Source organism: Monodelphis domestica, chromosome 1, assembly GCF_027887165.1.
Source record: "Monodelphis domestica isolate mMonDom1 chromosome 1, mMonDom1.pri, whole genome shotgun sequence".
Lineage (NCBI taxonomy): Eukaryota > Metazoa > Chordata > Mammalia > Didelphimorphia > Didelphidae > Monodelphis > Monodelphis domestica.
Window position 1 is genome coordinate 630,832,275 of NC_077227.1, and position 101,099 is coordinate 630,933,373.

The following is a 101,099-nucleotide window of genomic DNA, read 5'->3' on the forward strand; positions in this document are numbered from 1 at the left end:
TCCTAAGTGTGCTTCTTTACAATCTCCCAAAGATATAGTTATTGTGGGAATTTATTTTGCTTGATTACACATATTAGTTTGGGAAGAAACTCAAGTATATGGAGGCCTGTCTATAAAGAGAAGCCTGTCATTTTTGTGTGGCTAGAAGGGATCTTTTCTATTCCCTTCCCACTTTTCTAAGAGAGACTTTCATCTTTCATTCTTGTCCTGAGGGGAAGGGATGCTCTGTTCTGGGAAGTGGTACTCAACTTGAAGTATCTGTAAGCTCTCTTAAAATATTATTCATCTAAGGGGTATGCTTGGGGTCAAACTTCAGATAGCTTTATCATTTCTGAGAGGAAAGGGGACTCCCAAGGCTTGAACCCACTACAGTTCTACAAGAACACTTATCAAAAAGCAAAGAATCTCATTTATCTAAATCATAGCAAAACAAAAATCAGAGAAAGTATACATAGGAAAATATATACCAGACAATACAGAATTTAGGAGCAGAATAACTCTTAAGAGCTTCTTAGATCTCACCCAAGGGGAAACTCCCTGAAGTCTTTAGTGTAAGTAAGCATGGGGATAAGGAAATGATGGAGACTGCCAGCTCCACTCATATCTTCCTACAATCTTTTCCTTCAGCAACCTTAACTGGAGTTTTTTTCCTTTGGATTCTTCCATCCTCTCTGGGGGCTGGAAACCTGAAATACTCAAAGTGACTCTACACTTGGAAGAGTCTCAAGACATGACACTTGTTGAGTACCCAAGGGGTGCTAGTAAAGACTGAAGCTCTCTTGCCTCAAGCAGGGCTGGGAATTCAGCTCCATAAATAAGAGTCCCATACTATTGGGTTTGGACATTAGGATTACATTAAAAAAAAAGTTGTTTTTTTTCTCAATTGGGGGTAGGGTGGACAAGGAGAAAACCAAAAAGGGTCATTAGAACATGATTTTGAAAAAGATGCTTCTTAATTAGAGATGTAAGTGCTGATTGAGCTAGTGAATACAAAAAAAAAAGATTATTTTGGGTGGTAAAGTCTTATTGTTACTGACCTTTTAAAGGCCTTTGCACTTTTGGTGTCTTTTACTGACAATATTAAGAGTCATCAGTTTGTAGAAACAATAGTGGTCCTCCTCCTGTGTGGCTGTCTTGAGCTTATACCCAAAGCAGGCCTCCCCCTCCTTCCTGACCATCTTGAGCTTGTATCCAACAGGGTGTGGTAGGCATGGTAGTAACTTTTGATTATAGGCTTAAGGTCAAAAGATATAAACAAGATTTGATACTACCCTAAATTGTAACTATCATTCTGACTTTCACTCAAAACTAATGATTATGTTATTAAAATAATCATAAAGGCTAATATTATTGTAATCACAAAAGGGGATAGGGGATTTCACACAACTTATTAATTTCCTACTTACCAGAGTTAATCAGTTAAAAAATATTAAATGCCTACTATGTGCCAGACACTGCTAGGTTCTGGGCATACAAAAAAAAAATCCTTGCTCTTGGGAACTCAGGAGAGAGAATATGCAAACTATGTACATTAAGGATGAATTGCAAATAACAAAAAGAGGGAAGGTACTTAGAAATATGAGGAATATGGAAAGGTTTTTTCGAGAAGGTAAGACTTTAGCTAGTCCTTGAAGGAAGTTAGCCAGGAGTCAGAAAAAGAAGAAAAAAACATTCCAGACCAAGGGGACAGCCAGTGAAAATGTCCGAGTCCAGAGATAGAATATTTTGTTAAGAATGAAAAGGAGGTCAAGGTCACTAAACCATGGTGAGAGCAGTACAGGGTACAAGAAGACTAGAAAGATAGAGCCAGGCGTCAGGTTATGAAGGGGTTTCAATATTAAACTAAGGAAATGTTGCTTGATCACCAAATAGATGTAAGGGAGAAAAGGGGTTAATTATAAAAAGGTTTGACTGAATTATATTTAAAATAGGCTTGCCAGGAATTTAATTTATTCCAAAGAGATTTATTTATAAAATATAGAAATAGTGAAGTTAGAAAATCAGAGAGAATAGGGTAAGATATCTAGCCTAAGCACTAAGTAATTTACTTCAGGTCTCTGGCACAACCCGGGCAGGGAGAGTTAGTTTCAGGGGAAAACTCAAGAGTTAAGTCTCTCCTAAAGCTAGTTTCTTCAGAAAATATCCAGGAAAAGAGTCAGCCTTTTCACTCACCACATGTCAGTCCAAAAGGAAGAGATTTAAGAACAGCCTTACCAGGAATAGGATCTCGGGTCCAGTCAGCAGATTCTTGTTCAGCTGAAGATCTCAGATGATTCTCCCACGAGTCTCAGTCAATTCTCTCTCCACAGAAAGTTTTAACTCCCTTTTAAAGATACTTTCTTTTGTGTCACTTCTTATGCCTTCCCCTAATTTTATGCCTACCAATCACAGTTGAAGCTTTAATTTAGGATTGCCCAAGGGCAGTTAGGTTAATTCTGATTTGTCACCCACTATTCCACATATGGGTCACAGACCTCCCCATCTCAAGTGTGAATGGGGTGTTTACACCTTTGGTGGTTAAATCTAAAAATGGGCAAATCTCCCCATAACTTTAAGTAGGGTGTTTACACTTTTGGTGATTAAATCTAAATATGGGCAGGGGAGTTAATTTAATTTTCAAAGAGGAGATTTATATTTAATCCAAACAGTAGATTAGATTGGAGCTGTTACAACAGCTTTTCGCAATTGAGAAAGTGAAAAGAATACTAATAATTGGTTAGATATACTCAAGCCATTTTTCCAGGGCTTTTTGATACATAAAATTATCCTTTGCCACTATAAGCTAAGCGTTAGAAATGGGGACCCAACAACCAAATCCTGCCTTAACTGCACCAGCAGGAGGGCCTGGGCTGAGAACAATTCTAGGAACATTTCTTGTAAGATGATCATTATTTTACCAGGAAGGGCTCCTGAGATTTACAAATTGGGGAGGCAGAGTCAAGATGGCAGCCTAGAAGGAACAACAGTTCAGACCTCTGAATACCCTTTCTTACCGACACAAACCAAATACTCCTAGGGGACTGAAAATCAAACCTAACAAGACAGAGCCAAGGAACCCTCCTGCTGAACTTAATTAAAAAGGTACACCCCCATCCCCTCCGCAAAAAACCCAGAATCCAATAACACTTGGGATTAAGGGGAAGGCAGAAGGAAGGTCCCAGGACCCCTCTCCCACCCACCGAGAGCGTTGAGACTCCAGTGGCATTTGGAACTTCTGGGTGGGCAAAGGTACTCTTCTGGAGGGTGTACCTTGTGGACAGGGCTATGCCAAGCTCAGAGCGTCAAATACAAACAGCAGGGAAGGAGCTAGAGAGGGAGCATAGAGCTGGCAGCCTGGCCAGAGCTGTGGAGATCCTCCATATTTGCTACAGCCTTACAGGAGGTGTTGGCCTCAGAGCACACCCAGCCCAACCAAGCTGAACTTAATCCCTTCAAAAGTCTTCAGAACTCGGGTAAGTCCAGGCTCCACAACTGGACTTTAATGACTTTTTTTTTTGACTGCTGGACTTTAATTCAATCAAAAGCCTCCAGAGGACAGGGAATCTCAAACCCCCAACAACCCTCCCCCAGAGACTGCACCGAGAGATGTTCTGTCAAAGCTCCAAGAGGGGAGACTTGACAGAAGCCCCAAAAAACAAAAAAATGAGAGGAGCAAGACCACAGACAAATACTGGGAACAAAGAAGGGGTGTATATGAGCAAACAGAAAAAGAAGAAATTACCATAGCTTCTATACAGTGAACAGAACAGAGGGGGAAGGATCAGCAAACAATAAATCAGAAATCCTAGTGAAGTGGATACAGTCTTTGGAAGAACTCAAAATGCAATTCAAAACACAATTAAGAGAGGCTGAAGACAACTTTAACAGCAAGATAAGTCATCTGGAATCAGAAAACAGTGTCTTGAAAGCCAAAATTAATCAGCTGGAAAATGAGGCAAAGGAGATGAAAGACGAGGCAAAGAAGATGAAAGATGAGGTAAAGAGGATGAAAGATGACCTCCATAGAAAATCAGACCAGAAAGAGGATGACCAAAAAGCCAGGGATGAAATCCAGTTTTTAAGAACTAGAATACAACAACTAGAATTATGTGACCTCACAAGGCAGCAGGACACTATAAAACAAAATAAAAAGAATGAAAAAATTGAGGAAAATATGAAGCATCTCATTCACAAAACAGAGGATTTAGAAAATCTTTTGAGGAGAGACCATTTAAGAATCATTGGTCTACCAGAAGACCATGACAAAAGAAAAAGCCTGGACACAATACTACAGGAAATTATTCAAGAAAACTGCCCCGATATTCTAGAACAAGAGGGAAAAGTGGAGATTGAAAGAATCCACAGATCACCTCCTGTACTTAATCCCCAACTGACAACACCCAGGAATGTTATCGCCAAATTCAAGAACTATCATACCAAAGAAAAGATATTACAAGCTGCCAAGAAGAAGTCATTCAGATACCATGGAACCACAATGAGGGACCGAAGGACTGAAAAGCATGGAATATAATATTCTGGAAAGCAAGGGAACTTGGTCTGCAACCAAGAATCAACTACCCAGCAAAACTGATTATATTCTTACAGGGAAAGTATGGTCATTAAACAAAATAGAAGAATTCCAAGAATTTGCAAAGAAAAGACCAGACCTGAACAGAAAATTTGACGTCCAAGAAGAGAACTCAAGAGAATCATCAAAAGGTAATTAAAAAAGAGGAAAAAAAGAAAAATAAAAATTTTTAAGAGACTCGATAAGTTAAAATGATATGTATCCATATAAGAAAAGAGGTAATTGGCAACTCTTAAAAACTGTTATCACCGTGGTGGCCAAAAATTGGAAAATGAGGGGCTGCCCATCAATTGGGGAATGGCTGAACAAATTGTGGTATATGTTGGTGATGGAATACTATTGTGCTCAAAGGAATAATAAAGTGGAGGATTTCCATGTGAACTGGAACAACCTCCAGGAAGTGATGCAGAGCGAGAGGAGCAGAACCAGGAGAACATTGTACACAGAGACAAACACACTGTGGTATAATCGAATATAATGGACTTCTCCATTAGTGGTGGTGTAATGTCCCTGCACAATCTGCAGGGATCAAGGAGAAAAAAACACTATCCAAAAGCAGAGGACAAACTGAGGGAATAGAAACACCGAGGAAAAGCAACTGCCTGACTACAATGGCTGAGGGGACATGACAGAGGAAAGACTCGGAGCGAACACTCTGATGCAAATACTAACAACATGGCAATGGGTTCAAGTCAAGAACACATATGATACCAGTGGAATCACACGTCGGCCACGGGGGGTGGGAGGGAGGAAAAGAAAATGATCTTTGTCTTTAATGAAAAATGCATGGAAATGAACAAATAAAATACTATAAAATTAAAAAAATAAAAAAAAAAATAAAAAAAAAACTGTTATCACCTGGGCAGCTAGAAGAATTACACTTAGAGGGAACAGTGACAAACTATAGGATGAAAGGACAAGACATAAATAGGTATATAGATATATTCATGCATAAATACATATACATATGTATATATATACACATATACATATATACACAACTAGAGCTAAAAAAGAGGTTAATACTAAAAGAAATGGGAAAAGAAACAAATGGGGTAAATTCATATGTCACAAAGAAGCTCATGGCGGGAGGGGGGAGAACATCAATACACTGGAAGGGTAAAGAGGTTGGAGATAGGAAATACTCAACTCTTACGTGCTTTGAAATTGACCCAAAAAGGGAAGAACAATCCAATCCATTAGGGCAGAGAATAGATTTGCGCCCTATAGGGGAGCAGAAGGGTAATAAACGGACTGGTGGGGAGGAAAGCAGTACAAGGGAAGGAGAGGGTGGGGGGGTAATTTTAGAAAGACTACAGGGAAAATAAAGGGGAGGGAAATAAGAAGGGAGGGTGTAGAAAGGGGAGGAAAATAATGGTGGAAGAAGAAAAGGCAGGATCAGGAATAGAAATCAAAATGCTGGGAAATACACAGCTGGTAATCATAACTCTGAATGTGAATGGAATGAACTGACCCATAAAATGCAAGCGAATAGCAGAATGGATTAGAATCCAAAACCCTACCATATGCTGTCTACAAGAAACACACATGAGGAAGGTAGATACGCATAGGGTAAAAGTAAGAGAATGGAGCCAAATCTATTGGGCATCAACTGATAAAAAGAAGGCAGGAGTTGCAATCATATCTGAAAAAGCCAAAGTAAAAATCTAGTTAAAAGAGATAGGGAAGGTAATTACATCCTGATAAAAGGCAGTATAGACAATGAGGAAATAACCGTACTCAACATGTATGTGCTAAATGGCATAGCATCCAAATTTATAAAGGAGAAACTAGTAGAGCTCAAGGATGAAATAGATAGAAAAACTATACTAGTGGGAGATCTGAACCTTCCTCTATCTGAACTAGATAAATCAAACCAAAAAATAAGAGAAGTGAATGAAATCTTAGAAAAATTAGAGTTAGTAGACATGTGGAGAAAAATAAATAGGGACAAAAAGGAATTACATTCATTTCAGCAGCACATGGTACATTCACAAAAATTGACCATGTATTAGGGCATAAAAACATTGCAAACAAGTGCAAATGAGCAGAAATAATAAATGCAACCTCAGATCACAATGCAATGAAAGTAATTAGTAAGGGTACATGGAGAGGTAAATAAAAAATTAATTGAAAATTAAATAAACAATACGATTCTCCAAAACCGGTTAGTTCAAGAACAAATCATAGAAACAATAACTGCATTGAAGAAAATGACAATGATGAAATATCCTTTCAATACTATGGCAGCCAAAGCAGTACTCGGGGAAATTTATATCCTTGAGTTCATATATTAACAAATTAAGAAGGGCAGAGGTCAATGAATTGAGCATTGTGACAAGGAAATTACTTTAAAAGACTGATATATATTAATTTAAGGTCGCCAAGGAATTCAGCTATGTAATTCCTAAATGAAAACTCAAGTCAGCAGTCAACCTTTTATGGAGTTTTTTTTAAATTACTAACAGGAGGAAGAAAGGTATTAGAAAGAGAGAGAGAGAGGGAGAAGGAGAGAGAGAGAGAAAGGGGAGAGAAGGGAATAGAGGGAACAGTGACAAACTGTATAGGATGAAAGGACAAGACAGAAATAGGTATATAGATATATGCATGCATAAATACATATACATATGTGTTTACAGCATGCAAATTAAAAAACTAGAAAGCGAACAAATTAAAAATCCTCAGATGAAGACTAAATTAGAGATCCAAAAAATCAAAGGAGAAATTAATAAAATTGAAAGTCAAAGAACTATTGATTTAATAAACAAGACTAGAAGCTGGTACTTTGAAAAAACAAATAAAATAGACAAAGTACTATACTAGTCAGTCTAATTAAAAAAAGGAAAGAAACCAAATTAACAGTATCCAAGATGAAAAGGGGAATCTCACCTCCAATGAAGAGGAAATTAAGGCAATCATTAAAAACGACTATGCCCAATTATACAGCAAAAAATATGGCAATCTAGGTGATATGGATGAATACTTACAAAAATATAAATTGACTAGACTAACAGAGGAAGAAATAAATTACCTAAACAAACCCATATCAGAAAAAGAAATTGAACAAGCCATCAAAGAACTCCCTAAGAAAAAATCCCCAGGTCCAGATGGATTCACAAATGAATTCTAACAAACATTCAAAGAACAACTAATCCCAATATTATACAAACTATTTGACAGAATAAGCAAAGAAGGAGTTCTACCAAATTCATTTTATGACACAATCATAGTACTGATCCCAAAGCCAGGCAAGTCAAAAACAGAGAAAGAAAACTATCGACCAATCTCCTTAATGAATATAGATGCAAAAATCTTAAATAGGATACTAGCAAAAAGACTCCAAGTGATCATGAGGGTTATTCACTATGACCAGGTAGGATTCATACCAGGAATGCAAGGATGATTCAATAGTAGGAAAACCATCCACATAATTTACCATATTAACAAGCAAACTGACAAAAATCACATGATTATCTTAATAGATGCAGAAAAAGCCTTTGATAAAATACAACACCCATTCCTACTGGAAATACTAGAAAGTATAGGAATAGAAGGGCCTTTCCTAAAAATAATAAACAGTATATAAAACCATCAGCAAACATCATCTGCAATGGGGATAAACTAGAAGCCTTCCCAATAAGAACAGGAGTGAAACAAGGATGCCCATTATCACCTCTATTATTTAGCATTGTACTAGAAACACTAGCAGTAGCAATTAGAGAAGAAAAAGAAATTGAAGGTATTAGAATTGGCAATGAGGAGACCAAGTTATCACTCTTTGCGGATGATATGACGGTTTACTTAAAGAATCCTAGAGAATCGACCAAAAAGCTAGTCGAAACAACAATTTTAGCAAAGTTGCAGGATACAAAATAAACCCACATAAGTTATTAGCATTTCTATATATCTCCAACCCATTTCAGCAGCAAGAATTAGAGAAATTCCATTTAAAAGCACTCTAGACAAAATAAAAAACTTAGGAATCTATCTGCCGAGACAAACACAGGAACTATATGAACACAACAAAAAACACTTTCCACATAAAGCTATATCTAAACAATTGGAAAAACATTGATTGCTCATGGGTGGGACAAGCTAACATAATAAAAATGACAATCCTTCCCAAATTAATCTACTTATTTAATGCCATACCTATTGGAATACCAAAAAAACTTTTTTACTGAATTAGAAAAAAAAAATAGCAAAGTTCATTTGGAAGAACAAAAGATTAAGGATATCCAGGGAAATCATGAAAAAAAAATGCAAAGGAAGGAGGACTTGCAGTCCCAGATCTCAAAGCTTTTGGGACAAAAATCCACTTTTTTGATAAAAACTACTGGGAAAATTGGAAGGCAGTATGGGAGAGATCAGGTTTGCATCAACACCTCACACCCTACACCCAGATAAACTCAGAATGGGTGAATGACCTAGATATAAAGAAGGAAACTATAAGCAAATTAGGCGAACACAGAATCATATACTTGTCAGATCTTTGGGAAAGGAAAGACTTCAAAACCAAGCAAGAGCTAGAAAAAAACATAAAATGTAAAATAATTTTGATTACATCAAATTAAAAAGGTTTTGTATAAACAAAACTAATGCATCCAAAATTAGAAGGGAAGCAACAAATTGGGAAACAATATTCATTACAAAAACCTCTGACAAAGGTCTAATTACTCAAATTTATAAAGAGCTAAACCAGTTGTACAAAAAAATCAAGCCATTCTCCAATTGAAAAATGGGCAAGGGACATGAATAGGCAATTTTCAGTTAAAGAAATCAAAACCATTAATAAGCACATGAAAAAGTGTTCTAAATCTCTTATAATCAGAGAAATGCAAATCAAAACAACTCTGAGGTATCACCTCACACCTAGCAGATTGACTAACATGACAGAATAGGAAAGTAATGAATGTTGGAGGGGATGTGGCAAAATTGGGATATTAATGCATTGCTGGTGGAGTTGTGAACTGATCCAACCATTCTGGAAGGCAATTTGGAACTATGCCTAAAGGGTGATAAAAGACTGTCTGCCCTTTGATCCAGCCACAGCACTGCTGGGTTTGTACTCCAATGAGATAATAAGGAAAAAGACATGTACAAAAATATTCAGAGCTGCGCTCTTTGTGGTGGCAAAAAATGGAAAATGAGGGGATACCCTTCAATTGGGGAATGGCTGAATAAATTGTGGTATATGTTGGTGATAGAATACTATTGTACTCAAAGGAATAATAAAATAGAGGTATTCCATGGGAACTGGAAGAACCTCCAGGAATTGATGCAGAGTGAGAGGAGCAGAATCAGGAAAACATTGTACACTGAGACTGAAACACTGTGGCACAATCGAATATAACGGACTTCTCCATTAGTGGCAATGCAATGACCCTGAACAACTCAGAGGAACCTACGAGAAAAACCACTATCCACATCCAGAGGAAACACTGTGGGAGTAAAAACACCAAAGAAAAACAACTGCTTGAATACATGAGTTAAAGGGATATGATTGGTGATGTAGACTCTAAATGAACATTCTAGTGTAAACAACAACATGGAAATAGGTTCTGATCAAAGACATAAGTAATACCCAATGAAATTGCATGTTGGCTGTGGGAAGAGTGGGTGGAGGGGAGGGAGGGAAATAATGTGATTATTGTAACCAAGGAATAATGTTCTAAATTGACTAAATAAACTTATTAAAATGAAAAAAAAATTTCCAAATTAGATAATTTGTTATCAGCCTATCTCCTGGAGACCCCAAAAGTCATTCCAAGAAGTTATTGTAAAACATTTGCTTTTATACCCTGTCCTTCAGGCCACAATCAGTTTTCTTTTTTCTCTTACTAATCTTTCAAACAATAAAAGCTGGCTAATTTCTGTACCTAATGAGTTTCTCTCCTTAGGAGAAGGGTTCCATATAGCTGAGAATACATTAAAATACCCTTTGTTTCTTCGTTAGTTTCTAGTGACTTGCACTCAGTTTGACTGGTTTAGGTGGGGTTAGACACTGAAAGATAGTGGATTGATGCAGTGTTTTATATTTGTTAAGTGACTTTGACTTTACTGTAATAACCTAGTCTGGTGTAATTGCACACAGATAATGGGACATACCATAAAATAGTTTAATCCTGTTGATGAAATTGAGAACTTTAAAAAAAGCAAGATTCAGAGCAGCTTCTGTTGTAAACTATGATTAAATTATTCTTTGTTACATGAATATATTTTATTGAATTGTACTATAAAACTCAATGGGAAAAACAAAAGAGCTCAAAGATCTAAGAATATGGCAAATAACTTGTTGCATTACAATTTTTAAAAATGTTTGTAAAATATGATGGCTATATTTTGCATTTGGGGCTTAAAAGCCTAACAAAATAAATGACCAAATCACAATAGACTAAAAAAAATTAGGGCTTTTCCTGCCCCAACCCCCAAGAACATTATTTAACTAAACACTGCCCTTGATTCCTCAGACCACATTTCCTAGAATTTGGATAGAAACTTCTAGTTAATAAATAAACAGGACAGATTATTATGGACTGACGGAAAGGGAAAATGCAGAAACATGATAGAAGCATATTCTAAATTTAGTACCTTAGGATAGAACAGTAAACTAAACGTTTACAGAAGCACATAATTAGGGAACCTAATAATTTTATAATGTTAATATGTTTCTGTATAATGATGTACAAGACCATCTCATAAAACTGAATACATGAGCCACTGTCAATAAGCTTGTGGGGAAACATGGAAAAAGATGATTTTTAAATGGTAATATTGTATTCTTCTAGTAAAAATACATTGGTTTTCTTTTTAAAAATCTTGTTTTTGTTGATTTTTTGTTTTTATATCACCATTTCCCAGCATATCTTTCCCCAATTCCTTAACCAAAAAGACCTAATTAGTTTGGCAAAAATAACCAGTCTATCTCTGACAACAGATAGGTATTGTCAACCTGAATTAAAGAGAACTCCCAAAGTAGCAATAATAAAGTCTCTTTAGTCAAGGTGAGATTTCAGTCTAGGAAGGACACATAGCACTGCTGGTGGAGGGGCACCCAAACAAGATAGAGGGGCACAGGGTTAAATAGCCTCTTGGGAGGCACAGCTTCTCAAAGCTGTTACAAGTTTGTTGCACATAACTGAAAGTCCATAGATGACAGGCAAAGAAGACCCAAAGAACAGTGTGATCACCCTCAAGCAATTTGTAGCTCTGGGAACAAAGCAAGATCAGCTGAGTCTTCAGTAGTATTCAATTATATATATAGGTGGTTCAGTGGATAGAGGGCTGGAATTAGAATTAAGAAAATCTGAGTTTAGATCAAGTGCCAAACACTTGAGAGCTGTGTGGCCTTGACAAGTCACATAAATTAGCTTCTGTTTCCTCATATGCAAAATTGGAATAATAGCACCTATTTCACAGGGCTATAGTGAGAATCAAGCAATATTTGTAAAGTGCTTTGCAAGTGTGAAGTATAAAATACCTACATACACATATGCATATATATGTATAGCAATTTGCAAATTTTAAGTTGTTCCATGAATGTTAACTACTATTATATGTAATATTTAACACCCATAACTCCCTATCTTCACAAAATAATATACAGGGGATAGCTAAATAGCATAGTGAACAGAGAACCAGGCCTGGAGTTGGGAGGACCTGATTCAAATGTGGCCTCAGACACTCCCTATCTGTGTGACCCAGGGGAAGTCATTTAACCCCAATTGCCTAGCCTTTATTGCTCTTCTGCCTTAGACTTTTTATTAATTCTAAGATAGAAAGTAAGGGTTTAAAAACAAAAAATAATATATAGTAGGACCTCATTTTACTCAAACTTGACACATGAAAATTCAGGTATAGGAAATTGGCGATAAAAAGAAAGGCAGAAAATTTGTAAAATAAATTTTAACTATGCACTAAATCAGAACCATTTGATATTTTAACAAGCCATGTCAGAGCAGTGCTTCTCTTTGTTTCATTTACACTTTTTAACTATTAATAATGGCCCCAAAGTACAAGAGTTGTGATGCTGGTAGCTCTGATAAGACTGAGAAAAGTCATAAAATGCCTATGTTTGTATAAGAAATACTTATTAAATAATGAAGTTTGCTATTATGTGAGACTTTCAACTTAGAAGAATGGCCTTGGAATGTAGTGGTTATGTAAAATGAAGTCCTTATATATATATATATATATATATATATATATATATATATATATATATATATATATTGATTATAATGTAAGTGAAAAGAACAAAGAGGAATTGAACACTATATAATTATAATGATAAAGCTTGGCTACAGAGAATAGTTGAGAAAATTCAGACCTATCTTCATATTTAATTAGTTTTAGACTTTTTTCTTCCATCACCTTCTTAAAGCCAGTTACTAAAAAGCGGTAAAGTTACTGATTATGTTTCCCCTCTCAAACTCCCATACCCAAGGGCGGAACTGCTAATGAGTAGAAGAGAGCCAAACATAAGCCAAAGGAAAACAGAGGAAATGAGTTCTGATGCCTGACTAATGAGTTAATTATAAAAAGTGCTCTTCAATAAGGGCACATTAAATGCTACTGAGTTATTTAGAAAGCTGCTAGAAAGGTGCATAGGGAGGATAGTAACTAGTTGCCAGGGGGAAAGTAGGGCAGCTAGGTAGACCAGGAATCAGGAAAACTCATGCTGAGTTCAACTGTCCTCAGACATTTAATTGACTTTGAGCAAGTCACTTAACACTTTGCCTCATCTTTAAAATGAGCTGGAAAAGGAAATGGCAAACCACTCCAGTATCTTTTCCAAGAAAACTTCCAAAGGGGTCACTGAAAGTAGTATATGACTGAATTGACTGAACTGAGTAGAGGGGGTCTGTAGCAAAACCCATAACCTTTTCAAGGTGTTTTGCCAAAACTAGGAAAAAGACTGATTAAACAAAGAATATTAAAGGAACACAGAAATGAAAAAGGACCCCCTCCCACCTAGGTGCTGAAGGTGCAACTATTTCTATGGCGAAAGTTGGTTACTACCTCTCCAGAGCCAAGTACAGAAATTCCCACCACTCCTCCACTGCTGCAACTGGGGCCAAGAGACTCTTCCACTTTCTGACCATAACTTAAGTAGTGTTTGTACTGAGGGAATCTTAGTGGCAATAGAGAACTTCAGTTAAAAAAATAAACAAAGGCACATATATTGATTTTTAAATTCTTTCAACTTGTCTGTATAAGTTATATATTTACCTGATAATAAACTAAATTTATGGACAGAGCCAATTTTTATAGGGTGACTAGTCAATAGACATTTGTTAAATATATTTCCCAGGCATAGTGCTAAGCATTGAGGATACAAAAAGAAGCAAAATAGAGGCTCTGCCCTCAAAGAGCTTACTATCTAATGAGGTAGACAAAATGCAAATAAATATATTCAAAGGAAGCTATATACAGGAAAAAATGGAAAATGGTTAATAGAAGAAAAGCTTTGGAATTAAGAAGGGTCAAAGAAGGATTCCTATAGAAGGTGAAATTTTAGGATTTAAAGGAAGCCAGGAGGAGGACAGTATTCAGAGTAGAAGATGGGGAGCTTTCCAGACAAGGACAACAAACAATACTTGGAGCTGAAAGATGGGCTGTTTCATTAGTGTCACTGAATCAAAGAGTATGTAGTGTTTAAGAGAGTAAAGTGTGAGAAGACTGTAAATGCAGGAGAGGGCTAGGTTATGAAGGGCTTTGAATGCTATGTAGAACATTTTGTATTTGCCCCTAGAGGTAAAAGAAAGCCAATGAAGTTTATTGAGTAAGTGATAATATGGTTCTGTTGTAGGAGAGCTAGAGATTAGGCTTGGGAAGGATGCTTCCTACAAGAATGACAAGCTCCGATGATTATCTTGAAAACAGAGAAATTTATTAAGTTGAATTTATTGAGTTGAATGACTAGGAGGCAGGTGCAGGTGAATACTGCCCTCCCTGAAGACATGGGATTTTGGATTCCTATTACCCTTTTGACAATGGGCTATGTGACCAGAGATGGGTTGATGGGGTGGTACATAACCAGGAATGGGGTGCTATGTGTTGTGCCTCAAAGATAACGGGGATAAACTGTGTAGTTTAGGGGATGATTAGATATCTGAGATAAAAGGGATGCTTATCAGAAGCAAACTAAGCCTATCTGTGCTTATCAAAAAGCTAGGGAAGAGGCCAAAGGGAGTATCTCAGCTCAAAGTCACCTTCCTTCAGCCTGACCTGCAGGAATGTAAGAAAAGGAATTCCTTGTGTACCTTTAGACTTGGAATACAGGTTTTGGGCTGTCCAGGGCAAACCCAGAATCCCATGCCAGAGGGGAGAGACTCAAGCAGGCAGATCCACCAGTAGGCTATTGCAATAATCCAGATTTGAGATGATGAAGACCAACATCAGGGTAGTGACAGTGTCAAAGGAGAGAAGGGGAAGCATTCAAGAAACGTTGAAAGGGTCAAACTGACAGGCTCTGGCAACAGCTTGGATCCAGGGGAATAAGAGGTATTGAGGAATACAGAATGATTCCTATATTGTGAAACTGAGGCATAGGAAGATGGTGTTGCTAGAGTAATAGGGAAGGCTGAGGAATTGGGGGAGAAGACAATGAGTTCTCTTTGAACATGGTGAGTTTAAGATATCTACTTGACATATAGTAGGAGATGTGACTAGAGGTCATCAGAGAGCCTAGGACCGGATAGGCAGAATTGAGAATCATCAGCATAGAAATGGTAGCTAAATCCATAGGAGCTGGTACAAGTGAAGTAGTACAGAGGGAGAGAGAAGAGGGCCTAGGGCCCTGGGATGGGTGAGGTAGGAGGAAAGCCTAGAGAGAAGAGACTATCAAAGAGAGAGTGATCAGTGTAGTCAAAGGCCTCCAAGAGGTGAAAGAGAATGAGGATTGAGGACAGGTCATTGGATTTGGCAGCTACAAGATCATTAGTGACTTGGAGAGAGCTGTTTTGGTGGGATGGGGGGGGGGGTGTTGGGGATTGGAGGCCATACTGTAAGGGGTTAACAAGAGAATGAAAAGAGAGAAACTAGAGGCTCCTACCATGTTTGGTCTTTTCAAGAAGCTTAGCTACAAAAGGGCAAAAGACAGACAGGATGATAGTGGGGCAGAAGGTTTGGGGAGCAGTTTTAGAATGGGAGATGCAGATGAGCCAGCAGAGAGAGAGTTAGAAAATAAGTGAAGGGGGGTGGTAATTGCAGTAAATATATTTGAGGAGATGGGGTAGAAGGAGATGGTTTGAATAAGAAGAGTTAGCCTTGGTGAGGAGTAAAGGCCACTTCATCATACGAGACTGCTAGAGAAGGAAGTGGCAGAAGCTACTGTGGTGTTAGGAGAAGAGGTGGTACATGATGAAATGCCTCCATTTTTTCAGTAAAATATAAGGCAATCTCTCAGTGAGAGAAAGGACATCAATGGAAGGTTTGAGGAGGCATGAAAAGGCCTGAAAGAACCATTATGGAAAGAGGGAAAGTAAGCTGCTAAGGAAGCATGTAGGACTGCTTAGTAGCAGTGAGGGTCTAATTGAGGTTGTAGGGCATAAACTTGTTGGGCAGCTAGGTGAATAGTGCTAGCCTTGAAGAACTGGAAGAGCTGACTTCAGATCCAGCCTCAAACACCAGCTGTGTGACTCTGAGCAAGTCACTTAGCTTCTGTTTGCCTCAGTTCACTGGAGAAGGAAATGGCAATCTACTCCAAGTGTCTCTGACAAGAAAGACCCACATGGGGCCATGAGGAGTCAAACAGGACTAAATGATCAAACAAGACTTGCAGTGGACCCCAGGCAGAATAGTCAAATGCTTTTCACCACTTTTATTCAGCAGCATGTATGTAGGAAAGAGAGCAATGAATGGTGGGAATAATGCAAGGGGGCCAGTGTTGAGGACAGTGTATAGGGGAAAGAGAGAGGGGTTAGTACAGGGGACACAGACTAGGAGAGAACTAAAAGGGTAAGGGGGCCTGGAGGTTACAGTACTGATGAAGAGGATGGTTAAGTAAAGGGTAGCCAGTGCAACATAGTCAGATGTGGGGACTTCAGAATTCTTGTGCACAGAGGTGTACATTTGTGGGTGAAGGTAGGCTCTATCTTTATGGATGAGGCTGGGTGGAGGAGGAGTCATAGGAGGCAAGTAGGTTGGGGAACTGAGTGGTTAGGGTATTTGAGGGAGAATCAGTATGTGTTGAAGTCACCCACGTCTAGGAGGAGGGGAGGAGAGAAATTGTAAACATGGAATCAAACTCATTAAAGAAGAAAGAGGTATGTCCTGGGAAGGTCTAGGGGCAATGGCTACCAGGATTTTGTTTGGATGTTAGATATGAATGTCATGAATGTCAAAGGGAGAGTTTACTGAGTGATGAAGAAAGAAGGAGAACCTGGAAATAACAAGGGGAAAAAGGAACATTTCAATTTTCCTTCTTCAGCCAGTGAGAAGAGGAGAATGAGTGAAGATGTAGCCAGCACTGGGGCAGCTGTCCAGGGAGGCTGTGTAGGAAGAAGCTAGGCAGGTAGTAAGAGCCAGCAGATGCAAGAGTGGTAATGAGGGCCCCAAAGGGCCCAGAAAGGGGCTGGAAAGGCGAGGGGGATGGGAATGAGGAATTGGATGATAGAGGCATGGAACAAGATTTTGAAGCAGCCTCTTATAGTAAGATATCCAGGACAATGGCTTATTGATGTCAACTGCATCTGCAGTGTATGAGGTCTATAAAATGGGATGTGTGCAAAGTAGTTCATAGCCTTCATTCCTAAAGGGCTATGATTTCCTCAGAAATCTCTGAACCCTGGAGCAGCCAGTGAATAGAGCCAGAACTGGAGTCAGGAGCCCCAGGCTCAAATCTTTGCCTCAGACCCTTCTAGCTGTATGACTCTGGACAAGTCATTTAACCCCAACTGCCTAGCCCTTGCCCTTCATTTTGTCTCAGAACGAATTCTTAGAAGGGCTAAAAAAAAAAATCCTGATTTTTCTATATATATAGAAACGGCAAAAATTGCTGTTAATTTATTCTACCACCAACATAAAACTCACAATCAATATACAGATATCAGCTCATCTATGACTTAGTAGATAAGACTTAGGAAGCTGCATAGAGAGATGAAGTGATCAGTTTTAACCACTACTTTTATATTGTATATAGTTTAAATGGATGTTAGGGCTAACTTCTAAGGGGAAAAGGCCATGAAATAAAGCCTGAAGAACAAGTACTTTGTGGGGAGGGAAGGGAGAAATTAAAAAAAAGAAAATTTTCAGAATTAGTGATGAAAACAAAAACATAACCATTTTAAGCAAGTAAAAACTAATTAAACATTAGTTTTTAAATCATTCATTCATTCATTAAAAAGCATGGTATTTCCAAACCAGTAACTACTGTTTCAAAGCAGAAAATTCAAGGAAATTCAGCTGGTAGGAATTTTAAAGGAAAACAAGCAGTCAAGTCCTTTTTGAATTGAATTCTCATTTGCTTAGTTAGATAGCAAAAGGAATACACATATCTTTAAAAATAAATATTTATTATAAAATTATGTCTCAATATCACCTACATTATTTATAGTAAGCATAAAATGACTTAAAAATAAAAACATAAAAAATTATGCTGTTTCAAACAATTTCACACAGGAAAAATCTTGAAGAATAAATACTAGATAATGTCAAGATAAAAAAGTTCATAAATTAGTTCACATATTTCTGTATTAATAATATAAAATTCAAGAAAACATAAGTACCAATAAAAATTTATGCAATCTTTTTATTGGAATTATTTAATTCAAATTTTTAAATGTAATTATCTTGTATCTCCTTCAAAAGAGGCTGCCTAACTTTAAAAAGAAATTGAGTATTTAACTTGTTAAGTTTTATTTATAATGTTTGGTCCTCTTTTCATAACTTGCAAAATTTAAGACCTTTTTTGGATTTTGTGCTTTTTTTTAAGGAAACTATATGACAATAAATTAATTTAAATTGACAGTAAACTGAGATATACTTCTACTTTTCATACATAAAGAAACTTTTTTTTTTGAAGCAACTGTTGATGACAAGCAAGCTATTGCTGGGAAACTCACTTTACATAGTTTGAAGTTGGTAAACTTTTGGACCCTTTTTCAAGAGATAACCTTGATCATTTAGTGAGCTGATAAAATTTTCAAAATCAGCCACCTGGAAGAGAAAAGAAAATTCTGGTAAGTAAAAAACAAACTAAAAATTTTCACATTAATTATATGTGAATATTTGCTTCGGCCTTTTAACTTCACTGGTATAGAAAACTATAGCAATGAAGAAACTCTCTACCAATGCAGCCTGCAGATGAATGCTATTTGCTTTTTCTAGTCTTGGACAGTTGCCATGGGCAATAAAGCTAGTGTATATCAGAGGCAGGATTCATTCTGAATCTGAAGCACTGGAAGGGTTTGATCTTGAAAGGGACAATTGAGAAAAAGAGCCTCCCTGAAGAACACTCTAAAGGGAAAAGAAATATGTGTCTGGGATATGACATGGACAGATTTTATGATGGATTTAATTTTGGGAAAGATGACACAATGGGAAGCCACCATTTCTGAGAAAGTGGCATGCTTACATGGGCAGCATCCTAGCCTGGGAGAAAGGATATGTGAGCTGGCACCCAGAATGATGAGTGAGACAGAAATCCAGAAATGAAATGGCATAGCCAATAAGAGAGTTTGATTATGGTGAGGGCAGGGAATAGGCTTGAAAAATTAGGACACAGACTATTGGGTAAAAAAACAAATGTATTAGTTAAAAAATAGAAATATAAACCAGGGGAACCGCTTAAATAAGGAAGAATCATAACTGAACAAAAAAACCCTCATCATCAAATATTTGACAAAAGACCAAACAAACAAGGATTGTTGGGAAAATTGGAAAGCAATCTGACAAAAATTAGGTTTTGATGCCTAATACCATATTTCACAAAGTCAAAATGGATACATGAATGGAATGTCACACCATAATCAAAGTTAAAATGGAACCAAATCAATTATACTTCACAAAAATAACTGGGACTGAATGATTTAATTTTTTTTAATTCTGAATGCCCCAAAGCCCTATATCTGAGTATTTCCATATGCACAGCAGGAAACAAAGGGACTGTATGTTGTGAATCTCTATTTATGCCATTTACTTTAAATATATATGTATATAACTGGTATGAATAGGCAGTTTTCAGATGAAGAAATCAAAGCTATCAATAATCATATGAAAAATTGTTCTAAATCTCTCAATTAGAGAAATATAAATTAAAATAACTGAGGGTACCACTTGATACCTATCAGATTGGCCAACGTGACAGTAAAGGAAAATAATAAATGTTGGAGGGAATGTGGCAAAATTGGGACACTAATGCATTGCTGGTAGAGTTATGAACTGATATAATCATTCTCAGGGCAATTTGGAATTATGCCCAAAGGGTACCCTTTGATCCAGTAATACCACTACTGGTTATGTATCCCAAGGAGATTAAAAAAAAATGGGAAAGGACCTGTTTGTACAAAAATATTTATAGCTGCTCTTTTTTTGTGGTGGCAAAGAATTAGAAACTAAAGGGATGCCCTCAATTGGGGAATGGCTGAACAGAATGTGGCATAAGGTGGTGATAGAGTACTATTGTGGAATGATAAACAGGATAATTTCAGAAAGAACTAAAAAGACCTACATGAACTGATGCAGAGTGAAATAAGCAGAACCAGGAGAACATTTTACACAATAACTGAAATACTGTGGAATGATCAAATATGATAGGCTTTGCTACTAATAGCAATATAATGATCCAGCACAGTCCTGACGGACTTATGAAAAAGATGCTATCTATCTCTAGAGAAAGAACTGTTGGAGTATTAATGAAGATGAAAACATGATTTATCACTTGCTTATTTGGGTATATTATTTGGGGTTTTGATTTTAAAAGATTATTCTTTTACAAAAATGAATAATATGGAAATATGTTTTGCATGATAATGCATGTATAACCAAGTTGAATTGTTTGTCAACTCCAGGAAGGGGGGAGGAAGAAGGGAGGGCAACAACATGAATTATATAGCTTTTGGAAAACTTATGTGGAAATCTATCATTAAAATAACAAAGATAAAATATTAAAAATATCTATGTAAAAAATTCAGCATGTTATTTTTGTAATTGTCTTCCATCTTTTTGCTTTATCCTGTATTTCCTTCTGTGCATTTAAAGAAGTGTTTGAATAATGTAAAAAATAGACTAGAACTCTGGACTTCAATCCCCACAAGCCCTTGCTCCACTTCCCCAAAATGCTTTGTAATCTCACGCAATTCTGAGGTGGGCCGAGATCGAGGAAGTATTTAAGCTGATTGCAAAGGCTTTTGTCACCTTTTGGACTTCCATTTTGGAGCAGAGGCGTCTCTTCCATGATGTGAGGTTATCTTGTCTAGGCCTTTGGCCTAGGCACGTGTTTTTTCCTATTCTGTATTTTCTTTAATCCTTAATCTTCAATAAACATCTAAAAAATATAATACTCCTTGCAGAGGGAAACTAATTTCTACCTGCCTCAGTCTCCCCTAAATTTTAATTGTTACAATAACCAAATAGGTCAATGACAGAAAATTCCCACACATATAACATGCAAATATGTATTTATAGTACCACTTCTGGAAACAAAGAACTAGAAACAAAATAAGATGCCCACTGATTGGGAAATAGCTAAGCAATTCATGGTACATAAGAAAATGTAATAGAGTGCTGTAATAACAATGAATATGAAGAATACACAGAAAAATGAGAAGTGAATTAAGAACCAGGAAAAAATGTATACATATATTGTCCTCAGTTAATGTGTTACTTGGTTTTATTGAACTTCTTTTATGTCTTTTTTCCTTTATTTTAATGGATGATTCCCTGGGTTGGGGAGGGGCATATTTGGAAATAAAAACAAAATGTCCGGAAAGATTTTGAAAAAAGAAGAAAAAAACCCAAATGACAGTGAAATTTTTTACTTTGGGTTCTTTATATTTTAGCACCACAAGAGGCACAATATGCTTCTACTTTTCCCAAAGAACCTTCAAAGTAGAAAACAACAGAAAGGCTACTGTAGCTTGAAGGAAGGTGTGTTCAGATTTGGGATTCATGAAATTAAATAGGAAAGAAAATAAAAGTCTACCACAAATATTAACCAACAACCTTATTATACTCGTGATGAGTAACTTCCTTTAAAATTCTCTTATATGGTAAAAAAATCTTACTGTTAGATAACTTTGAGTGGAAACCATCTAAATATATTTGCCTTCTTTGTCTATTAGCTTTATGCAGTTCAATAACATCTTATAAAGATGAGAGTTAGGAAGGGTAAGAAATAATTGGTTTTATCTAAATAACAATAGAACATGAATATTCTTGATTAAACCCACTGACTTAATATGCTACTATAGTGGTAGTCTCTCGGTGATCGAGTATGACTATTGTCTTTGTGCAGTTTCATCTACGGTGTACCCTCATGTGGCTTTGAAGTCCAAAAGCTGAGGCGCAAAGTTTGTGGCACACAGGGCATGGGACACCAGTTGTTACAGGAGGTGCGGCTGTGGCCTGGTGTCGGCGTTCACGCGCAGAGGCAAGACGTCGATGTCGTTCATCTTCAAAAGTGGCGGTGGCATGCTTAATGTGGGTTCGCCAGCTGCTTCTGTCACAGGCAGTGAGTTCTAGTTGCTTTGGTGTGATGCCAGCCCACTTCAAGTTGGACTTTAGCTGATCCTTGAATCTTTTCTTTGGTTGGCCTTGTTTCCTGAGTCCAGCTGACAGTTCACCATAGAATACCTGTCTTGGTATTCGCTGTGGGTCCATGCAGATGACGTGTCCAGACCATCGTAGCTGGATTTTGAGGACCATTACTTCGATGCTGGTGGAGTTGGTTCTGTCGAGGACTTCCTGGTTGGTGATTCGGTCCTGCCATCGGATCCTCATGATTGACCGGAGGGAGCGTTGGTGGAATTGCTCCAGCTGTTTCATGTGCTTCCAGTACAGACATGTCTCACAACCTTACAGGAGCGAGCTGAGGACCACTGAGTTATACACTTTGAGCTTCGTCACAGTGCTTACACCTCTGTGTTGGAGGACTTTGCAGCGCAGCCGCCCAAGTGCCTGGCTGGCCTTTTGGATCTTGGCATTAATCTCGTGGTCTAGGGACCCATCGTTGGCGATGGTGCTGCCCAGGTACTTGAAAGTGTTGACATTAGAAAGCTGCATGCCGTTGATTGTAATGCATGGCTGGTTAGTTGGCCTCCCTGGTGCAGATTGGAACAGCACCTCTGTTTTGCTGAGGCTGATAGTCTGGCCAAACAGTTTTGTTGCAGTGGAGAACCTGTCCACAATGGTTTGGAGATGATTTTCTTGGTGGGCCATGAGAGCACAGTCATCTGCAAAGAGAGCTTCCAGGATGAGTCTCTCTGTTGTCTTTGTTTCTGCAATCAGGCAGCGAAGGTCAAATAGTGAGCCATCCAGTCGGTATTTGATGTAGATGCCCAGGTCTAGATCCATCACAGCATGTCTTAATATTTGGGTGAAAAATAGGTTGAATAGTACCGGAGCGAGGACACAGCCTTGTTTCACACCACTGGAGATGTTGAAGCGATTGGAAGTCTCTCCACCAGATAGGACTTCCCCTGTCATGTCGACATGAAAGAGCTGGACCAGTTTGACGAATTTTGCTGGGCAACCGAGCTTGCTGAGGATCACCCACAATGCGTCCCTGTTCACTCAGGTCTATGAAGACAATGTAGAGACTCAGGTTCTGCTCAAGGCATTTTTCCTGCATTTGCCTCACCGTGAAGACCATGTCAATGGTGCTGTGATCTGGTTGGAAGCCACACTGTGATTCAGGCAGGTTCTGCTCTGAAACAGATGACAGGAGTCTGTTGAGTATAACACGGGCGAGGATCTTTCCGGCAGTGGAGAGTAGTGAGATGCCTCTGTAGTTGTCACAGGCTGCTCGTGAGCCTTTGTTCTTGTATAGGGCTACGATGGAGGCATCTCTGAGTTCTGGGGGCATGTCTTCCTCTTCCCATATGCTGGTCAGCACTATGTGGAATGCCTGGAGCACCTTCCCATTTAAGGCCTTGTACACCTCGTTTGGGATCCCGTCTTTACTGGGTGCCTTGCCTGTACTCATTTGTTTAATGGCTTTTTGGACTTCCTCTATTGAAGGAGGGACGCCAAGTTGTTCAATGGTGAGGTTTTGGGGGATCTGGTCAAGGGCGCTTTGGTCAACTGAAGAGGGTTGGTTGAGAAGCTGACTGAAGTGTTCTTTCCACCTGTTGCTGATGCCTTTTTTATCTTTTATGAGTGTCACCGTCAGAGGATAGCAAGGGAGGGGTGGTGGGTTTTAATGGCCCATAGACAGTCTTGAGGGCACTGAAAAATTGTTTGTAGTTTTTTGTATCAGCAAACCGCTGGATTTCTTCTGCCTTTTTTTCCCACCATCGGTCTTGCATCTTCCTGATCTCACGCTGTGCCGTGGCTTGGAGAGACTTGAATCTGTCCTTTTTAGGAGCAGAGTTTGGGTTATTTTGCCACTCCATAAAGGCTTTGCTCTTCTTGCTCAATAGGTCTTCAATAGCAGTGTTGTTCTCATCGAACCAGTCCTGGTGGTTGCGTTGTTTTAGGCCTAGGACTGCCTTTGATGTTTCCTTCACTGCGTCTCTGAACTGGTTCCATTTCTCGGTTGAGCTTCCAGTGAGTGTTCCCTTGGCAGACATATTGTCGTCCAGGCAGGACTGGAATGTTTGCAAAATAAGATGGATCTCTAAGACGACTCACGTTGTAAAATGCGCGAACTGTCTGGGCGCATTTTGGATGGCAAGGCGCAATGCGCATTTGAAGAGTCGCTCTAACCAATCGGTGGTCTGTCCAGCATTCAGCTCCTCTCATGGCTCTGGTGATCTTTACATCCTGGATGTCTTGCTGGCGTACAATGATGTAGTCAATGAGATGCCACTGTTTTGATCTTGGGTGCATCCACATTGTTTTATATTTGTTCGCCATTCTGAACACAGTGTTCGTGATGGTGAGTTCGAACTCTGAGCATTTGCTGAGTAGCAGTAGGCCGTTGTTGTTCATTTTGCCCACGTCGTGTTTGCCGAGTACTCCTTTCCATCTTTCATGGTCCTGTCCAACGCGGGCGTTGAAGTCTCCCAGTAGTATCAGCTTGTCATTTGTGGGCACTGAGTGCAGGACGGCACTCAGGTCAGAGTAGAACTGCTCGATGGTCTCCTCTGTGCTGGTCAGTGTAGGGGCATATGCGCTGATGATTGTAGCATACCGGTCTTTGCTGAGAGGCAAACGGATCTTCATGAGCCTCTCGCTGAAGCCCACAGGCAAGTCTGGCAGCTGTTTGAGCAAACTGGTCTTGATGGCCAGGCCAACACCGTGGATTCTGTCTTCATTTGAGGCTCTGCCTTTCCAGAAGAAGGTGTATCCAGTGGTGGGTTCACTGAGTGATCCCTCTTCTGGTAAGCGTGTTTCGCTTAAGGCTGTGATGTCGATGTTATATCGTGCCAGTTCTTTACCGATTAGAGCTGTTCTTCTCTCAGGTCTTGGGGTATTCTCTCTGTCAAGTAATGTCCTGATGTTCCATTCTCCTAGTAGGAGTTTCTTTGTATTTTTTCTATGATTTCGACCGCTTAAGGGGATGACCCGCCAGCCACGGTGTGCTGACCGGGTGTTTATAGGGCAGGCAATGTTTGGGACACCTTTTCTAGTCCCCTCCCTTGATTAGGGTGAACAGTGCTGTCCTAGAGGGGGCTGCTCAGTCGCCCAGGATGTTGCCGAATGTCCCTGCTGCCCACAGGGCCAAGCGACCACTGGTCCGTGGGCTGCCTACGTGCAGGATCGTGACTACAACTGCCAGTGATCACCTCCACCTGTTGCATCGCCACTCCCCCATCGCCGCAGGTCTTGAAGAGGGTGGACGGGGTTAGGATAGATGAGTGTGCACAAAGATACTTGTGCGTGAAAGAGATTTAAGTGGAAAAGCCAATGCACAGAGACAGTCCCACTCTCTCGGCGTTGGAAGCCTGGGTCCAGTGGCATGAAAAATTGTTACGTCTGGAGACTTCCTCAGCTGCATTGGATGGTCGTGTTGTCCTTTGTGCTCCAACACGTCCTAAGCACTCCACAGTGCTTTGCTGCATCGCCATCTCAGCCATTGAACCTTCTTATTGGTTTCTTCCGTCTGTTCAGCCGAAGCACGCACCCTTCGATAGCTCAGTTGGTAGAGCAGAGGACTGTAGACGTGACTCTTCCTGGGTATCCTTAGGTCGCTGGTTTGACTCCGGCTCAAAGGAAGGTGCTCCTGTTTTTCAGCGGCCACACCCCGGGCAACGGCTTCTACAGGCTGGCCAAACCTTGTGAGGGTAGCCATCGGGTCGTCGACCCCTGGTGAACCAGGGCTTTGCTCACCCAGCATGTGAAGACTGCTTCGGCTGAATATGCTACTACTATTAAATTATATGGTGTTTTATCAATTATACATATTTTATGTCAATAAGCATTTTGCCTTCTGAATTGCCTTGTGAAATGTATTTAGAGTCAGGAGTTTAAAATCTAAGGTCTAAAATTTACTAGCTATATCACCCCAGGCTAGCCATTTACCCTCTCAGAGCCTCAGTTTGCTCACTAGTAAAATGAAGAGTATAACATCTGCAGTACACCTACCTTGGATAAAGTTAGGCTAAAGTGAAACACTGTACATTAAAGGTTTTGCAAATTTTAAAATGATTGATAAATGTTATAATTAGATTGATAAATGTTATAATTATATAAGACATCTTACTTGAAACTAAGCAGTAGTGGAAGAGCTAGTCTGAGAGGTTTAAATTCCTGGTTTCAAGCCCTGCCTCTGACCTATACTGGCTGGTGATGAAGGGTAAATCTCTTAACATCTTAGTAGCCCTTTCAATTTTCTAGGGCTATGACTTCCAGAGAAGATGCCAATATACACTGGGAAAGAGTTTCCTCACTGGGAGTTCTCTATGCCAATGAAATAAATCTAAGTCCTTCTTTCTCCCCCTCTTCCCCAAAAGCAAACATTAAAGCACTGCATAAAAAATATTACCTGAATGTTTAGCTCTTTAGAAATTTGTCGAAGCTGTTGGTATTGAAATAAATTATTATAGGTTCTTTCTGCAATGGCGTTGAGAGCAGAAATGAACCTTTTTGCTGCTGACCTCTTGCTCATTCCAGAACCATGTTGAGAACGCTCAAAGTCCAGATTCCCAAACTGATCTGAATAAGTTCCTAGCATACTAAAACAAAACAGATTATTTGGCAAATATAGAAGGGATAAAAAAAATTATTCCTAATCTTTAGACTGTAAAAAGCCGTATTTCTTAAAAAAAATTTTTATTCTGAACTTAGACATTAAATAAATGTTTCCATACACAAAATAAAAGAGAAAGAGGGTTGTATATGAAATTATAAATCACTCTAAATCTTGAGTTTCAAGTATATAATAATTTCTACATGCCAATTTCGAAGTTATTCTGTTTATGAAAGTTTCCCTCTGGCTTTCCTTCTCTTTTATAGTTTAAAAAAATGTTTCAATGGTCCCCCCCCCTTTTTTTGATAACTTATTGCTATAAGTTGGAGCCAGATTGTGAAGGTTTTAGATTTCAAACAGACGAGTGTGCATTTGATGTTGTAAAAATAGACTCAAATCCAGGACTTCAATCCCCAGAAATCCTTGCTCCACTTCCCCAGAATGCCCTCTAATCTCACTGAATTCTCACCCAGGCTGAGAGCAAGATGGGGTATTTAAACCTGGTTGTAAATAGGCTCGGCCTCTTTTGGACTTCTGTTTTGGAGCAGACGTGGCTCTAGTAAGAAATACCCTAGTCAGATCTGTGCTTTAGGAATATTATTTTGGTGCTTGTGTAAAGAATAGACTGAAAAGGTTGAAGACGAGTCAGTCAGGGAGACAAATTATTAAACTATTAAAATAGTCTAAAGAGAAGTGATAAAGGCCTGATCCAGGGTGGTGGAGAGGAGACAGATGTGAAATATGTTGTGATTTGGGAAGTAATTAGGTATGTGGGGTGATAGAGAATGAGGTATCTGTAGTATGATCATCAACTGGATTAGGATTATGATGAAAGGTTTAATTTCATGAGCCACTTTTAGAACTAAGACTTCATCAGAGATAGCGATAGACTTTCCTACCTCAGGAAAGCATATTAAAGACTGAAGTGGTAGTAGAAGGCATTTTGATCAACTAAATCTTGAGTCCATTAAAAAAGATGTGCTTGTGGGCCATTAGGACTATTACAGCCAAAGAATTTAATGTCAGAAGCCTGCATTGTCAATCACCCCACTTTCTTTTTTGTGAAAACATTTTTCTAAGTCAACAGATTTCTTTCTTTCTTTCTTTTTTAAACCCTTACCTTCCTTCTTAGAAGCAATACTATGTATTTGTTTAAAGGCAAAAGAGCAGTAAGGGCTAAGAAATAGGAGTTAGGTGACTTGCCCAGGGTCACAGAGCTAGGAAGTTTATGAGCATACATTTGAACCCAGGACCTCCTGTCTCTAGGCCTGGATCTCAATCCCTTGAGCCACCTAGTTGCTTCCCCCAGTCAAAAGATTTCTAATAAGCTTTTGAGATATGAAGGTAAATGAAAACACTTTCAGTTAAACTAATCAAATGCTGTGGCATATTGTTAGCCTACTACTTTGCAGTGGAATCTGTTCCAAAAGTATTTCTGCAAGTTTTCAATTTTGTTATCAGGTCATCTGAGAAAACACACAGAGATATGTATGTGTGTAGATGTATATATATGTGTGTGTGTGCTTTTTATCCTTCTGTGAAGCCTCTTAGCTTTCTACAGCTGCCTTGGGTGATAGTCCTTGAATTTCCCAAATATTGTATAGATTTTTGCTTGGATACTTCAAAATCCACTGCTATCCATTTATTATTCCAAAAGTAAATGCTAAGCCTGGCATTGTGGAAGTGTTAATTTCTCTTAAATGTGTTCACTCAGCTCTGCCTTTAGGATGTTGAAAAATTTTTTGATATATAAAGCCAGACCTTTCCTGTCTATGACTTTAATCAAAGAGTCTTGCCTGGAGAAGATCATGGTATTCATTGCCCTTGTCCACTGGTTCTCTTTGAACTCTGGATTCAGGCTCAAAGATTCAGTTTATATCTTCCTTGGTGTAAATTAAGAATTTCTCGTTTACTGAGTCCAAATGACATTTTAATGTCATTAAAGAAAGCTTTCTTGAAGAAGCTATTTGATGTATTTTTCAGTGGAGCCATATACCTTAATGTCATCAATGTATATCAAGTGATTAATATGATATTTGGGTCCTATTTCCTCTCCAATTTGACCATATTTAGTTCTATCTAGGAAAGGTGATGATGGTTTTAGGGCTATGTACCACAATGGGTTTTTAATCTTGTTATACGTTATTTGTGAATCCGCTGATTGTATGCAGTATGATAATTGACTGGTTATGGGGTTATAAGGAAAGGCTTAATTTCCTGAGCTACTTTTAGAAGTGAAACTTTATCACGAGGTCTTTTCAGTGTCTCTCCAAAAAGTTGTATTTTATATCAATCATTTTATTGCTCTGGTGGCATGTTTTAAATAGAGAGCATTTTTCTGACATTATTATTATTCAAATAATTTTCACAAAAATAGTGATCCAATAGAAAAACAGATACACTAACATCATTTCTTACCTTAACTTAAAATTCTAATCTTACCTGTATTTCATAATTTCAACTATGTCCTCTGCATCTTCTTTGGTTGCTTTTTCCCTTAATTCCAACCTTGTCCGAGCCTTCAACAAAATCCATAATATAGTTTCAGTTTTGATAGATAGCACAAGTTACTATATCTGCTGCTTTTATGATACAGTAAAGTTGATTATATTTTATGCATTACATATGCCAGAGATGACTATATTATATCTCTACATGCTTTAGCTTATTATAGGCTAGGAACTGATCATCTGAAATACTATTATAGCAACAGTATAAAACCTCCCCTGAAGCCCTACTCTAAAAGCCTCATCACAGTGGGAAGATGATTCTGGGTTAACAAAAGCTATTACAGCTGATGACAGGTCTATTAAAGTGGAAAGATGTCAAATAAGAACTATGAAGACCTATAGCAGCAATGGTGAACCTTTTAGAGAATGAGTGCCCAAATGACAACCTTAGGTTGCACGTGAGCCAACCCCTTACCCTAGATGGAGAAGGAGAAAATGCTCCTATTGAGCTGTTGGGCAGAGGAGTGGATTATGGGAGAAATGTCCTCAGGCGTGGGTGGAGAGGGGAAGGAGAGCAGCCCCTCCAGCAGGCATGCCACAGGTTTGCCAACATGGAGCTATAGTGTTTGCTGATGGTAGATAATTCTAGCTAAGGTCAAAGAAGCTCATCAGAAAAGCTGATAAACAGGTAATAAATTTTTTTAGCCCTGGAAATCACAGAGAATGTCTGCTAAGTGTGGAACTATTCTGAACTACATCTGTGGGGGAGTACTCATCTGGATGGGGCATGGACCCTTGCAATATTTAATTATGAAACCACTGGGGTAAAATATGGAGAATTCAAAAAAAGTATTTTAAACTTAATTACTTTGAAGTTAAGTTCTTAATAGTCTCCCATGTGTGTGTGTGTGTGTGTGTGTGTGTGTGTGTTTGTAAACCCCTACCTTCCATCTTAGAATCAACACTATTTATTGGTTCCGAGGCAGAAGAGAGGTAGGGGCTAGGCAATGGGGGTTAGGTGACTTCCCCAGGGTCACACAGCTAGGAAATATCAAGCCAGATTTGAACCCAGGACCTCCTGTTTCCAGGTCTGGCTCTCAATCCACTGAGCCACCTAGTTGCTTCCCTTCATTGTGTTTTACTTTAAGCAAAACCAGACAATGCAAGGCTGTAATGCTAAAAACGATAGCTACTTTTTGATTATCAGAAGTATAAGCCTTCTATTATCCTTGCTAAAACTGTTGAGTTTTATAATAAAATACTGAACATTCTTAACATATAATTCTCATATATAATTTTTAGTAGTTTGGAATTCTAAAATACTTTATATTCTTTTTCAAGATTATTCAAAAGGTGGTTATGGGTCTGTCAGTCTTCAGATTCCCCTACAGTGAGTTAAAAAGCAGTTTTGATACCTAGAATGACTGGCTATAGTGGAAGTCAAAAAGAAATCAGTTCTTCAGCATGATGTTTGTATGTGTGTTCAATAGATCTACCAAGAGATTCATATCCTTTATTTTCTGATTGTATATAAGATATCCAGGTGCCTGTTCAAGAAAGATACCATATAACCTGCTTTTAAAACAAATACACTATAGCAAAACTAGAGAAACAAAAACTATTAAAACCTTCACAACTGAAAATAACCTCTGTGAGACGAATCAGTGATTCCAACTGCCTTGTGGTAATTGGCGTGCCATTTAATCCTTGAGTCTGTTTCCGAAGTTCAAGATAAAAGTCCTGAAGAATTTGGGCAGCTTCTGGAGATAACTTTGGATGAACATACTGCCGAGAATATCCAACATACTTTCTCAATAGATGATGTGGAATTGGATCTAAGTTTTCTCCAGGAGAAACCTAAAGCAATGATTTAAGCATATGGATTACAGTTACATATATAAAACAGGAAAATTTTTTATTAAATAATTTCTTGAGGGCAGCTGAGTAGCTCACTGGATTGAGAGTGAAGCCTAGAGCCAGGAGGTCTTGGGTTCAAATCTTGCCTCATACACTTACTTCCTCACTGGGTAACCATGGGCAAGTCACTTAATCCCCACTACCCAGCTCTTACCACTCTTCTGCCTTGGGATCAATACACAGTATTGATTCTAAAGCGGAAGGTAAAGATGTAAAAAAATAATTTACCAAATATCTTACAATTTCCCGGATAGTAACATCTTATAATGGAGATTCTGAATCTCAAAAAATGTTTGAATTTGATTATTTTGGATGAAGCTGATACTGGCCCTATGGCAAATGAAGTAAAGGGTTAGACTATGACAAGTACATACAATATATATATAAAGGAATATATTAATTTCTCACATCTAAACATGGACAGAATAAAAAGACTGAAGAGGAAACATTCATGAGGAAATGTCTACCTTTAGTCTTTCTGATAAAGGTTTATCAGAAACAACTTCAAGCAAAGATGTGTTTGAATCCTGAGTGCTCAAACGAGATACTGTGACACTTGAAACTGTTTTCTTTTTTCCAGCTCTTATTGCCATCACATGTTCAGAAAGTAAATGGTCATGATCCTCATTTGGGGTATCCAGTAGAATAAATACCAAGTCAAATCTGGATAACAGAGCACTCCCAATTCTAAAAAGTGTATAAACAAACAAAAAACAAGAACTAGAAAATCTACAAACCTGTTTCCCCTATTTATTACTCAAAGATCCCAAGCAAAACTTAAGAAATAAAATTTTAAGTTAACAAAAGATTGAGAAAATAAATTTCATTTTTACGATTAATTAGCTCACATAGCATTAAATCCAATGTAAAGTTCAATAATTCCTGGAATATTGGTCATACTGGCTTATGAAATGGTTTTTTTCCTATTTTATATGTTAGTGAAATGGACATTACTTCTTTCCTCCCCTCACCCCAACACTCATTTATTCCTACTTTGTTCCCATCCCCAGACCCAATACAGTTTTCCTTGGAAGGAACATTGGCCAAAACTCAAATAACACCTTTCACCATGTCTTTTTCTTGGCTATCTCTTAAAAGGTTGATAAGATAGCCTTTTTGTAGCACTATTAAAAACATAGCTAAAGTCAAGATTCCACCACTTGGAAAAAAAAATCTAAATTTAATTGGTCACAGAATGACCTTTATTAGAAAAAAAGTCTTCCATTTTATTTAGTCATTAACTTTTAGTGGAGACTTACTTTAAATTTTCGGAAACAGTTTTTGCTTTATTATAGTGTCCACCAACTGGGTTTGCTGCAGCAATAATGGAAGTTCTTGCTGGGAGGCTGCAGACAATGCCAGCCTTAGCAAGGCTAATGCTTTGCTGCTCCATAGCTTCTAGTAGTGCTTGATGCTGATTCCTCATCTTATCAAATTCATCTATTCCACAAATACCTGCAATCATAAGAAGTCCTAGATTAAAGCAGTAACTGATATGTTTTCTTAAGCTGAATAAATGAGCCTAACTAGATCACAATTTAAAAACAAGTGCATAGTCAATAACTCAGCACTTCTCACTTAATACATGTATTATAACTAGTTCAAGTTGAAACATTTCAGTATTGCTTTAAATATCTATAATTTCACAATAAATGAGTTCACTACTTTTTGGCAGTTTGAAGTATGAAAAATCATATATAAATCACATCATGAAAAGAATCATTGTCTGTACTAATAGCTAAACAGAAATACTATAAAATACCAGTATCTCTCATCACAAATCATCTATTGGAGTACAATTCAATAAGTGCTTAGAAGACATCTAAATAAAATACCAAATCATTTGCTCTGTGTGTTTTTTTTTTAAAGTTATCAATTACAATGCTTAATTTTGAGTTCAGATTTTGGTGTCATGTGAGCTGAATTCATTCAAATCCTAGACCTGCTCTTTAATACCTATAGGCTTTTAGGAAAGTAATTTAACCCTTGGACTTAAGTTTCTTCATCCTTAAAATGAGAAAGCAGTGGACTTTAAAGGGCACTCCCAGTTCTAACACTCAATAATTTCTAACATGATAACACTACCATTTTAAAAACGAATAATTCTAGATGCTAATCATAAATTAAATGTTTCTGGTAGTTAATATAGCATATCATCAGGTTATCCATATCAACTATTAGCCTTCTAGAATAGTAGCTATTCTGAAGAGTTACTATGAATAATTTTATTTTGGGACTATTGAGGTTTATAGGGGCAGCACAATTTAGACGTTAAGGGACTGATTTACAAGATAACTAAAGGAGAGGAAGATACTAAAGGCATGGAAAAGAATCTTGGACCTTATTAATACCTAAAAGGGTTAATTAATGAGAAAGAATCAAAACCTACTGTTCTATGGGCCTATTTTCTATCTATATTAACATTTTACGAGAATCTTTTACAATGAGATCTACATACTCATTTTTATTTGCCTAAATTTTTTTAAAGAATTTTTAGCTTTGCAGCAAAATTTACTATTTTGAACAGTATAACAGACTAATTTATAAAGAATATATAAAGATGAGGGGCAGCTAGGTGACTCAGTGGTTAGAGAACCAAGCCTGACGATGGGAGGGGGTCCTGGGTTCAAAAGTGACCTCAGATATTTCCTAGCTGTGTGACCCTAGGGAAGTCACAACCCCAATTACCTAGCCCTTACTACTCTTCTGCTTTGGAACTAATATTTAATATTGATTCTAAAACAGAAAGGAAGGGTTTAATTTTTTAAATCTATATCTACATATATGAAATAAAATCATAAAATGTTCACATTTTGTACAATAGCAGCTTTTTTTATCTCAATAGTAACTACAGAATTTGAGATTTGATACCATCGTTCCACTGGTCTTTTGTTTAGATGACATTTAAGCATTATTGAATTGTTACTCTATGATGGTACAATGTATAGAGATGTTGGTGTTATATGTCATTTGTGTTTAGCTATGGTATGTATAATAATTCTCTTCATGATATAATATTGATTCTATGATTTTTCATACTTCAAACTGTCAATTTCCATACTCAACATCTGTTTAATATTCAAAATGAATAATGGTAACAATAAATAATTTGCTTTCCACAAAACCAGTTTTAAATAAATTAATGAAGAGCCCATAACTACATTATGGGCCTGAGATATTTCTGAAAATCTAGAATTGTAAAACTTCTTACATGGGGAAAATAAGCTCAGAAAACAAAAAGGTACATACACATAGACATTAGGATAAAGATGTGTAGCAGCTGCCCTGGAGTATGCATATCTCTTAACTGTGTGGTGCTATTTCCAAATAAATATTTGTCACACTTTTCAAAATATAAAAATTAATTATACTGCTATGTTAATTTCCAATCATTATATTGGCACCATTTGCTGCCAAACAATGTGTGCTAATGCTATGCAAGCAATACATTAAAAATGCTAGAAAGGAATTTACAGAGAGAATAACCATTGATCTACATGAACTTGGCTTCATTTTTGTTTCTTACCTTGATCACCAAGTACCAGGGCGCCAGCTTCTAATGCAAAGTCTCCAGATGCACTATCTTTTGAAAGTGTGACAGTCAGGCCAGACGAAGTAGTTGTATTACCACAGACATAAACACCACGGGGAGCAACATTGCACACTGCCTAAAGAAAATAAGGTAAGGCCACCAAAAGAAAAGAAAAAAGTGAACCCACCAAAAATACCATATTTTATGTCATCTTTAAATTCTCAAACCTTCCTTCATCACTTGATAACTTCTCTTGATTCTATACATATTTCTTTTCCCCCCCTATATATATATATATATATATATATAATATATAAAATTCCCTTTTCACATAAGAAATATACATATATTTCTTATGTGAAAAGGGAATTTATTCTTTTTCCCCTTTTCAACTGTGGGTACCTCTCATAAGTTTGAACTCAGGCTAGAAGTGAGGACTGTTTGAGGAAAATCATTGGATAAATTTAGTCACGAGGGTAGAACAGTCAGAAAAATGGAGCAATGGAGCCAAGAAGACCAAGGAGGACAGGATGACATTCCTTACAACACCCCCTAAACTACCCCATGGGTGGCCTAGGCAAATTAGAAACCATGATTGGCTCCTGGAATATCATGTGTTACTGGATAGAGATTAAGCTGGATAAATTGAGGCAGCTCAGGATCTCAGGGGCTCTGGACTTCTGTGATTCCTGGTGACTGTTCTCCTCAGGGTCTGGGTGGTTGGGGGCCCAAAATGGTGGCCACAGATTAGAAGCTAAGTACCTCTCTTCTATTTTTCCATCTTCTTCCTCTTACTACTTTAGATTTAATAAAATTATTTATTTAAAGCCTGTCTCAAAAATTAATTCTTAAACTTACAAATATCAATTCCTCTACATTCCACTGCCACCACCATAGTTTTAGTTCCTTATTATCTCTATCAGCATCTATTACTGGTCTTCCTGTCTTTAATCTTCCCTCTTCTGATTCATCATTCTGGGGGAAGAATAATATCCTCAATGCACATCTTTGATCTGAATGGAGATCCAGAAACTTTGAATGCTACCAATATTGGCTATTGAGAAAGTCTGGATTCCTCCTAATATTCAAGACATTCTACCTTCCAAGATTTGGCTCCAATTTGGCCTTTTCAGTCCAATTACTTCTACTTTTTTCCAGCCATATTAATATTAGCTATTCTCAGAGCATGCCCTATTTATTCTATTTGGAATATTTTCTCCATCTGTTCAATATGTACAGTCTTCAAGGCTCAGTTCAAATGAGGACTTCACCATCAACCTTTCCCTTGTTGCCATCTCATGAAGTTCTGCTAATCTTCTGGATTCCTGTGCTTTGGTGGATCCCTGCTTCAGGACCACTTCCAATGCCAGACTACTTGATTGGAATCAAAGATTTCTTCCATCTCCTACCCTCTAGGGTCTTCTCCAGAAAAAGAAAGTCATCCCTATCTCCTGACTAGGCTCTCATATCTCACCTATTACTGCCTCCTGTGAGGGTCTCCAAGAGTCTCAAAGGCCACATTATTACTGCCTATCAAAAGGATGAATTTCAAAAAAAGTTCGCAGTATAATTTTGTGCCAACCTCAACAGTCTTTCCCCCATTTACTTGGATTAAATGTTGATGATCTCATCTTCCCACAGTACTTCCCCATCCCAGTGATTCTGAACCTCAGTCTGCCAGTGGCACAAAGCTCAACTCCCTACCACTTGTACCTTATCAATATCCCTTACTCCCCCTATCCCAGATCTGCCTGTCCCCTCCCTATGACCTCTGCTCCATAATTAATAAACCTTCATCTTAAACCCCTTTTTTTCACTCCTTGCATTTTCTGACCCTCATGGAGACATGGCTAACTCCTGATGAAGCTACTTCTCTTGCCACCTTGTCTACTGGCTATCATTTCTCTCATACCCTCCACCCTTCACTAGTCCTGGTGGCCTGGGCAGGCTATTCCTTGTTCTCCAGTACTCTTTCAGTCTCCCTCTTCCACTGCAGAGCACCTTCTCCTCTTTTGGGGTTCAAGTTATATTAGTTTATCATGTAATCTAGATCTTAATAGTTGTTATTTATCAACTCCCAGAGCAATCTCCTTTCCTCAATGGGTTCAATATCCATCTCATAATCTTTTTCTTCTTCCTATCTCTTCCCCTCATACTAGGGGACTTAAATATGTGTACTGACAGGCCCTCAAATGCCCTAGCGTTTTAGTTGCTCAGTTTCTCAATTCTACCTCACCTGCATTCAAGAGAATGAGAATGTCATACTTTTGATCTTGCCATCACTTACAAATGTTCTACCAACTTATTCTCAAACCTATAAATTTCTTTATCAGATAATCTTTTACCTTTCCACCTTCCCCTATGTCTTATGACTTCTGTTTTCTTCATCCTTCAAGCATGAACTCCAGTCCTTCCACTCCTCAGTATTTCCTTGAGCTAATTCTCCTCTCTTTGCTATCTTGACTCTTGGTAAATCAATTCATTTCTAAATTATAACCTCATGCCCTCTTGTCTATTGATGATGACACCTTGCCAAACATGAACTCCAAATTATTCTCACCATCTACATCCTATTCACATGCTACTGGAGTTAGAGGTAATCATGTACTGCACTAAGTAGATTCACTACAAATTTGTATTATCTAATTTCAACTGAGCCCTCGGTGTAGCAAGGTAAACAATCTATTCTTCCCTAATTGATCTATCTCACTCTCTGTTAAATCTGTTCATCTTTTTTTTAGATTTATAAAATTATTTACTTAGTAACCATCCCACCAACGAAAAGCATTTAACTAAACATGCACAAAAAAGATTATGTGCAAGACTACAAACTCCATGCTGTTTACAATTTGTTTAAAAATATGTAAATTATATATGCATGGTAATATAAATATCCTCTGCTCTTTTGAGTTCCCTTTGAATACTTTTTTCTCATGATTTTGTGGCTATGATTTTTAAAAAAAATAATCATGGTATTATTTTTTTTCTTCCCTTTACATCTGCATATATTTCCCTTATTTTCTTTATATTTCCAATATTTGTCATTTCAATAATAGAATGCAATCCATTATTCAAAAATCATGATCTAGTCAGCCTTTTCTCCCATGCCTTGCATTTGTGTTCTTTCTAGTTATTTTATCATGATAAATAAAGCTTCCACGAATATTTTCAGATGAACACTGCGTTTACCCTTTCAATAATACTCTTAGGACCTACAGCTCTTACTGTATCTTGTTTTCTAAAAAAAAAAAATTCACAGTTGTTCTACCAATGCAAACAGAGGTCCTATCTATAATCTGACTTAAATAACATTTCTCAGCACATAACAATTAAAATATTAATAGTTAAAACAGTTTAAATAATTTAAAAATATGTAATTATAACAGATTGAAACAAAACTCAATATTTTAAACAAAAGCAGTATGTAACACAAAAAACGATGACCACATGTCCAGGGTTTAAAAAAATTTTTGGAATTAAAATCCACTTGGCTGCATTTAAGTAAGGATTCTAATAAAAACTAAAAATATAAGCAATTTCACTGTTCAGAATTGATAACTGAATCACTGCTATGTTGATGGTCACATCATGAATGACCTTTGGAAAAATGGGGAAAAATCTTACAAGTTATAAACTTTTTAAAAATAATTTTTATATAATAAGATTTTATATCATAAATAATCTGTAAAATATATTTATAGCTTATAATTGGTGCCAAACTTTTGGACAAAGTATGGTGATAAAATAGTAGTTAACACTTTAGGCCTCAAAAGCAGTGTAAGTCCTATGGCCAAAGTGCTGGACTTTGAGTAAGAAAGAGTTAAGTTTGAATCCCACCTCACATATCTGGTAGTTGTATAATGCTGAGTTAGTTTTATCTCCTTAAGACTCCATTTTCTCATCTTAAAAAATGGAAATAATATTAGCACCTACATTGTAAGTTTATGTGAGGATAAAATGAGATATCTATGTAAAACACTTTGTAAACCTTAATACCCTGTTGGGTATTGTCAACTACATTGTAATTATCATTCTTAGTGAATAAATATGAATAAAAGAAAAAAATTATACTATGTGTAATTAAAAAAGAAACAAACCCTGGGGTACTTATTAACATTAAGTAAGGACCAGGTAAACAAAAATTTTCACATTATAATTCTCTGAACATTCAATAGCTTCTCATCTTTTATAGTCACAATTACTTAAAGGGCCAGTTTTTACCTTACTCCTTATTTTTATTTTGGTCTCGTCCTCAGTAAAGTTACCTCACAAAATAAAAGAGAAGATGGGAATTTTGAACAGAGGGATATGGACAAGACATCTACTCACTTGAGTTATAGTCAATGGTAGGCAGATGATGGCAATTTGAAAGGAAGGACAAACAAGAGAATGACTGACTTATTACAGAAATCTCCTTAAATTTCAAATCATGTCCATGGAAACATGCTCAACCTCTATAGAATAAGCCTGATAAGACAAATTTATCATAAAATTATACCCAAAATATGAAAAGTAACTAGGTGCCAGTCCCTAAGGTTGCAAATACATAAGTGGGGGGTAGTCGTGCCTGTCCTCTTTAGAGGTTAGATTCTCCAGAAGAGTTAAAATACATTCATAGATAAATAAATGCAGAATATGTACAAAACAAACAAAATGATGGTTGGGGTTATTAATAGCTAAAGAAATGAGGAAAAGTCTCTTGAAGCAGTTAACCATTCAATCCATATATTAAGGGCTTCTATTAGAGATAACTTAATTATGAATTATATTTGCATTTTACAAGCAAAATCTCCAAGTATTAAGAGATCCCCTACTTGTAGCATCTGGCTTTTTCCCAATCCTGGATCTCCAACCACTAGGACATGTGGGTCTCCTCGAACTGGAATTCTGTTTTTGTCATCCACATATTTCTGGCATCCTCCAAAAAGTGCTAATGCCAACCCAGCTTTAACAAGCTAGAATGTAACAAATAAAACTGGTTAGAAATGAGGCAAAGAATTAACAACTGCTGCTTTTGTGCTACTTCCTTCTGAAATTATATTTCAGAAATTATATCAAGTGTTCATCTCATGTACTATCTGCAGAATTTTTCTTAAAAGTTATTACTTCTAAGATTACCCAGTAAATTTACATTATTTTTTCTTTTTTTCCCCTAAACCATTACTTTCTGTCTTAGAATTAATACTAAATTATCAGTTCCATGACAGAAGGGAATTAATGACTGGGCAACTAGGGTTGTGACTTTCCCAGGGTCACATAGTTAGGAATGTCTGAGGTCATATTTGAACCCAGGACTTCCCATCTCCAGGCCTGGCTCTGTATCCATTGAGTCACCCAGATGCCTCTACAACATCAATTTGTAAAGGTAATGGCACAGGTATATAGGAGGGAAAAAAGGCAATCAATCAGTAAATATTCATTAATGTTTATTGTTATAAATATAATATATAAATATGGACATAAATCTGAATAACACTAATTAATAATTAGCAAATTAACCTACTATGTGCCATGCACTGTGTTAAGAGCTTAGGATACAAAAAGAGGCAAAAGAGTCCCTCCCCTAAAGAAGTTTACAATCTAATGGGAGAGACAACATGCAAAAACGTATATACAAAGCAAGTTATATATGGGATAAATAAAAAATAATTAAAATTAAAAATTCAAGTCAATTAAAATTAGTTATTTTCATATATCTAGTTATTTTATTCCTATTTTTGAAATTCTCCAGAGGTCACATTTACTAAATGAATACAGTAGGTTTTCATTAAAAAATAAGAACAAAATTAAATAATATATAATACTTACTTCATGACCAAAAATTACTGGGCAAAGTGAACTGAAAAAAAAAAAAGTATTAGGTTTGAAATACTATCAAACTTTATTATCTCCTCCCTCCTGCCTCCATTTTACTATCATCTATTAAGCAATTTTTACTTGCTACTTCCAAAAAATGTTTTTCACCAAAAAATTTCAATGACTTTTACAATGACACTTAATTTCCCAGAATTCTTCCTTGATGACATATGCTAATCTAAAAAAAAGGAAGCATTTTTTTAATGTACTTCAAGTCTACACAAGGTTAAGGCACTCAATCTGCACTTTAGTTATCTACTACTAAGCTTTCTCCCCAGTTAGACTTTAAATTGGCTTTTAGTTATGATATATTCTATTAAATGAAATTTAATATGAATGTGCATGCTGACATAGCTGTTTTGATAGCTAAGTTTTGGGGGAAGATTAAATGATAGACTGGATATGTATGATATATAAGGTGACAGATGATGAGCTTCAATTAAAGATGGAGGCCTGTATAAGTAAAACTATGTATGAATATGTAGCAGTGAATGAGTTACCTATGTCTATCAGAAAAATAAGATATGCACAGTGGCATATGGCATAGTAGACAGAATGTTAAACTTGGAGTTAGAAAAGCACAAAGCTGGAATATTGCCTAAGACACTTATCAACTAGGTGACCTTGAGCAAGTTACTTAAACTCTGCCTGCTTCAGTTTCTTCATCTCTAAAATGAAAATAACAGTACATACCTCCCAGGTTGTTGAGAGAGTAAAATGTGATAATAAATATAAAGTGTTTTGCAAACCTTAAAACCATATATAAATCCTAGCTAATATTATAATTAAAATGTCAATTATGCCAATTTTTACTAAATTTCATCATATACTGTTCCTCCATTTTTTAAAAGCATGTAACTATTTATTCCCTACTCTATTCCAATACTGGTGGCTGGCCCATAGATCATGTTGAAGTTTCAAAAAATGTAAAGAGGAAGGGGTAGAGTTGAAAGAAAACAATTGGAAAAAAGTCACCCAGTTTTCATAAATCTGTCAAAAGTTCTGACCTTCTACATAGTTTCATGGCAGTATGAGACAATTGAAAGAGAACTAGATTTGAACATCAGAGGACCATATCTGAACTTTATCATCTCTGTTATTACCTGTTGTAACTTTGGGCAAGTCCCATAAATCTCCTATCTAATATGGAAAATGAAGGATCAGAATGACCATTTCTAAAGTCTTTTCCAGTTATAAATCTATGATCTTACAGTCTTAGGCAATTAATTTGACTTCTTTCATTTCAAATGGATAATAATAATATTCTTTATATAATTATTGTGGGAATTAAGATATATACAAAAAGTCTATAAACATAAAATAATAGGAACTATCATCAAATAAAATTAAATTAATAAAAATAAATGTGCATCATTAGATAAATATGATGAACTAAGAAGAGCCATAGAAATACAGTGTTAAATGCTTATTTATATGGATGAGGTTTGGGAGAAGTAGAGAATAAGCAGTAGGATATTTCAGGTCTGAGCTACATTCTTCCTGTTTCCATGATAGTAGTAGTATCCTAGTGACTATTGCTATATCTCAGAGACTAATTTCAACTTTTGAAAGTTATTTTGGTTTTCTGATTCAGAGTGGCATCTTTGGATGTTTAAGAATAAAGAAAAACTGAAGAGTAATGAGGCAAAGTATGGCACAGTAACGTACTGAACTTAGAATCAAGAAGACTCAAGTTCAAAATTTGTCTCTGATGTTTACTTTCTAGTGGAGTACTGCCAGTCATTTAACCGCTCTGAAGGAGATAGTTTTCATACTAGGTGTACTATCAGTACTACAGTGAATAATTATAAACAATGGTAAATTAATTAATATTTCAGATTCAGAGAAAAGAGATGTCTCCAAAGTCCAAAATCAAAGTAGGATGTAAGAAAAATACTTTACTTAGAAAAGTATCCACATTCCTATTAACAGTAATCCTCTGTGTGTTCAACCAACTTCCCAAAATGTAGAATACAAATAATAATAACTAGAGTTTATCCAATGCTTTAAAATCTATAAAATGGGGGCAGCTGGGAGGCTCAGTATATTGAAAGCCAGGTGTAGAGACGGGAAGTTCTAGGTTCAAATCTGGCCTCAGACACTTCCTAGCTGTATGATTCTGGGCAAGTCACTTTACCCCCATTAACTAGCCCTTACCATTCTTCTGCCTTGGAACCAATTCACAGTGTTAATTCTAAGGTGGAAGGTAAGGGTTTTTAAAAAAATTAAAGAAGTCTATAAAATGGTTTGCATGCATTTTCTCATTCAATCTTCACAACAATACTATGGAGTAGATTCCAGTATTATTGTCCTGACTTTATAAATGGAGGAAACTGGGACCTAGAGGAATTCAGTGACTTGCTCGTAGTAATCAACTACTGTCAGAAGTGGGATTTGAATCCAGGTGTTACTGGGTCCAAGTCGAATACTCTTTCAAGAAAGATAGCAAAATTGGAAATGTCAAGGCAGGATAATAATAAAGCACAATCACAATTTCATTAAGAGATCTATTTTAAATTATAACAAGCTTCAAACATCTAAATTATTTCAAACACTGAAATAACTACTCATCCATACTTGATGATAAGCTTAAAAAGGTTTTCTTCAGACTGAATTTCTTGAATTGCGTAGAGATCTTTCAATGAAAATTCCATTGATGTTCCATAATTTGTCCCATCTTCAGAAATTTTTGGTTTTTGACCTTTGGTATTGCTGATAGAATTTGCTTCAACATATAAGAGGAACATGCATTTATCATTCTTATTTCGAGAACCTGAAAAATTAAAACAATTATTAAAGCACAATAAGTAATATTAAAATCTCTCCTTATTACTTAAAAGTTAGAAAGTCAAAAGACATGGTAAACTATGATGGGAACGTCAAATAAAAGCAAATGCTACCTCTTCATTTGGCAATTAGATTTGGAAAAATCCTAATCCCTAATAAAAAGTAGATAGAAGATGAAAAGCTACTGAAGAATAAAACACGCTAACTTGTCCAAAAATAAAAGAGAAGGCAAAAATCATACTATACCTTCTTCAGAATTGGATACTTTAACAATTCCTGTAACGGTGACTATGTCTCCTGGGACACAGCTATCTACAAGGTCCTGAACAAGCTCACATTCTATTGTTCGAGGAATCCGGCCTGCTTCTCTCTGGTCATCTGACATTAGCTCCTGAATCCTACACAGAGAGCAATGTACAAGTTCAAAGAAACATTGATTTACCTGCTTCTTTCATATGTTAAAAATTAAGTCCCCAAATAATATGTTTCCCTTAAGATGGAGGTAGTAGACACTGTATATAGCAATAAAAACACATAATTCCTTACCACCTTTTAATCTAAAAGAACCATACATGCCTAAATAATCCATGATTTAGTACATGTGTTTCTTCTACCAATGCAAACTGTAGCCCTTAAAAGGGGTTGTAGTGCCCTAGAAAACAAGCTTCCTCAGGTATTGTAGCAAAAAAAAAAATCACCCAACAGTCTCAACTTCCGGTAATGCCTTTGAAACTTAGCTAGGCTGAGGACAGATGGCTCACCAAATCTATACCTCAATAAATCAGTCAATAATTTATTAAGTGACTACTACTATTTATCAGATGCTAAAGATACACAGTCCAGCTGACTTACTAGTTGAGGTAGAGTTGGCATATTCCTGGCTCCTCATTGTCACTTCCAAGTTCTTCCTTTATTATCACTTAATAGCCTCTGATTCTTTGAAATTCTCTCAATCTGTAATAACTACCTCATGAAAATTCTGGTAGCTATTGTCTACTGACTTTCAGGGAGCTCTCTTTTGTTTCTCAATAAATTCAATGCCTGGCTCACAATCTTCCTCTCCTTATTTCCTGTCCTCATGCCAGGAGGCCTCAATAAACATACTGATACTCCCTCAACACCCTAATCAAACACCATACTCATCTCACATGGCCTAAACTTCCACTTCTTTTCTCAGAAACCCTAAAAACTCCCAGGATCATTATATACAAAATCCAGAACTTCAAGGGATGGAGGATAAATGGATAAAAAAATTAAAAAAAAGAAAAACAAGCTATATCAAAGTCAAATATGGTTGGCTTCAGATACTTGTCTCATCTGAATCAACGATTAAATAAAGATGACAGCATTTACCTTGTGGGTTCCAAATCTTTCATCTATAGCTCTCATTTCTTTCACCATTTTTTCCTCTATCACTGTCTTATTTTATATTTGTTTTTTTAAAAACCCTTGCCTTCTGACTTGGAATCAATATTAAGTATCAATTCCAAAGCAGAAGAGTGCTAAAGTCTAGGCAATTGGGGTTAAATGATTTTCCTAGGGTCAAACAGCTAGCAAAAGTGTCTGAGGACTGAAACTATGTCCTCCTGCCTCCAGGCCTGGCTCTCTATCCACAGAGCTACCTAGCTGCCCCATTATCTTATTTTTTAGCAGTTTTTGGCTCTTTTTTCTCTTTCAGTAATTCTACTTGGAGTCATTCTTTGTTTTCTGAGTTTCTGTCTTGAACCTGTCACCATAATAGCTCTTTATTTTGAGATTCTTTCTTTGCTCATATTCCAATTCATCTTTTGACTTGGGACTTTTATTTTGGGCTAGGCTCTACTCCATTCTGTATACATGTAGAAATACTTTCTGACAATTATTTTTTGACATTTTAAAATTCAGATTTTCTTCCCTTACCCCTTCCCAGGAAATGAATAATTTGATATAACATTATACCTGAACTTTCATGTAATACAGATTTCCATACTGTTCATCATGATAGAAGACACTTATCACACACAATAGAAATCTCATGAAGGAAATACAGTGAAGATGGCAAGCTTTAATCTGCACTCAAATTCCAACAATTCCTTCTTTGGCTATGGATAGTATTTTCATCAAGAATCCCACCTTGGGACTTGCTTTGCTGATAATGGTTTAGTCTTTCATATAATATTTGTTACTGGATACATTGTTCTCTCAGTTCTGCTTGCATCACTCTGCATCTGTTTAAGTATTTCCAGATGTTTTCTGAAGGAACCTGTTCCTCATTCCTTATGGCACAATACTGGGAAAATGTTTCAGTTGAGCTTTTGTTTTCTTGGGATCTTCTGTTGCTTTATTGCACATGTTATATTATGTTAAATGTTATGTTATTCCAGGATCTTTAGACTAGTTGAAGCTGGAGAATTAAGAACACTCAGTGTTCTCAAAGTCAGCTAACTGCTCAAAAGACTTTTAAAGAGACTGCTTCTCATAAAAGGTTTACAATATTATTTTCTACAGAATTGACTATAAAACATTTTTCAATAGAAGTGATTATGCAGAGTTCATTTGTAATACTTCCACCATGGTCTTTCACTTTTTTTTTTGATGAATAACTACAATAAAGCACAATATATCTTTCATCAAACCCTTTATTACATAAAATCTATATAGTACATTTATTGAACAATGTTTTTATCCCTGTTGGACTAGAAATATAACAAATTTTATTCTATCATATGATAATAACACATGTATATACCACTTTAAAGTTTGCAAGAAAACTATAATCTATTTGTGTTGCTACTTACTTAATAGATTGCCAATCCACAGTAACTGTGAGAGGAGAGCTTCGGAGGGCAGTAAATGATTTCCCATGGCATACAGGCACAGGACACTGGAACAAGATTTGTTCAAAGTCATATTTTGCTAGACTTAAATGAGTTCCTTAGAAAAATATAAATCAGTGGTTAAAATACCAGGCCTGAAGTTAGGAAGACCTGAGTTCAAATTTGACCTCAGATAATTTTTAACTATGTGATCCTGGGCAAGTGACTTAATCCCATTGCTTAGCTCTTTCCATTCTTCTGTTTTTGAACTGATACAAAGATAGAAGGGTTATTAAAATACAAACACATATGCATATATAAAAATCAAATTCCTCATTTAATTCATTTTTTGTTAATACCATGGAAATATTAGTTTGATACAGAAATGTCTATAAAGGTATACAATTACCTACTTTGTAAAATCTAGATGCTATCTAGGTTTCAAGACCTCAATAATCTGCCTTCATTTTGTCTAAGTTAACTATTTCCCCCATTTTTAATCCCATGAGTGCTCTGAAGGAGCAATAAAATATAGTCAAATTACTTAACAACATATTAGGCAGGTTACCTTTCTATTACCTCTCATATAGCCTGGGATGCCCTTCCGCCCTTTGTCCCCATTTATTTGTATATTTTATCAATTATCAAGTCTGACTTGTCCAGTTTAAATGCCATTTTTTCCATAACATTTTTATTGACTCCAGTCTGTACTAGTCATGATGGTTGTTGTTATTAATTTCTTTTGCTCATGGTTTTTCTATTTAAGCTGTGTCTTACTACATATTGTCCCCAAATTATAAATAGACTGTTTTCTAAAAATCCATGAGTCTGATGAAAAATGCTATTCACTTCAGAGAAAGAACTGATGAAGTCTGAATAAAGATTGAAACAGAATTTTTCACTTTATTTTCTTCATGGAGTTTTTCTTTTTTGATATGTCATCTTCTACAATATGATAAAAATGAAAATATATTTTGCATGATTACATTGCACACATATAACCTAAATCAAACTGTTTACTGTCCAAGGAAGTGGGGCAGGAGAGGGAGGAAGATTAAATTGACTCCATCATTCTTACTGATCTTATTTACAATTAATTTTATTCTATAATTCCCTAAGGTATGGTCTGAACTTTTAGTTCAGAAATTCGCCTGGCCTATAATGAGTTAAGTTTAGAAATCTAGTTCACTTGCTAATCACTGTTGTATTCTTGCCTCAAGGAAATTTGTTATCTTTAGGGAATTCAGGTGGACACCAAGGACTTAGGTCTAATTTTGTTATATCACCTAGCTATACTTCAAGGATATCTGGTTTGGTATCCAAAGAAGTCTAATCCACTATCTCTAACCTTGCAGGTGGACTCAATGAACTTTTCTTAGTCACAGGAAGGAAAGAAAGGGTTGTTGCTAGTTCCTCATTCTTAATTTACAATCAATTATACTGTCCCCCAAATATCTGATCCCCTGATATCCCCTGATATCTGTAACCAATCATGTTGTTCTCACTTCCTTGATGCTCCCAGCCCTGTAACCAATCATAATGTGTTTCCTACCTATGAAGTCCAGTTCTTTGTTCTATATACCTCAAAAACTATAAAAGGAGCTATTCAGAATTTTTGGCTTAAAAATGAGGCAGCCATTGCCTCACTTTATTACCAGATCTTTACCCCGCTAATAAACTGCTATCTTGCTCAGAGAATATGTGCCTTAGTCTACCTTTGCTGAATTTTATTTGCGACATTATATAATCAAATAGTAGTGGAAGCTAAATAACCAGAAAACTCCTGAGTTCTAACATGACTTCTACTACTTCTGCTACATAATTATAACCAAATTATTTAACCTTTTCATACTTCTAATGGGGAAGAAATTATCCCTTGGAACAAATTATGAATATTCTTTTCTACTTCATTTAAACAAATTAAGAGAATATCAAGCTATACAAGCACCATCAGATTTGTGGTATTCTTAAATGCCCATTGTAATTGGGCTCAGTACAAATAAGATCAGAAATTAAGGATTATTAATTTATAAAGCATCTTGCATTGTATAGCTTGTTGAGCAGGATAGATAGAAAAAACTTTCTGGGAGTCTAATAAATTGACAAGAACTTATTAAGTGCTTACTAAATGTCAGGAACTATGCAAAACTCTAGAGATTCAAAGACAAAAATAAAACAGTCCTTTCCCTCAAGAAATTTATAGTCTATTGAAGGAGACTGCCTGTACACACAAAAATATATGCAAAATAAATAAAAGTTAATGGTGTGGGAAAATCACTAGAAAATGGAAAATCAGGAAACGTCTTATATAAAAGGTAATATTTAAAGGAATTAGGGATTCTAATAGAAGCTAGGTAGTATAGTTGATAGGGGAATGAGTCTGAAGTCAGGAAGACTCATCTTTCTGAGTTCAAATCTAGACTCAGACACTAATAACTGTGTGATCTTTGGCAAGTCACTTAACCCTGTTTTCCTCAGGTTCTTCATCTGTAAAATAAGCTGAAAAAGAAAATGGCAAACTCCGTTAGTATCTTTGCTACAAAAATCTCAAATGAGATCATAAAGAGTCTGACCCAACTGAATGATAACAAACCAAAAAAGAGATTCTAAGAGTGAAGGTGAGGTGGAACACATAAAAAATTCACTGTACTCATGGCTCCATCTAATACTTCTGCTTATTCGGAAAGAAAGGAAGGAAGAGACAGAAGAAGGAAGGAAGGAAGGATGGAAGAAAATTCTCTGACAATGAAGACTTGAAATCACCTTTGTGGGAAGGCTGTATTTTCCATCTGGAAAAGAAAAACTTTGTATTTCTCCACAGGCAGCACACAAAAAAGCCATCTTGGTACAAAGAGGTTTTATGTTGCTGACTCGAACAACTGTTCCTCGTAAAGCAATATATTTCCCATAGCAAGTAGCTCGGACATTTTTCAGCTGAGTTAGAGAGTCATAGTTGTACACCCTAAAAAAATGGAAACATATATATGAAGTTAATAATGAAAAATGGGGGGGAAATGGAAAAATGAAAAAAAAAATAGAAAGATGCGGATATCTTTGCTTTTACACATACCGTTTGGAATCTACTACTGAATTATCAAACTTTATATGAAATCACAGAATAAGTCACCATTAAGGATACAGGCCTGGGTTTCGTGTTTTTTTTTTCCCTTTCCTCTTTTAAGAAATTCTTTGAGGAAAGAAAAAAAATTACAAGTAAGACTATATGAAGACAAATAAATGATGAAATTAGAAAATGCTCTATAATGGCTCCCAATTCAATAACGTTCATTGCTTCTTAAAAAAAGTTTCAAGATTTAAAATTCTAGGCAAAGCTAATGTCATGCCACATAGATGGATATATTATATATATACACACACACACACACACACATGCATATGTTTAAATAATAATTCTTTTGAAGTCCTAACTAATAAGATTTAATTTATTCATTCTTTCACAGTTCCTAACTTGCATAAAAAAGGGTAAAAATTGGTCACAAGGAGACTAGTAACTTAATTGTACACCATAGCCACCTCTAACAATTTAAGGTAGCAATGTCATCAATTAAATATTTGTTGTATAAGTATATGAACATTCAAAACTGACAATTTTCACATTTTCCTTATAAGCCTTAGAATTGGTTCACATCAACAAAATAGAACTAAATGCATGTTCTTTCTATGTTAGATCCTTTTAAATAAAAAGTTTCTTAAACCATATTCAGTGTCCTTACTCTAAGAAATTTTATAACAGAAATTCATTCTTTACCTTGCAGTGATATGTGGTACATTTACAATTGTTTCTCCTTTATTTGATAATCCTTCTTGGGCCTGTAATTCAGCTGCATGTCTTTCAAGATCTTTTGTCAATATCTAGAAAGGTAAAACATAAACCACTTCATATATTATTTTATAGTGAAATTAGAATATAAATAAATATATATCCAGAAACATTTTAGCTAAATAAGAATTTAAGAAGTCCTTTAGTTAAGTTCTTTCATCTTTGAAAGATTATTCTATAGTTTTCTGCTATACTTTTGCTATGACAAGTGAATGCCATTTTGGCCTATCTTGTTATCTCAAGGCTAGGTTTTCAAACTTCCTGTCCTGTATCTCTGGCTCATTATGACCTGGCTACCAAGGTATCTAGATTAAAATAGTTATTAGTAAGGAGGTTTCATTTCACTATTTCCTGCCTTGGCTCTACTAAAGAATGCCTTAGCATCTAAAAAAATTTTCAGATAGGCAATCTAGTGTAATGTTAAAGGGGTAGGAGACCAGAGTTCAAGTCCTTTCTGTCACAAATTTTTACCTGATGAATTGCCAAACCCATGCAGGCCAATGTTTTTTCAGGCATATCTCTCAATTCAGTTGCTATGTTTGGTATCAAATTAGTCAAGTTATCATCTTGTGTCAGTTCTTTATAATCCACCAAAATACTCCCCTTTCTTTCTATTTCATCCTAGAATATAAAGACATATGGTCATATTTTTGTGTATGAACTTTTCAAAAGTATCGTCATTAAATATTTTGAAAATATATGTTGTTTTCATATTGTTTTGTTATATGGGATTCTTACCTTATCATACAATTCAATGTGCTTTGTGAAAAAGTTTTCAAATGCTTGAATCTTCTGAACGAAAGGAGAGCTATCACTGTAAACTAATCCAACATGTGCTGTCAGTATCAAAAGAATTATGTATATACATATGTATGTGTTTATATATACCCACACACATTCTCCCTTGAAGCATACAAACATAACATTACAGAGATGTCATGGTCTAATGGAAATATCAGAGCATTGAAGATTAGGAGATTTATTTTCTATGTCTTCTATTCCACAGCTACTAACCTCAGGAAAGTCACTTAACTTTTATAAGATCTCATTTTTCTTATCAGTAAAATAATAGAGGCAGACTAAATGATCTTTAAGGTTGTTCCAGGTTCCAAATTTTTCCTTCTTTTCAAAAAACACAGAACATTCCTAGTTATGAAAAGAATATTAAGATAGATAATACACTGAATGTCTATGTGGAATGGGGCCACTCAAATGCCTAATCCCACCCTGACTGACAATGGGAGCTTTGAGCTATCATTTCCAGGGCTGATGTTCACCATACTGGTGCTGAACTTAGTGTGCATACCCAATTGACTTAGTCTACTACAACTTAGGGGTCAAGAGATCCACCAGTTTCAGCCAGAAGGTGAAATTATAAGAGTGCACCATGATGCCTGGCTCGGCTTAAACTCTTGAATAATTAAAACCTTCCCAGACAGTTTCACAGATTTAAATTTGGAAAATACCACATTGGCTATCTAATCTGGCGTCTTTATTTAAACACTAAGGAAACCAAGACTCAGAGAGATGAAGTGATTTGGCCAATATCACACAAAAGGAAGTGGTAGAGTTAGGATTTAAAGGACACAGACTGAGTGCAAGAAGATCCTGTTGAAGGCCATTGAGTCCAACTCTCTCATTTTACAGATGAAGAGAATGAAGCACTGAGGTTGACCGATTTTCTTAATGCACAATAAAGCAACTAAGTGTGGCAATCTTTTTTTTTTAATTCAAAGATATTTTATACAAAGATATACTTATTTTGCAAATTACATGTAATAACAATTTTCTTTCTTAATTTAACTTTAATTAATATGTAAAACACACTTTTGGTCATTGTTGTAAGAGCATACTTATATATAACCGAACCCCTCAAACAGAACCCTAAATACACTGAGGTGAAAGATAGTAGGCTTTGATCCTCATCCATCCACCTCCAACAGTCCTTTCTCTGGCAGTGGATAGCATTCCCTGTCAGTCTTTCAGGATAGTTGTGGCAATCTTTAAACTGCAGTCTTTCAGTCTCCCACCACATCTAGCATCCATGCACAAAGTTGGGTCCCCTTTTCCACCATAACATGCTGCAGAATGATTTTGTTTTGTATTTGAAAACTGGGTTCCAATAAGTAAAGAAAAATGTCATTTGTTCTCTTTACTCTTAACTTTACCTTCAGAGAAATAAAGTTTCCAGCCTTTATATGGTATGAATTGGTCTAGTGTTGACTGTTGCAGCCAAGGCTCTGGATTTTGTACTGAAAGATATATTAGGTTATGATTAAACATTTCCCAAATTTCTTCAAAACAATTCTTAAGCAATTAAATATCTGTTTCCAAAGGAATTATATGAAAAATCTCCTTTGAATACCTCTTTGGATATTAATTATCACACCTCATGATATATACTATAAATGTCAAATAGCAAAGAGCTTTAGTTTTTCCTCAAGCAATAAATACTTACAAGAAACATGTTTATCTACAGTTTTCTTCCCATCACCTTTTTGTTCTTTTCCTCTTCCTTTAGCAGAGCCCCAACCACCTCTTCCTCTTCTCCAGCTATGATATCCTCCTCGCCCAAATCCTCTGCCTCTAAAATTGGCACTCATGTCCTACTGAGAGAAATTTAAAAGAATTTAGCCAAAGTCAAATAGAAAATACCTGAAAATGTGCAATAGTACATATATTTGAAATAACAAATAGATTGCAATCTGTTAGCATTCATACATATCAAGTCTATACAGAGGACAAGGAAATGGTAAACCACTCTAGTGCTTTGCCAAGAAAGCCATAGGGTCACAAAGAGTTGGACAAGACTGAAATAATGGAACAACAACAAAATAGGCTGTCTCTCGATCTCTATTCTCACATCTCCAGCCTTCTCATCAGGGGAAGGGAAAAACATTATTATATATTGCCTCTGGGCCAGATACTGTACTAAATGCTCTTTTACAAATATTATCTCACTTTCAACTGGACATTGCAAAGTAGATGTTTTGTGGGCATCTTAAATTCAACTTGTCCAACATGCCATTATCTTTCCCCAATAAAACTGCCCCTAATGTAAGGGGCAGAATGTAAGGGGTTAATATAAAGGACTAGATGATTTAAGAGAAGGGTCACCAGGAATTGTAATCAATTCCAAAATGATTTTTTTAGCAATTTATTTATAAAATATATAAAGAGTGAAAGTAAGAAAATCAGAGAGAAGATAGGGTAAGATATCTAACCTACACACTAAGTATTTCGCTCCAACCCCTGGCTCATGTGAACTTTAGATTACTCCACCCTACTTAGTCTAACAAAAACAGGAATATCTACATCCATACTTAAGGATTAAGTATTTAGGAGAATGGCCTATGACAGATATGTGCTAGCAAATGACAAATCAGAAACAACTGACAGACCCCTGGGCTGTCCTAAGTCAAACTTAAGCTACCATTGATACATGTGAGATGCAGTAAAGTAATGTAAAAACCATCTATATATTTCGCATCACTTCCTCTCTCCAGTCTCTTTTGGCGGAGAGGTGGCTCTGGCGGCAGCTTGCTGAGCAATTCAGCATCTTGGCTTGGTGGAAGCTATTATCTGATTTGGGTGGTGAGTTTTCCTTGATACTTTACTGGGAGAAGCTGAGTAGCCTCGTTCAGGGGAGGCATCTTCACTGAGCTCTCTTGGAGTTTAGGCTGATTCTTTTCTCCTTTACCTTCCAAACACTATCCTCTTAGAAAAGCCTCTAATCTTCTTCAAAAACCTCATGGTGGAGGTCCTCTGGCACAGGCCAGGCAGGAGAAATCCTATACCCTCTTCTCTCTCTTCTCCTTAATTCCTTCCCTCTATATTAATTAAAATTACCATAAATTTCCAAACTGACTTGGGTATTTTATTTGGGATTTTCTCTGGCGACCAAATTAATTTAGATTAGGTCACAATTCCTTACAGTCAACCTAGGTAGGGCTAATTAGTCCTTTGCCAGAGGGGTCTCATCCTTGAGCTGAGAATCTGAGGATGCAGGAAGCCTCTCTCAAGAGGGTAGGCCTCTCCTGAGGCTAGTCCCTTCAGAAAATCCACAGTGACTCTGGCTTCATGTTGCCATAGAGTATGTGTGTGTGTGTAGCTTAATTTTTTTCTTGCTTGCTGCACTGCATAGTAATAAAGCTCATGCTTGTATTAGCATTCTAAGGGATGATTTTCTTTAAATCCTCAAAAACAGGTCCTTGCTCTAAGCTGGGATATGAGGCCAAATAGTACACTTGATATAATAGAAAAGGTACAAAATACATAACAACTGCCCAAGATCCAGTTTCCTGTAAAAATGAGGATGATAATGTTTTATCTAACCACCTCTAGGCTTTTGTTTTTAGGAAAGCAATATTTTAACTTTAAAGCACTGTATAAATAGGAATTAATAGTATTATACATTTTTCTAGTGTATAAAAACATTGTTTCTCATTGTCTATAGCTTTCCCTAGAATACATATACTGAGATTACTAGTACTGAAAAATGAGAAGAAAGGGAATAGGTGGGTTTTTATATTTGATTCTTCTAAAGTAGACCATGGATTCAATGCCACACTACAATGTTTGATTGCAAAAAATAAATAAATGAAAAGCATTTGCTTTGGTAAAGCAAAACAAGATGTTGTCCATTTATTTGTTAAAATTATAAACTATTTTTTCTCTTGATCTTACCATTCCCTCAAATTATAATTCTAGGCCTCTCCTTCCTTTTATAGCCAAAATTCCTAGGAAAAACTGTTTATGCTCACTGCCTCTACTTTTAACCATTTGGTCAAATTCTTAGCTCCTTGCAAGCTGACATCTATCCCTACCACTTGATTTAAATTGCTCTCTCCAAGCTCACCAATGGTTCATTTCTTGATAAATGAAAAAGCTTTTTCTTAGTCTTTATCCTTCTTGGCATGTCTGTAGCATTGGACAGTAGAGTAATTTAATCACTTTATTCTCCATAATTTCTTCCCCTTGGGTTTTCATGACATTGTTCTGTAATAACTTATCTTCTATCTGTTGGAACAATTCTAATGTTTCCTTTGTAGGATCATCGCCCAATTTCTACTTCCTATGGCTAGGTGTAATCTAGGGTTTTGTCCTGGGCCTGTCCTCTTCTCCCTATATATATTCTATATCAGTTATCTTATCAGTTCCCATAGATTCAGCTATTTTTCTAAGCAGATGATTCCCAATCAACATATCTGGCTCTCATTTCCCTCTTAGGCATTAGTCCTACATCTCCAACTGCTTGCTTGACATCTCTATCTGGGAATTTTTTTATAAACACCAAATCAAGGTTTCATTATCATTGAACTCTCACCATTCCTATAGAGGAACTATCATTCTTCTAGAAATACACATTCACAATGAAGACTCCCTCTTCAGTTGTCCACTTGTCCATTCCCCTATATCCTCAGTTGCTAAATCTTGTTCATTCCACCTCAACATCTTTCATATCCATCCCCACCTTATTTATAGGAGAAGCACCAGGCTCTTATCAACTCTCACCCCTGCATCCAAGTCTTTCCCTCTCCAATCTACCTTCCCCAGAGCAGCCAAATTGGAACTCCTTTGTCTGATAGAATGATTGCAGCCCACTTTTTTTGGATTCATAAGACGTATTTTGGTCATTTTTATCCTATATATGTTTGTTTACAAGTACTCATTAAGCATTATATACAAGGTACTGTGCTAAGTCCTGGGGATATAAAAGCAAAATAGTACATGCCCTTATGAAGCTCACATTCTAATGGGAAGATGACTATGCAAAGCTTTGCTTTTTTTAAGAGATATGTATTTGTGTAATCAGCATCTAACACAGTGTTTGGCAGGCAGTAACTACTTAAATTTTTGTGGACTGATTTATAGACATAATCAGAGATAATGGTTCTATAATATTAAAAAAACAACCAAATGCCTTTATTTTCTTAGAAATGATACTTTGAAATGATAGAAATTAGATAAATATCTCAATATCTATTCCAAGGCAGAAGAGCAACGTTAAGTAAGGCATGAAACAATAAGAAATATGCTCACCAAAGGTGTTCACTACTGTCATGGAGGGTGTTTTGGACAGATTCCAAATATAAGGGGTTCCCAACAGACAATGAAATCCTCTGAATGTTGCTGTTTACAGAAGACATTGTGTTAACCACATGAAGTACGAGTATGAGAAATGATAAAAGTATTAAAATTTTTTTAAATTAAGAATTTACTCTGAATATTGAAATGTGAATGTGACTAATATTATAACGTATGAAATTTCATATACATCTATATGCATACATGTATGTGTATATGTGCACACAAATGCAGATTGTAATGTTTAGTTGTAATTTATATCATTTATGTGACATAATTTAGGCAAGATACAAATAAAAGAATATTTAGTAACCATATTATGGAATACACATAGATGGAAAGCTTGATAGATAACCTTTAGAAGATCTATCTTAGACATTCTAGATGGACAATGAAATGGTCCTGAAGTTAAATACAAAAAAGAAAAAAATGCATTCTGGAAAACATACAGGAACTTCAATAATCTCCATAGCTAATATCAAACCCACCTTTTTCTTTCTTTTTAAAATATCAACATTTTCCTTATAATTTTATATGGCTGTAAATCATGGTCCTCTCTAATCAAAAACGAAGGTGACACATAGGAAAAGAGATGCTTGATGGGCATGTATAATATAAAAAGGAAGTGGGACTGATGACACAGCAAGTGTAAGAAATAATTGATGGTCAATCTGAGTGTGACATCAGCAAAACAATTTATTTTAAAAGTCTTTACATTTTAATTTGGGGCCCCTGAACTAAAAACAAAAACTTGAATTTTAATATAATTCGTTTCCTTTAGTCCTAGTTTTCAAAATGCGTCTACAAACATTATTTTGGGAAGGGGTCTACAGGCTTCTCCAGATTGGCATGACACAGAACCTCTGACCTGGAAGGAGGCCTGAAGCTAGTCAGGGAACTCTGCTTTTATAATTTTATAGGCCTTTATATGAAAAATATATGTCCTAGAATAGCAAGAAGGAATGATTGAATGTTCCATAAGTTTACATTCCCCAGCCAGAAGGGGAAGGAGAGGCACCATGACAATGGAGAAATAAAGACCAAGTTGGGCTTCCCAAAATCTGCCCCGTGCCTTGCCCAAGGTCCCTCCCACCCCTCCTATTAGTAGGGCAAGTTCGGATGCAGGCACTGCCAGGGACAGCACTGGGCGCTTACAACTGGGCCTGAGCCCGTGGGTTCTTCTCACTCTCCCCGCGGAATCTCAAAGGGACTGCTCTGGGATGGCGGGAGGATATCCGTAAAACGAACCAGGCTCTCTGGTGCCGCGGACCGTGACCTCCAGAGAGGGGGAGAAGCAGTATAAGCTCCGGTGTTCCGGACCGGAGGATAACAGGAGACATTCAGGAAGCGCCTATTTTAATTTCCAGCGGTCTCCTCCGGCCCCCCAAGTTCTTTTTTCGCGCCGGAATGACGCACTTCCGCCCAAGGGAAGCGGCTTTGGAAAAGGGAGGCAATAGAACAAGCTGAGGCCAATTAGAGACTTGGTCAGACGGAAGTTGAAAGGGGGCTGAGCCGGCCTGGCCGGAAAGCGGAAGCGGCGTGCTCTGGATTTGTCGCTGGAGAATAAGCAGCGCGTGGTGTCTGAGCTTTGGGCAATCTGAAATCTTATGGAAGGAGCGAAGGGAGAGGGGCCAGCTGGAGGAGGCGCCATGGAGAAGTGCATGGAGCAACCTGGCCAGCAGGACTACCACATTCGGGATGGGGACTTTGTGGTGCTGAAGAGAGAGGACGTGTTCAAAGCCGTACAGGTGCAGCGGAGAAAGTAAGTAAAAGTCCCCTGGACTGGAGAAGAGGAGGAGGAGAAGGGAGGAAGAAAAGAGACAGAGAACCCTTCCCTTCAGAGTCTTCTCCCAGAAGGCCAAGCCAACTCTTCCTTCCTGGGCACCCACTCTAAGATTAGATGCACCTTTGCTCCTGCACCTTTCTTGCCGGGCCAGGAGGAGAAGTGTGCACGTTGCCCTTGCACACCCTCTTTATGCCGCCATCACTCAGCAGTCCCGCCTCCTTTGAGGTGCACACTGTCTAGTTTTGGGACTCTATCCAAAAGGTGGGCAAGGGAGGAAGAAAGAGGAAGGTGATGCCTTCTTTACCGACACCCAGGACATTCTTCTTTCTCCAGGGGCTCATTACCTAGATTCTCAGTCTTTTCTTCTCTCTACGCCGATCCTGTACTTGAGAACTTAAGTTCACATGTAGATACCCTCAAACACTCCGCCTTCGCAGTCCATCATCAATCTTCTCAACTCTAGGGACCTATCCCTTCACTCCGTCTTCTCGGGGCAGGGTGGAGGTGGGGGAGTAGATGGCAACTCATACCTTTCTTCCCCCATCACTCATTAGTGTTCCACTTGGATGGTGGAGAATTCTTGAAATTCTTCTGAGGAAAAACTTCCTACTTTGCTATCTCTCCTTGTGTTTCACTCCTACACCTATTCTTCATCCTCATCTTGACTTATTGTTATCCCTGCCCTTTCACAGGGCTCATCACAGTGTGCTTAATAAAGTCTTATTCATTCATTCACTCAGTTCCTCCTCTTCCCACTTTTCATTCTACTTAACCGGGTTAACTATTCAGTGTTCTCTACTCTGAGTCATTTACCCTTCTGCCCAACTATCACTCATACCTGGCCAAACTTGAACCCTAGATTACCCCAACCACCTTTCTTTGGTGCTATAGAACAGCATTAGAGAAGTCACACAACTTTGTTGATTGGGTCTACCCTAAATTTGTTATCTTATATCAAGTGGGCCTTCAAGTTGCAGAGCAATTGGTTTAGTGTCAGTGGGTTCCCACCTCCATGTATATCACCTCTTTGGACTTGGGCAAACAATTCTTACTCTCTCGACCTCAAAGTTTTTTTCATTTATGAAATGAGGGGATTGAACCACATGACTTTTAAATAGAACAGGATAGAAGTTGTAGAAATGCAATTTTAAACTAGGCTAGATGTAAAGAGATATTTTTTCTTGTTTTTGTTTTTCCTTCAGTAATGTTTTATTTCCAATTATATGTTAAAAGGTTTGTGTTTTTTTTGCATTTGTTTTCTAACCTTTTGAGTTCTACATTCTCTCATCTCCTCTCCTCACTCCCTGCAACAGCAACTAGATATCAGTTATTAATATACATACAAGTATCCCTTCCACATTCCTGGAATTAGGGATACTTGTGCCCTCCTGATCTGGAAATTCTCTTTAAAATTTTTTGACCCTCTGTTCCTACTAAAGAAGTCTGGATTTTTTCTTTTTTCTTTTATGGGTTATTTACAGTACCTTACTGTAAAATACAATACTCTCCATGTATTATGCATTTTTGAGTTTCAAAACTTTTTCTGTGTTGTTCACTGGGCTTCACATATTGCCTGCAGCTTCTGCAAAACTAAGGGAAAAAAATCCCTATTTAATTTCTTATAGCCATCTGTGACCTGTTGAAACTACAGTGGAGAAAGTTGTGATGTAGGAAATATAATAGTGTCTACATAATATAACATAATTATCAGTATAATATATACATACAAAACATGTCTATATTTTTATGTTGAAGTAGAAAAATGGTATGCTTTGATCTGTAATTCAGGCTCCATCAGTTCTTTCTCTGGATGTGTCCTTGTTCATCTTGTTGCTGAGAATAGCTAAGTAATTCACAGTTGTTCATTTCCTAATATTACTGTTTCTGTGTTCAGTGTTCTCCTCATTTGTTCACTTTACTTTGCATCAATTAATGTCTTTCCAGATTTTTCTGAAATCTTCCTGATGATCATTCTTACAGCACAATAGTATTTTATTACAATCACATACCACAACTTGTTCAGCCATTCTCCAATTGATGGGTATCTCCTCAATATCCATTTCTTTCTTTCTACAAAAATAGCTGCTATAAATTTTTTTGTCCAGATAGGTACTCCCCCTCCCCGCTCCTCCTTTAAAAATAATCTCTTTGGAATACAGACCTAGTAGTGGAATTGCTGGATCAGATGGTATACATAATTTTATAGCCCTTTGGGCATAGTTCTAAATGTTCTAAATTGCTTTCCAGAATAGTTGGATCTGTTCACAGCCTCACCAACAGTGCATTAGAGTCCCAATTTTCCTATATCCTCTCTAACTTTTATCATTTTCCTTTTCTATCATATTAGCCAATCTGCCAGGTATGAGATTGTACCTCAGAATTGTTTCAATTTGCATTTCTTTCTTTTTTTTTTAAACCCTTACCTTCCATCTTGGAATCAATACTATATATTGATTCTAAAACAGAAGAGCAGTTAGGGCTAGACTATGAGGGTTAAGTGACTTGCCCAGGGTCACATAACTAGGAAGTATCTGAGGCCAGATTTGAATTAATTTGTATATAAGATTGATATTTTTTGTATGCTTGTGCATGAGAGTAAGTTTGAATTCTTCATGTGTGGGCATATGTAGTATGTTGTATTATATATATTTCAGGATGTATGTTATGATTTTGACATGATACTGTCTTATATTATTTGATCCTCTTGACTTGAATTTTTCTTGGAGATAGAATTTTCTTTTAGCCTATGGGTTTCTGTGTTCTTGTTGGTGTGGATAAAATGATACATGATATAATGTATTTTGCAGAGTTGTGTCTTCTTAGTTAAATAACTGTTTCCTTTTCATTATTGTTGTAGGCAGAGACACTTTTTCATCAGAGCTATAATCTTTATATATGTATGGGTCTATTTCATCATTGGTTTTTGCAGTACTTATTTCTGTTATAATTTGTACTCATGTCTTTTTTTATGTAATTATATGCAATGCTTTCATATTTGTTCTTCATGTCTTCTCATTTATAGCTTTCCATTTATAGGGACTGTTGTTAAATGTTAAATATTGCTATTTTGCAGATTTTCCTATGCATTTTCTTCTTTGCTGGTAGTGTTATGGGTATAATGTAGTTTCACACTTGAAGCATGAAACCATGGATCTTTGTCATCTACCTTTATTGAGGTAGGAGTTACCATAACAACATCCACAGGACCTATCCATCTTGGTTCTGTGGTTAATTCTTTAGTAAAATTCTTGACATATACTTTGTCTCTTGGTTTTATTTTATGCAATGAGAAATCCAGTGGTATTCTCTGTACTAGTAATCCTGGCTTTCTTAATTTTTCCAGCCTGTTTTGTATTTCAATTAGGTATTTATGAAGTAAACATTCCCCTTTTAACATAGATATGGTGGTTTTGCAGTCTTGCCATGCCATAATGGTTGACCATATAACATCTCAAATGGGGATACATGCAAGTCACCTCTGGTTCTTGTTCTTAGGTGAAGCAATGCAAGAGGAATAACATCTGTCCATTTCAAGTGTGTTTCTGAACAGTTTTCCTATTAGTGTCTTTAATTCTTTGTTCATTCTTTCAACTTGGCCTGAACTCTGTGGCCTATAGATATCATGAAAAAGGAATTTGATACCCAGATTCATGTATATTTCTTGCAAAATTTTAGCAGTGAAATGTGACTCCCTATCCGGTCTGTGGTATCGGGAATGCCATACCTAGGAACTATTCCTTTTAGTAGAGATCTTACTACTGTGGCTATATCGTTTTTCTTAGCTGGATATGCTTCAACCCATCCCTTTAGTCTATCCACAATAACCAATTACTTGTATCCCTAGTCTTTAGGCATGTTAATGTAGTCTATTTGTAGACATTGGAAAGGCATATTACTTAGAGGTCTGCCTCCCAATGCTATGTTCTTGAAATGTCCTTGATTGAATTTTCTACATATGTCACATGCCTGACAAGTTCTAATGGCATTTGTTGTTATCCCTGGTGCTGTCCAGAAACGTACTGTATCCAAAATGACTTGCATCCCATAATGTCCTTTTGCATGGATCACAGTACATAGATGTTGGTACAATTTCCTGGGGAGAATTGGTTTCCCACCGTGAGCTACCCAAATGTCTGATTAATTTAACACCAAGTTCCTCTTTCCATGACTGAACCTCCTTCCCACAATAAGCTTCAGTAAGATCATGCCTGTCTACCAGAGAGATATTCAATATGCAGTAGGGACTAAATTTCACAGCATATTTCGCTGTAATGTCTGCTCTTTTGTTCCCAAGGGATATTTTGTCTGTTCCATGAGTATGTGCCTTTCATTGGATTATGGCCAACTCTTTTGGAAGTTCTACAGCTTTTATAAGATGGTCTATAAGTTTGCCATATGCAATTGGTTTTCCAGCTGATGTTATGTACCTTCTGTTCTTCCAAATAAAACTGTTGGAAGGAATGGTTGTAAAAAGAGGTCATAAGTGTTCACTCTTTTGCCTTTTGCCAATTCCAGGGCTTCGAGCAAAGCTTTTAACTCGGCACCCTGGGCACTAACATGACTTGGTAATGATGCATGCCAAAGCATTTTGTCGTTGTTAACTACTGTAGCCCCCGTGACCCTGTGTCCTCTATGAATGTTTGAGGATCCCTCAGTGTATAACTCCATATCAGGATCACTAAGAGGTGTGTCTTTAAGATCTTCTCTAGGCTTATACATCATTTCCACAAATTAGTTGCAGTCATACAGTGGTTTTCCACCTAGTGGCAAATCTGAAATCAGAGTAGCTGGGTTTAATAGTGCACACCTGTGAATGGTGATGTCATTTCCTCGCAAAATAATTTCATATTGAGATGTTCTTGCACTTGTGAAAGATATGCATATTCTGTGATTGTAATAGTTTTTCAATTTGATGTGCAGAATACACATGTAACTTGCATCCCTGTACAATATCATAAGCTTTCTTCACCATGAGACAATTCTTGTGAGACTGGATTGAGGATAGAACTGTAAAATGCAACGGCCCTTAAATTCAGCCCAAAATATTGTGCTAGCATTCCAGAAGTGATGCCCTTAGCTTCATGGACATACAAGTGGAACTCCTTTTTTGTAATCAGGTATCCCTAATGCCAGAGCTGTCAAAATGGCTTCTTTCAACTTTGACAAAGCATATGAATGTTCTTTAGTTAATTTCAAAGGTTCTTTAACTTCTTTCTTTGTCAAGTCAAACAAACACTTAGAAATATGGGAAAACCCTACAATATACTGTCTTAAGAAACCAGCAACCCCTAGAAATGCCCTGAGTTATTTCTTGGTACTAGGGATGCCTAGTTTCTGTATATCTGCTATCCTTTTACTTGAAATTTTCCTGGTTTCCCCTTCCAGGATAAATCCAAGATAGCCGGCTTTTGGGAGTACCGACTGAATTTTCTTTTTAGAGACTTTATGCCCTCTCTCATAAAGCTCTATTAATAGCCTCTTTGAGTTTTCCAAGCACATCTTTGGATCAGGTGATGCTAGCAGTAAGTCATCTACATAGTGTACCAGCTTGCTGTGCTTAAAAGTGATGTTAGCTAGATCTCTTGAAGAAGTTGGCAAAATATAGAGGCTGATTCACATCCTTGGACTAGCCTAGTATAACAGTTGATTTTGTCCCCATTGAAAAGCAAAAATATTCTGAGAGTCAGGGTACAATGGTATGGTGAAATATGCATTGCTTAGATCTCTCACTGTGTACCACCAGGCATCTAGTGGTATCTGTGTGATAATATCATTTGGTGAAGGTGTGTGACAAGGGATCACAGTGTATGTCTTCTTTATGAAGTTGTTCACTGCCCTAAGATACTGTACAAATCTCCAGCGTTGTGTTCCATCTGCATTAAATTTGTTTTTCTTAATAGCCAGAATTGTACTATTAAATTCAGACACTGTAGGTCTTAAAATGCCTTGTTCCATTAAGCTGTTTGTAATTGGTGTTATGCCTTCTATGGCTTATCTGCTCAATTTGTACTGCCATATCTTGGGAAGTATACCATCCCTGACTTATATTTTTACTGGTGTCACAGATTTTATTCTACCCACATCATTTTGGTGTTTAGCAAAAACCCCTTATGTAATGTCATCTGGTATCTTATACATTGATGTCAAAGTTTGAATTTGCTCAGGTTTTTCCTCCAATTGCTCCATATATAGCAATGGGTAATGTTTTAGAGAATGTTTAGGCAAATGCAGGTATATCTTTCCAGAATGTTTGCATTGCAGGGTTGTCCCGATCTTGCATAAAAAGTCTCCTCCTGAAAGGTTATCATGACATGAAGAGATCAATAGGAATGTATGATCAGTGGTGAGAGGACCTAGCTTAACCATTGTGCTTTTGAGCTTGGGGACCTGTTGTATCTTTCCCATAGCTTCAGCCACTGAAACCATACCCCCTATGGTGGTATACCCTGGAACAATGTCTTTAGGATTGATTTTGAAGCACCAGTATCCACAAGAGCTTTGTATTATTTCTTCCCCATCTTAATCCGTACATATGGTTCTGGTCTTTGTGTAGCTATTGATTTAATGCTAATGATCCATTTTGCATTGCACTGTTATCTTCTGCCATTTCTATGGTTGAACCAGTTAAATCTTCTTGGCTTAAATCATTTCCTAATTGACCTTCATTTAAATCTGACTGTATCTTATATCCTCCTTCACTGGAATATGAATTTAAACCATAGCTGTCTCTAAGTTCATATAGTTTGACTTGGGTAGACCTCCCCCCTCCATTTAGAATGTTGGCTTCATGGGAGTCTCTTGAACCCTTGGCTATCATGGCAATTGTTCTGCCCTCCATTCTATCTGAATTTTCAAATCTAACTGCTGTTTCACTTCCAATACATTGAATATGATGATCTTTATCAACTGTATTTTCAGCTCCAGCTTATTTTAGATTTGAAATTTTCAAGTTATCTAATGTAGGATGAAAAATTTCAGCTTCTGGGTTCAAGCTAGATATTTTTCCTAAGGAAGTCTGTACCATATAGCTTTTTGAAGTTTTAATAGGTCCAAGTGGGGTTTTATCTTTGTGAGTTTATGTGTCTTGTTTACAGCTCCTGTAACTGTATCTGCTAAAGTAACCCTAGTCTGTGCTTTCATTTGGTTATTATATTGCAGGGAATTGAAATTGTGTTTTACTGTTTCATTTAACAGCTTATGATCATATTTATGTGACTTTTCATGAATTCTGTTTCTCTTCAATTCAATCCCTGTACCCACTTTGCACTGAAAAAAAGTTTTCCAGATATCTCTTTATCTGTTCTTTGCTTTTTTTCCTGACTGGTTACTATGCCCCTTCTGAATGAGTCTTCAATATCAGCTTGTATCTGTGCAATTAGATTTTTAATCTCTTTATCTAATTCCTGTACTTGTCTCTGCTTTTCACTCAATATTTGATTTGACTTATTATCATAACTTCTCACAGACCCAATAAATTCACTTTTATGTTCCACCCATGTATTTTCTTTTCTCTTTATGTGTTTTTGTTTCACTCCTGCCAGTCCCTCATTGCCTGTCACTTCCTGCAATTCCTTTCTGCCAACCCCATGTTTATTTCTAAGTATCTTGAATTCCTGGCTTCATAAATTTTGTTTCCCTTTTGATTCTACATCTGCATATTTTGGTTCAGCCCCTGATTTTATGACTAATTTCATGGATTCGAGGTCTGACGCTTCTTGTTCATTTCTTAGTCAGCAATGCTGGCAGCACGAGTTTGTCTTTGATCTATAATAAGTTTTTCCCTGTGTGCCTTTATTATTTGATTCATATTTCTTCTTTAGATAACAGTCCTTGATCCCCTGTTCTGTTGGTATGAGGGTCTAGAGTATGTCTTTATGGTCTGTAAACTTTTAATTTTCTCATTCTCTTTCTGCTTTAATGACTCCTCTGTATTTTATAATTTTTGCTTTAATTCCCTTATTTCTGACTGTTGTTCCTTGTGATTTTTCCCGTAAGTATGTCACAGAATCTCTAAGTTCAGATAGGGTGACATTGTCATATTTGGGGAAATAATTTCTAAAAAAAATTTTCAAATGTGAGTTGCAACCCCTAAGGAACTACCTCCTCACATGTGCAACAGACTCCTCTGAATCCTGGTCTATCCCCATTATAGACTGCTGTTTCTGCCAATCAATCTATGTATGCTGCAGGATATTCTGTGCTTTCTTATGGCTTGCAAAAGATCTTCCCTGCATTTTCTCAAGAAAACCATACTAGTAGGATTTGTAAAATCAAAATCCTCTCTGTGTTCTTTAGTGGGCCAGCTTGTTAGAAAACTATCTGTCCTGGTTTTCTTCACAAATTGCCTGTGTTTGTGAGGGCTAAATAATTCAGAAAGGAGGAATTCTGAATCCTAAAAATCAGGTTCAAAAATTTTAAAGGGCCTCTTCAATTCCTTAAGAGCATGGTAGGACTCGCAGAGAAATTTTGGAAACCTGCATTTGATAGAATTAAGTTCCTGGGTGGAAAACTGTTTGTGGACCTTTGAATGAACCACTCCAACAGAATCAGATATTTTTGCAATGTCTCTGAGTGGTAATATCTTCTCAGCAAATGTGTTGACTTCCTTGTTATTTTCCTGAGCCCCTTTCTTGTTCTTCCCTTTGGCTTTCTTAGCTTTCTCCTTAGTATCTTTGTCCATAAGCCCTGTATCCTTTTGCCCACTCTCATGCTTAGCCTGATCTTTCCCTTGCTTTTGTAGAAACTCCTCACAGCTCTTCTTAACCATCTGCTCCAGATTAGTTTCTACTACCAGGATTTGAGCTGCCTTTCTTGGTGTAATGAACTTGATGATATTCTTAATATAGGAGAAAGTTTGTATTGCTGCCATGGTGAAAATGTATATTTGGGTAATGACTTGCCATACCACAGTATCAGTTGTAACCGGTGTAGCTATTATGAAAGCCATTGTATTTATATGAGGCCCATAGTATTCATAAGAACAGTAGTCACTGCACTATACATGATAGTATATACCCAGTAACATGCAATGGCTGAGATCACTACTAATTCATAGATAATCTGCAGCAGCATTTTCTTTCTTTCCTCTGTTTTCTTTCACTGTTTTGGGAAGGGTAAGACCTTTTCTGGGGTGCCACGTTGTAATAGAGGCTCCTCAACTAGGATATTTAAGTAAGAGAAGTGCTGCAACGGTGACACTAAGAAATGGGTTAAAGGAGAAGCTAAGATTCTTACTCCTTCCCCCCACCCACTTCTTGTCTCTCTATCTCTCTCTCTCTCTCTTTCTCTCTCTCTCTCTCTCTCTCTCTCTATCTCTATCTCTATCTCTATCTCTCTTTTTCTCTCTCTGTTGGTCTTAACAGCTCTTCTCAGATGGTAAGTTAACAGCTTTCAACAGACTAATTTCACACTATAGTACTTTCTAAAAGGGATTTATTTTAAAGGAGAAAGTTAGGGAGTTGGGATAGGGTAGAGGGAATTTATGGTCTCCCTAATCTACTATGAAATTCAATACAAGGAAGTAAAGTTGATTTGTCTCTGAGGGGATATTGTTAATAAATTGAAAAGGATCTTCAGAGCTGTGCCCCAATCTTTTCCAATGTTAAGTTACTAGCCAGGAATCTAGAGCAATCGCCTACTAGCTCCTTCTCCACAGTTCAGGAGAGAAGTGATCAGTTTCAGATGCTGACTTTTTTTTTTTTAATATATTTTATTTGATCATTTCCAAGCATTATTCGTTAAAGACATAGATCATTTTCTTTTCCTCCCCCCCACCCCCCCATAGCCGACGCGTAAGTCCACTGGGCATTAGATGTTTTCTTGATTTGAACCCATTGCTTTGTTGATAGTATTTGCATTAGAATGTTCATTTAGAGTCTATCCTCTGTCTTGTCCCCTCAACCTCTGTATTCAGGCAGTTGCTTTTTCTCGGTGTTTCCACTCCCATAGTTTATCCTTTGCTTATGAATGGTGTTTTTTTTCTCCTGGATCCCTGCAAGTTGTTCAGGGACATTACACCGCCACTAATGGAGAAGTCCATTACGTTCGATTATACCACAGTGTATTAGTCTCTGTGTACAATGTTCTCCTGGTTCTGCTCCTCTCGCTCTGAGATGCTGACTTTTTTAACTGTCTCCCTGACCAAATTCTTCTTTGGAATCTTCCCTTCTCTCCTTGATTGACAGTCCTTCAGACTTCCATTCCTTGCATCTGCTTGCCAATCTCACTGATGTTGTAATCTCTTCTTCATACCCTTCCAGAAGTGTGGTAGGGGCCGGATAAATGGCCTCAGGGGGCCACAGTTTGGGGATCCCTGTTATTCCTTGTCTCTTAAGGTGGATGTTCCCCTCATTATCTTTTCTCTATGTTCTCATTGTAAGCAATTTTGTTCATTCCTTCAGTTTCTACAAATAAAACTTCCAAATCAGTCATATGTAATCTGAAATGTGAAAGGGATCTGGGAAGCCAGCATGGCTCGCCCATACTTGACTAGAAATCATTTCTATAACACTGCTACCAGATTACCATTTAAGTCTCTTTTAAATCTTCCAATGAAGGACGCACCCTCTCATCTTCATATTTTTCTTCTGAACTCCAGCCCTAAGTTCATAAAGAGTATGGCATTTGAAATCAATTTAATTCAGCAAGCACTTATTAAGCACCTACCATGTACCATACATTTCCCAGTAAATATTACACTGGACTCTTAAGATTCAAAGATAAAAATAATGAGTTTATCTTCAACTTGGGGAATAGGGTGGGGAGGATGTGGGAGCACTGAGTAAATGCTAAACATATCGATAATAAATGGAAAATAATTTAGGGAAAGGGGACTAACAATTAAGAACAACAAGAAGGGCTTCTTATGAACAGAGTCATTTGAGCCAAGCCTTGTAGGAATCTAGGAGTTAGAAAGCAGCGAAGAGGAAAAACAACCCAAGGAAGAAAGCCTGTGTGTGCAAAGATGAGAGAAGGATTGTTAAGTATGGGAAACATCAAGTAGTTTAGATTGCCTTGGAACATAGAGTGCTAGAGGGGGAGTAATAAGCAGGCAGGCTGAAAGGGAAGGTTAGAGACAGATTGTGAAGGACTTTAAATGCCAAACAGAGGAGTCTGTATTTTATCCTTAAAGCAGTAGGGCTAATAGGATCATAGATTTGAGTTGGAAAGGATTTCAACTAGTCAGTCACTAAGCATTGATCAAGCACCTGCTATGTGCCAGGCACTGTGCGTAAGCTCTGAGTGATACAAAGAGGCACAAGATAGCCCTGCCCATAAGGAAGTTACAAACTAATGAAGGGAGACAACCAGCAAACACCCATGTATTTAAAAAGTTATATATAAATAATAAATAGGAAATAATTAACAGAGGGAAGATAGTAGAATTAAGAGTGGTTAGGAAATGTTTGGGTACAAGATGGTATTAGAAGAAAACCAGGAAGCAGAGATAAGGAGACACAGCATTCCAGGCATGAGGGACAAAGAGAATGGGGGCAGGGGGAGTGGTCAGAAGAAGACTGAAAAGGTGACAGGAGTTGCTGGGTTATGAAGTGCTTTGAACATCAAATAGAGGATTTTATATTTTATCCTAGCGGTAATAGGGAGTCTCTGGAGTTCATTGGGTAGTACAGTGATGTAGTCAGACTTAAGCTTTAGAAAAACCACTTTAGTAATTAAATGGGGAAGGATTAAAGTGGCCAGAGACCTTTTAGTCTAGGGCAGGGCAAACTTTTTAGAGACTTTGTGCCATTCTTCCCTCTCTCTCCTCCTCCCCCAGTACCACATGGGCCTTGCTGCCATAGCTCCCCCCCCCCACCCCCCGCCCCCTTTACCCTACACAGGAGAGAGAGGAAAGCTTTCCCATTAGGCTATTGGTGGAAGAGTGGGTGAAGTGAGGAATGTTTTTAGTGAGCATAGAGAGGTTGAGGAGAGTGGTATGAGTGCTGAGCTCCCCTCCAGCTCTGCCACCTATGAGCCACCACCTTACCCCCTGTGCGTTCCTATTTGGCTTCTGGGCAGAGGAATGAGTGATGTGAAAAAATGTCATCAGATGTTGTGGAGAGGAGGAGAAGAGCAGCTCCACCTGAGTCCCTCTGCCTTTCTAGTAAGGAACTCTGGGAGATGGAAAGAAAAGGTGGGAGATTGGCATGTGTGCCCAGAGAGAGCACTCTGCCTGCCCTCTCTGGCACACGTACCAAAGGATTGCCATCATGGGACTAGAGGTTAGATTGGAATCCATGATACAAGGGAGTCCATAATACAAAAAGTATCTATCTAGTTCAATCTCTTCATTAGACGAATGAAGAAACTGAAACCCCAGAAAAATTAAGCAACATGCCCAAAGTCAGACATGTAATAAAGAGCAGGAGTGGGAATAATTGAAGTTTTTTGATTGGTGATCAAGCCCACATGGTTAGAAAAGAGGACTGAATCACCTTCAAGAAATTATGAGGCTCCTTTAATGACCCCAAGCTTTTCATGCAAGCACAGGTCTACTTTATTAATATTAACATTCTTCCAATTTTGCTACATGGCAGCATAACATGGAAAACAACTGCCTCAATATAATTAGAAATAACTGTTGCGCAGAGGACAATGGAGGGATTCATGGTGGTTTTGGGCAGGCTATAGCATATAAATGTCAAGGAACTCTGAAGGATCTGAGTAAAAGGCATCATCATGGAAGTATATGATGAAAAGATAAGATGACCTGCTCATGTGGCAAAAATAATGATAACAAGTATGCAGCTGGATTGCTCAACTAGAACTCTTGAATTGTCATAAGAATACAAGGAAGACTTTGTTTGTGTGGTGAATGTATAGCATTTTGCACTTTTTATCTTTTCTAGATTATAAACTATGCATTATGAATGTTAAAAACTGTAAATGCCAAACTGTAAAGGGTTTGGCCAAACTGTAAAGATAATTTTAGTGTTTTGACTTAAAATCTAAAATAAGTGGTCGCCATAAGAAATTCCCAAATATGAAAGTACACAAGTCAGCTGGGATTTATGGAGATTTTAATTAATACAAATGGAGGAATTAAGGGAAGGGTGGGGGAGGGAGGGAGGGAGGGAGGGAGGGAGAGAGAGAGAGAGAGAGAGAGAGAGAGAGAGAGAGAGAGAGAGAGAGAGAGAGAGAGAGAGAGAGAGAGAGAGAGAGAGAGAGAGAGAGAGAGTTGAATTATTGAATTATTCGCTCTGGCTCAGGCTGAGCCAACCAGTATAGGCCTGAGCTTAAGGGAGAGCGAGTCAGTCTTTATCACTCACCACAAGATCGTCTCCAAGCTGGGTTCAATTGTGAACTCCAGTCACCTCCCCTAAATTTTCACATCTACCAATCACAGTAGACGCTTTTTCCCAGGACTGCCCATTCTTAGTTCTCATCTTTCTTTTGTTTTCACCTTCTCTGGTGTTAGATTAAACCCTCTGAGTACTTCACACCTCTTTTGTTAAGCTTGGCTTTTGTAAGTTGCTTGACCTTTTAGGTACTAATTTAACCTTTAAAGGTACTTAGCACCCTTTTGTATTAGATCTAAACATAGACCTAGCTTAAAGTTCTAGCTTTACTATAAGTATGAGTTAGGGACTCTTCATTGTTCAATCAGGAGTTTGCAACTTTATCTTCCCCTAAGGCATTGTCTGAGTAGGGTGGAGTAACTTTAAAAGTTCTCAATACATTCCTAATCAAGTACCTCCATTGTTACAATAGGGAAAAAACTTAACCAAATCTTCTAAGGTACAGTCTGAGCAGTTTTTAAGATTCACAGTATGAGGGTAAAATCTTGTTTTCTTATCCTTTTCTTCCCCAAAACTAACTTTATATTCCATATACATTGGGCTTTCAATAAGAATGATTTGTGGAACATTAAAATTAACTTTATCTTCCCTACATTGGTAGATGGTTTTATATGAAAGAAATCACATATCTTGTGCAAAAAAAATTTTTTACTCCCATGACATATATTCAACATATGTTTTACTTGTTTTCCTGGGTAAATTATTTGCTCTTTAAGGGCCAGACTTTATCCTCTACTGGACCTAGAAAAGACCTTTGCACATAGTAGGAATTTAAAGAATTGACCTTTGACTTTCATTCTAGAAGGCATGTGTATGTAGAGGTTGAAGGGTGAGGAGTTTTTAATATTAAGGTATCAGACAAGATCTGTGGATTCTTTGAAATGTAACTGAATCTATAGTTGTGTCAAAGTATGGTCAGTCAGCTGTTGGCCCACCCTAGGATTTAAGTTCTAAAAAGGAAGCTTTCTTTTGTTTCCTGATCTATGGAAGGAAGTAAATGAAGAAGAACCTTTCCTTACAATAAAAGGAGTTAGGAAACTTTTAAGTAGAGACAACTCATAGAAATAGATTAATAATATTGGAGATACTTAATATCTTTGACTTTTAAAACATTTGCCATTTTGTAATTTCCTTTTTTGTTATTTTAAATCACCATTTCATGCTAGATCCTTCTTTAAAACCTAAAAAGATAGATCGTATTTTGCATGAAAGAGGGAAATGAGAGAAATAGAGACCTGTGTTCTCCTGACATAGGTCATCAGAGAGTTGAGAATTCCCAGAGGAAGAAAGAGTAGTAGCAATAGAAGAGAGATGAGAACAAAACATGTTTTTTTTCTTTCACATCTGTAGTCTGAACTTAAACTTTTATAACTTTGTTCTTATGTCTTCTTGTTCCCTGTCAACAAATAAAGGAAAGGAAAAAACACATTTTGATTTCTATGCAATATTGTCTATTTAAAAAGCAATTTCTAGCCACCCATCCCCCAGAAAAAAGCAACTAATAATATTGTAATTGGTTCTCGGGTTTTTAAACTTTTCTTTTTTAATCAACTTAGCCTGCCCACAAAGAACTTAAGTCACTTGTATCACTCTTCCTTTCTGTACCCTCAAAGAAATCAAGATTTATATTTCTATTAGAGTACAAATCTCTGAAGGAAAGAGACTAAGAAGATTAGAAATGTGATAATAGGATAAATGCAAATATTAATATTATTTGGAATTGTTACAAAAGAGGATCTGCTTAACCAGATTCTGTTGACCCTATTTGGGGCAGGGAGGTGGCAGAATGGATAGAACACTAGACTGAGGGTCCAGAAAACTAATCTTTCTGAGTTCAAATACTGCCTCAGGCACTTAGTAGCTATGTATTCCTGGGCAAGTTTAATCCCTATTTGCCTCAGTTCCTCATCTATAAAAATTAGAGAAGGAAATGGCAAATCACTTGCCAAGAAAATCCCAAAGGGGTCATGTATTCAATAACAAGAATTGACCTCACTTAATTTTCTTTTTGAGAAGCCTGAGTTGTCTTAAGAAAAACTGGATTGCATCATTGGACTATAAGTCAAGAAACAAGGCTTAATGTTAGAGAAACTGTTTTGCGTGAATCACAGTATATCCATCCCCACACTGAAAAGAAGCCTTAATGTTTTCATTTATTAATTCTGCCTCTGAATCAGTCAGTTAATTAACACTTATTAAGCTCCTACTATGTGCGGTTTCTGTATTAAGTAAACATTGATCTCTTTGCTACCTGTTTCCTAAAAATGTATTTAAAGATGAATGAATGAATTACATATTAAATATTTTCAAGGTGATGGTATTGATCTAAAAACTTGTTGGTGAACCTATGGCATGTGTGTCAGAGTGTACTGGAGGGGGCTGCTCCTTTTCCCCTCTCCACATGTGCCTGAGAATGTTCCTCATATCACTCTCCCCTCTGCCCAGCAGCCAAATGGGAGCACTTCCTCCCCTGTCTGGGATAAGGGGGCAACCTCACATGTAGTATGAGGCTTGCAGTTTGGGCATTTGGTCTCTAAAAGGTTAGCCTTCACTTATCTAGAATGTGCCTTAAGTTATTCATTTTATTAAACATTTTAATTCAGAATATGAAACATAAAATATAGAAAACATGGCATCCTTATCTTGGACATCTTTTGGCAATATACTAAGGCAATGTGACATATCAAAAAGATAACTGTATTGGGAGTTGGGAAGGTATTCCCTTAGAGAAGACATGTCTCAGTCAAATCACTTCTTAAGAGTTTCAGTGTCCTCATCTGTAAAAATAATATAGGACCTATTTCCCTGGGTTATTGTGAGGTTCAAATGAGATAATATCTATAAAAGGCACTGTAGACTTTACAGCTATCTAAATGTAATTTTTTTTTCCAGGTTCACTTATCATGGCTTCACTGTATTGTGGGTTTTTAAAAAATATATACCCAATTCTGTGTCACAGAGTTACTTATCACAGCACACTATTGGCTGATGGCATAAAAGACAAAAGCCACAGTACTGTGTTCTGTGTCCTGGGCGCTGATTGGCTCAGTGACTGTAGGTTAATAAGAATGTGGAAAAGGTTTATAGGAGAGTGGGAAGGGTTTTATAAAGCCTTAATATATATATATATATATATATATATATACATATGTATATATATATTTTTTTTAAATAAATATAATGCCACTACTTCATGGATTTTCATCTATCACAGGGGTCTGGAATGAAACTCCTGCAATAGGTATAGGATCACTGTAGTTATCAAGTGTTTTGCAAACCTTAAAGTACTATATAAATGCTAGCTATTCCAACCTCCTTGTGTTTCAGTTTTCTCCTCTGTAAAAGTAGAGGGTTGGGCTAGATGACTGCTAAGATATTTTTCAGCTTTTTATCTATGCAAGCATTTCCCAGAGATATTTCAGGGTTCAATACCAGACTGCCTGCAAAAAAGTAAATATTGCAATAAAGTGAGTCACACAAATTTTTTTGGTTTCCAAGGGTATTTAAAAGTTATGTTTACACTATACTACTAAGTATGCAATAGTATTTCCAAAAAAAAAAAGTTTACATACCTTAATTAAAAATCCTTTATTGCGGGGGCAGCTGGGTAGCTCAGTGGATTGAGAGTCAGGCCTAGAGACGGGAGGTCCTAGGTTCAAATCTGGCCTTAGACACTTCCCGATTGTATGACCCTGGGCAAGTCACTTGACCCCCATTGCCTAGCCCTTACCACTCTTCTGCCTTGGAGCCAATACACAGTATTGACTCTAAGACGGAAGGTAAGGGTTTAAAAAAAAATCCTTTATTGATAAAAAATGCTAACCATCTGAGCAGTGAGTCACAATAATTCTTTTGCTGGTAGAGTGTCTTGTCTTGATATTGATGGCCACTGACTGATCAGAAAAGGGGTGACTATCAATTTCTTTAAAATAAGACAGCAAATAAAGTGTCTATGTGCCTGTAGAGGAAGTGATTACACTATATAATTTCATGAAGTCCTTATTACTTCCATGATTCCAGAAGAATGAATGGTATTTTAAATGAACAGAAATTATACAATTTCTTCTTCAGCCAGTTTGGTCTTTCTGCTCTTGCACTTTTATTTTTACAAAGGTCTGATGTTTTTATGTATAATAATATTGTTAGCTTATTCAGACTATTTTTAAATTTCTCCTTTATCCAAAAAAAAAATGAAGTTTAAAAAAATATTGATTGCCCTATGTGGGCATTTTGTGAGGATATTGCTGGTTTTTGTTCATAGGAACCCTTTGAATGAAAAACATAAAATATTCTAAAATTGTCGAATTGTCTTTTTTCACATCACGTAGTGATATAATGGAAAGAACACTGGCTCTAGAATCTGAAGACCTAGACTCATATCTCACCTTTGATATTTACTACTTCTGTGACCTTGGACAAATCCCTTAATCAATTCCCTTGAGCCTTAGTTCCTCATCTGTAAAGTGAAGGAATTGGACTAACAGGCTTTCTATATCCCTTCTAAGTTCAGCTGTATGAATACTATAGCTAACTTATTTGGTTAACTGCCTTCTTTTTAATCTCTTTCAGAAAAGTTACCTTTGAGAAACAGTGGTTTTTTTTGGATAATGTCATTGGGCACAGTTATGGAACTACATTTGAAGTATCTAATAGTGGGAACCTTCAACCTAAGAAGATGATGGAAGAGATCACTTCAGGTGTGTCTTATTTTTTAGGTATGGGAAATAGTTACTTAAACATTAAGTCAAAAAGACCTTGTAATTCAGAGGCTTTTGAGGAATCCACTGTCTACATTTACCTTTAGTTTGCTTCTAAATTCTATTTTAAGAAATTAGTTTATTTTAGTGTTATATTTTAAGAACCTCAGAATAATATAATACCAATAACATTGGAATCATGACAAATTTAGGTTCTAGTCCCAGGTTTTTAGCTGTATAATCTTGGGTAAATAATTTCACACACTCATGAACTCATGGAATGGATAGAGGACTAGACTTGTAGACAAGAAAACCTTTAAGTGTTTGGGTTTTTTTTTTAACTCTTACCTTCTGTCTTAGAAATGATACAAAGTATCCATTCCAAGGCAGAAGAGTGGTCCGGGCTAGGCACTATGGGTAAGTGACCTGTCCAGGGTCACACAGATAGGAAGTATCTAATGCCATATTTGAACCCAGGTCCTCCCGTCTCCTGGTCTAATAGATCTCCTGATCTATTAAAGTACCTTGCATTAAATCATAGAGGCCACAGGGAGCTTCAAAATTTTAGAGCATAGGGAAATGGCCTCACAGTCAGAAAATCCTGACTTCAAATCTCATCTTTGACACATACTGGTTATATGACACTAGGCAAGTCACTCAACCTCTCAATGGCCCAGGCAATTCTCAGAGACCACAAATATTATCTTCATGGGTGAGGAAATTCTTCACTCATCCTGATGAAATCATGTCTTTTTTTTAAAGCAACCTTAAATGTGAAAAATTTGTCCTAATGAATTAAAAAGTTTAGATTGTTACTTTGGGATAAGAATATAATGAATCATTCTCTTTTCTTTAGAAACTAAAGAAGCTGGAATTGATAATCGAAATATAGTTGATGATGGAAAGTCTCAGAAACTCACTCAAGATGACATAAAAGCTTTGAAGGACAAGGGCATTAAAGGAGAGGTAATCTTGAAAGTTTGCCCAGATATATTTAGGAATTTCCCTGTTTTTTGGTGAAGTAAGGCACAGAACGCAGGAGAAGTACAAACACTATCATTGTTATTACTACCTCTTATTTTAATGAATACATAAAGAAATATCTTCAATTAAAAATACCAGAAAGGGTTCTTGTCTTCTTTGGAACACTTAAATGTTTGGTTCATTATTATTGATTTCTATGCTCCTAAGAATGGGTCTGTCCTTGGCCTTCTTTTTGGCCTCTTTCTTTAAATTTTTTTCCTTAGTAATCTAATCCTTTTTCATGAATTAAATTACCATCTTTTCATAGATGCCACTCAAATCTACATATCTTTCCCCTGAATGCCAGTCACTGCCAACTGCCAGCTGGATGCCTCCACTTGTTTATCTTGCTGGCATCTTAGATTTAACACCGCTGAAAGAGAACTTATCTTCCTTTCTTAACTTGCCCATCTTCCAGACTTTGACTTTTTCTTCTCTTTCACTCCTCTTCTGCACTTAGCTATCAATTTTTTTCTTTTGTACCTCTGCAGTATCCCTATAATCCATTCCCTTTTATGCATTCACCTGGACTACTTTAGTAGCTTCTAAATTGTTCTCTTTGCTTCTGCTTTATTCTTTCTAAAGCACAGGTCTGACCATGTTGCTTCTTTGCTTAAAAGATGTCAGTAGTTTCCAGTTTCCTTTAGAATAAAATAGACTCCTGGACCTGTTAGATACTATCCTTAATCTATTTTCTTTTTAGCCATATTTCCTGTTATGCCTCCTCATGCACATTTATGTTTCATTCAAACTCTTCCCTAAACTCAATTTTCCAGTGTTCACATTTGTGTATTTGTATAGTTCATCTACCTTACTCGGATTGCATTTCCCTTTCATCTCTGATTTTTAAATGGTCCCTTCAGATGTTAACTCTTCCACAAAGCCTCCCTTAGTCTTTTTACCTTTTTTGCCATTTATTAATGTTCTCTCCCTCTTTGAATCATCTTCTATTTGCTTATCTCTGCATACAGTTGTAATTTCCCTAATGGAGTATAAACTTTATGAGGCCTTTGTATGGTGGAGTTCTTATCTTTGTATTTCTGGCATCTAGCACAGTGCTTTGTACATTGTCAGTGCTTTATAAATATTTGTTGAGTGGAATTGAATTAATGCTTTTTTTATGAAGTGAAAGGACATAGAATTAAACCTTTATAATTATATTAAGATCCCATTTCCTTTGTCTAGCAATTTTTAATTATTTGGTATGTGATGTGGAATAACACTTACTTTTCTTATAGGAAATTGTTCAGCAGTTAATTGAAAATAGTACAACATTCCGAGATAAGACAGAATTCGCACAAGATAAATATATAAAGAAGAAGAAGAAAAAGTAAGAATTGTATTAGAAAGATGCAAGTAGAAATAAGATAGGACCAAAACATTTATTCTCTACAAAAGGAGTTTTTCTGTATGTTTTATCTTAGATATGAAGCAATCATTACTGTTGTGAAGCCATCTACCCGTATTCTTTCAATTATGTATTATGCAAGAGAACCTGGAAAAATTAAGTAAGCCACATTTCCTTTCAAAAGTAGAACTGGGGAATGGGAAAAATAGTTTATTATAATAAATTCTTGATTTTGAGTAAACTAGGGAACCTTGCTCACATTGCACAAAGTATCCTACCACTTCATGAGTCCTGAATTATTTTATCACTTCAGAAACAATTAGCACCCCATTAGATAGCAGTTATATGATAGTACAAAACAAAGTATTTTTTGAAATATGAGTAACAGTGATGGAATCATTCTTCTCTCCTTAGCTACATGCGATATGATACACTGGCCCAGATGTTGACTTTGGGAAATATCCATGCTGGCAATAAAATGGTTGTAATGGAAACTTGTGCAGGCTTGGTGCTGGGTGCTGTAATGGAGCGGATGGGGGGTAAGAAAGTTCCAGATTTCAAATAGTTCACACTTGGATTTAAGAAGAAAGATGTTGAATTATATTGACAGTAGATCTGACACCATTGTATCTTGATGTAAAAATATTGTTGGTAATATTTATGGATTCCTCCATGGAATCAAAAAGTTAGCCACTGTGTCCCCTTCCTGAAGTGGGATAACTTAAGATGATACCAAATTCAATTCTAGCATATTTGAACTCTCTATGTTAACAGACTCATAAAATCTCCATAGGAGGAACCATGTAGTGAGCACTTTTCCATACTGAAGCCCAAGAAGCGTACCCTGTTCTTAAGTTGAGAGAACTTCTTTAAATTCTATATTATTTCTTTGTTTCATGAGTGGTGAGGAAAACTTGGCAGATACTTTTCCTGTTCTGTTTTGTTTTTATGCTGGACTTTTCAAGGTATTGATTCACCTTCATGTATTAAAGTAGTTTTCTTTATTTTCAGGTTTTGGGTCAATCATTCAGATGTACCCTGGAGGTGGTCCTGTTCGAGCAGCAACAACTTGTTTTGGATTTCCAAAATCTTTCTTTAATAGTCTTTATGAATTCCCCCTTGGCAAAGTGAACAGTCTTCTAAATGGAACATTTTCTTCCAAAGCTTTGCCTTCAGAATCCATTAGTGTTTCAATAGAAGAAAACAATGGCATTCTTCTTGATGACCTACAGACTTCTCCCAAGGAGAAAGAAGAAAACATCACTGAAGTTATAGAAAACAACCATCCTCAACAAGAAACAATGGAGATCATTTCTCAAGAACCAGAATTCAAGGAGCATAAAGAAAGAGGAAGTAAAAAAGACTATGTAAGGGTGCCCCACCTTCTCATAATGTTACTCCTTCAATTAAATTATTACTAAGTCATTTGCCTTTATCCCTCAAATTGTAATATCAGAACAGTACTGTTGAGAAAACATTTTTTGATCTTTAAGAGAATTCTGTGGTGTAATGGGGGAGAAAAGAGCACTTTATATTTGGAGTCAAAGGACCTAGATTTGAATCTTCCCTTCTGCTTTCTCCCTTTGGGACATTGGGCAACTCCCTTCATTTCACTGGCTGGCCTACAGTTTCTTCATCTATAGAGAGTTAGTTTGGTCTAGTAGAAAGAACAATAGGTTTGAAGTCAGGAAAGACCTGGGTGCACCTTTGGCACTTTGTAACCAGGTGGCAGTGGGATGGTCACCTTTTTCAGTTTCAGCTTCCTCATCTTTAGAATGAAGATAATGTTAACACCCACCTCCGGGTTGTTCTGAGGATCAGATGAGATAATATGTGCAAAGCACTTTGTAAAACTATAAAGGACTATACAGATGTCAGCATTTCTAATTAACTTCTAATTAAAATGAAGGGTTTGGAGTTGATTCATGAAAGCACAGTGGTTGGCACAAAGTAGGTGCTTAATAAATTTTTGTTGAAATAACTGTACAAATTATTAGGCTATCTCCTATGTTTAGTATTTTTATAGCTGCTTCCTAAGTTGCATCTTCTTGCTATTGTGTCTGCCTGAAATGGTAGTGAAGGCTAAAATAATGCTGGAGCAGACCGGAGATCCAGTAGAGTTTCTGGGTCAAGACAGTTGATTGATTTTTTGAAAAAAATTTTATTTTTCAAGATTCAAGAATTCCAAAGAAAACAAGAACAACAGAAGAAAAGACAGATAGAAGCTGCTGCTCTATTGAGTGAAAGAAATGCAGATGGGTGAGTGTGGGCAGTGTCATTTATCTAGTACACATCCCTTACTTATCATTAGTCACTAAACTATTCAAGTTCCAGAAAAACAAATGGTTTCTTATATATTTTTTAAAATGGCATTCTAGTCATCCTGCCACTTGTTCATCACTGTTATTACTAGTTTATTGCTTTGAACTAGTTATTTTGGCTACAAGAAGATTTAAACTGCTTTCCATTAATTGCTTAGCTGTCTTCTACTTTCTCTTTTCTTTGACTGTTCGACTTTGGTTTTACTGGTTGAATGGAAAGGGTGATAGTGTGGAAAGAGCACCTTGGGTCAGATTCTAGCTCTACCACTTACTGTGTGTGTGAACTTGGACAAGTCACTTAAGGTCTCTAGACCTCTTCAGTAAAATGTAAAATGAAGAGTGTGGCTAGGTCTGTGATCCTATGATTTCAGTAGGAATAAGGATACTATTCTTGAAACTGAAGGAAAATAGTTTAAAAGAAATCAGTATAGATATAAGTATAAATGTAAAAGGAATTACAAGGCTTTCACTATATTACTATAGATGGGCTATGAACTGGCTATGAACTACACCTGTAAATGTAGGGTATATGGAGCTGCTGCTGTGGAGCTTTCTCTGCCAGTGCATATGGGAACTTACTCTTCAATTTCTAAGCTTTGAAAGTTATCCATAGCACTGAGAAATTAAGTCACTTGTCCAGGCACACAACTTTTCTAAGTCAGAGTCAGCATTTGAACTCAGGTGGTCCTACTTCTAAGGGGAGTACTACCTACTACAGCATGTTGCCTCTCATCATATTAACACAACAGATAAATCAAGCTTGCTCTCCTTGGGTGCATCAGTGCTCTAATGGAGAAAAAGCCAATACAATTTTCACAGGCCCCTAGACATTTGGGAGAAGAGGTAGGTTTGGTCATCTGCAAAGCCATTTTAAATGGTAATGAATGTTTCCAGATAATTTAAAGATGGTCTTCATCTTTAAATAATTCTAAGAGTTGCCAAATACCAACAATGAATACTAATCCTTAATACTGAGAAAGTAGCAGCTCTTGAGTACTCTCCATTTGAGTTTCTAGAAAGCTACTTAAAGGATTTCTTTTGTGTGTTTATATAGTTGAATGCATATAATAATTTCAAAGTCTTATCAAAATAGTTTATTCTACTTGAAGACAAAAATAATGTCTGGTTTTGTTTTTTTGTTTTGTTTTTTGTTTTGTTTTACCTTTTTCAGTTTAATTATAGCCAGTCGATACCACCCAACACCACTGGCTCTTTCTTTGTTGGAATTTGTTGCTCCTTCAAGACCTTTTGTTATCTACTGTCATTATAAAGAGGTAATACTATATTGGGTAGGCAAGGATATTTTTATGTGACTGTGTATATAGTATATAGAATTGTGGAGGCTTGGGATGATAAAAAAGACTGCTAAATTCTGTACTTGAATTTACATCCAAAAAATATATCTTAACTGAATCTTTTCTTTATCCTTCAGCCACTTGTAGAGTGCTATACAAAATTAAGAGAAAAGGGAGGAGTTATTAATCTCAGGCTATCAGAAACCTGGCTCAGAAATTATCAGGTAGGTATTAAAGAAAATTGCACCGTAAAATAAGAAAATATATATTGTCATAAATACATAAATTTTATCATTTCTGTCTCCCTCAACTGACTTCTCAAATATGGTTACCACCCTAGTTCGGGCCTTTTCATCATTCTCCTTGCCTTCATTCTCTCCTCACTCCAATCTGTCTAATATAATTGTTGCCAAAAGAGATTTTTTAAAGTGCAGGTCACACTGTCACTCCCCTATCTAGTAAATTCGAGTGGCTCCCTCTTGCCTTTAGGATTAAATATAAACTCTTTGTTTGACTTTTAAAGCCCTTCACAACCAGTCTTTCCAGCCTTATGATACATTCCTTTCCTTCTTACATTCTACAAGCCAGCTACATCGGTCTTCTTGCTGTTCCTCACACATTATACTATCCATTTTTGTACTGGCTGTCCCATATTCTTGGTACACACTCCTTCTTCACCTTCAAATCTTAGACTCCCTTGTTTTCTTCTAAACCTTGTTTAGCCCTCTTCTACATGAAAACTATCCTGATCATGGCAGTTGTTGGTGCCCTTGTACCCCAGATTTACCTTGCACTTATATACACACATAAATTTTGTAAATTTATAGATATGTTTCTCTGGATAAAACATACAAGCAGGCACTGTTTCATTTTTGTCTCTTTGTATACCCCACCCTTGTTAGAGTCTTGAATATAAGTTAGTTGCTTAAATACATGTTGATTAATTGATTAATTTGTTGATAAAGTTGATTGACCAAGATTTCTGTCTTAAACTATGCACTATTTGGGAAATTGGCAGTCACTAATTAAGGAGCACTTTAAAATATAAAACTTTTATTTAGGAGGTATCTGGGTGGCTTAGTGAATTGAGAACCAGGCCCAGAGACAGGAGGTCCTGGGTTCAAATATGACTTTAGACAATTCCCAGCTGTGTGACCCTGGGCAAGTCACTTAACCCCCATTGCCTAGTGTTTACAACTTTTCTGCCTTAGAACCAGAAGGTAAGAGTTTTTAGAAATGTGTTTATATGAACCTTTCTGGAGATTTTGTGTCTATACATCCAAATTTGCTTGAACTTTTAAAAATTTACATTTGAATGTTTTTGTTTGTGTTGGTAGACACAGCCTGTGCTCAGATATTAGCCAGAATACAGACTTTGTCTCTTGTTTTTATTACAAGAAATCTTGCACATAGGAGATCCTTAATTCTTCCTCACATCTCGTACTTAATCGTTTTCACTCCCCTTATGTGGCTACCATCCAGTTTCAGACCTTCAGTACTGTACTATATCACCTAGGCTATCACAATTGCTCGCTCATTTGATTTCTCTGCTTTAATATAGGTCTGCCCCTGGCACTTATCTCCCCAAACACCTTCTGGGACTTTTGCCATTAAGTTAAAATGCAACCTCATCGGCTTGGCATTCCAAGCACTTCTCAATCTGACTTTAGACTCCCTATCCAAACTTATTTCATGCTGCTCCCTACATGTGCTCCATGGTCCAAACAATCTTGCCTGTTCCCTAAACAGCCTCCCATCTCCACCCTTCTTCTGACGTTGCCGTACCCTTCTTGCTTTCCCTCCTTAGATTCTTTGGGTTCAAAGGCTCCCTCAAATCAACTCAGGGATTGCACTACTTGTTTTGAAAAGTCTTTTCTCTCTCTGATTGTTATAGGGCTGTGCAAATCAACAGGGGGAAATAAAATAATTAAGTTTATTGACTAAAAAAATAAATTTTACATCTTAAAATAAATCATTTTAAACAAGTATATTCCTTCTTGTAGTCACTTGTTTATATGATTTGGCATTGAGTTCATAAGATTCTGTCTCAGATTCCTTAATTGTTTTTAAATCATATTATGTATTAAATACAAACAACTCATTTTTCAGCTTCCATCCTTGATTTTAACACATAGATTCTTAGTGGGGTTTAAATCAGACAAGTCCCCATGCCATGGAATCTTGTCTTTGATAAATTCTTAAATTTTTGTGATATATAGAATGATACAAGGAGATAGAGCATTATTCTGTCTAGAAGTAGGAATTTCTGTAATTTCAGAACAATATTGCTTCTTGTTATATCACTCCATGGTTAGAGTTCATCATTCTCTTAAGAAAGATCAAGTTCTAGGTCCACTAAAATTAAAAAAAAAAATTCCTAAACCACTCTTTGGAGTATATGTCTGTTGACTATAATTGAATCATACACATTCACCTGAGGCTGCTTTTGAGAATGCGTTAGTACAGCTTTAAGGAAAAAAGTAAACATAAGTAAAAGGAATCTTCTCAGTCTTTAGTACTCTAGTCTCTCTCTTTTTTTTTAATTTTGCCCATAACACACATGTTTTCTTCATAGCAAAGATTAGCAGTTTGAGAGAGAGAGAATATCTCACTGCTATTTTTCCAATCTTAAGAAGCCTTTGCAATACTGCAGAAGGTCAGATCCTTATGAAAGTCTTTACTTGTTTTCTGAGATTTAATCTGGCTGTTTTGTAGCAATGGTGTATCAGTTGTTTTTCATTTTCAGCCTTCTTTTCTTTTGTACTTTGGTGTGGTTGATTTTACTTCATTGTGGCTTTCAATAATTTTTTGAAACTTTTTACTTCCCCATGTCAAGTCACTATGACATTTCTCACAGTCATTGATGTATTATTACCCTTTTAAAAGCAACAACTATTGAACATTTCCTTGTAGAAGTTTACTTTCCTAAAAATGGATTTTAAAATACAACAAAAAAGATGGTATCACTTGAACTCTTTTACTGACCTGATAGAGAAAGTTGGGAACACTGGCTCAGAATTGTTTCATCTGGCCAGGGTCAGATGTTTTTAGCCTAATATCCATAGAAACATGAAAGCTTGACGGTTGTCACAAAATTAAACCATAATGACCACACATCCAAGTTGTTCACCTACCTCTGTAGTGATGTCTATTCCAACAGATTTTCTTGTATTTACTGATTTGGGCAGATGTTCTTTCTCAGGAGGAAAGTACTTTCATCTTGTCTTTATACCCTCAGCACTTTGCACAGTTGTTAGTAGGTGCTTAATGAATGTGAGGAAGGCTTGCTGAGTTGAACTCCAGGCATTGTTAATCATAACTCACATAATACTTAAAAATTTATAGAGAATCTTTAGTTTTGAATTTGCTTTCTAGAAAAGCATATTTGGAGACTTTCAAAGCACTTCCCTTTTCTTTCTAAAACTCTTACCTTCTGTCTTAGAATGAATACTGTGTATTAGTTCCATGGCAGAACAGCAGTAATGACTAGGCAATAGAGGTCAAGTGACTTAACCAGAGTCACACAGCTAGGAAGTGTCTGAGGCCAGATTTGAACGTAAGACCTCCTGTCTCTGTGCCTGGTTTTCAATCCACTGAGCTTCCCCCTAAAGCACTTCTCTTTAGAGTCTTCACATTTTAGAACTAGAAAGAACCTTCAAGAATTAAGGCAGAGGTTCTTAATTTTCATTGTGTCATGGACCCCATCAAATATGTAGAATTAACAAAAGAAACCAATTAGATTGAAGCCAAATAGATTGTCAATATTAAAAAAAAAAATCACAGGGGCAATTAGATGTTTCAATAGATAAAGAGGCAGACTTAGAGACAGATAGATAATTTTGGGTTAAAATCTGGTCTCGGGCACTTCCTAGCCCTGGGCAAACCACTTAACCCCTATTGCCTAGCCCTTCCCACTCTTCTACCTAAGAACCAATACTTAGTATTGATTCTAAAATGAAAAGTAAAAGATTTAAAAATATATATTCACAGCCCCAAGCTTGAAAACTACCCACTGCTGGTGCCCACAAGCCCTGGAATTTGGGCAAATTATTTAACCCTTCCTGGGCTACAGTTTCAATCTACCTACCTCACAGAGCAATTTTGAGGAAAGTACTTTGCAAACCCTGAAGTACCTTATAAATGTGAGTTCTTGTTTCTTCGTCTATAGAAGAAACTGGAACTGGTTGGATTAGATCAGCAAGATTTTGTAAACAACATTATTCCAGAGGGCATTATGAAAATGAATTTAATAGTGTCTTAAATGTTACATTTGAATATTTCATTTGCCTTGTGTATTATATCAGCTTAGAAAAATTAATGTCTCTTTTCATTAGGTTCTGCCAGATCGAAGTCATCCCAAACTGATAATGAGTGGAGGTGGAGGTTATCTTCTCTCAGGCATCACTGTTGCTAATGATAAACAAAAACCAGAGACCTGTACATTAGAGTCACAAAAGACTGAAGAGCCAACAGCTAAAAAGCGGAAAATTCAGGAGTCTGACTCAGCCCTTGGAGATCTACCTTGATTTTACTTCTAAGGAGTCTTTGAGTTAGCAATTCACATACTTAACATGCCATTACCAATTGCTTCTTGGTACCAGAAGAGCATGTTTACACGGCCATTCTTGGAAACCTGGTTGTATTAATGTATTTTAATGAAACATTTTCCAGTTAACACCAGGCTGTTGGGAAGAAAAAAATAAACCTTCAAGTCTCTTTATAGACACAGGTGTTGGATTCATCACAGTATGAAGCTGCCAGGAAAACCAAAGCTCTTTGGCGTGAAATGATGTTTAACTTAACCAATTCACTTGTGTGTCTTAAAATTGTATGACAATTAGTGTCTTAAAATTTCAGATAAAGTAAGAAAGATAATCCCCATCCTTTTGTATATAGGACTCAACTTGGTTTTAACCAGTTGACACCTCTTTATCCATGTGCACATACATATGTATTGAAAAAATTTATGGAAGAAAAGTTTAAGCAATATGAGAAGCTTTGTATAATTTGCAGTACCAAATATTTCCTATCTTTCTCCAATGGTATTATGTACATTTTAAAATTGTGTTGGTTTTAATTATTTTTAATATTTGACAACTTGAGGTTGTAAATATTTGTTTTACTGTTATCATGGTATATAGAAGGGTCATGGTGGGGTAATTTTTTTTTTCCAAAAAGCTTTTCATTCGTCATTTCCAATAAAAACTACTCTTAACTTTTCTCTCAGTATTAAAATTGAGACAGATTTTTTGGTATATTTTTTTCATGAAGGATCTCTTTATTATACAAAGGGCAAATGAGCCATCAGTACTTGAGGTGTGGCAATAAAATAATGAGACTTTTTAACGATTTGTAAAACTTGTCTCATCTAGTTTCTCACCTCAATCAAGAGTCTTCCTTTTTATGACTATTAGTTAATGTAGTCAATGATGGTCACGATTCCATTTTGCTGGGTTTTAGCATAGTTAGGTAGTTAGATTTTTAAATTTTTTAATAAATAGGACCTGATTTCATTATTCGTTTGCAACTGAACAAAGGTTTTCAGATTATCTGTCTTCAGAGTTTTAAAATACATTTGTTGACATAATGTGGTTATTAATATTTATTAAATATTAATAATTTATTAGTAATATTATCTTACTGTGGAATTCTCATGGGGAAAAAATCTAGGGGGATATGCCTGGTTAGCCTTATGTTATTTAAACTGCTAGATCTAGACTTTGTATTCTGATAATGGCAAATTGATAATTATCAAAAAATATATGTCTGTTATTTTTCTATATTTGGTAGTCATGCATTCATACTGAATCTTAGTTTAATGATACAATAAATCTAGGTGTTTCTACTGCCACTATCTGAGCACATTCTGAAACGTGGGATAAACAGAGAAGACATTTGTCTGGTTAGAGATTCCAATCTTACAACTATTTATTGTCTGCTATGTACAACATGATAAGGGTACAAAGACAAAATACAGTTCCTGACCTCAAAAACTTAAATTATACTGGAATGTATTGTTATTGTTAATTTACAGGCATGGTTCATAAATCTGATGGGTGAAAATTTATGTAGTGCACAATGACTATTTTTTAAAAAATTATTTACTTATTTTGCAATCATTTATTATCTTTCCTTCCCATTGCTTTCCTCATTTCCCCACTTGACAATAAAAAAGTATGAAAAATAAAAACATTCATAACAGATGTTTATAGTCCAGCAAAATAATTCCACATGGGTTGGGCAAAAGTTTATTTCTTGTTTTTCATTTTAAGTCCATCATTTTTTTGGCAAGAGGTAGGTGACATTTTATCTTTTGTAATCTGGACTAGACATATATTGTTCCATCATAATTTTAAAGATTTTCAAAAAGTTCTTTTATTTATATATATATATATATATATATATATATATATATATATATATCGTGTTGTCTTTGTAGAAATTATTCTTCTGCTTCCGCTCACTTCATTTTGCTTTAGTTCATAGAGATCTTTCCAGTTTTTTTTGAAATTCCATTTCAACATTTGTTATGGTACAATGTTTTGCATTCCCATACCATAATTTGTCTAGCCATTCCCTAATAGGAAGGTACTCCTTTAGTTTCCAGTTTGTGCCTACTACAAAAAGAGATGCTAAAAATATTTTTGTACATACAGATCCTTTTCCTTTTATCTCTTTGGGATATGGACCTAGTAATAGTATTGTTGGGTCCTAGGATATGCACACTTTGATAACTTTTATGCAAATTGCCTTCCAGAATGGCTGGACTAATTTACGGCTCTTTGAACAATATACTCTTGTATCTTTTTCCCATTTCCCCTCCAACATCTGACTTTTAAATCTTTTTCCCTCCCTTCCTTCCTTTCATTCCTTCCTTTCTTCCTTCTGTAAAAGTTAAAATTAAATCTCAATAATAATATTATATTTTAAGAGATTTATTAAATGATCATTAGAAGTCAAGGAATAAAGAAGATATAAAATAAAGACCACATGCCCATGACTGATCAGCCAGTTCAAACACCCACCTTACCACCACCAAGCTCAGTACAGGAAGTAAAGAGGTGGGACCTTCCACATCCCCAACTAATATCCCCTATCTATAGGAAGTACATAATGACAGGAAGTAAGTGGGCTTCTGGAAAATGCAGTTCTTTTTTTTTAGGGTAACAGATTTTCAATTATACACTTCCTTTATTCCTTCCTTGTCATCTTTGCCAATCTGATGGGTGTAGAGTTGCTTTTATTTGCATTTCTCTAGTTACTAATGATTTAGGACATTTTTTTTTCCATATTGTCATTGATAGCTTGGATTTCTTATTTTGAAAACTGCCTTTTTATATCCTTTCATCTGTTGGAAATAGCTCTCCAAAATGGTTTTTAAAATAGCAGCTGGTCCCAATTTAAGCCTTCCCTATTTATTCACTATCAAAACCACTTGCAGCCTGGAATTCATTTGTTCAACATTATTGCTATTCCTGGGGAGAAAAATGGGGGTAGATGGTAATAATTTGAATGTTCAAAGTTCAGTGAAAGCACTAGAGAGTTTAATAGGGAGTATATGGCAGGAGCTGAAGTGACTAGTACCAGCACTCCTTTTCTTGTGTACATAATTGGTGTCATCTTTTAGTATGAATGATAGGTAACTATAGAAAGATTCCAGGAATGTAGAAAGCTAGTTATAGGCATAGTTAAATAATGGAAGTTTGTTGTTTTTTTTAACCCAGCAGCTGCATAGGAGTAGATTAGGTGATCCCTTGGAACCTCATCTCTATAAAAATATGAAAACCAATATTTTGATATGTAAGAAATGTCAATGAAATGGTAGTATATAAAGCAGTTTGCAAACTCATGAGATATGCTTTCTCTTTGATCTTCAGTTTGAGGTATGTTATTGGTGTTCTATAAGTCTTAACATCCTATCTTTACCTGAAAAGTATTGTGATTAGTTATGGTTGGAAAGCTATTTCAATTTATAAATATTTTTTCCTCTATACTCATATACCACTGAGATAGGCATTAGGAGAGATACATGGATCTACCCTCAATGGAGCTTGTAACTTATTAGGATTCACGTAGGAGGAGACAGGCATTTTTAAAATCTATCAAATTAGTATTTCCACTTTTATATTATAAAGTTTTGAGAAAACCAGGACCCAGGACCTGAGTTACAATTCTAAGTCTCCTGATAATTTGAAGCAGTTAAGTGATGCCAGTGGATAAAGCGCTGGACCTGTAGAGAGAAGACTGAGTTCATATCTGACCTCAGGTACGTGACCCTGTGCAAGTCACATAACTTCTGTTTGCTTCAGGTTCCTCCTCTGTAAAATGAATATAATAGCACCTACTTCCCTGGATTGTTCTGAGAAACAAATAAGGTCATACTTATACATGCTTAGCACAATACTTGGCTCATTGTAACAAGTATACAAACATGTAAAACAGTATTCAGAAATAATCCTCTTTAAAATGCCCTTTTTTGATTTCCCTGTTGACCGGATGCATTATATTGTTGAGTCACTTTAGTTGTGTCCAAATCTTTGTAACTCCATTTTGGGATTTTCTTGGTATAATAGTAAAATTAGGACTCTGGTCCTTAAAGAGTTTAAAGTTTATTAGATTACTTGGATAGGTAAAAGATGAGAAATAGGTAGAAAAATAGAGTAAAGTAGCCTAATCTAGCTCCCATGTGGGTGCTTCCAGCAGCAGCTTCCTTGGCAAGATACCAGAGACAGAGCGAACACTTCCCTGTTCACCCCTTTTATTCTCTTTTACATCTGGTTCAAATTCAGTCATGTCTGAATCAGGTTCATGCTCATATACGTACGGATGCAGGCACACAGGCAGAGTAATGTCACATGTGTGATCCCCCAGAAGGCGGAGGGGTGTAAGGTAAATTTCCTTCACACAATCCCCCTTTGATTCTTTGGGATTGTGATAAAATCCCACTTGGGGTTTCTGGGAGATTAACATGTTAGGTCTACCCAATGAATCATTCCACATATGTAGCCTGTACATTTAAAGATTCTCTTACTAGAGAGGTATATAATATATTGTACCTTACATAGAGGGAATTACGACATTTTGAAGGATAAGAGTAAGAAAGAAAGAAAAAAATGATAGACACATTGACAAAAAAAAAAACAATTTTGGGGGCACTCCCTTTTGGCATAAAAGTTTACATTCAGAATAAATGATAGGTTCAACCCCCTTCAGTTCAGTTTATTTTATATCCCAAAGTTCACTGGATCTCTTGATGTAGTGTGTAATTTCTAAAAGCATCTTATAGCATCTTCTCCAGGAGATCCACTTTCTTGATTCAGAGTTTTGTTGATTTTCTATTCCTAAAATTGCTTTAAAAATCTTAAACCTTGGATTTTAGTATAATTATACAATCCTCCCCCCTCATTCCCCCAAAGGGTGTTGACCAACATGAGGTATATGAATCAATTCTAAAACAAAACAAACAAAATCCAAAAACCAAATAAAGATTAAGAACTTAAGAATGTATAGGTAAGAAAAGCATGTGTCTAGGCCACAGAGAGGCCTAGACAACCTCACCTCCATTATGAAAAACACTTGTCTGCTTGGAAGCGGCAACAGGAAAGCAGAGAGAGCCCGCCATAGGGGGAGACCCTTTAAATAATAATTTGCTCTCAGCCCAGGTGAGAATTCCATGAGATTACAAAGCATTCTGGGGAAATGGAGCAAGGACTTCTGGGGATTGAAGTCCTGGATTCAAGTCTCCATTTTTACATTTCACCGTGTGATCCTTTTTGGAAAAAAGAAATTTTTCCCCAAAAGGATCATGAAAACATAATTAACTTAAAGATTACAATAATTTGAGGATAAGAGAAAAAAAAAAGAACAAAATTTTTTTACATTTCCCCGTGTTGTGGGTGATTGAAAAATACAGGATCACTTAGGGATGCATGGCTGAGGTATGAGGTATATGAATCAATTGGTAAGAGAAATTACAAAGACATCAGAAAAATCCAAATAAAAAAAGATAATTTCTGGATGAAAATATAGACTATCAAAGTCTTATGTGTAAAAATTCCAAGTAAAAGAAAAATAAATCTATAACAGGTCCTTGAATCAGGGCCCAATTAAAATGATCTAAGCAGTTTAAAACTCTTATTATATTTTTCTTGCATGTGCAATATACTATTTCAGTTTTTTTTCTGTCCTTTTTATATTTGAAGCATGTCACCAGCATTTAGATTTTCTTTAACTTTTTGATTTTTCAATACTATAAGTTTAAAATACATTTGTCATTGCATGCCCAAAAAGCTTGAGACTATAAAAATGATGCCACTAATTATTTAAAAAATTATGGAACTTTGCGTAATGACTCTGTCTGATTCCAGGACAAGACAAACACACAAAAGAGCCATTGCACAGTGCCAAAGAAGCACAAAGCTAAACTGCATAGTGCCAATCGAGCGCAAGGTCAAAGAGACCAACCAAACCTGGTGGAATTGATGTAATTTTGAGCCTAGACAAAGAGGACTTGAATGTGTTTGGGATTTGAGGTTGTGACTGTTTAACATGTGTTAAAGAGCTTAAGAATATACAGGTAAGAAAAGCACATGTCTAGGCCACAGAGAGGCCTAGACAACCTCACCTACATTATGAAAAAGACGCATCTGTTTGGAAGCAGCAACAGGAAAGCAGAGATAGCCCGCTGTAGATGGAGACCCTTTAAATAATAATTTGCTCTCGGCCCAGGTGAGAATTCAGTGAGATTACAAAGCATTCTGGGAAAGTGGAGCAAGGACTTCTGGGGATTGAAGTCCTGGATTCAAGTCTCCATTTTTACAAAGGGAAGAATGACTCTCTGGTTTGATTTTTTTCCCCCTTCAACCTCTGGGAGAGGGGAGCCAAAACAAAAACCAAACAAGAGTACTTGTAGAAACCTGACATGAGGAAATCCAACCTCTAGATTTGCCAAACAGCTGCTTCCTCAATCTTTTTGGTGTAGATTCTCATGATTCCAACAGGGATTTCAGGTCTCCTTGACCTTGTACTTCTTTGCATTGTGCAGTGGCTCTGTAGTAATCCCTTCTTCTGAAATCAGGCACAAATGTTAATTAAAGTCCCATAATATTTAATCATCAATGGCAGGTTTCCATAGTCTAAAGATTTTGGGTATGCAAAGTTATTAGGGCTAATAGGTATTGTAAACTTATCCTTAAAAACCAAAAACATTAATGCTGATCCCATATACTGAAGTACAAAAAAATAAGAAAAAATCAAATTCCAGTTGAGAATATGGATTAAAACTGAAAAACCCAGAAATTCATATTGCACATCCCATTCGACAGTTGGTCAGAAGTATAAAAGGATTTCTCACTCAAAAGCAACCTCTTTAACTTGACCATGATTCACCATGTGAGTGAACATAATTTTTTCACCTGGTAAAAGCTTGTTATAAACAGTAGTACAGCAGCTAATGCAATTCTAAAAAAGTACAATTCTCAAGATTATAAGAGCCCATTTGATAATTTTGCAAACAAACCAGTTCCTTATAGCCATGAGAGGTTTCACCAGTTACCATCAGGAATCTCAGGAGTCTCTCTCTACATCAACTTGCTGTGTGTCATTTAAAATCCTTTGAAGCTCATGGATGTTTGTCACACTTTCTCCAGATCTATTTACATAAGAACAAGAATTGATTAATAAAGGCACATGCACCTCCCAATGTGGCTGTAAGCATGTCAAGGGCCAGCCAATTTGGTAGAACTGTTTTTGCTAAGGAGTCCATCTCTTCCTGTAAATAAGAGATGGCCTTAGTAGTCCCAGAGATGGCTTGGGCTGTATCTTGAACCAATCTGTCAACCTCAGCTGAGATATTTCTAACAGATCCTATCACTGCCATCATTCCAAAATTTGGCAGGAATGCCCATTAAAACTTCCATACTGCTGATGAGGATGCTACTGAATGTGCAGAGGCAAGAGACTGGCCAGCCAGAAGCTGCCTTGAGTGCTCCAGTGATAGCAGAACTGGAACTACCTGCTATCTGAGATGTAAAACTGCCGAATGGGCTGAGATCAGCTTTCTCTGCAAATACCAGGAAAAGATTGGATGGCTCTTCACATGACAATTTCGAGGGCTGCAAAAATAGATTTCATGATTCTCTGGGACTCAGATATTCAAGAGGTTCCTTGAGACAGCTGGAGTGAAGATAGGCATGGACTCTATAGGCACCTGCCAGTATAGGGTGTTGCCAGGCTTTGTGTCTGCTGCCAGGATAGGTTTCCCTTTGCAAAGTCAAGAGCTCAAGCTCTCTAGGTTCTGTTTGAATGAGTCCCGACCAGAGGGCTCATCTGACAAACTATCTGAAATTGCTGTGAAGTAGTTACTTGAGGGCAAAGTCTGTGATGTGCACTGAAAAAACAAGTTCTTTGAGACATCAGAATCTTCCTGAGTTTCTACAGAAGAATTGGAGGCAAAAGAAAACTCCAAAGGCTTGCTCTCTGTATCAAGACCCCATTGGACTGGACTCTAACATTTCCAAAAGTCAAGGGTTGGGATGAAACTTAAGAGAGACACTCCAAATCCAGAAGCCAAGAGGGTATTCCTGGAATTTCCCCCATGGGTCTGAGACCAGCTGAATTTCTGTTTCTCCTGAAGGGTCACTGCTGAAAGGCCAGCATCAGAGCAGATGTGTCTGTTTTTAGGGCTTCCTCACCCCTGTTGTCCACAATATCATGCTTGGGAATAAGGTCTGTCTCTGGTGCTGTAGCCCCTGTCGTCCTTCTACCACTGGAAAAGGGAGTTTCACTTCCAGAAGAGGAAGCACTGGGGTTTATACTGGGAAGATGTGAAATCCCATTAGTGATAGCAGGTCTCAGTATAGATTTATTCTGATGACTGATGCAAGAACAGCTGGCCATAATTCCCCACTTGCCACAGACTGCATGTACTATATCTCCAATATTGTAAAGAGCTGTGCCAGGGATGATTTGTGTAGGCACAAGATTCTCTGGTTCATGTGATTTCCCCCTTTGCACTGTGAATCTTAAAACTACTCAGACTCTACTTTAGAAGATTTGATTACGCTATTCCTCATTTTTAACAAAGGAGGTACTTGATCAGGAATGTATTGAGAATTTTTAAAATTACTCCACCCTACTCAGACAGTGCCTTAGGGGAAGATAAAGTTGCAAACTCCTGGTTGAACAATGAAAAGTCCCCTACTCTTATGGTAAAGCTAGAACCTTAAGCTAGGTCTGTTTTTATATCTAATACAAAAAAGTGCTCAGTACCTATAAAGGTTAAATTAATCACAAAGGTCAAGCAACTTATAAAAGCCAAGCTTAACAAAAGAGGTGTGAAGTACTCAGAGGATTTAATCTAACCAGAGAAGGTGAGAACCAAAGAAGATGAGAACTAAGAATGGGAAGTCCTGGGAAAAAGCGTCTACTGTGATTGGTAGACGTGAAATTTTAGGGGAGGTGGCATAAGAGAAAATTTCTTTAAAAGGAAGGGGTAAGAGGAATTCAAGGGGTTATTGAATTTGAGTTGAATTGAGGTAGTTGGAGTTCTGAGTTGAAGTGAAGGACATTTTGAATTGAGTTCGCAATTGAATTCTGTTTGGAGAGGATTTCAGTTTGGAGGGAAAGAACCCAGCTTGGAGACGATCTTATGGTGAGTGATAAAGACTGACTTGCTCTCCCTTAGGCTCAAGTATAGGCCATTTTGGCCTAGGCCCTTTTCTACTGCTTGGCTATTCTCTCTCTCTCTCTCTCTCTCTCTCTCTCTCTGTCTCTCTCTCTCTCTCTCTCTCTCTCTCTCTCTGTCTCTCTCTCTCTGTCTCTCTCTCTCTCTCTCTCTCTCTGTCTCTCTCTCTCTCTCTCTCTCTCTCTCTCTCTCTTTCTCTCTCTCCCTCCTTCCCTTAATTCCTTCAACACTAAAATTATCTTTACAGTTGTGATATGGAAATCACTTTAAAAGACTGATATATATTAATTTAAGGTTGCCAAGGAATTCAGCTATGTAATTCCTAAATGAAAACTCAAGTCAGCTGTCAACCTTTTTAATGGTGTTTTAATTACAAACAGGAGGAAGAAACTTATTAGAGGGAAAGAGAGGGGGGGGGGGGAAAGGGAGAGAAGGAAATAGGGCTTAAATACCCACTCTGCTTAAGCTGAGCTAAAGGCCCAAGGCCCTGGATAGCCGAGGCAAAGAAAAGAGATCAGTCCCTATCACTCACATGACCAAAATGGAGAAACAGTCTCAGGGCTCCTCCACACCAAGCACCAGCTCCAACCACCTTCACTCCCTCCACACAGGAAGTCCCCAGAACTCCTGAGCTGTCCTCTACCTCACTTCCTGTGTCTCCCTGTACCAATGGTGGCTCTAGCTTAACCTAGGACCGCCCAGAGGTCTGTCCTTTTTGCACATGTCTGTTGAAGGCCATATTCTCAAATAATTAAATCTTGAGTTTTGCTGCAGCCCTTCCTAAATCTTGTTACCCTGAGTAGGGTGGAGATTGTAGTTTCCAAGACCTGATTCTGTTATTCCAAGTATCTATTGTTATTGATCAGGAAATAGCTAAATCCCATCTTCTAAAGAATGGTCTGAATAGGGTGGAGTAGTTTTGAAATTCACACAGTTTGGCCGAAACCTTTTCAGTTTTTGGCATTTACAGTTTTTAACATTCATAGTACACTTTAACCAAGAGAAGACTTCTTCACCCATCTCCTCTGTCTCACTGTGTGGATGGCTTTTCCTAAGTTGGTAACAGTCCAGACAGACACCAAATCCACATTTGCGAATCTGAGTCTTGTTTGGATGTCATGCTCCATTCATCCAATGAGAACCTTTTTACATTGGCAAAGATAGTGGAGTGGTTTACCATTTCCTTCTCCAACTCATTTTGCAAATGAGAAACTGAGGCACACAGGGTTAAGTGACTTGCCAAGCACTCTATCCATTGTACTACCTAGCTGCCCATCTTATGGGGCAAGGAGATAATCAACAACATATTTAGTTGTATAGGGTTAAAGAGCACTGACTTTGGAATTAGCAGACCCAGTTTCAAGTCTTGACTTAATTGGTTGCTAGTGCTATTCCCTTAGGGAAGTGACTTAGTCCTTCTAAGCTTCAATTTCCTTATGTAAAAAAAAAAAACAAAAAAAAGTTGTTTTCTATAAATAAATGGCTAAGCAGTTTTATGACCTTGGGCCACTAAATTAACCTTGAGCCTATTTCCTCATCTCTGTGATCAGTTTGATGCATGCACTATCTACCCCAGAGAACTATTATAAGACTAAAATGACTAAAAAGACTAAAACTTTATAAGCTATTTTATAATCATAAAGCATCATCCCCTTTTGGAATATCAATTTACCCCTTGGATTAGTGGCACTGAAAAATGTATTAAGTGAACTCTCTTTTTTCATAAGATGTTAGTGTTTTTTGGTAAGATGATCATTTTCCTTGGAACTCAATGTAGAGTATGTTGGCTGGCAGGTCGTAATCAGATATCAGCCTGTTGCCATTTAGAGACTGGCCAATATAGTTAATCATTATCAAATATCAATTTTCCCTTAGCAATGTGGTGCCCACTTTGCTAATCACTTTGGTATTTTTTCTCAGAGAATAGTGAGATCTGAAACTTAGCATATAAATGCCATGCATCCTTTTCTCCTGAGAAATATTCCCCTGTACTCTGGCTCAGCTTCTAATACTCTTCAGGAAGACTTTTCAATCATTTTGGAAGATTTTATTTGGGGCATGATCATGGTTTAAATAAGCTAGTCTATGCATGGAAAGAAGTTTTTAAATTCATCCTGTAGAAAATATAAAAATTGTCATGAGTGGAATCTGCTAGGGTATTTGGTCTGTGTTCATCATGTGTATTATTCTAGAGCAAAAGGATAAAAAAAAGTGGCTAGATATCCCCTTCTCACTCCCACTCTTAGCCCCCGGGGCTATTAGATGATAACCATACAAAAAATACTAAAGTAGGGAGAGTCAGAGGAGGATTGAATGCTTCTGTTCTTCAATGGACAAAGAAAAGGGACTAAAGCAAGAATATAGGACCAGCAGTTACCAGATATTCTTACGTGGGTTGACCACCTGAAAGAGAAGCTGGAGACTGAGGGAACTGGGGTGGAAGGGTTTAAAGATTAAGGAAGGGAGGACATAAAGCGAGAAAAGAGATCCAGAGACATGGAATTCATCAGCATAGCATCCCTCTCCATTGCTCCTCTGATGAAATGGGAGAGAGCGAACTATGGGTGAAAACATTTTTATTGAAGTTTCGAGAAATGGAGAATGGGAGATGGTTCATCAAACGTGTGACATGGAAGAGAATTTAGCACTGGCTTGGAGAACACCAACAAGATAAAAGAGATTGAGGATAAGATCACAGAGTAGCAAGGGCCCAGCCCAGAAGTTCATCTGACCTTCTCACTGCAGGTGTGGGGAGGGGTCAGAATACCACAAGATTTGAGCCCCAATTCAATGCAAAGATCCAGAAATCAGTTATGTGAAATATCAGAAATAGATGTATAAGTCTGATACATGAGCACATTGCTCATAAGAGTCAGCCGTTGAATGCATCTTTCATACTTTCATGATTTGTTAGTACCTGAAACCCTACAATATGTATGCTATAACTCAAGACTGTATAATGACAGGTTCACAGATTGACTGGGGTAGGAGGCCAGGGATCAAAGAAAGTTAGCATTTAAGAAAGTAGGAATGAATGGGGAGAAAAAAAGGATGGATTATGAGTTCTGGTAAAATGGGAGACCATAACAGAAATCTATGTAAAAATGGAGACGAACTCTGGACTCCAAACCCCAGAAGTCCTTGTTCTGGCTCCCAGAATGCCTTGTAACCTCACCTGGGCGGAGAGTGAGATGGGGTAATTAACCTGGCTGTAAGGCTACTGGTCTTTTCCTGTTTCCACTTGCAAACAGAGGGCTCTTTCATGATGTAAGTGAGGTTAAAATGGGCCTCTCGGCCCACCTAGCACGTGCTTCTCTTACTTGTATATTCTCAAATTCTCAACCTTTAATAAAACTCTAAAAATATAATACTCCTAGCAGAGAGACACTAATTTCTACTTGCCTCAGTTCCCTAATTTCTACCTAACTCAGTTTCCCCCCAAATTTTAATCTTACACCTACAGTGACTGTTGAATGAACAGCCAAAATGGTGACTCAGCATGGATTACAGCATGTCCCCAAAGTCTTAGTGCACTTTTAAGTTTCTTCTTGTTTAGCTGTTTCAGCCTTACCCGGCTCTTCACATCCCCATTTGGGGTTTTCTTGGCAAATATATCCAAATGGTTTGCTGGTTCCTTCTCCAGCTCATTTTACATGTGAAGAAACAGACAAGCAAGATTAAATGACTTGCCTGGGGTCACATAGCCAGTAAGTGTCTGAGGCCAGATTTGAACTCATGAAGATGAGTTTTCCTGACTCCCAATGTGGTGCTATATTGCTCACTGTTCCACTTAGCAGAGCTTTTAAAGTTCAAAACTGCACTAAGCCTTTGGCAACTCCCTATATTTGGGAGATGCTCTATTTTCAGAGAGAAATGCTAAAAAAAAAAAAATTGGTCTTAATATCCCCTGCCCTGGTGGAGAACCATTTGTTTTGGAGTATTATTCTGTCAGTCATATAAATTGGACTTTTGCTAAGGAATGCTTTCAGATTTTTAAAACTTTGGACTCAAAGTATTCCCTTCATCTTTACTTGGAAAAAAATTGAAGGCTGAAAATCAATTCCTGAGGAATGGCATTAGGCAGTAGGATTAATCTTCCTCTTCATGAAATCAGAAGGGGCAGAATGCCTTGCCATTTATTAGTTACAGAGCTCGCCTGGAATAGACCAGGAGTTCTGGTTTCTGGATGCCCACTAAGCCAGCATCCCCATAAATTCTAGTACTGTGCTTACTAAGTAACTACTACTTGAAGGCTGAGCAAAAAGGTTTTGTTTTTTTTTCAGTCATATCTGACTTTTTAAGAACCCATTTGGGGTTTTCTCAGTGAAGATACTGAAGTGGTTTGTGTGAAGACTGAATTTAGCTATCTCCTGATTGTAACAATGAAGATGCTTAGTCTAACAAAATCAGGGATGTCTTGAGAACTTTACATTACTCCACCCTACTTTGTCTAACAAAATCAGGAATGTCTAAAAACATACTTAAGTATTAAGTATTTAGGAGGATGGCCTTTGATAGAGAAAAATGACAAATCAAAAACATCTGACAGACCCCTGGGCTATCCTAAGTCAAGCTTAAGCTACCATTGGAACAGATGAGACACAGGAAAGTAATGTGAAATTGTCTATATATTTCCCATCACTTCCTCTCATCAAGCTCTTTCCCGGGAGAGGTGGCTCTGGCTGGTGACTTCCTGGCTGGTGAGCAGGCTGAGTTCAGTTCAATCCTGAAATTCGAGCCTGGAGGAGCTCCCTCAGACAGCTTCCTTGAGATGGTCACGTGGTGAGTGACAAGACTGACTCCCTTTCCCTTGGCTCTCAGGGGAGGCCCCCTTGGCCAAGGCCTTGAACTCCTGCCTGGCTGAGCCTGAGCCAGAACAGTTTAAATTAATTATTTTTTTTCTCTCTCTCTTTCTTAATTTCTTTCTTCTATATTAATTAAAATCACCATAAACTTCCAGCTGATTTGGGTATTTTATTATGGGATTTCCTTGGTGACCAAATTAATTTAGATTTTAAGTCACAACACTAAAATTATCCTTTACATTTGTTAGTTCTTTCCAGATTGTTTTATGGATGAGAAAACCGAGGCAAACAAGGTAAATTACTTCCCCAGGGTCCAATAGCTAGTAAATGTCTGAGGATGGATTTGAACTTGAAAAGTTTTCCTGATTCCAGGCCTGATCCTCTATTCACTGCACTACCTGGCTACCCAAAATGGTTTTATTCAGCTGCATGATTAGCTGTGGAAGCAATGCCAAGTTAAATTCTCTAAGTCTTAGTTTCTTTATCTGTAAGATAGGGGGGAGGAAGAATTAAAATACTTAAACTATCTACTTTTTTTTAATTTGGAATTTTTTATTTAATTAATTTAGAATATTTTTCCAATGCTTACAAGATTCATGTTCTTTCCCTCCTCTCCTCCCTCTCCCCTCCCATAGCCAATGAGCAATTCCACTGGGGTTTTAAAATTTTTTATTTTATTTCATTTTTTAAAACCCTTACCTTCTGTCTTGGAATCA

At 36.9% G+C, this 101,099-nt stretch overlaps 2 protein-coding genes and 1 non-coding gene across 11 annotated transcripts; 2 read left to right on the forward strand and 1 right to left on the reverse strand.

The window, feature by feature from the left end:
• Positions 1–18,306: 18,306 nt before the first annotated feature.
• Positions 18,307–57,566, reverse strand: MCM8 (minichromosome maintenance 8 homologous recombination repair factor). 8 transcript variants are annotated; one of them, XM_056823469.1, is made up of 20 exons: positions 57,375–57,566; positions 56,082–56,171; positions 52,498–52,645; positions 52,208–52,291; positions 50,778–50,860; positions 50,511–50,660; positions 49,968–50,071; positions 48,962–49,160; positions 46,181–46,266; positions 43,650–43,801; positions 43,194–43,389; positions 40,569–40,599; positions 39,575–39,715; positions 34,755–34,896; positions 32,488–32,683; positions 31,696–31,915; positions 30,959–31,168; positions 29,304–29,380; positions 26,658–26,847; positions 18,307–18,727 (listed from the first exon to the last, which is right to left on the reverse strand). In XM_056823469.1, exons 3-20 carry the CDS (start codon positions 52,640–52,642, stop codon positions 18,635–18,637), a joined length of 2,499 nt encoding a protein of 832 aa, XP_056679447.1. In that variant the 5' UTR covers positions 52,643–52,645; positions 56,082–56,171; positions 57,375–57,566; the 3' UTR covers positions 18,307–18,634. The 8 variants fall into 8 exon arrangements, with proteins under 8 accessions (XP_056679447.1, XP_016283384.2, XP_056679439.1 ...); XM_016427898.2 differs by having other exon boundaries at positions 50,778–50,875; XM_056823461.1 differs by having other exon boundaries at positions 52,498–52,648.
• TRNAY-GUA (transfer RNA tyrosine (anticodon GUA)) lies at positions 25,797–25,887 on the forward strand. The gene is given in 2 exon segments: positions 25,797–25,833; positions 25,852–25,887. It is a non-coding gene; the product is annotated as a tRNA-Tyr (tRNA).
• A 63-nt stretch (positions 57,567–57,629) lies between the features above and the next one.
• On the forward strand, positions 57,630–88,097 carry TRMT6 (tRNA methyltransferase 6 non-catalytic subunit). Of its 2 annotated transcripts, none has more exons than XM_007476713.3 (11): positions 57,630–57,888; positions 75,780–75,925; positions 76,764–76,873; positions 78,169–78,260; positions 78,355–78,438; positions 78,693–78,817; positions 79,290–79,645; positions 80,452–80,537; positions 81,771–81,873; positions 82,032–82,118; positions 86,229–88,097. In XM_007476713.3, exons 1-11 carry the CDS (start codon positions 57,734–57,736, stop codon positions 86,418–86,420), a joined length of 1,536 nt encoding a protein of 511 aa, XP_007476775.2. In that variant the 5' UTR covers positions 57,630–57,733; the 3' UTR covers positions 86,421–88,097. The 2 variants fall into 2 exon arrangements, with proteins under 2 accessions (XP_007476775.2, XP_001382135.3); XM_001382098.4 differs by having other exon boundaries at positions 75,780–75,907.
• The last annotated feature ends 13,002 nt before the right edge of the window (positions 88,098–101,099 follow it).

Excerpts from the sequence above, each read along its gene's own strand:
- MCM8 (XM_016427898.2), bottom strand. The coding sequence starts at position 52,642 with ATGAGTGCCAATTTTAGAGGCAGAGGATTTGGGCGAGGAGGATATCAT. Across the intron at positions 43,802-46,180 it reads GTGGATTGGCAATCTATTAA|GATTCAGGAGCTAATGTCAG; the intron begins GTAAGTAGCAAC and ends CTCTCTGTGTAG. Across the intron at positions 31,916-32,487 it reads ACTGTTTCCGAAAATTTAAA|AATTGGGAGTGCTCTGTTAT; the intron begins GTAAGTCTCCAC and ends TACACTTTTTAG.
- TRMT6 (XM_007476713.3), top strand. The coding sequence starts at position 57,734 with ATGGAAGGAGCGAAGGGAGAGGGGCCAGCTGGAGGAGGCGCCATGGAG. Across the intron at positions 81,874-82,031 it reads TCTACTGTCATTATAAAGAG|CCACTTGTAGAGTGCTATAC; the intron begins GTAATACTATAT and ends TTTATCCTTCAG. Across the intron at positions 82,119-86,228 it reads CCTGGCTCAGAAATTATCAG|GTTCTGCCAGATCGAAGTCA; the intron begins GTAGGTATTAAA and ends TCTTTTCATTAG.